Below are 144,179 nucleotides of genomic sequence, written 5' to 3'. Positions count from 1 at the left end.
TCATTACTCGGAATAGCCTGCCATGCTTGTCGCATCGCGCGCCACATTTCAGCGTGTAGTGTGTAGTGTGTAGTGTGTACAGTAGTCAACACGTGAAATAACTCAGCTTAAGTACTACGAACCATCATTGGTGAGGTCAGCGCGGCATGTTTCTCATTTTGCGTGCGTCACTCATTACAGTAACTGCTTATGTAAGGGAGATATTCGGCAGATTGAGATTGAGATTGAAGTGATCATCTTCTCGGAGTGCATAGTGCATAGTGTTTCGTTATAAATATATTGTGTTTCGTTTTTGGTGTATTGCATTGCTTTTTGTTGTGTATGTCGTGTATTGTTTGTGTCTGTTTAGTATTTTATATAATCAATCAGCCAGTAATATTTTTTTAAATTATGGCTGAACATGTGAAAAGGAGAAGTGGTGAAGTTCTCAGGAAAAAGGAGCGGCAAATGGTGCTTAATACATTTTCATATTTGAAAATAAAACATCCAGGACAAAGTGTAAGCTGGGTAGTAGATGAAGCCGCAAAGGCTTAGGAATTTCGAGGTCTTCCGTCTTCAAAATAAGGAAGGAAGCCAGCGAAGGGCCACTCCAGAGTCCCAGCAAGAAGCGGCAATGGAAAAAGTTAATTCGCAGTAATTCCAGACTCATTGAATACGACGATTTTATCAGAAGCGGAATACGGCGCATTGTTCATAAATTCTATTTTAGAAATGAAGAGCCAACTCTGAACACAATCCTCACTTCCGTAAACATTAACCCCGAACTACCCAATTTTAAGAAATCTACGTTGCATGTTATTCTCAGGGAAAATTTAATTTCGTGCGGCTATTACTAACCGAGTGCAGCCCTTGTAAGGCAGACCCTCCGATGAGGGTGGGTGGCATATGCTATGTGTAGGTAACTGCGTGTTATTGTGGTGGAGGACAGTGTTATGTGTGGTGTGTGAGTTGCAGGGATGTTGGGGATAGCATAAACACCCAGCCCCTGGGCCACTGGAATTAGTCAATGAAGGTTAAAATCCCCGACACGGCCGGGAATAGAACCCAGGACCTTCTGAACCGAAGGCCAGTACGCTGACCATTCAGCCAAAGAGTCGGACCTCAGGGAATTGAACTTTGTGTAAGAGAGGAGGGGAAATAGAGCTATGTTAATAGAAAGGGAAGATATTGTGTCTTGGCGTCATAAGTACCTCCGACAAATAAAAAAGTACAGAGAAGAAGGCCGGAACATTGTTTATACAGACGAAAGTTGGGCTAACATTGGAATAACTGTTGCTAAAGAGTGGAAAGAAACGCTGAATATATCTTTTTGTGTAAAAAAGTACAGCCGACGCACACGATGAGATGGACGGAGTGTGTTACGAAACATATTTTTAAATAAAGCTCTTGCCAACCTTGGAAAGAAGCTGGAAAAAATGCGCTATGCAAGAATGGATGAGGGAACATCATATTCAGTACGAAGATGAAATAATGAAAAAAGACTTAAATGGACATTATTGCTTTGGAAAAGGGGAAATACGATAAATATAAGATAGATGAATTTGCTTTAGAAAGAGGACACACAGTACTCCGGCTGCCTCCCTACCACTTCGATTTAAACCCCATTGAACTCGTATGGGCTCAGGTGAACATTATGTGAGCTTACATAATACGGACTTCAAAGTGACAGAAATGCAAAGACAAAGATTAATTGAGGAAGGTTTAGCGTGTGTCACACCTGATAAGTGGAGGAATTATGTGAATCACGTTAAGAAAACTGAAGACGATATGTGGAAGGCTGATGAAATTAAGGACGACATCGAACCCATTATCGTCCACCTCGGTGACTCTTCAGACGAAGATTCCTCAAGGAGTATGTAAATGGAAGAGATGAACATTCCACCTCTTCCTTGAAATCTGTACATTGCTGACAAGGTAAGAACAGTAGATGGATTTATTTTAAAATTATATTTTTATTTTACTGTATTTTTCTGTCTGTGCTTGTGTGTTTTCGCGTTCTCATACGAATAGGTCATTCGGCATTCTGTGTTGTATGTTGCGGAAGAATATTTAAGTTATCGTATCTTGTGATCGTATCTTGCATCTGTTGTTAGTTACGAGTAAATTTATCTGAAATGAGCTGTAGGATACATCACCTAGATAGAGATATCCCGCCCTCATCAATCCTCAACGGAGTTTCCTGTGTTGTAACCGGACAGTAGTGAAATGATTCTGGGGGCTAATAAACTTAGCACTGCGCTCCCTTAAAGCAAAACAACGATCATGAAACTTTCTCAGATATAAGAAACAAGGGTTCGCCCGGAAGTAGGTGGGTTCGAATCCCCGTCAGGAAGTCGTAAAAATGTAAGAAACGAGATTTCCACTTCCGGAGGTGCACATGGGCCTGAGGTTCACTCAGCCTATACCAAAATTAAGTACCAGGTTAATTCCTGGGGGCAAAGGCGGCCGGGCGTAGAGCTAACCACTCTACCCCATTAAGTGCCGAGGTTGCGGATAGTGGAAGCCTTTACCTTCCAACCCTCCTAGGGCCTTCATGGCCTGCATGGAGATGACTGCTTTTTTATTATTTAGTTCGCATCCCCACACGTTGAAACTCTTACTCTATTTCGAATGATACAGTCAGTGGGTTGATATCCTTAGAAACGTTATGGCGAAACGAAATTTCATAACTGTAATTTCATTAACATAGATAATGGAGATTGAGATAATAGGGCATTATTATTATTATTATTATTATTATTATTATTATTATTATTATTATTATTATTATTATTATTATTATTATTGTTATTATTATATCTACTACACAGTCTTGAAACAGCTGAACCAAGCGACGTATAATTTTATGTCATCACTGTATTTCACAAGCAGTGACCGAGCCGCGGTGAGTGAGCGAATATGGCAACAGTGGAAGACAGCAAGCCCATAAGCCGTGTAGTCTTTTCTTAACTCTGGATCCTGTTTTTTTTTTTTTTTTTTTTTTTTTTTTTTTTTGCTAGGGGCTTTACGTCGCACCGACACAGATAGGTCTTATGGCGACGGATCCTGTTTTATAATTCATAATGACTACCCAGAAATTGTTTACATAGCATTTTCTCAAAGAACTTCGAAATTTGTGAACATTTCCTTTGATTTTTCCTCATCCTATAAACGAATATTTGACCCAATTTGCCTTCTTGAATTCCAACTTTATCTTCATTTTATGATTTTTTTTCTACTCAAGCTTATTGTCTTTCCAAGCCATCTCGCCACTGAAAACAGAACTCAGAGAAGCATTATCTGACCCTGTATCATTAAGAGGAGAATCCCACAAGGCAGTACCTTTTGGCCCTTTATGTTTTCTTGTACTGTATATACATGCTATGAATAAAGAGCTGGGATCAGAGATAACGCTTTTTGCGGATAATCTTATAGACGAATAAATAAGTTACACGATTATGTGCAACTGCAATAAGACCTCGACAACGTTGTGAGATGGACAGCAGGCAATGGTATGATGATAAACGGGGTTAAAAGTCAGGTTGTGACTTTCGTTAAGAGGAAAAGTCCTTTCAGTTTTAATTCCTGCGTTGATGGGGTGAAGGTTCCTTCTGGGGGTCAGTGTAAGTAGGCTACGTACCGGTACGTGTTAATATAAGGAAAGATCTTCATTGGGGTAATCACACGAAGGGGATTGTAAATAAAGGTTCCAGATCTCTTCACATGGTTATGAGGGTATTTAAGGGTTGTAGTAGGATGTAAAGGAGAGGCCATACAAGTCTCTGGTAAGACCCCAATTAGAGTATGATTACAGTGTATGGGACCCTCACCATGATTACTTGATTCAAGAACGGGAAAAAATCCAAAGAAAAGCAGCTCGATTTGTTCTGGGTGATTTCCGACAAAAGAGTAGCTTTACGTAAATGTTGCAAAGTTTGGGCTTGAAAGACTTGGGAGGAAGGAGACGAGCTGTTCGACTAAGTGGTATGTTCCGAGCAGTCATTGGAGAGATGGTGTCGAGTGACATTAGTAGACGAATGAGTCTGAGTGGTGTTTAAAGTAGGAAAGATCGCAAGGTGAAGATAAAGTTGGATTCAAGAGGACAAATATTCGTTTATAGGTAGAGGAGTGAGGAATTGGAATAATTTACCGAGGGAGACGTTCAACAAATGTCCACATTCTTTGCAATTATTTAAGAAAATACGAGGTAAACGAGAGACAGGTAATCTTCCACCTAAAGGCAGATCAGTGGTGGTTGATTGATAAGCAATCTGCGGTATGTTGATTGGTGAAAGTATCAAGTTTTCAAGATTAATTTTGAAATCCAGATCCTAGTCTTTCCTACTCACTCTTGATGGACACAAGTACGCACGGACTGGTCTGGTTGACACCTGCCTTTCTGCCCTTGAATTATGCCCCGAGTTGAGGTTATTCATCGATGCAGACTGAGCAATATCTATGGCTTTGTCTGTCACTAATCTCCAGTACACCGGGCGAGTTGGGCATGCGCTTAGGGGCGCGCAGCTCTGAGCTTCCATCCGGGAAAGTGTGTGTTCAAACCCTACTGTCGGCAGCCCTGAAGATGGTTTTCCGTCGTTTCCCATTTTCACACCAGGCAAATGCTGGGCCTGTACCTTAATTAAAGCCACGGCCGCTTCCTTCCCCCTCCTAGCTCTTTTCTATACCATCATCGCCATGAGTCCTCTCTGTGTTGGTGCGATGTAAAGCAAATAATAATACTCATAACAATAATAAAATAAATCTCAAGTATCGTGCTTTCTAAAGATGAAGTCGTTCGCCGAATTAATAAATATTAAGAATTATTATTAGTGTCGAAAATTACAGCAGTCAGCATATAGTAGTGAAATTTTGGACAATGACACTGGAAATCTAATTTTGCGTCTTTTACAGAATAAAGGTACTGCAAGATGTTTAGAAATGACGGGATACCCGAGATATTTGAAAACTAGTCCAGTATGAGATGAACATATCAAGGAGCAATTCACTAGGAAACCTCAATTAGCTCTGTGCAACTACGAATTCAATGATGTATTGTTTTGTTTTGTATTCTAAGGTGAGCACAGCATTTCTTAATAACGGGTGTGATAAAACAGTTCTCATTAAGCCGGCTGCAGTGCGATTACGATCACGTTCTTGTGATACCATTTCCACGAAGAACATGGCTCGTGCCTAACTGGCGAGATTTAAAACGACATAAACCGTATACGTGTTTTATTAGTTACTCCTGCCATTTATACTACAGACTCGTTGTGCGCAAATAAGGAGAAAGTACAAAGAATTAAGACCTATAATATTTCAATATTATTTTACTTAACTTCCCTTCAATTGTCATAGATTTTAAATGACGCAGTGGTGTTTAATGTGATGGAAGCAGGAGAACAATGTGGTCCAGATATCATCCACATTCAAGTAGCGTAATGTCGTCTGCAGCCCCTACGACGTCTTAAATCACAGCAATGTTGCAAAACCCACTTTTAGCGAGGTCTAAGGGTCATGAAATGTTAAGATCCATCAAAACCCATTCATAGAATTTTTTCACGAAAGCAAGATTTCCTTTGCCCTTTTCATCTTTCGATGGAGCTTTGACCAAGTACGATGATAGCACATCCTGTAGATATGTCAAGCTAGTCGTGCGATTTCTTCCTTCCTTATAATTTTCTCTGTGAGGTTGCTTCCATCAAGTTCCAAGGACATAAAATACTATTTGTATAGATACTACCAATCACGAAGGGCCATGGCCTACGAAGCGACTACTGTTCAGCCCGAAGGCCTGCAGATTGCGAGGGGTCGTGTGGTCGACGAATCCTCTCATCCGTTATTCTTGGCTTTCTAGACTGGGGCCGCTATCTCACCGTCAGATAGCTCCTCAATTATAATCACGTAGGATGAGCGGACCTCGAACCAGCACTCAGATCCAGGTAAAAATCCCACGAGCGATATACCATTTTGTTCAGATTTATCATGGACGAGCTTTCAGATTTTCCCTTTGTAGGGAGTTAATTCTCTAAGTAAGGACTTGGATTTTGTGAGTAATCACTGCTCCCATATAATTTTAGTATTTACAGCCATATACTGTACAGTACAATGTGAGTTTAAAATAAGTTCTTAGGAGGTGGCTAAAGAGGGTATCCTCATTTGAAACTATAGATACAGTATATCTCCCAATATATGGAATAATTTTTGGGGACCCACCCGCCCCTTACCATCCAGTTTTATGCAACATACCGCGTTTACACAATTCTCAAATACATCCGTCCCTCCCCCTAAACCGGGCTAGAAGACAGCAGGAACCGTAAGCGTCACTACTAATTCATAATGGGTACCCAGAAAGAACCCCTAAGACGAGCACAATTACGATGAGCACACAGACCAGGAACAGGTATTGTATAGGCTGGGAACTGCCAGCTAGCTACATGTCAAGCCTCGCAGCAGCTCAGTGTCATGGTCTTCAGCACAGCTAGCGTTATAACTGTCCTCAACGGGTTAGACAACAATGTTCTAGTATATGTTAACTTGTAGGTTCTAGTTCACTAGGTTAAAATTCAGCGTCCCCACCAGTGGCGGCGCGTGACTTTCGTCACTGGGGGTTCAACAGAAGGAAGAATTCTTGTGCCGACGCCACACCCCCCCCCCCCCCCCTTCGCCCACACATACTACCACTCCGACTTTGGTCCAAGTCCCTTCGCTTTCATCACTCACAAAAAATAAACAAGGAAAACAAAACATCCTGTTGGTAATTTCGCACCCACACATCCACTCGATTCTTTTGCATAGGACCTATATCCATTCTGAATTTACGCACGATTTCGCTACTTGTAATCTGCATCGTTATATCAAGATCAGGCAGTGGGCGGCCGGCATTCTTAATCTCAAGTTTGCGCTCAAGAGAGAGAGAGAAAAAAATGTCTTTCTAGGTATCTGGACACTGTTCATACTCATTTTGTAGCTCCTGACCTTTCCCGAGCACAAAAGATTGTGGACGCAAGCACAATGCACAAAAACACACACACGGACATGAGATTGTAACTTCTTTATGTTCTAAAAATTAAGTTTCTGTACGGCAGAACAGTACACTGACACGCTTGCACAGCGTACAATAATATAACGAATTATGATAAATACTGCAAAGTTTTATAAACACTAGTATCACATTTGAAAAACAGAAGGAAACTTACGGGATGTGTGTTCGCACTGTTGACAACGTTGGTAACTTAATTTTACTAACTCGTGTGGGCTAGGCAGTTAGCATATTCATTGGTATTATCTTCCCGCTATTTTTTGCCTCAATGACTTTTAAGTGAAGTTTCTCTCCAAGAAGTAATTACTCCAAAGAAGGCAAATGAATAGATATTCAGTAAGTATTAGTAATATATTTGGGGCAAAATATCAATCGGAATTTGGCAGTTTAATGTGACTTTTGGTAGTAATGATGCCTTCCAACACTTGTGTTAACTACGTACTATTCTCTGCTGCCGTAGTTAAATTCCTGTAAGGGCAACAGATGGCAGGCATGTACTAGTTTTCTAACCCCAACAACACGTCTTGCGATTACGAAGACGGGTGAGAGAGAGTGACATACTGCGCATGCGTAAATCACGGATATTCTTTTCTGCGATATCCTGGTCTTGTCTACGTGTTGGTCGGCATCTCCCCGCACCTCACCACACCCTTCACCCAGGTACGGACGGAGATGTGGCTTTGCATAGGGGGTGCATTCCAGACGAGTATCCAGCCAGGACTTCGCGCGGCTCGCTTGAATTGAAAGTCAGTACGAGTATATTACGGATAGATGAGCTTAGCAAAGGCTTAGAGATTAACAAGGCAGTTGTGAAAATTAAGTAGTTAAGTACAATGTGATATAAACTGGAGGTTCATTGCTCCATTGCGCTATACCAGAAACCGCCACTGGTCCCCACTTGTCCTTTGTCGAGTCATTTACCTTACTGTACTCTATTTCCTCTTGAAACGCATTCGAATTGGATCCAGCACAGTAGTGTACGTAACGGGGGTACCTGTTTAACCTCCCGCCCCTACTTGACTATTTGAATTCATCTTCTTTAATAATAATAATAATAATAATAATAATAATAATAATAATAATAATAATGTATGTTCAGTCCACAGCCCTAAGGCTGGTTGGATCCTCAGCAGCAGCACCACCATAAGCTGTCATATATGGCCTAGGTATCACTGAAGAGGCGTACTAGGGAAATGAGGATTGAGGTAGTTTCCCGTTGCTTTCCTCAGCGGGCCAGGAGTTGCGATTACATATCAGTCTGCCAAGCCCACTGAAATGCATGCACCAACTGATCCTATGAGTAACATTTTCACACCATTCATAGCAGGGACTGGCTGCATAAGGAAAGGCATTACTAGCATCGCTCATACCTCAGTCACTTTCATATTGTCAAAGCCAAGGATAAGACAGAGATAGATCAATGAAAGTAACAAAATTGCTCTAGCCTATACCAGAAGACGTAGTGCACTGTAAACACTAGGTCCTGCCAGCAAAGGCATATAATAATAATAATAATAATAATAATAATAATAATAATAATAATAATAATAATAATAATAATCGAGTGGAATGGCCGCGAGTGTCAACGCGCTACGGCTTTAGAGGCAAGCTCCAAACTCGGGAAGCGAGTGCGTTCGAACCCTACCGTCGGTTGTCCTCAGGATGGTTTTCCGTGGTTTCCCATTTCCATTCCAGACAAGTGCCAGGACAGTTCATATTCATAGGCCACATCCGATTTCTTCCACCTCCTTATCCAACTTTCACCATGATTGATCGGCCGGGCTGAGTGGCTCTGTTCTTCTGACCCCAGCTGGGCAGGTTCGATCCTGGCTCAGTCCGGTGGTATGTGAATAGAGGTGTACAAACTTCGCATTTAACTTGCCCATGCTTGCTGCGTTGATCGGTGTTTGCTCGTTCATTGTACTGATATAAGAGTCGTGTGAATGCAGGCAGGAATGGGGTTATTACATGCCAGAATTTATATAGGATTCGTCAACACAAATATTATTTTATATGGTTATTTAGTATTATCTTAATCATTACAAAGTTATGTTTAAATTTATTTCGTAATTCAGACGTCTTATGTAACTAATTAACAAATAATATTTCTCTCTGTCAAAAATAGTTACTTAATAAATAGTAGGTTCTCTGAACAAAATATTTGAATATTTAAATATGTGAAGGCACTCAAATACGTCAGTCTCGTGTCGGTAGATTTACTAGCACGTAAAAGAACTTATGCGGGACTAAAGTCCGGCACCTTGGTGTTTCCGGAAACCGTAAAAGTAGTTATTATTATTATTATTATTATTATTATTATTATTATTATTATTATTATTATTATTATTATTATTATTATTATTATTATTATTATTATTATGTCACCATGATTCATCTTCATTTGCTCCTCAGTTAAGGTTGGTGACAGGAAAACATTTAATATAATTGCATCTCACCTCATCCCGACATCGCACCAGGAAACATGTCCGAGTGTTAGACGTCGAGACACACTCAGAGGCTTTCAAAAATAGTATAAGACAGGGCCAAGAGCCCTTATTTCGCCACTTTATGAAGTCATCAATAAATACATGAATAAATAAAAAAGATAGATAGATAGATAGATAGATAGATAGATAGATAGATAGATAGATAGATAGATAGGTACAGTTGTCTTGGTAGGATCATGGGATGAGTTGGCCACGGGTTTGATTCTACTGAATGTAGTTTGAAAGTTGGCATACAGTACGGTAGGTCAATGTTCATTGTTTACAACATTCGCCTTTGAAATGTTTACATGCGATGAATCTGAATTCTCGTTTGAACAAAATTGTCTTTGTAGCAAAGCAGGTAAAGTCGTCTTCGTACAGGCCATGAAGGCCCTTGGAGGGGTGGAAGGTAAAGACTCCCACTATCCGTAACCTCGGCACTTGGTGGGGTAGAGTGGATAGCTCTACGCCGGGCCACCCTTACCCCCAGGAATTAACATAGTACTCATTTTTGGTGTAGGCTGAGTGAACCTCAGGGCCACGTGCACCTCCGGAAGTTGATATTGTTTCTTAAATTTTCGACTTTGTGGAGGGGAATCGAACCCACACGTCGTTACGGGCGGATGAACCAAGCACGCCTTTGCCACCTCGGCCAAGCAGCCCCTAAAATTGTCTTCATAGTTTATCTGAGACTGCAGAAGATCTGGAGAAATTGCTGAATGGTATGGCTAGAGTCTTGGGTAAGGAGTATAAGATGAAAAAATATAAGTCCAAAACAAAAGTAATGGAGTGTAGTCGAACGAAGTCAGGTGATACAGGAAATATTAGATTAGGAAATGAAGTCTTTAAAGGAAGTAGATGAATATTGTTACTTAGGTATATATGCATTGGTAATATGGTTCACGTTTCAATCAGTCAATTCTGATCTGCATTTAGGGCAGTCGCCCAGGTGGCAGATTCCCTATCTGTTGTTTTCCTAGCCTTTTCTTAAATGATTTCAGAGAATTAGGAAATTTATTGAACATCTCCCTTGGTAAGTTATTCCAATCCCTAACTCCTCTTCCTATAAATGAATATTTGCTCCAATTTGTCCTCTTGAATTCCAACGTTATCTTCATATTGTGATCTTTCCTACTTTTAAAGACACCGTTCAAACTAATTCGTATACTAATGTCATTCCACGCCTTCTCTCCGCTGACAACTCGGAACATACCACTTAGTCGAGCAGCTCGTCTTCTTTCTTCCAAGACTTCCCAGCCCAAACTTTGCAACATTTTTGTTGTTGATGATGATGCTTGTTGTTTAAAGTGGCCTAACATCGAAGGTCATCGGCCCCAACATTTTTGTAACGCTGCTCTTTTGTCGGAAATCGCCCAGAACAAATCGAGCTGTTTTTCTTTAGATTTTTTCTAGTTCTTGAATCGAGTAATCCTGGTGAGGGTCCCATACACTGGAACCATACTCTAGTTGGTGTCTTACCAGAGACTTACATGCCTCTCCTTTACATCCTTACTACAACCCCTAAACACCCTCATAACCATGTTCAGAGATCTGTACCCTTTACTTACAACCCAGTTTATGTAATACCCCAATGAAGATCTTTCCTTATATGAACACCTATGTACTTACAGTGATCCCCATAAGGAACGTTCACCCCATCAACGCAGTAATTAGAACTAAGAGGACTTTTCCTATTTCTGAAACTCACAACCTGACTTTTAACCCCGTTTCTAAGTTTGCTCACTTCGAACATTGATACAGGAATTAGAAAGCTGTTTTTGAAGAGTTTTGTCTGGAGCGTGGCATTGTATGGAATTGAAACATGGAGGATTACTAGCTCAGAAAGAAAGAGGATAGAAGGTTTTGAAATGTGGTGTTACAGAAGAATGCTGAAGGTGAAATGGGTAGACCGAGACACGAATGAAGAGATACTTGAATCGAATTGGTGAGAGGAGATCGATTTGGCTAAATTTGACCAGAAGAAGAGATAGAATAATAGGACACATCTTAAGACACCCAGGACTTGTGCAGTTCGTTCTTGAATGAAGTGTAGACGGTAAGAACAATAGGGGTAGACCAAGGTATGAATATGACAAGCAGATTGGAACAGATGTAAGATGCAGCAGTTACGTAGAAATGAAAAGGTTTTTTTGCTATTTGCTTCACGTCGCACCGACACAGATAGGTCTTATGGCGACGATGGGATAGGAAAGGCCTAGGAATTGGAAGGAAGCGGCCGTGGCCTTAATTAAGGTAAGCCCCAGCGTTTGCCTGGTGTGAAAATGGGAAACCACGGAAAACCATCTTCAGGGCTCGAACCCACTATCTCCCGATTACTGGATATTGACCGGACTTAAGCGACTGCAGCCATCGATCTCGGTAATGAAAAGGTTAGCACAGGATAGGGTCGCGTGGAAGGCTGCATCAAACTTGTCTATGGATTGATGACTCAAACAACAACAGCCCAAGTGTAATGGTTTCTCATTCCTCGAAGGCTTGCAATATTCAGCTCTGCTGCCTGTTTTGAAAATTACCAGGTTCTTGTCGGCTTGCCTCTGTTACTAGGCTCATGGACTCGGTGCTAGAGTAAGCGTCTCTGGCACACAATAAAAAAAGAAATGGCGTATGGCTTTCAGTGCTGGGAGTGTCCGAGGACATGTTCGGCTCGTCAAGTGCAGGTCTTTTTTGATTTGACTCCCATAAGCGACCTGCGCGTCGTGATGAGGAGGAAATGCTGATGAAGACGACACATACACCCAGCCCCCGTGCCAGAGAAATTAACCGATGATGGTTAAAAATCCCGATCCTGCCGGGAATCGAACCAGCGACCCCTGTGACCAAAGGCCAGCACGCTAACCATTTAGCCATGGAGCCGGACCACACAATGGAAGGAAACGGTAAAACAAACACATTAATAGGAAGAAAGGACCATTAGCCCATTTCGCAGAACCTGACGCGAACTTCGCAGCGGGAACAAAGAGGAGGAAAGCGGTAGCGGCAATTAGGAATTAGAAGTAAGTGTGTGTGTGGGGGGGGGGGGGGCAAAGAGTACCGCGGGTCTGGGGAATATAGTGTGGGGTAAATAACAAAAATGAAACAAAATTGCTACAAAATGATAAGATATGTATGCTCTCTGAGCGAATTTGGACATTGAGTGTTTAAAAACTTAACTGCGGTGATAATAGACTATTTTTTTTATTCAATACTATATAATACAGCTTTCACCAAAGGAACAATTACACACGAGGGCAACTAAGGTTTTGTGTTATCTATATATATAAAGTAACATGTCCTGACTGACTGATTCATCATCGCCGAGCCATAATTACTGGACATACAGAAATGAAATGTTGGGGATACATTTATATTACAGTGTAGGTGCTCACTAAGGGAGGATTTTAGGAAATTCCGTCACTAAAGGGGTGAAAAGGCGAGGGGTGTGGGTGTGGTGGAGGAAGTGAAGAAGGAGTTGAATTCTTTTTATGAGGATGCTTATACCTCAAAAGTGAAGATGTTACAGACGCTAAAATTGGTAGAATCTCCTTTGAAAATAAAGGAACACATATGTTTTTGTTTTCGGAAAATCCACTTAAGAGGATGAAAAGTATTGAAAAAGCGGGTGAATTTTTAAAATGAGTATATCTCAAAAACTTAACATGTTACAGATGTGAAAACTGGAATTTGGAATGTCCTTTAAAAATAAAGAAATACATTTTTATGTTTTCGAGTTGAGAGAGGACATTTTCTCACATGTCGTATGTTCCAGAGTTAGCTCTGTCAGTAGCCTAGTCATCTTAAACCCCCGAAAGAAACACCACAAACGTGGTATACAAAGAGGTTCTGGAGTAAATGAAATTCAATTTATCCATGAGTTGTTATACTTTATGGATTTTCAGATAATGTCTTAGTGCAGTACCGAGGAACGATTACTTTTTATCAAATAACGAAATCCACGCCAGCGAATCCGCGGGTAACAGCTAGTCAGATAATCGCGCCTCTACGCGCTGCTGCGCGAGTCCAATTCACTTCACTTGAACGTGGTCTTGTTGTGCCTATGCCTCGTGGCGTAGCGCCTGTGGCCCTCTTTACTACACTTTGCCTTTATCATTCTGTTCGAATTTTTAAAACCTGCACATAAAACCACTACGACCCATGTTGAACGTTATTTGAATGTCCAATGTGTAGGTGACGCCCATCGCCCCTCCATACTCGAGAAACGATCTACGCCGCTTTTACTACGGCAAGGGAACACTACATCTCTATCTCTTACCCTAGCCGTGCCAATAAAACATAATCAGGCCAGACACCAAACTGGAAGTCGGCCTCCCACACCATGCCTAACTGTGTACTACCAGGCGTAGATCTCTCCTTCACCGATGCAGCCCTACTGAAGTACCTCCAGAACGAAGGTGTACCTGTCACAAACCTAAGCCGGATTCAAGTGGACTTTAGACCCACCGACCGAGTCCTCATACAACTTGCCACAGAAGAAGCAGTACAAAAGGCCATAAGATGGGGCATATACATAAACGGAATACCACGCTTCGCCAAACCATGTCCGCCCCATATGGTAAACGACTTGGGACCGGACCCGGGAGCCAAACCACCCCGACAATTTCAGCAACCAGCAACAAGGCCACTTCCGCCATACACCCCACCACTGCACCCGATAACTTACCCACTCACCCCTACCATTACCACCATCACTACCACCATGGTTACTACTCCCACCCACACATCCCGCAATACTCCTATAACCACCTCAGTAATGACCCACTCCACTCCTATAATGATGTCTCCCCCACCCCCTACCCAGCCTAGCCCATTCAGGCTACTAATTGAAGAAGAAGATGCCACCAGTATGACTATAGAAACTGCAAGACAGACGCCATCACCACCTCCAGCTCCCGAGTCCAACGAAAAAATCCCGCCACCGCCGAGTTCAACGGAAAAAATTCGCCGCCGCCGCCACCACCACTACCACCACCACCACCACCCCAGCCCAACGCCAGCTGCGTCGTCAGAGGAATTCATCCAACCATACCATCTGAAATCATCACACAAGAGATTCGACGCTCAGGACTTAACCTCAAAAAAGTATCCAGGATCCACAACACAGCCGGGCCCACCTACATGGTGAGGCTACGTCTCCAGCAACCCGAAGACGCGCAAAGGCTCATACAACACGGGATCCAGCTCTTCGGGAAGCAACACCGAGTAGAACCATCTCGCTCCCCTCCTAAAACTCACAACCACCCAAACACACCTCACAACGAGCCCAGTCCCCAACACCATCTCCCGAATCCATATCGCAATACCAATCTCCTCCACCTTTTACTCACATCCCTAGCCAACATTACCTCATTCTACAGCCAAATTCTTCCCCTCCTACTTCCTAGTACCAGATAAGCAACTATATAAACTGTAACTCGGTTGTAACATGTATCCAACCTAATGTAAGAACAATGTAACCAATGTATAACCAATGTATGTATGTAAAAACCCAATAAAAAGCACGAAAACAGAACTACACCCCTTAGCCAAGAGGCCAACCCCCCAAAATCTCCAATTAAACACAACACCGCTCCCCCCTCATCCAACTCCTTAAATCTCAAAACCCCGCCAAATCTCCTGGCCAGGGAGAAGGCGTTACCTTCTAGGGAAGGGGAATGAAAACTTCCCCCTTGGTCCTTGGTCCGTGACGCCGGAGCCTCCTTAGACAGCTGATAGTGCACTGTTGGGGATTTAATCAGTCTTTGGGCCGAGTGCTCAGTGTAGGTACAGCACAAAATAACGATCCATTCTATAATTAATGAAGACAAAGTGACGCACTGAATAATGGAGATGGGAAACTGAGACACCAAAAAAAAAAAAGGTAGGTACCTTTCCTCGGAACTGCCATGCCGAGGGTAAAAAGACATCAGAAAACCTTTCTGATAAATCCCAGTCCGATAAAAACTTCAGAAAATGTTTGACAGTCGAGAATATGAATATAAGTGCAATAAAACATCCCTTTAATGTATGCCTATAAAGTGCAAAACTGCTTTCTAAAATCATGTGTGGAACAGCGTAATTTCTTGTTTGTATACAACTGGCGGCTGTTGGGGTTATAAAACACTGATGTTAATTTTCAGAGAGGAGGCTTAAACTATATTCTTGTAAGAGATAGGGTTTGACCGTTTCCCATTCCAAGAAATATGCATGGAAATTTCCAAAGGCTTCTGTTCTCAGCCATTGTCTGCGAGTCATACGAGAAAGCACGGTGTGATTTACCGGGCAAGAATGTGTAGCTGCCTAGAACTGATAACGAAGATAGCCGCAGAACCTGAGAACATTCTTTCTTCCTTGGAGACTCGGTTGGATAATTCAAAATACGCAATAATCTCATTTAGGAAGACTTGCTTAAGTTCCTCTTTTTAATAATCTGGTGATACATGATGCCTCCTGGTATGGACTCAGTGGCCGCGCGTGGATAAAGCGTCTGGGGGTTCACTGCTGTCGAAAATAACGTGTTGAGATTTATTGTTACTTGATGTTTACATAGATGTAAAATGGTGACATTGCTTGATTAGAAACGCGACTTTCCTTTGAAGGGACTCGGCTACAGCTGGAAGAAGTTACCAAAACAGTGAAGCTGAAAGACAGAGAATATGATGTGTAATTACTTAAACCTGATTCAGTTTCCTCTGATTTTGGAGACGTTGCTTGCGTACAAATTTCTTCAAGAATGTGTTAGGCAGACTAGTGTTGTTTATGTATTGACGTGTTTTGCTGCTTACTTTTCATAAAACACGTATTACTAATGAAAAGCTCCAGGGGCTCTCAACTTGGGAGCGTGGGTTGGTGACCACGGGGCCCTTAGCTGAGTCCTGAAATTGATTCCACTTACTTGCACGAGGCTCCTCACTTTCATTTATCCTATCCGACCCCCCTTCAACAAGTCTTGTTCTTTTCCTACCCCGACAGTATTAGAGCACTCGAGGCTCAGGGAGTTTCACGCTCTTCGTGTCCTTTGTCTTTCTTTGGCCGACACCTTCATTTTCAAAGTGTAGGATCCCTTCCATTTTGTCTCTATGGTTAGTGTTATATAGAGGATGGTTGCCTAGTTGTACTTCCTCTTAAAACAATAATCACCACCACCACAAACTAATGAAACGTTTCACTAATTACATAAACTTAGGCTACGTACTCCTATTGATGCTATACAAAACGTAGTTACCAAAATATCCTGGCTCATTGCGGTTAATTACATCAGAATTGCGAAATCGTCAAATTAAAACCACTCCAAAACCTACCACATATGGCAAACTTTAACCGCGCGCTCAGACAGTGCTTCGGCTAATTTCAGAACTGCTCGATGTAACTCGTGTCTATCGCTGGTCCAGTCGCCAGCGCCATTCTCCTCACAGCCCCCTGCCTTGTGCACCCTCCTTACGACTCACGGTCCCGCTCCCGCAGTCCTGAAATTGAACCTCTTCGCTGGTTCCGAAGAGCAACCGAGTGTTGAATGTCAAAAATAGCGCAACGCGCGTGGATAGACAGAGCTTATTAAAAGAATAGGCTGTAATAAACCATTTTACATAGACTTATCTATTTCTAGGGGTTCTCTGAACCACTGAACATATAGAACGCACCGCCACTGATGGACTGGAACAAGTTTATCGGCCTCAGTCTCGTCTTTATGAGCGATACTAAAGTGGTTGTGTAGGCATTAGTGGCGTAGCCAAGTTTAGAAACTAATACTGGCATTTTAAAGCGTGTTAGATGTTTTACGAACACACACCCCCCCACCCCCGATGGAAAATTTTCAAAAGAAAATATACAGAAACTGGCAATAAACATTCAGAAACATAATTGTTGAACCAACAGATCTGTTGAATTTATTTTCTAAGAAGCCTCGAAAGTTGGAGTTTAGATTGTAAACTGAACGTACCATTCGCTGTAAAATTGTTGACCTGGATCGTATTGTTCTTGTTCTGTATTTCTCTCTTTCTTTTCTTTTTACAAGTTGTTTTACGTCGCACCGACACAGATAGGTCTTATGGCGACGATGGGGCAGAAAGGTGCTAGCAGTGGGAAGGAAGCAGCCGTTGCCTTAACTAAGGTACAGGCCCAGCATTTGCCTGGTGTGAAAAACCATGTTCAGGGCTACCGACAGTGGGGTTTGAACCCACTATCTCCCGAATACTGGATACTGGCCGCAGCTATGGAGCTCGGTCAAAGTTTCTGTATTTCAAAGTAAGATTTTGTAGTCTAGGCCTACTTTTCTTTCAAACCACTAAGCACTAGACTTAAATACATAAGGTTGTCCTGTCGGTTGTTAAAAGTACACAGCAAGGAGAAAAGTGTTGTATTTCCTTTATGGATTATCTTTAATTAATTTTTAAACATGTACGATAGCAGATTAGAAACTAATACTGGCATTTTAAAGCGTGTTAGATGTTTTGCGAAAATAAAAGGAACCCCCCCCCCCCACACACACACACACACAGAGAGAAGGGAATATCAATTGAGAAAATGGAGCGAGTTTGGTTTTGAAACTTTGGTACTGGTACACACCCGGTCAAGAAGGCCATGAATAACGGCCGAGAGGACTCGTCGTGCTGACCACACAACACCTCGTAATCTGCGTGCCTTCGGGCTGAGCAGCGGTCGCTTGGTAGGCCAAGGTCCTTCGGGGCTGTTGCGCTATGGGGTTTACTTTTGGTACTGGTACACAGAAGTATTGCAATTTACTCCTGCAGCGAAACACATCTCCATTGAGACAAATCATGACGATGATGATAAGAAGTAATAATTCTCAACTGACTGAAGTCATTACTTTTAATTAGTTATTTCTTATCACCCCTACATAACGGACGTCCGTATAACATTTTAATAATCCTCCTTTCGAACCAGTCCTAGCACTTCGCTACGCCATCCACAGAGGAACAGTACAGTTGTTTTAACAGAAATAAAGATATCTTTTTTGCAGCCAATGGACATTAAAATATGTTTACATGACTAATTATGTTAAACAGAATTTGGTTAGTCCCATCTGTCTTATAGTACACGTCACAACATGATACATGTCGCATGTCTTCTCGCACAGTACACATATACATTCCTTTCTCGGGGTGTGAAAAGTTTTGTTTTACACCAGCAATGCTCCGAAAAAAGTCGCACAGAACCTGGCAGTGTATTGCTGGTGATGAAAACCGTGCGTTGCTAATCTAGCCACTATGTGCCTGAGTTCATAGTCTGCCTACATTCAGTCCGTACTGATCATAGCCTCTGTGTGTAAAATGTTTCCCATATACTGTATCTTCCTTCTTGGTTCGCAGCTCTGTTTGTAACTGGTTGAATGCATCTGTAGATGGCAATGCTAGTTTGTGACGTAGTCCTTCTGTGTAGAAGAGTTCTCTTGTCATTTCGTAATATAATCTTGAAGGAGTGAATTTGGACAAACATAATACCCTTTTCACGTAGATTGCTTTTACAATTTCAATGTCTCGAATATTTCTTTTAGTGAGATTTTCCCATATCAATTCTAGTCCGTACGTCATTATCGAGGATATTTTTGCATGGAACAAATTTATAGCTTCTTCAACCGAAAGTTTGCGTAAGATCAAGATGTCTTTCATTGCTATTGCAGCCGCAGCCACTCTATCCTTGATGTGTCTGGTATAAATAGTTCCTGATGTCTGTATTGTAATGCCCAAGTTGGTTACGATTGTCATAGTTTCTCCTCCGTTCTCATAGTAAATTCTCTCTGTTAATGCTGTTCTGCCTCCCTTGCAGAAGATCATCTGTACCGTCTTCTGTCGATTAATTCTGAATTTATTGTCCTCTGCCCAAATGTTCAGCTTGTTGAAAGCAGCCTGTAGTTTTTCGTTCTTTTTCGATACAAGTACCAGGTCATCTGCATACATGTACTGTATACAGGGAGGCCACAAAGTCCCGTTACCCCCTTTAATAACCAACATAAGCCCCTAAACTTAAATAAATAACATGAACCATGTTTTTTTTAGGGGAGTTTGCTTAAGTTATGAACCATGACTAGTCGAAAGGATCAGTCGGTGTATTGTCATTCTCATTGTTAAGGACAATACACAGCCAGGTTCTGTGCGACATTTTTCGGAGCATTGCTGGTGTAACTTGAGTGAAGGCTTGTCTTACAGTATCTTTCAGGTTGTCAGCGGTATTGTAACAGTTTTGTGAAACGATACCCTTTATGAACTCCCATAGTGAATTATCACTGTGGTGAGGTCTGGGCTTCGTTGATGGCCAGGCAAGTGGTGCCGGCAGTGCAACAGAATAGCATAATGGGCAGATGCCCCTTCATGCTGAAAACAAACATGTCTCCTTAATTCTGTGTTGCTCCAAGAGAGGAACAACCAGTCCTGCCCTCTGCAACATGTGCAGGTACCGATGCTGATTCACAACACTGTCGAAAAAGAACGGCCCAAACAAGAGTTTGCTCTCCATGGCTGCCCAAATCATCACATACGGATTAATTTCCAACTCTTCATTAAAAGTGTGGATTTTCCTCGGACCGAAAGACTAGTTTGTGCCCGAGAACTCCTCTAAATCGCACACTCATTAGAAAAGATCACTTTGCCTCATTTTGGTAATGTGTAACAAAAAGAACAACTTACATTAACATTTATAAAAGGGTAACGGAACTTTGTGGCCACCCTGTACATGTACCTCGTCGCGTTCGACCTTTATATAGTGGGTAATGAGGTCTGAGATCACTATATTGAAGAGTATGGGGCTCATTGAATCGCCCTGTAGTACTCCGTTCATCTGCATTATGGAATTCGAAATAGAGACGTTATCGTTTACAATGATGTAATTATAAGCAAGAATGGTCCTAATGATCTTCGTTAAAGGATTCATATATCCTATTATGTTCCCCAGTTTCTTCACTAGCTTGTCCCTGTCCATTAGGTCGAACGCTTTGTTGTAGTCTACGAAGATCCCGTAAAGTTTAAAATTAAGGTCCAGTGATAAGTGTTCTAGCATGCACATACAAAATTAACCGGATTATCCTTGAGTAAAGCAGGCCTGCTTTTATACCCAGTACCTACATGAAAAACCGGCCTGTTCCTCAATGTAAAAATACAGACATTGCTGCGGCTTATAAGATTATCTGCTACGATGACAATAACTGCATTTTCTACGCATGGATAATGTCAGTGGCTATATAGGACTAAAATATAGATACAGGATCATCCGTTTGGGATGTCAGACAAGTATAACGTTAAAGCTATTATGTTAATGCATATAGGTCTATCTATGCAATTTTCGGTAATGTACGTGACAATGATGGGAGTTAACAATGACTCTCTTAGCAACAATGACTTCCACGAGACAACGCAGTAGTGTAGTTCATAGTGCAATCACCATATGTCAGGTACAGAGGCGGTACAAATTAGAGCGCGCTCAGAGCTCAGTGTTGATGCAGAGTTGAATGAAGATGGTCGTCACACCACAACAACGCGCTCAGTGTGTCGTATGGTATGCCAAATTTTCGAGTGTAGTGGAGACCCAGCGAGATTTCAGACGTCAGTACAACGTTAGGCATGTCCCATCACATCGGGACATTGTTAAATCGTACAACATGTTTTTGGGAAACGGATTGCAGATGTTTCACACAGGTGGAAGGCGGCTTGATAGTAACAAAGAGGAAGATATTCGACAAGCCATGACGCACAGTCCAAGAAAGTCACTCAGCCGCTTATCAGCAGAGCACATCATACACAACATGTCACAGAATTGTGATTGTTAGGCGTTATCTTCACATGCATCCATACCGTATGCAGCGCATACAAGTATTGACACCGCTGAATTACGGAGCTCGACTCAATTTTGTTACGATGATGTATGAGCGGCAGGAAGGTGACGATCAATGGTTAAAACGATGGATGTTCACGGACGGACGAAGCCACATTCCATGTGAGCGGCCGAGTCAACATGCATAACTGCATCATTTGGGGAACAGAACGTCCACATGTCTCATACGAACTCGAAAGAGCCAGCCCTAAAGTGAATGTGTGGTGCGGTGTGACCTCTGAGAAAGTCTAGGGACCATTCGCGGTATCGTTTGTGCCGCACGTGCGATGGCGGACATGTTGAGAGCATCCAGGGTTAAGAAAAGACTACAGATCTTACGGGCTTTTACTTCTATTGGTGTTACCCACTTTAGTTCTAAATATATACAATAACTATAATGAATTCCTATCAAAATGTATAATTTTTCTTATGAAACAAACATTGGTTGTGCCATACAATTCTGAAGAAGCCGTAAAATCAATTTAATATCTTTGAGTTTATCGTTTTAAATATTATATATGCAGTTCATTACTCGGAATAGCCGGTCATGCTTGTCGCATCGCGCGCCACATTTCAGCGTGTAGTGTGTAGTGTGTAGTGTGTAGTGTGTACAGTAGTCAACATGTGTAATAACTCAGCTTAACTACTACGAATCATTATTGGTGAGGTCAGCGCGGCATGTTTCTCATTTTGCGTGCTTCACTCATTACAGTTATTGCTTATGTAAGGGAGATATTCGGCAGATTGAGATTGAGATTGAAGTGATAGTCTTTCTGGAGTGCATAGTGCATAGTGTTTCGTTATAAATATATTGTGTTTCGTTTTTGGTGTATTGCATTGCTTTTTGTTGTGTATGTCGTGTATTATTTGTGTCTGTTTAGTATTTTATATAATCAAGCAGCCAGTAATATTTTTTAAATTATGGCTGAACATGTAAAAAGGAGAAGTGGTGAAGTTCTCAGGAGAAAGGAGCGGCAAATGGTGCTTAATACATTTTCATATTTGAAAATAAAGCATCCAGGACAAAGTGTAAGCTGGGTAGTAGATGATGCCGCAAAGGCTTTATGAATTTCGAGGTCTTCCGTCTTCAAAATAAGGAACGAAGCCAGCGAAGGGCCACTCCAGAGTCCCAGCAAGAAGCGGCAAGGGAAAAAGTTAATTCGCAGTAATTCCAGACTCATTAAATACGACGATTTTGTCAGAAGCGGAATACGGCCGATTGTTCATGAATTCTATTTTAGAAATGAACCTCCAACTCTGAACACAATCCTCACTTCCGTAAACATTAACCCCGAACTACCCAATTTTAAGAAATCTACGTTGCATGTTATTCTCAGGGAAATAACTTTGTGTACGAGAGAAGGGGAAATAGAGCAATAGAAGAAGGCCGGAACATTGTTTATACAGACGAAAGTTGGGCTAACACTGGAATAACTGTTGCTAAAGAGTGGAAAGAAACGCTGAATATATCTTTTTGTGTAAAATAGTACAGCCGACGCACACGATGAGATGGACGGAGTGTGTTACGAAACATATTTTTAAATGAAGCTCTTGCCAACCTTGGAAAGAAGCTGGAAAAAATGCGCTATGCAAGAATGGATGAGGGAACATCATATTCAGTACGAAGATGAAATAATGAAAAAAGACTTAATGGACAATATTGCTTTGGAAAAGGGGAAATACGATAAATATAAGATAGATGAATTTGCTTTAGAAAGAGGACACACAGTACTCCGGCTGCCTCCCTTCCACTTCGATTTAAACCCCATTGAACTCGTATGGGCTCAGGTGAAACATTATGTGAGCTTACATAATACGGACTTCAAAGTGACAGAAATGCAAAGACAAAGATTGATTGAGGAAGGTTTACCGTGTGTCACACCTGATAAGTGGAAGAATTATGTGAATCACGTTAAGAAAACTGAAGACGATATGTGGAAGGCTGATGAAATTAAAGACGACATCGAACCCATTATCGTCCACCTCGGTGACTCTTCAGACGAAGATTCCTCAAGGAGTATGTAAATGGAAGAGATGAACATTCCACCTCTGCCTTGAAATCTGTACATTGCTGACAAGGTAAGAACAGTAGATGGATTTATTTTAAAATTATATTTTTATTTTACTGTATTTTTCTGTCTGTGCTTGTGTGTTTTCGCGTTCTCATACGAATAGGTCATTCGGCATTCTGTGTTGTATGTTGCGGAAGATTATCGTATCTTGTGATCGTATCTTGCATCTGTTGTCAGTTACGAGTAAATTTATCTGAAATGAGCTGTAGGATACATCACCTAGATAGAGATATCCCGCCCTCATCAATCCTCAACGGAGTTTCCTGTGTTGTAACCGGACAGTAGTGAAATGATTCTGGGGGCTAATAAACTTAGCACTGCGCTCCCTTAAAGCAAAACAACGATCATGAAACTTGCTCAGATATAAGAAGCAAGGGTTCGCCCGGAAGTAGGTGGGTTCGAATCCCCGTCAGGAAGTCGTAAAAATGTAAGAAACGAGATTTCCACTTCCGGAGGTGCACATGGGCCTGAGGTTCACTCAGCCTATACCAAAATTGAGTACCAGGTTAATTCCTGGGGGCAAAGGCGGCCGGGCGTGGAGCTAACCACTCTACCCCATCAAGTGCCGAGGTTGCGGATAGTGGAAGCCTTTACCTTCCAACCCTCCTAGGGCCTTCATGGCCTGCATGGAGATGACTGCTTTTTTATTATTTAGTTCGCATCCCCACATGTTCAAACTCTTACTCTATTTCGAATGATACAGTCAGTGGGTTGATATCATTAGAAACGTTATGGCGAAATGAAATTTCATAACTGTAATTTCTTTAACATAGATAATGGAGATTGAGATAATAGGGCATTATTATTATTATTATTATTATTATTATTATTATTATTATTATTATTATTATTATTATTATTATTATTATTATATCTACTACACAGTCTTGAAACAGCTGAACCAAGCGATGTATAATTTTATGACATCACTGTATTTCACAAGCAGTGACCGAGCCGCGGTGAGTGAGCGAATATGGCAACAGTGGAAGGCAGCAAGCCCTTAAGGCGTGTTATCTTTTCTTAACTCTGGATGCTCTACCTTCACTTTTCCCCTCTGAATAGTGTTAATAGAGGATGGTTGGCATTCATACCGCATTCCAACATCTTTCGGATTGGTATAATTAGAGGGGTTGAGAAAGATCTTACAACAGCTGACATACTAGCCCTAATTAAAAGTGACATGAAGGTACATTCTGTACAAAAACTCAATCGTAAGACTATTCATTATGGGAAGGAAATATTTATGTGCCTACTGGTTCAGTAAAAGTTGTTTTTTGTGCAAAACATCTACCCAAATATGTCTCTATTTTTCAAGTTGTATTACAAGTTACTCCATTTATTTTTTATCCTATTATTTGTACGAAATGCCAAAGATATGGACACACTCTAAGAAAATGCCAGTCTTCCGCATTTAGATGCGGGAATTGTGCATTAAACCACACTACAGCTGATTGTCTATCTAATGTAATACAATGTTTGCACTGCAATAAACATCATGCAACGGGATCGCCTGAATGTGATGTACATAAACGCCAAGTCGACATAAAAAAATTAATGTGCCTCGAGAATGTCTCCTTTTCTGAGGCTGCTTCTCGTCTATATCCACAGCAAATAGCTCCACATGACACTTCAAAATCCTCCCCCCCCCTTACATACACTGTAACGGTTCAAATCCCGTTACAAGATGATATCTGTATTTTTATTATTGTATGATTTTATCTGTATTTTATTATTATTATTATTATTATTATTATTATTATTATTATTATTATTACTATGTCAGTATTATTATTATTTTATCTGTGATGTTGTACTATTATTGTAATTATCCGTTTTATTCAATTTTGCAATTGCCTGTTGCTTGCAAGATTGCACTTAGATGTATACACATATATACGTATGTGTAGTATAACACTCAATACCTGTACAGTGAGAATTGTAGTATATATCAGAGATGGGATGTGACGTTGGTACCTTGTGCAAGATATGGCGATTCTGCCAAGTCATCGCCGCGCCATGGCTATGTCATCGTTTTTATTTAGAATATGCGCGCACGGACTCGTCGCCGCGGGGCTATTTCACCACTGGATGTAATATCTGTCGCGTAGGTGGGAGTATGTCATTGTTATTTCTGGAAATTACATAGCTGTGTCAACCAACGTCTATAAAAGGTGGATGCACATTGTAGCGTCAGTCATTAGTTATACGGATGCAGTACAGTGAACAAGTCTACTAGATCAAGAGGCCTTAGTTGGCCAGTGAACGAGAGATGGTGAAGACTCAGTGAGCCATTATTGGTCATTGAGAGAGTGAGACCAAATGGTTGGTCCGTCACTTAGTGGAAGACGCGGACGCAAGGCATACTAAGGAGTCAGAGAGGGCAACCCTGGACCTGCCAAGAGGTCATACCATAGTGACTTACAAAGAAGTCAGAGGATATGGAGAAGAAGCAGTCTCAAGGATGTATCACCACGTTAGGCGTGACACATCTACAGTAAACACCAGAGCAATGGATTACGTCGTAATTACACTCAAAGTGTTGAAGGTACAGTCAAGTGAATCAGTGAGGGAAATATTTCGTATAAATTGTTAAATGTCCGGTCAAGAAGAATTTAAATTCATGCCTAGTTTCTTTTAGTTGCAATGTCATAATTTCATATTCTCATCTGTTTTATCGCAACAAGACTCACTATTTTTTGATATATTATTAAAAGAATATATTTTGTTCTATCAAACGAATTCATGGTTTCATTTCATTGACAGTAAAATATTTTAACCTCAAAATTAATGGGGAAACCGAACGCCAATCTCCTTTTCCCAGAACTTATATGGTATGTTGTCAAAAGTAAGCTTATTACCCCACACCCTGGAGATGGTCAAGAGTCTCATTATATTATTGCTGTACTGAGTGACAGCTGGCGCCCTTCAAATAACGTATGTGTAAGTAAGCAGGTAACAAGTAAGTGTGAGTACAGGGTTCGACGAGTGTGTAATTTATTTAATGAATGTTAATTTTCAGATTTTCCATTTTAAATGCAAATATTCAGATTTTCAAGTTAAATGCAGATTAATATGTTTGTAAAGTTAGTCAGCGACTTAGGAACATGTTTACAAAGTGTCGACGCAACGTGGGACTCGAATAAATTCAGAATTTTTTCTGAATGACAGCATATCATAGGTTCATTTGGGAGGAGTATGCAAATTTAAGCCAACGGAATTATTACCGGTAAATGTTAGGAGTGTAACTTTGTGATATATATTTGTATTTTGGGGATATGTCAAGGGATTTGAAGAGGGAAATTAATTTGAGATCGCGTACTATCACTAGTGAACCAAAGATGGACAAGGAAGACAATAACAAGTCATGTGACGACGAGGTCATTGCTTCTGCGGACATCCAAGGTGAAATTCAGAGTAGGGAACAGGTGAATACGATGGAAGGTTCTGTGATAATTCAGGAAAGTGCAGAAATTGAGAAGCATACTGAAACTCAAAAGGAAATCGCAGGGGGGATGAACCAAGATTTGATAAATTTAATGATGGCCAGATTTACCGAGATCAGTAATGAAAACTGTAAGAAATTAATTAGTACTAGTAATGAAAATTTTAATATACTGATTAACTCTCTAAGTAGCAAAATGGATCAAATAATTAGTAGGAATAAAGAAAGTAGTATTAAAATGAAAGAATTAATTGGCAGTAATAAAGAAAATTGCAATGCGATCATTAGTAATATAGATACTAAGATATTAGATATAAATAATCAAACATCTAAGTCAACAGGTAAGTTAGAAAGTAAGTCAAATGAAGAATGTGTTGAAATTGAAGGTGAAATGAAGTTGAATCGGAGCAATATTCATACTCAAATTGAGCATGTCAAAGGAACTTGTACAGAGAATATCGTAGAATTAAGTGATAAAAGTTCTAGTAATCGGGAAGAAATTCATGACGTAGTCGAGAAAAGATTGGACAGGATTTACAATACAGTTGGGGAAGATACGGGGGAACAGATTAGTAGTAACGAACAAATTGAAAGCAAACTTGTGGAGGTCACTGAGCTACGGAATGAACAGGAAATGCTATCACAACAGGTGAGAGAGGAAGAATTGCAGGAAGAAGTGAGAATAGTGGAAGAGAATGCTGAAAGAGCAGCGGAAGAAGAAGAAGAAGAAGTTGTGAACTGCCAGGGAGGGATACGGCAGAAAGGTAGAGGTAAGTCAGCGGGTGAGGTGATAGTAGTGAGTGGTTTGTTCAATATGGATCGTGATTTAACCAAGTTTTCTGGAAAACAGTTCAGTACTATAGAATTGGTAAAAGTAGTTGAGAAAAGATTTGCAAGGAAGTTGAGGAATAATGTTATTGAATGGGAATACGTGCTGGAAATTTTGTCTAATGTTTTTATCGGTGAAAGGAAAATATGGTTTCGAGTATACTGGAATAATATGTCTAATTTAGGAGAGATTAAAGTGCTCATTGACAGGCTTTGGGAAGAATGTTTACGCGCGCGTGAGAGAGAACGCATGATGTCTGGGGAAAGTAGTACAGTAGAGAGAAGGGGAAAAATGTTAGCCGTGTATCAGAGAAGGGGTAATCATGATCCGCAGAGGATTAATAGTTGTGTTGAAGGTGATAGTGGTCGGAAGAGTAATCAGAGAGAATCGGGAGATGGGAGGTGTATGTATTTGAGTTATGAGAGAGAAGGTCAGAAGAGTAATCAGAGAGAATCGGATGATGGGAGGCGTATGGATTTGAGTTGTGAGAGAGAGTATCAGAGGAGTAATCAGAGAGAATCGGGAGATGGGAGGCGTACGGATTTGAGTTATCAGAGAGACTATGATAGTCTTAATATGAATGTTATCCAAGTGTCGTTATCGAGCCAGAGTATTTCAGATTCACAGGGAATCGGGTAAGGTAAGTGGACAGGCTGAAGGTAGAAAATGAACAGGTATTTAGTATAAGTAGTTATGTAGTGAAAGTAGATTTAAGAGTAGTGTGATTGTGACCTAAGTAATGTTAAGTGAGATATTTAAGTAATGACGTAGTCATATATAATGCAGTAATTAATGGTAGCGGTAAGTTAGACGTAAGAAGTGTTCTGTTAAGTGATGTAAGTACTTGTAATGCCGAGAATATGACGTAAGTAGTGAGGTAGTAACTCCGATGATGGAAATTGTGATATGAAGAAGGTAAGTGAAGGTACTATCAGATCTTATAACAGCCGTTGGGTGAGTCAAAGTGAGTAAATAAAATGATAGCGGTACCGATCATAAGTAAAGATAATTGTAAGTTTCATCCACGCTTTGTTGTACCAAAACTTGTGTATTCAGTTGTTTTAGGAGCTGACTTGGTTGCAAATCATGGAAGTAGAATAGACTTTGATTTAGGTAGTGTGTGTTTGTTCTGGGAGGAAACTAGCAAAGAAGTACGTGTTAATTATGATGGGTCTGAGGTAAGTGTGTTGGTGACGTGTGTTCTTTGAAATATATGAGAGGTAAGTGAAGTTGTTCCTAGTGAGAGGAAATGTTTTGTTGGGTGTGTTACGTGCCTGTACGACCAGTATCTGAGGGATCGTCGGTATGAAGCAGTGACGTGAGGTAATTTAAGTGAATTACAGGAGGAGTAATGGTGTTCGATGTTAGGTAAGCATCGAGAGGTATTTAGTGGTAAGTGAGGAAGAACACGAATATGAACAAATTTGTAGTACATGACCATTCATCGTTTGTGGGAGGTAAGTACCCCATTTAACTTAAAAATGCTAGTGAAGTCTAAGAACAAATAACCATTATGCTGGATTACGGAATAACTGAACCATTTTGTAGCCATAGTATTGATTATTTTATTATTGTTGCCAAGAAGGATGTGATTTATTGTGATATGTAAGTTAATGAGGGCAAAATTGATTCAGTTTGAGTGACAGAGTGCTACTCAGAGTTCCATTTTCATCATCTGCAGAGGCGGGAAATATGTTGAAGTTATTATTTTGTATCAGGGGTATTTCACTATTGTGAACCGTATCGGGAAGTGTGCATATTCTTATAAATTCAGGAAGAGGATATTGTCGGTATTTATAGTATAATGAATGTAAAGAAGTACTTCACGTGAGATTTGTTGAGGTAATAATATGATTAATTTTGTAAGAAACTGGCAAAATAAAATTAACATACATGAATTAGCGTGTGAACCAAGTGTCGTATTGGTGCATTGGAAGAATAAGTGCTACATTGTCATGTTCTGTGTGACAAAACTGAGAACAGGACATTGGACAGTTATCTGCGATAACCATATGCGAGAAAAGTTCTCATATAAGTGATATTTCACAAAATATTTTGATATGTTAAAAAAAAAAGGAGAAGAATGTTGTATATTGATTGAAAATTATTTGTGTGTGTTAAATCAAGTGCTATACTCTTGTGATTTGTATGAGAGAAAGAGAGAGAATGGGACACTGGACAGTTATCTACGATGGCAATGTGCGAGAAGAATTCTCATATTTGTGATATTTTATAAAATGTATGGATGTTGAAAAAGAAAATTATTGTTGTATACTCATTTAAAGTGTTTATCTGTGTCAGTGTTATATATATAATTTTGATCATAAATCAATCGATTCTTTGTTCTTCGATTTATTTATGAGGGAGGCGAATTGTAACGGTTCAAATCCCGTTACAAGATGATATCTGTATTTTTATTATTGTATGATTTTATCTGTATTTTATTATTATTATTATTATTATTATTATTACTATGTCAGTATTATTATTATTTTATCTGTGATGTTGTACTATTATTGTAATTATCCGTTTTATTCAATTTTGCAATTGCCTGTTGCTTGCAAGATTGCACTTAGATGTATACACATATATACGTATGTGTAGTATAACACTCAATACCTGTACAGTGAGAATTGTAGTATATATCAGAGATGGGATGTGACGTTGGTACCTTGTGCAAGATATGGCGATTCTGCCAAGTCATCGCCGCGCCATGGCTATGTCATCGTTTTTATTTAGAATATGCGCGCACGGACTCGTCGCCGCGGGGCTATTTCACCACTGGATGTAATATCTGTCGCGTAGGTGGGAGTATGTCATTGTTATTTCTGGAAATTACGTAGCTGTGTCAACCAACGTCTATAAAAGGTGGATGCACATTGTAGCGTCAGTCATTAGTTATACGGATGCAGTACAGTGAACAAGTCTACTAGATCAAGAGGCCTTAGTTGGCCAGTGAACGAGAGATGGTGAAGACTCAGTGAGCCATTATTGGTCATTGAGAGAGTGAGACCAAATGGTTGGTCCGTCACTTAGTGGAAGACGCGGACGCAAGGCATACTAAGGAGTCAGAGAGGGCAACCCTGGACCTGCCAAGAGGTCATACCATAGTGACTTACAAAGAAGTCAGAGGATATGGAGAAGAAGCAGTCTCAAGGATGTATCACCACGTTAGGCGTGACACATCTACAGTAAACACCAGAGCAATGGATTACGTCGTAATTACACTCAAAGTGTTGAAGGTACAGTCAAGTGAATCAGTGAGGGAAATATTTCGTATAAATTGTTAAATGTCCGGTCAAGAAGAATTTAAATTCATGCCTAGTTTCTTTTAGTTGCAATGTCATAATTTCATATTCTCATCTGTTTTATCGCAACAAGACTCACTATTTTTTGATATATTATTAAAAGAATATATTTTGTTCTATCAAACGAATTCATGGTTTCATTTCATTGACAGTAAAATATTTTAACCTCAAAATTAATGGGGAAACCGAACGCCAATCTCCTTTTCCCAGAACTTATATGGTATGTTGTCAAAAGTAAGCTTATTACCCCACACCCTGGAGATGGTCAAGAGTCTCATTATATTATTGCTGTACTGAGTGACAGCTGGCGCCCTTCAAATAACGTATGTGTAAGTAAGCAGGTAACAAGTAAGTGTGAGTACAGGGTTCGACGAGTGTGTAATTTATTTAATGAATGTTAATTTTCAGATTTTCCATTTTAAATGCAAATATTCAGATTTTCAAGTTAAATGCAGATTAATATGTTTGTAAAGTTAGTCAGCGACTTAGGAACATGTTTACAACACATCCATCTCTAACTGTTTTTGAAGCTCCGCGTAAGCGGAAGTTTACACAGGTTATTGTTCAAAATTTGCCACCCAAACCAACTCCGGGTTATAATAGAATGGGACATATGCAAATTCTGCAACACTATCAACTTCCTCGTCAAGTACAGATGCAGTCGCAACAATAAAACCCTTCAGCTACTCAGCCGCCCCCATCTACGTCGAGACAACACATATCACAGCAAGCGGTACACCAAGCTGTATTGCCAGCTCAACATTATACCTAAAAGGACCAAATCCTACATTGTCTCATACGCTCATGTTGCTACTACTACCCTTACTTAAGGATCAACCCAATATGTTAACTATGATTGAACAATTCTGTGACAGCCTCCAGCTCCTTTTCACTCAATTTGATGTATAATTGGAGTAGCATTTCTTATATATCAATCCTTCTCATATCAGCTATTTCATCCCCAATACCAAATACCTAATGCATATGTCCTTGGTATCATATCTCACAATATATATGTCATAAATATATATTGCCCACCTGATCAATATATATATCATATGCAATGGCAACAATTTTTTCAACCATTCCCCGATACAAGTCAGCTACTTATTTTAGGGGACATGAATATTCACCATACCTAATGGGGTTCCCGAGTTGATACACCTAGGGGAACTCACTTCCTGAATGCCCTACAGCAAAGTAACCTAGTCATTCTCAATGATGGGTCACCGACTAGACTCCCCTCCCCCCCTGGAACACCTCCCAGTGCAGTGGATATCTCATTATGCAGTTATAATATAGCATCCACAACTACTTGGCGTACGTTAAGTGATACCCATAGCAGTGATGACTTTCCAATATTCATCACATATGGTTCAGGATCAATATTGCAATATTGCAACCCCTCCGGTCCATAAAGTAACGAGTATAACACGCTCCTTACATAAGTTTGATCCTGCGGCGTTCAAGATATTTATACTCAAACAGTTAGAGATAAATACTGCCGAAGAGTTTAATTTTAATACTCTCTATCAAATGATGTATCAGTATGTGGAATGTTATCACCCATTTAAACCAACATCTAACACAATGTCTCACAATAACGGTGGCCTCAGAAGGTGGGACGATGAATGTCACCAATTAATACTTAAAAGGAAAATACTTTTTAAAAATCTATCGGAAAACATTAACCTTGGCGAATTATATTCGGCTGAAACATCATAATGCTACACTCTGTCGCATATTACACCAAAAAGATGCAAAGCTTGGCAAACATTCATCAATTCCTTTAATAAACATCTGTCAGTAGCAAGTTTGTGGAACGCGGTCAGAGCTCTGACGCGTGTCTCCACACAAATTCCTCGACCTTTAATTCAGCCCGATATATTGGAACAATTCCTTAACTCATTAACTCCGAATACGGTAGTTCTACAGTTTATACCAGAATAAAACGCTTTTGCACGATCATCTTCGGTATTGCTACGAACCATCACACTGCGTGAACTTACAACTTCTTTACTAAAATTTACAACATCCACACCTAGTCCAGATTACATTAATTATAAGATGATAAAAGCCCTCCCCAGTGAGGCCTTACAAGAACTTGTGAACCACCGCAACCACGTCCTACAAACCTCCACCCCTCCAGACGACTGGAATAAATTTTTCGTAGTACCTATTCTCAAACCACGTCATTCGTTGAATGATCCCAAGAATATTCGAGGATTAGTATTAGCATTTTGTATACGCAAAACATTTTTAAAAATAATGCTACAACGTTTTTTGTGGTACTTAGAATACCATGCATTAGTTCCCAAACACCAATACGCACATTTTAAAGGTCGCAGTTCATATGATGCCATTAATAACCTAATAACTTATATATTGCTTGCTAAAACACGCAAATACCACACAGTTGCCATTTTCCTTGATATACGTGGGGCGCTTGATTCAGTCCCGTTACATATGGTATGGGCCTCCTTATCATGCAACGGCATTCCTACTTCATTCATCAAACTACTACGAAACCTCCTTACATATAGAACGCTCATAATAAAACACCCCTATTCTCCACCTCTTTCACGTCAGGCTACGGATGGAATTCCACAGGGTGATATTTTTAGTGGCATATTATTTGCATTGTATCTCAGACCTAGAACAACTTGTACTACAACATGCACGTACCCTACTCTATGCTGATTATATAGTCATTTACACATCAGAGAGCGATATTACTAGTGCACGTAATTCTATTACTAAAATAATGCTTGAAGTACAGAACTGGCTGTGTGCCCATGGTTTATCACTATCTCCATCGAAGTGTTCAGCACTCATTTTTGCGCATAAACGGATCTACAACGCCAAACATCTAACAGTGGCTTCATATGAGATACCGATAAATACACAGCATAAATATCTAGATCTCATCCTAGATTACAAACCAAATTTCTCTAGACATGTCCATTATCTCAGAAATATGGCTGCTAATTATATAAAACTACTCAAAGCTATTACGCGACGATCATGGGTGGCCGATCCAACAGCCAAGTCAGTGTACTGCGCTGCAATTCGTTCACGATTAGATTATTGTGCACGTATCATTGATATTGCCAATCCCTCAACACTGAATAAGCTAAGTACTATACAACACCAAGCATTACGTACTTGCTTTGGTGCATTACAATCTACACCGACGAATGCTTTGCAAGCGGAAACCGGAGAACCACACCTCCATATTCCCCGACAATACCTTGCTTCCAAGTACCTACTACGACCTTTAATAAAAGTTTCTAATCCTATTGTCCCGAAACTGCAACTACTGTATGAACGATACAATTCTTATAATATGAGAGATTAAAGAACCCCTGCTCTAATACGTGTATTTCAACAAGTATCGGCACTATAAACAAATCTCATAAGAAGTGCAAACCGCCCCCATTATACAGTATCGTATGACGTAGTCCAATATTACCCAGCAACTATAAAAGCTACCCCTGCTAGTTTTGCTTTGCTCCAGTTTAAGATATCTACGTTTTCATCAACCTCTAAAAAACTTCGATTATCATATTCCAATATTGGTCATAATTTCTATACCGATGGCTCTAAGAATGCCTGTGGAGTAGGTGCTGCGTTTTATTATGAACAAAATCAGCACGTTGAACTATATAAACTTCACCCATATTTCTCTATATTCACAGCAGAACTCATAGCAATAAGACAAACGCTACTGTATATACAAGAACGAATCGATTCCAAATGCCAATATTTTCACAGATTCCCTATCAGCGTTACAATCTATTCAGTCCTCTAAATTCACGCTTAATTGGTATGTTTATAACTACTGTATGACTTACATAATTATGGTATACAGATTACGATTATATGGATTCCGGCGCATAAAAACATTCCAGGTAACGAAAAAGCGGATAAAGCTGCCAAAGAAGCTTCACTGCTCACTACCCCTCCAATGACATTTATGACTCCAGTAACTGATGTAATTCAATACTAAAGAAACATCAAACATCATTATGGCAAGAGTTCTGGAATGAAACCGCTAGTATAAAAGGGAAATTCTATCTCAGAATCCAACCCTCCCTACTAAACACTGGTATCAACGAACAACATACACACGACGTCATATAATCAGTATTATTAGGCTACTTATCAACCATGCTCTTACACTCCTGTATAAATATAGCTTCAACATTGTCCACCAGCCAATATGTCAATGTGGTTCAAATGAGGCGGATTCAAATAATCTAATTTTACAATGTCCGTTATATAATCAGACTCGAACACGGTTACTTAAAAGCATAATTCGTTTACGACTCCCTCTTATTATACAGATTCCTGAATGATACGAAAATCATACTAAAAGTAATTCCAACAGGTTAACTTTTTCATTAATAGTTGCGTCATTAAAAAATATTACTTCTCCTTTGACTTCTCTGCCTATTCGAGATTTGTTTCGGTTCTTTTATTTGATATATAGCTACTGCAGCTACTGAGACCCTTGTTCGCACTGCTACCAAATACGAAAAATATGAAATTTATAACGTGCAAATACAGTAGAGACAATACGCGACACTTACGGATTTAGCCTTGTTAAAATGGGAGACAATTCGACGGTGGCGCTCCTAGTGACTTGACCTGAAAAGTCGCGCTAAATTCAAATATCAATGGAAATGCATATACGAAAATGGATAGATAAATTACATCTAGAAAGAAAGTATTATTGAGATATTAACTTCGAAGTTGCTAAAGCAATTCTGGATAAATGAATGAAGAATTATTTAAAAGGTTATTATTTAAAGACTGAAATTAGACATATAAACAAGATGTGAAATGGACTGCTGTGAAATAGGTTGATCTTTCATTTATGCATTGCTGTTTTTGCTGTAGCATTCCTGCCTGAACTTTTACGGTTAGATTTGTCTGTTTTCTCATTTAAAAACATTGTGTCATCCCATTATGACATTTGTCAATAAAAATATCGGCACATTCCTTACACACATGATGCAATGAATTAACATTTAAAAGCTGGACAATTTTCCTCTTTCCTACTAACAGAAAGAAAATCTATAAAATCCGGGCTTTAATCTGAGAAGAGGGATACAAGAAAGAAAAGTAAGAAAATGTTGTCGATAGTGATGCTTTGAGGAATATTTACGTACCGGTACAATTAGAGTACAAATGTAACATACCCTTGGCTGTATAGTCGAGGATTTTTAAAGTCGCTGGCGTGGAAATGATCTGAACAGATCTTATAATTCTTATATAAGCGTAACGTCCCTTCTTTCTTGTACACCATATCCAAATCACTTCTGTGACATTTCAAAACCCACAGATCACACCTACAACAACACATCGGTTTTGAAGGTTAACTGCTGCACTATACAATAAAATATGCGTATTATATTTTACGCCAGTTAAAATATGGGTCGAGCAGGTCAGAAGATTATGAAGTACTATAAAAATCTCTTTGTCACGGGAAGAATATATATGCAAACACAATATTACTTACATTTTCTTGTCACGAGGGAAGCGAAAGAAAGACCGCGCATTCTTCTCTACTTTATAGTTACTGCAGCCAAACACAGCACATACCTTTCCCCTCATGTTGAGAGAAGATATCAAGGAATGACACACGCTACTATTTAATTATCTTTGTCAACTCACTGAAAACGCATAAATAACACCAAAAGCTTCACACACAAAAACACGTGCTCTTATGACAGAATCAGTAGTTCTCAGGTCTACCCGCTAGAGAGAGCTGTAATAGTTGTCCCTCGATATCTCGCTGAGTGTCGCGCATTGTCTCTACTGTATTTGCTGCTACTGTCATTTGTCGGTTCTATCACACGTGTTTTGATGCGTTGTTCTTTTATTAGCCTGACCAAAGTTCGTTAGGTAAGGATTAGGGTATCACATCGTTCGTAATAACACACGTTACTAGTACTTTTCACATATTCCTTGAGCAATATCTACATCTCAACCCTCTGATTTGTGTTATCCCCTCCTCTATACCATCTCCTTTAGTAGTTGATTTATATTCTATGTTCTTCTCAATTGTAGATCCCTTATACCCACACTATGTATATAGATTTTCACTCATGCTAGAGATCATCGTGTTAAAGTACTTTGTGAATAGTTGCATTAATCCCACATATTAATGTGCGATCCCTATACGGTACTAACCAACAAGTTTACAGTTTTTCCCAGATATATAAATTGTGAGATAAAGTGTGTATAATCATCATAAATAGTGGTTAATAGTGTTGTGAAATGTTTCATTCTTAAAAGGATTGGAACTGGGTGTTAGTCAAATATCAAGCCCAACCAAATTTCAAGAAGAAGAAGAAGAGTGCTAATGTGCTGTGACCACTCTCTATAGATGGATGGCTGGTAGCTTGGGTAGCAGTAAGCCGAATAGAAGATGACTGGTGTAGTAAGATGGCAGCGAGCGCACGGTAGCAGTACACCACGAGGAGCGCGCTTGCTTTGTTTATGCTTAGGTCAGTGACGGCAGGCCTCCTGATTGTAGTTCCACGGGTGTTCTGTGCTGTGTTATTGCAATACCCCACATATTTACAGAGGAAATAAGATCAAAAACAACAATGAAAAATCACTAGTTTAGATATTTCACTCGCTGAATTGAAACCACATGTTAGTTCTGCATGTTTGTAAAATATAAACAAACAAGGGAGCCATGCTTTTACTACTACGATTAACACAAATACGAATTCCTAAATGTAAACAATACAAATACATAATATATTTAAACTATCAAAGTATACATGTGTGGGAGATATAAATTGAGTACTATTTGGAAGAGGTACAACATTCTCTCCGTCAGTTCAAATTACAATATTTCCTAACATAACGTACTTGTATTGATTACGTAGTAAACAAGTGACTTTCAGCATGCCGAAGTGTACTTCTACGGCAAATACGCCGCGAAATACTTGAATATATCATTATGCCGTTACAGGAGAAGTGGGTGTGGTTCTGGGCTTTTAAATGTCCTGCGGACTCATATTAAATGGCTTCTACAAGCTTTAAACAAGCCGGAATTACTAAAATTTAAAAAAATCTGAAAGAGGAAGAATAGGACTATTTTTGTATGAATAAAAAGAAAAACCGAGTTTTGGGCTCAAACTACGAAAAATTCAGGCTTACCTCACTTTAAGAATGCATAATTTCATGGCATACATGTATAAAATTTACAGCAATGTTTCCAGAAACTGTTTTTTCACTCGTATTGTATTACCGATCGCTAATTGCAAGTATTCAGTACCTAAATTAATATTTGTCGTCCGTTATTATACACTCATTTTTATTGCTATCCCGGAGATTTACTGACCTCGGAATGACGTGTCGGTGTATCCAATGTCCTTGTGCTTTGAGTGAACATGCCTCTATATATTTAATTATTCCAATGCGCCATTAATTGCGATTTAAAATTGAGTATATTATCATTGCTTCCCCATAAGGAGAGCTCTAGGATGAGTACACCAACATGGCGGACCGCGCGCTCAACTTGGCGTACTTTATCCTGCAGCGGAGAGCTGCCATCAGCGATCCATGTATAGAGATCAGTGGCTGTGACACAAACTACAAACTCTCCTTAACATGTACGTACCGTTAACAAACAATAAATGCGCATATTTTATTGTGTATAGCGTTTTACTTTTCTGATATCCCAAACTCACAAATTTTCAAGAAGCCCATAAATAGAAACGAGAAGATATCTTTATCTCAAGAAACAGATAAAGACCAAGGTGAAGTACACGTTACTACTCCCGTTCCAACGGAAGAGGGGGAAATACACGGTACCATTATCACAAGAGCGGATGAACAGACCGTCTACCAGTCACATACCGAACGAAACGCAGGAACAGCGAGACCATTACTGCCCGAAGGCAGGTCCGAACCTCCGCAGAGGTGTTCCTGAGCTACGTGCGGTAGGGTTGCCAGTTCCTTTCCGCTCCTCCATTCCCTTGCCCCCTACCAACAGCGCGTGGCAACCCATCCAACTCCTGACAACGCCCAATGTGGCTTAACTTCGGAAATCGCACGGGATCCGGTGTTTCAACACGGCTACGGCCGTTGGCACTGGAACCAAGGAACCGGAACCAAATAGTCTTCGAGCTGGAGAACGAAGGGCCTGGCTGTATGTCGGGCGCGTACATCCTTCGGTGAAGAGGGAAGACCTGATAGCCCACATAAATCAATGTGGTATCACAGGGCAAATAGAATGTGAGCAACTTGAATCAGTGAGCTTCAACAAAGCATACAAAATTGGTATCCCTTTTGACAAAAAAGAGTTGATAGAAAAATCGGACGCTTGGCCAAAGGGTATCATATTAAGACGTTATATTTTTCGGAAATGGAGATGGGAAAGAAGTAGAGCATAGCGCAAAGGATGAGAGTGATACAATAAAGCTCTTAACAGGGAATGCAGAAGATTGCCCAATATAATAGGGACACAGGAGCTATACTCCAATAATAGCCCAAGCGACGCCTTAGACGATCCCATAAGCTTAATGTTTTGGAACGTAGAGGGACTAAGAAGCGCCCTAAACCAAATGCCAATGAATATTATAGACACGGACATTGTAATACTAGTAGAGACGTTCTTAACGGATCCATTATCAGTACAAAGATACTACACAACACACAGTCTGGCACTGCAAGGGGCAAAAGGACGACCCAGTGGAGGAATATCTTGCTTCGTAAAACCGGAACTAACTCCAATGAGAACTATATACAGAACACCGCACCTTTTTCTGGTCAAAACTACGTTTACATCATTGATATGTGCATACTTTCAGCCAGATACCCAAGAAGACATCATAATAGACTCACTAAACGAAATCTTATCGTAGCAGGTGATCTAAACTGTCGCATAGACGTGCCAAATCAGAAAACATAACTGGTGAAAGAATACCTAGAATCTGAAGGACTCATGCTAGTAAACAAGCCAACGGAACTAACGTACATCTGTCACAATGGACACAGTATCATAGATCTTGTCTTCGTAAACCATAAAATTACCGTAAAATCTCTCCAAGTAATAGATGATTCACCAACGATCCCTATCAGAAAACATCTACCTATCAAGATAACTGTAACAGTAACTTTGAACCGAAGAGCCAACAGGTGAAGACTAAATACGAAAGAGTAACCAATCTAACAGCCTTCCAGGAATTCGCTCCAACATTGGAAATTATTCAAAACGACATAACCAAAGGCAACATAAATGAAGCAACCCAGGAGATAGAAAGGATAATACGAATGGGAATGGTAAAGATTGAGGACAGGACGAGGAAAGCAAAATCATGGTTTGAGCAAGAATGTTATATTCGTAGGAAAGATACTCTTATAGCTCTCCACAAAGCAAGGCGCGCACACAAAGAAAGCGAATTACATATCTAAGCGATGAAGAGAAGAATATATAAGGCTTTATTAAAAATAAAAGGAACACCTATAGATGAAGAAGGAGAGAAACTCGTCGAAGAGGCAAAAGTAAATCCGTTTATAGCTCTAAAACCAAGAAAGCCGCACTTCCCTCATGATATTGCCATAGAAGACTGGGAAGAACATTTTAGGAAAGTGCTGAACACGTACAACTTATCTGTAACTACAGTAGATAATATCGTACGTGGAGAACAAAAACTCTTTCAGGACTTCACCGAAGAGGAAGTAAAAAATTCCATAAGGGACTTGAAGGCTAAGAAAGCTGCAGGAATTGATGGCATTTTCAATGAACATATACAAACTGCAGAAAATATACTACTAACAACGTGTACATCGCTCTTCAATAAGTGCGTGGAAATGAACGAAATCCCTGACACATGGCGACACTCAATGATGAAGACCTTATATAAAGGAAAGGAAAGCACTAGTTGCCTGGATTCGTACCGTGGAATTGCCTTAGAAAGCAATATCTTTAAACTCTTTACCAGGTTACTAACAACGAGACTGATAGAAGAGGTAGACCACGCCTTACGGGAAGAGCAATTCATCTTTCGTCGAGAGAGATCTACAATGAATGCGATAAAGAGTCGATTGACGACATAACGGATACCCTCAGGCATCCGAAAGGGAAACTTTACGCGATCTTAGTAGACTATGACCTAGTGGACAGGGAAAAGCTACTGAAGAAACTGGGAAACATAATATGATATATAAATCCTTTAACGAACATCATTAGGACCATTCTTGCTTATAATTACATCTCTGTAAACGATAACGTCTCTATCTCGAATCCCATAACGCAGCTGAACGGAGTACTACAGGGTGATCCAATGAGCCCCATACTCTTCAATATAGCGGTCTCAGACCTAATACCCACTATAAAGGTCGAAGGCTACGAGGTACATACTGTATATACATGTATGCGGATGACATGGTACTCGTATAAAAAAAACACGAAAAACTACAGGCTGCTTTCAACAAGCTGAACATTTGGGCAGAGGACAATAAATTCAGAATTAATCGACAAAAGACGGTACAGATGTCTTTCCGCAAGGGAGGCAGAACAGCATTAAAAGAGAAAATTCACTATGAAAATGGAGAAACTGTGCCAATAGTAAACAACTTTAAATATTTGGGCATTACATTACAGACGTCAAGAACTACTTATACCAGACACATCAAGGATAGAGTGGCTGCGGCCGTAATAGCAATGAAAGACATCTTGATCTTACGCAAACTTTCGGTTGAAGTCGCTATGAAATTGTTCCATGCAAAAATATCTCCGATAATGACGTACGGACTAGGGTGATATGGGAACATCTCACTAAAGGAAATATTCTAGACATTGAGAGTGTAAAAGCAATCTACATGAAAAAGGTATTATGTTTGTCCAAATTCACTCCTTCAAGACTATGTTACGAGGTGACAAGAGAACTCTTCTATACAGAAGAACTACGTCACAAAGTAATATTGTCGTCTACAAATGCATTCAACCAGTTACAAACAGAGCTGCAAACCAAGGAGGGAGATATATGTGAAACATTTTACATCACAGAGGCTATGGCCAGTACGGATTGGATGAAGGCAAACTATGAACTCAGGCACATAGTGACTAGATTAACAACACACGGTTTTCATCATCGTGTGTGTGGTAACAAAACTTACCACACCCCGAGAAAGGAATGTATACAGTATGTGTACTGTGCGATAAGACTTGCGACTTATATCATGTTGTGACGTGTACTAAAAGACAGATGGGTCTAACCAAATTCTATTTGATGTAATTAGTCATGTAAACATATTTTAATGGCCATTGGCTGCAGTAAAATCTTTATTTATTATATTCCGCTAGAACCTTAAGACGCAATTTTTAAGACTTGTTCCCCTATGATGTTTATGTATTTCAAGTAGCAAAACAAAAACTGGTAAAAAAGACAGATACCATATTCATCTATTATTAATACGGATGTAAACATTTTTAGAAGGACTGAGGCGTAGGTTATGTTTATCGTGAGTAGATGGAGTGCCACAGTAGGCCTACCGTATTCTTATGAAGAATTTTGGTGGAAGACAAAACCAGTTCGCGAAAAATAACAATATCGTAGCGTATATCGTTGGCAGAGTACCCTCCACAAACTTTATTATTGCACAGTGAAAGCAATTACAAATAATCCCATTTCACAACATTAATGTTTAGTTCTTCCCTATTTCAAATACTTAAAATACGGCGGTTTGGTCAAATACAGTAGAGACAATACGCGACACTGAGCGAGATATCGAGGGACAAGGTCTGTCTAGGGAGGTCTGGTCACGCTACCACAATCCTTTGCGGTGGCGGCCATACTGGGTCTCAAATATCGTTGTTATGTGGGCGTGCACGATGTAATGATGTGAGTTATTACTTGTATTTTGAAATAAAATGGGATACTGTGCCGCTCCAAATTGTCAAAATAAGACAACTAACGGAATTAGAGTGTTTCGCTTCCCCAAAGTTAAGCAAAGGAGAGCTCAGTGGGTACAAAACCGTAGGCATGACAAATGGTAATCTACAGATAATTCCGTCTTGTGCGCGGTTTTGTGAACTTATACACTCGTATTATTCCTGAATAACACAGTAATATGTTTGTATGAACGATGTTTTATATTAATAGGTCTTATTATGTATTTTCTTCTAGCGAAATTTTGAAGAATGTTTGTATGAACGATGTTTTATATTAATAGGTCTTATTATGTATTTTCTTCTAGCAAAATTTTGAAGAATCGCTATTTGAACTAAAGAGGGCAGATGCACGGAAACTACTCAAGTGGAATTCCATCCCAACAATTTTCAACGTCCCTAATCCACCCAAGTCTTTGACATGTGATAGGAAACCTCCCAAAGAAAGGGAACTGTCTTTCAAAACAAGCACGGAAAGTAACTGGAAATGTGTAATAGTAGTATTGTTGTTTATGAAAATTTCATTTTCATGCGTTCGGCTCCATGGCTAAATTATTAGCGTGCTTGCCTTTTGGTCATAGCGGTCCCGGGTTCGATTCCCGGCAAGGTCAGGAATTTTAACCGTAATTGGTTAATTTCGCTGGCCTATCTCTTCAAACCAACTATTTGTGTCCAGCTTGTCATCATTACAACAATAATTGTTAATAGCAGTCTTTTACGGTACTGTAGTTATTATTTACGGCTATATTTCATTCACCGTAAATGCTCTATGGAGTACATTATCTGGCTGGACAAATACTTAAAGATCACAACACTCGCACTAAACAACTACTGTAATTTAACGTACCGTAGCCTAACATAATATCCTAATGTAATCCCTAAAATAGCCTAACCTAGGTTAACTCAACTTAATAGTAACTGAATTTCTATTTATTATTATTATTATTATTATTATTATTATTATTATTATTATTATTATTATTATTATTATTATTATTATTATATGCATGAACGTTAGGACTCAGTTGAGAGCCCCGTGGTCGCCAACCCACGCTCCCTAGTTAGGAGCTTCTGACGCCCCTTTCAGTCACCTCTTATGACGGGCAGGGGATACCGTGGGTGTTATTCTATTGCCCCCGCCCACAGGGGGAAATCAATCTGGGTTGTGACTACGAGGGCCTTAGCTGAGTCTTGACATTGCTTTCACTTGTGTTTGGCTCTCACCTATTCTATCCTATCCGACTTCCCCTGGTCAACACTTGTTCTTTTCCGACCGCGACGGCTTTAGCGCATTCGAGGCCTAGGAAGTTTTTCATTTCCATGCACTTTGTGGCCTTCATCTTACTTTTGTCGATACCTTCATTTTTCGAAGTGTTGGACCCCCTTCCATTTGTTTTCTTCTGATTAGTGTTTATAGATAACAACAGTTACCATACATCATTTAATGCACTCAACTCAAGAGGCATTCAGTGTTCGTCAACACACTGGGGTAACCCCTTAGAAAAGCAGTATCGGTAATTACTTTCTTAATAAAGAAAACGCTGAAGGTAATTTATTACAACTGTCTCTTAGTACTTTAAGTATAGTACTTCAAGTTCAGTATTTCATGTACCGTTAATAATAATATGACACATGTACTGTACAGATTTCTATGTTTCTGTCAATAAGATTACGTATTTGACAGATTATATTAATAGGAAACACAGTAAGACCAAGTTGTAAGGAAGTAAAAGAGTAGGACATGAGCTTTCCTGTTGATTCTTGTTAAAAAAAAAAAAATCTGGCTCTGCTAATTATCTTCCTATTCAAATAGCTGTGAATATATTCATATCATTTAAGTGTTATACAGTTATATATACATGAACAGTACATGCCCAGTTAAATTCTTTACGAAAAATAGTTGATGTTCTGTAATTATTTCAATGTACGGCACCGAAATCCTCTAAATTGCCTTTGGTTACGCTCGCTTAAAGACACAATATGGCGGCTCCATAAGAAGCATTCGTGACTTGACCTCCCTAGACAGACCTTGTCGAGGGACAGCTGTTGGAGCTCACTCTAGCGGACAGACCTGAACAGTACTGATTCTCTCACAAGAGCACGTGTATTTTTGTGTGAAGCTTTTGGTGTTATTTATGCGTTTTCAGTGAGTTGACATACGGTAATTAAATAGTAGCGTGTGTCATTCCTTGATATCTCCTCTCAACATGAGGGGAAAGGTATGTGCTGTGTTCGGCTGCAGTAATTACGAAGTAGAGAAAAATGCGCGGTCGTTCTTCAGGTTCCCTCGTGACAAGAACATGTAAGTAATATTGTGTTTGCATATATATTCTTCCAGTGACAGATATCTTTATAGTACTTCATAATCTTCTGTCCTGCTCGACCCATATTTTAACTGGCATAAAATGTAATACGCATATTTTATTGTATAGTGCAGCAGTTAACCTTCAATACCGATGTGTTGTCGTAGGTGTGATCTGTGGGTTTTGAAATGTCACAGAAGTGATTTGGATAAGGTGTACAAGAAAGAAGTGACGTTACGCTTATATAAGAATTATAAGATCTGTTCAGATCATTTCCGGGCCAGCGACTGTAAAAATCCTCGACTATACAGCCAAGGGTATGTTACATTTTTACTCTAATTGTACGTAAATATTCCTCAAAGCATCACTATCGACAACATTTCCATACTTTTCTTTCTTTAATCCCTCTTCTCAGATTAAAGCCGGAATTTTATAGATTTTCTTTTTCTTAGTAGGCTTCATGTTAAGAGGAAAATTGTCCAGCTTTTAAATGTTAATTCATTGCATCATGTGTGTAAGGAATGTGCCGATATTTTATTGACAAGTGTCTTAATGTCATCATACAATGTTTTTAAAATAAAAAAGACAAATCCAACCGTAAAAGTTCAGGCAGGAATGCTACAAGCTAAAAAAGTAATGCATAAATGAAAGATCAAGCCATTTCACAGCAGCCCAATTCATATCTTGTTTATGTGTCTAATTTCAGTCTTTAAATAATAACCTTTTAAATAATTCTTCATCCATTTATCCAGAATTGCTTTAGCCACTTCGAAGTTAATATCTCAATACCACTTTCTTTCTAGACGTAATTTATTTATCCATTTCCGTATATACATTTCCATTGATATTTGAATTTAGCGCGATTTGTTCAGGTCAAGTCACTAGGAGCGCCACCGTCGAATTGTCTCCCATTTTAGCAAGGCGAAATCCGTAAGTGTCACGTATTGTCTCTATTGTATTCGGTTTGGTTTAGGATGATATTCTTTGGAAGGGCGACGTTCTTCATTTTTTTACTAATTGGCAGGTTACCCAACTTCGCTGATCGAACAGTGAAGTTGGATTGGATATTTATTGAATATTCATTCTTTAAAGTAATGATCCTGACATTGAAATGACTGTCCTAGATGATTCGTGTAATTTAAGCTAATGGAGGAGACTTAAGGAGGGTGTTAGATTGTTTGTCCTTTATGGTATTATTTACTCTGTGAGAGTTAAAAATAATGAAATAATATTATATGTGCTTGTTGGCAGCCATAATTCCACCGGTAGCTATATAACGCGGAGTACAACCCTATTAACTACAGATGGTGTGTGGAACTGCTACGTGTTTGTATCTATTCGAGGAGTATAATTGGAAAGTGTTTGTCTTTGACCTGTGCTTCATTAAAAGTACGTTTAATATTTCTTTCATTATTACTGACAATGGCGACTCAGAGCGATTCAGATGAAGTGCGGCATGGCAAGTACGTATTTTTTGTAATATAATACCTGTTGAATTTCTGTCGATCGATAACCACCGCATGCGTCTTGTCACTTATGTTTACTTTTGGCATATCGTATGTTTTAGCGAAAACAAGTATTTTGACGTTGTCATCAAACCAATGCTAACTCCTGGGCACGAAGGAGAACTCATTGAGTGGATGAAGGACATGGGCTTGATTAAACAAGCTGTGAGGTGCCCCTGTGCTGGTCAGCGTGGGAAAATGGTATGGAGCAAGGCACGTATCGTTGACAAGTATACTTGGGTATGCCGTGCCTGCAGCAAAAAGCTGTCTATTCGTTCCGAGTCTTTCTTTGCCGGTTTTAAGTGCGACCTGAAGAAAGTGATGCTGGCTATTTTGTGCTGGTGCAATCGTGTTTCTGGTGAGGTCGCTGCCAAGCAATTAGGTGAGTATTAGGTATTTTCGCATGCATGAATAATATGAAGTTGATGTGAACGAGTTTTGGAGAAAGGCCTTCGATGAGGTGAATTTTGGTTGGTTGTTAGTCTTGTAGATTGTGGTAGTTTCAAGAGATTATTTGATGATGATGCTTGTTGTTTTAAGGGGCCTAACATCGAGGTCATCGGCCCCTGATGGTACAAAATGAGACGAAATGCAATGACAAAATCAAAATAAAAAATCCTCCACTGACCAGAATTCAAAGCGTGAGGACGAAAAATGAACGGATGGATATGAAGTTAAAACAATCAGTGGAGCCGACCTGCAATGCCTCAGTCTCAGAAACTGATGGAAAACATTAGCAATACTGACCAAGGGACTGCTTCTATAGCTCAATATTGAATCGAGGATGCTTGCAAGCTAAATGGGTCCAAAATATAGGTCATCGGCCTCTCATAATGGTACTTATCGCTTGGACAGTAGAACCATGGTATTTGACATGGTGCGGTACTAATCAAAAGTATCGTAGACTCGCGGTATTCCACACATTATGGTACTACTCACAGGTAGTGAAATTCGCACGTGTAATACAGACCTATGGTGTTTCACACATAGCGGCGCCATTTACAGGCAACGCAAACCTACGGTTTTCATCACCTAAGTGTACTAACCACAAGGACTCCTACTATCCTGTGGTGTTCCTTATATAGTAGGTACTAATCATAGGCACGCCTTCCCTGGTGTCGCTCGTATAGTGCTACTAATCACAGGTACCGTAAAAGCCTGACCATGTGGTGCTCCTGATTGCTACTAATCACAAACCTATTTGGTACCGAACACAGTGGTACTACGCGCAAGTAAAGGGGCCCATAGACGTGCAATATTATTGTGCAATATCGGGGTTTGTGCAAAATAATTGATAGTGTGTATTTAATATTGAAGGGTTGTGCAATATATTGTACAAAATCAAGAAAGTTTGAAATATATTGCGCAAATCGCAGAATACTGTGCTGTGTGTTGGCAATATTGTGCAATATCCCGTCCTCCCACCAGTTGGTATCAACAAGCGTTGGAGAAGGTATCGTGATGGCAGGCAAAAAGGAGGAGAAAAAGTTTATTTTGGAGTTTATCGAAGTGTACCATGGCCTTCCGGCTCTGTGGAACGTTAAGAGCAAAGCGAGGAGTTCATCATACAATTCAGCATTCATGCGCAGAACGTTTCGAAAATCATTTGGTTCGCATTTTCTCAGTTCATTGAGTAAATTTTCATGAGTGTACTTTTCTCTGTCTAGAAACCACTGTTTGGCCCTTGTGCTTTTTTTCCGTTTCTGCTTCTTTTTGGCAGTTACGCCCATGGCGATCAAAACGCAGCAAAGATCAGTGTCACTCAATATAATCACCAAATAAAATACCGGCATGGACTGACTGTATATTGCAACGCATATTATATGTCTATGACCGTTTTGCACAATATATTGCACAACTATCAATATTATCTCCACACGATTCTATTTATTGCACAAACTCGATTTTTGTGCAATAATATTGTACGTCTATAGGCAGCTAACAATATATTGTACAATCCATTTTGCGCAATAATATTGCACGTCTATGGGCCCCTTAACGGCGACCCATGGTGTTTCCCGCATGGTGGTACTAATCACAAGTAGTTTCATGGTTCTAATCCAATCATCCCTTGGTCGCCCCTTTTAGTCGCCTCTTACGACAGGCAGGGGATACCATGGGTGTATTCTTCGTCTGCGCCCCCCACCCACGGGGTTGTGTGTTTGGTCCGCGAGAGGTATTTTATTTCCCTCAAGTCCGCCGGCAAGCCGGTTAGGACCCCCCTGTCCGCCACCTGGGACACGCTACGTGGGAGTATCACCTCTCCCCCTGCTATGCCAGCGTAGCAGGTTCGTGGAAGAGATTATTTATCTCCACAAAATTTCCGAGATTGGGCTGATGCGACAGAAGAGTACATGTTCAGACTTGTGCCTGTTTAGGATAATTTGCTTACTTGGTCACAGTTTTTGAAATAGTAAATATGTCATAAGTTTCTTGATTATATCGATTTAGTTTCTAGTTGTACTTTAACTCCTTCATTCGATCATGTTTTACCTTGCAAGCCATATTTCTAATGCAGACTGCTGTGTGGCTGTTAACTTTTTAATTAAATATAGCTGATCCTCTCTAATTTTAATGCAAAATGTCTGGTCATTAAGTTAGCATTACTTTTATTTGTGTTTTAATGATAGTTGCTGACTTATGTTCCTTGTAATAAATTCTGTTGTCTAGTAAAATTCGAATGGTGGATGCCACTGGCATCTTGGTTATTATCCGCACACTTTATCTTGGTGCATTTACACCCTAGTGCTGAATCGGTCGACCTCGGCGATCTTCGAGATTCGTACTGGCAACCTTTGAGACACAAAATATGAATCGCTTAAGCATCGTTGTGCGACATCTGGCGTACACTTTACGTACTAGTACTGTTGTTGTTTACACAACAAAGCCAAAGTATAGAATTTATGCTAGGAACAAGATTCGCTTCGAGAAATGTTTTATAATGTTATATAATGTGTATGTGACATAGTTGTTGGCTTAAGATGATAACGGTTTAGAAATTTTATATCGATCGATCATATTCTCGATTCAATTCAGATTTCATTTTCATTCAGTTGGCAGCACCAGGCAGCACTATCGATACCGGGACAGCTCCCTCCTTACTCCTCAACCCCGTTCACAAATGCACCAAGATAAAGTGTGCGGATAATATTTATACCCACACATCTGAAAAAATTAATTTATAACCTCGTTCGTTGAGTGAGAAAGGATGCCAATAATTTGAAAATTCACGTGGATTAACCATAACAGGTTTGAAGATGGCAATACCCAACATTCATCACATCATTGAACTGTCTTGGAGAGTTTTACCATCTAGGTTGTCTGGCTCCATGGATAAATGGTTAACGGCTGGGTCGGAGTTTTTAACCTTCATTGGTTAAATCTGATGGCTTGGCAGGCTGGGTGTGTGGGCTGTTTTCACCATTAGAGTTCATCCTGGGTAGGACCCCATCATCACAGACGTGCAAGTAGCCTATACAGCGTCAACTCTAAACACTTGCACCAGGTCTCTTCCTTTCGGAGACCGCACACCATTATTATTATTATTATCATCTAGGCTTGTAGATTTTGTTTTATTTGAGTTTTGGAATCGTATGAGGAGTACTTTTGGCCCAAATGCTGCTATTATTGGATGATTGTATTTTAGATGGTAGAACTATATATACACATACATACATACATACATACATACATACATACATACATACATACATACATTTAGACCCTATTTACAGTATTCTATGGAGGGTGAATCTGTGATGATGATGATGATACAAACTTTCAGGGATGATGGACGGCAAATGGTAACCATATTCCAGAAACAGTAGAGTCAAAAGTTAAACAAAATTCTACTCATTTAAGTCTGTTTACCTGCACAAGTTTCACAAGCTGCTCCATTTATAACAAATGCTCGAAATGTTGCAGGCATGGCATCATCGCACAAAGTTCTGTCATAACCCGTTCGAATATCCCCGGTGTCGTTTGAACTGTTAAGAATGAACGGATGATAAATGACTTGGATTATTAATAACTTTTAACTCGGAACATTTCTGGATTGCGGTTCCTTGTCTCAAATTGATCCATTTGCTGTCCTCCATCATTCCTGAAAGTTTGTAACATCATTATGGATGGTAGTGTCGGCCTCCGGATCCCAAGATAGCGGGTTCAAACCTGGCAGAGGTAATCGGATTTTTGAAGGGCGGAAGAAAGTCCATTCGGCATGCCATGTCATACGATGTCGGCATGTAAAAGATCTCTGGTGGCACATTTGGTGTTTACCCGACAAAATTCATTAAATCTCCCAGCCACCAAGAGAGTTTTGGTTTGCTTGGTCTGCTATCTAGTGGACCTAGAGTAAAACGGAACGTCGAAATTGATGAGCATACAGCCAGATGGCGTCAAATTGAAATGTCTGCACACGGTAGCTGAGGCCATGCGATTATTATTATTATTATTATTATTATTAGTATGGATACACCCTATATATTTGTTGTGTGTAATGTGAGAACACTATCTTGTTGGATGTGATGTCCGGTTATGTTCATCTAGAAGGGTACTTCATTTCTCAGAAGGTGAATGTTGGTTATATTGACTGGCTGGTTTGCATAAAACATCTTTGTTCTTGGAAAGTTTCAGAACCTTGTGAAGATTCCATATTTGATGTAGTTTGACAAATTTTACAGATGTATTTTTAAGGGATTTTTTTTTCACTATACCAGGCCAATTTGGTAGTCTTATTTTCCTCGCTCTTTTGGTCGGTTTACACGTGCGTAGATTCACTGGCGCCAGTTTGTTTGCCAGTCTTGGCATGCCAGAACAGGTTTATATGCATGTCATTTTGAAGTGGGTTTAGCCATTAAAATTTATTAGAAGATATTGAGCGAAGTTAAACTTACTTCTGTCGCCTGCCGTATTGGTTAAGAACATGATAAATGATCTCGAAAAAAAAAAGAAAAGTTGTAAAAGGCGCGTGTAGGTGAGAAAGTGGATTGCACGAAGGGATGATGTAGGTGCATCTTGTCGACTTTTAACTGAACTTCCACTAAAGGATTACAGGTATTTACGAATGCCGAAGTTCAATTTTGTAAAAATTGGAGCATGCTACACCACTGGTACGAAAGCAGAATACTACAATGAGAGATGCTTTACCGCCAGAACTGAAGCTGGAAATTATGCTGAGATATTTAGCATCTGGACATTCTTTTGCTTCTTTTTAGTATTTGTATAGAGTTCCAAAATGCACAATTTGAGCATCCCTGTTCTCATATAAACTGCAGTTCGTGTCCCACAAACAAGGATATTGTTTGTATGCTTCAAGGAATTTTGTAATTTTTTCTGAATTTTACTTTGCATTCATTATTATAAATTCTGATCCCACGACACAACACTTCACACAAAAGCAAGTTCAGCGTATTTTAATCTCTTCTTGTTTACACGTTGGCTAGGAATCCCCTGTGGCGCAAGAAAAGTTGGAACACTACTGACTTTTCAGGTCCATGCATGCATGTATTGAACTTGTGCACCAGTTAAGGTTTATACGTGCAAGCCTTTTTTACTTGCACCCCAAAAGTTACTGGTGCCAGACAATCCCTGCACGTGTAATCCCGGCATTTGTCATCGGAAGATAGCATCCTGGTTGTGTAGCAGATTCTCCCAGGTTAGTGGATTACAGTTGTATCTTGTTTTTGGCACTGCTTGTGTTTCAGCATCAGTGTAGGGTAAAGTTGTTTAGGCTAGCTGTTCTTCATACCCTGGGCAGCTGGAAGTTCCAGGGCAATTCTTGGCTGTTTAGGATTTGTCCAGTTCTTTCACCTTTTCGAACAATGTTACTTGCTCCACAACTTGTCTCCTTTGCGTGTAACGTGCTTCTGATGTGATCTTTCTTTGAAACTGCTCCTTATATTTCAACCATCTTCATTTCCATGACTCTTGGAAGATGCTTGTTGTGTAGAGTTGTAGGTGTCATAGAGTTAGAGTTGGCTAGTGTGTGTGTTTGCTTCGAAACGCTGGGCCAGCGCTGTCAGATGTCTTGATGCCTCGGCACAACAATGCTTCGCTGTTTCGAAGCAGTGAGATTGCTTTGTGCGTCGTGCCACATGAACAGGAACTCCAGTCATTCCGTACATGTCAGCTACATCGATGCTTCAAAACAGTAAAGCTTTGAAACGGTGATGGTGCTTTGTTTTATCCTCTCGCCTTGATAGAAACACTCCATGTGACATTGCCCTGAAGACGAGCAAACACTCGTTAATAGACTCTTTGCAAGTCAAATTACTAAAAAAACGGTAGGAATAGAGTCCGCCCTGCAAGGATTGCAACATAACATGCTTGTTTCAATGCTGCTATTTCTATCTAGAAATTATTCTGGAGGAGAGATGTGCTCATTATGCTTGCCAGGGACCAACCCGCCCGCCCCTAGAAGTGTGTTTACTTTTGTAACCATGAGTAATGGTCCAGGCGCCATTATCCATGGCTTCTGCCGAGGATCACGGGCATTGGGCAAGATATCGAAGATTAAGACGTTATTCCCGCCAATGAAAAGGCAGAGATTTTGTTACCAACCACTGCAGAAGAAAAAAGGCTGAAGAGGTCCGCGAAGTTTACGTCATGGGGTCGGACGATAACCTTATACTTGCTCAATTCCTCCTTTAATCTCGGGGCTTATAGCTGTAACGTGTTTTCCCACATCCAGGCCAAGATGTCATGAGAACAGTGGCCCCTTCAGGGCCCCACTCTTGTAGAGAGGCTTTATCTATGGCCGCGGTGCATACTGTCCGCACGGCAAAAAGACAGCCATATAAAAAAAGTTACCTCAGCGCTACTAGTGGAAACCTAAGTATTTAACAAAGGGCAGTCACTTCGTGTGCACCAAATAATGGTGCCTAGTATTACTAACATTGGGGGGTGGACTCTATAGTGATGCCGAAAGTACAATGTAGTCGGCAATGTAAGGTCTTAGTTTTACACAGAAAAAGGACATTGCTCTCAAAGGAAGGTCATACTGTCATGATATATACGATTGCACTCCAGGGCAATGCCTTATTCTACCATAATCTTCTATAATTTTGTAAGAAAGTAAGGCATTGCACATTAGATCCACTGATTATTTTAAATTCATAATCTCCGAGCACGATAGCTGCAGTCGCTTAAGTGCGGCCAGTATCCAGTAATCGGGATATAGTGGGTTCGAACCCCACTGTCGGCAGCCCTGAAGATGGTTTTCCGTGGTTTCCCATTTTCACACCAGGCAAAAGCTGGGGCTGTATCTTAATTAAGGCCACGGCCGCTTCCTTCCTATTCCTAGGCCTTTCCTTTCCCATCGTCGCCATAGGACCTATCTGTATCAGTGCAACGTAAAGCAAATAGCAAAGTAAATTCATAATCATTTTTCACAATTTGTTTTCAATTGTAATCGGTGGATACATTTTAAAATTCTAATTATCATTACATTTCGTTCCACCTCGTACCATTTGGGGCCGATGGCCTAGATGTTAGACCACTTTAAAGAAGAATCATCATCATCATCATCATTATCATCTTGTAAGATGTTTGCCCATTTATTTCTCTGTGAAACAGACTTAATGGGAATGAAATGATGTACATTCCTAGCCTGCTTCAACCGTAAATATGGATATCATATCTCCGCAGTTTTCCAGTAAAAAGCAACTATACCAGTACACCTCGACATTAACATATTAATGCGCAAGACCTGATAGTCATATTGCCTTTCACTTAGGTCGTTCTGACCAGACTCTTTGGGCATGTTGGAACCAGTGGATGCACAGGGCATGAACGCATGACTGTCGGTCACCCCCCTGTAGTGATTTAAAAAAATAATGTGTGGTTATTATAGCTGGAAGCAGGATGTCCTCAAATGACCAACAGGAGATGGGATGGTCTGATTCTTTTAGACCCTCTGAGAGAAGCACGAGCAGATCCGACCCTTACAATATCTGCCGTGCGGTAGGGGGCGCGTGGCTGTGAGCTTGCATCCAGGAGATAGTGGGTTCAAATCCCACTGTCGGCAGCCCTGAAGATGGTTTTCCGTAGTTTCCCATTTTCACACCAGGCAAATGCTGGAGCTATACCTTAATTATGTCCACGGCTGCTTCCTTCCAACTCCTTGCCCTTCCATGTCCCATCGTCGCCGTAAGACCTGTCTGTGTCGGTGCAACGTAAAGCCACTAGCAAAAAAGAAAACCTTGGTCTCCCGCAACCATTTCTTGGCACTTGATTGAAGGAAATTGTCTTGGGCATCCTTTGTGTCCTGCAATTGGATACCCAACCACTGTCATCTCTGTTTACAGTGGTGAGGTCATTGTCTAAATGGACGGCTTCAAACTGGAATTGGCTCTCTTGGTTTGCTAACGATGGCCATGTACACGTTCGGAGGCCTGGGGATGAGCGCCTTAATCCTGCCTTTGCTGTGGATCAACATACTGCCCCCATTGCTTGTGTGCTGGTCTGAGGAACATTTGGATACAACTATGTCACCCTTAGTAATGATACAAATGAATTAGTGCGGCTGTTATAGCCGGATGCAACCTATGTTATGGTGGAGGCCAGCTTTTGTTAACTGCATCTTAATTATAGTGGAGTGTTGCATTGTGTGTGGTGTGGGAATTTCTGCAATATCTGGGATGGCACGAACGTTCTGTTTGCCAGCCTATGCCGTAAATGTGTTTAGTTTAAAATCTCACGAACTAGACTCTGGGGCCACAACGCTGACCATGCAGCCGTGGAACCAGACTAACAGTGATACAAGGGGCATTGAGAGCACACATCCTGTGCCTTTCATGACTGATCTTCCAAGAAAATGCTTGGCTGTGCACAGGATGGATATTGAAGGAATGCCTCAATTACCTAGCCACACTTCCACGGCGTGTTAATTTGCCATATATATTACCCAACGATGTCTGGGACCTCTTGGTGCATCAACTTCAACTACCTATAAATCCAAAATGTACTGGAACAGTTGCAACAAATAGACATAGAAATGCTGCAGGATATCTTTCGAAAGATGTGGATCTCCATGGACACTTGTATCATGTCTTGGGTCCAAGCACGTTGCGATTTGGCTGCATGTTTCGGGCCTTGTAGCTGTATCTGTCATTCAGGAGATGACAGTATACTATTGTCTGCAGCCCTGAAGGTCGTTTTCCATGATTTCAAATATTCACACCAGTCAAATACTGAGGCTGTACCTGAACTAGGGCTTTGGTGATTTTCTTCAGTCCAAGCCTGTTGTCATCCCAAGACTTGAGTCGGTGTGATGTAAAATCAATAGGAAAAAAAATTAATTAAAAAATGCATGCAAACTGGAGATGGAGCCACTGGGCAGAAGCAACTATTTCATGTTTTATGTGATTCAAACAACTCTTTCTTGATGCATGATTTCCTTTTTTGAGAGTGAGTGTACTTTTATTAAATGTTACTGGTATTTCTCTAAATGATCATAGTCTGCTTTGATGTTTCAGATTTGAGGCTAACAGTTGTGTTCCGTATTTATGACAGCTTATCACAAGTTGCCAGTAATTATGTCAAAGCCCACAGTGATGAGTGGAAACTGGGTGGAGAAAATGTAGTTGTTCTCGTGGATGTCTACCCTGATGGCTACATGTCTACTGTGCCTCGATCAATGGAAGTAGGAAGGCGTAGGAGTACCAATAAGAAGAGGATCCTATGTATTGCTGAAATTTCTCAAATCCCATCCAGGATTTGGGTGAAAATTCTGGAAGAGGTCAGCAGCAACTCAAAGGTTTAACATTTTTTAACTTTTTTTAGTTTTGGAGTGAATGTCATTTTGTTATGCAACTTGAGAATTCTTGTTACCGTTTTTCATGTCTACAATGTAAGAATACCAGGTGTACCATGAATTGAATATATGGCCTGCATGTCTCAATGACATTTGTGGTGAGGCATCAATACATAATTTTGGAATGTTTTAAATGCTAGTATTGTGAATTATTTTTGTTGTCTTCTGTCTTGACCGGGTTGTTGACGTCTGTACACTATAACTTGTTACGAATAACTACTGTGTGCAGAAACCAAAAATCTTACTCCCTTATCAACAGGCGAATTCCACAGACGTCCGCACGGGCATGTCCTTGAAGCAGTGGGTTTCATTAAGCTTGCTCCAGGGCTTGGCGTTCATCTGGAACCCTTGTTGGACAGGCAGGGAACAAGTGACGCACGGCAGGAGCGTTTAGCACCTTTGCCAATTATCTGCTACTGTCATAGCTGGTTGTAATAATAATATTCACTCTGTAGGGTTCTGAGGGACGTAAAGTTCCCGTGCCCGTCTCAAAATCCTCTTCCATCCTTTTTGATCTTGAGCCTGCTCTTCCCAGTTATGTTTGGAGGGTCTGGCATACCTTGTTGATCTTCCTCCAGGTGCTTCGGGGTCTTCCTGAAGGTCTTTTCCCGTTAAGAGATCCCTTGTAAAGATCTACTGGTGCTTGGTTATCCTGCATCCTCAGTACATGTCCAGTCGGACGCAATCTGTTGGGTCCACACCCATTATAGCGTGTTGTTGAGAGAGGGTGTAAATCGCATAGTTAGATCTTTTCTGTCAGCTTTGAGAGAGAGGATCGAACCATGGGCCAAATATTTTTCTATAAACTTTATTCTCAAAGACTTGCAACAGCTGCTGCTCTTTCTTGGTTATACTTAATGCATTCCATGTTAAAAACTTGAAGCCTAATAAAGGGCTAATAGAGTAAAATGCCTTATTTGCATTCTTAATTCTAGCTTGGTGTTCCTGTTGCCTTTGGTTTTGCTCATCGATTAACACACGAAGAAATTTAAGCTCCTCTAATCTTTTAACTATATATTTCCCAGTTGTCAAAGGCAATCTTTCAACCTTCTCATGATTCGGTCTCTGTACAACCATGTAATGTCTTTTTTTATAATTTACCCGTAAGCCAATTTTTGCTGCCATTTTCTCTGGTTCCACAAATAACTGCCTTATTTGTAATTCATTGCGGCCAATAGGAACAATATCATCCGCATATACAAGGACTTTGTTATCTCTCCAATATGATGCCAGCAGGTACAAGAGCTAATTTCCTGATAATCTTCTCCAGTGCAATGTTGAATAGAAGAGGAGATAGTGCATCCCCTTGTTTCAGACCAGTTTAATTCTGGAAGGAACATTTTTCTGCTCATGAGCAAACATATCTAACGTACTGTCCATACCCTCTTCAGTCCCGAAGCTGTTTTTGCATTCAGTATGTTGTATTTTGCTAAAATAACTTTAATATGTTCACCAAAGAAAATTATATTTTGCTAGTTTTTTAATGACTTGTAGCATATATGCTACATCAGGACTCCAGAGTTGATTGTTCTACCATTATTTATCTTTTCCTCATATTGTTTTGTGTTATTGCAAGTAAAAAAGTGGCATGTAGAGTATATGCTACATACAGACTGAGGAGGATACACAGTTTGCAAATGTTAATTTTATGGGAAATCCAAGCTCCATCATGATGTTCCACAGCCCTTCTCTATGGATTGAATCATATGCCTTGAAAAAATCTATAGAGATAATGAACAGACTCCTTGTGTTCCTACACCTTATCATTAATAGTCTTAATTGCAAATATGTTACCTGTAGTGGATCTGTTACTATGAAAACCATTCTGATAGTCCCCAATAACATTTTCAGCAAATGGTTTTAAACGCTGTAAAATAAATGGAGGACAGAGTTTTGTAGGCTGTGTTTACAAGAGATACGACGATAATTCTGAAGTTCTTCCTTACACCCCCTCCTTTATGAATTGGGACAATAAGTGATTCCTGCCATTCTTTTGGATTAACTTCATTGTGCCATATCCTTAGAATGATCTTATATATGTATTTATGTAATCTTTCTCCACCATATTTAATAAGCTCAGCAGGAATGTTGTCACTACCTGAAGCTTTATTTTTTAAATGTATAATACTGTGTAACACTTAGATATGATAGCTCTGGTATTTGTTCTTCTGAGGGGGAACTGGATGGTTTACCAATACAGGTTTCTGGATTAGCACAATTCAGCAAGGAATCAAAGTATTGCTTACAGTAATTTAATAATTTGTCCTGATCAGCAATTATATTTCCAGACTTCTCTCATAATATTTGATCTTGGACCTTGGTTGAAATACGTTTTTAATTGTGTTGACAGTTCCATACATCCTTGTGGATGTCCCTGTTTCTGTAGTCATCTTGGATGGAATCTATTTGTTGTCTCAGGTATATTTTTCTTTCTATGAATTAATTTACTACATTATTTCTGTTTTTTCTCTGTTTAGTTCCTCAACATCTACATTCCTATTAGACTGCAGCCACTTATTACACCATATTGCCACTTCATTAACTGCATCTTGACATGCCTCATCAGAACATTTCTTTTTCTAACTAACACCTTTTGGTATCTCTTTCATTGCTACTATTGTCATGATTTGTTTTGCGTTATTCCACATTCGTTCACAAACTTTGTCATTTTGTTTCATCAATATTTTCTATAGAATCTACTCCCAGAATATCAAATCTGTTTGTAATTTCCACATTTTACTTTAATCTTTCATCCTGCTGCTTCAGTTTCTCAGTGTCACCTTTTCATCTTTCCTCAGTCAGTGACTTAAAAGAGGTTTTCAATTTAATTTTAACAGAAGTAATTATCATATTGTGATCAGATCATATCTCACCTCCTCTGTAAGCTCTGATATCAGCTCTGGAGCTTCTGTCCCTGTTATCAAATATATCTCATATCTGTAGATTTACTGGTACGTAAAAGAACTCCTGCGGGACAAAATTCTGGCACCTTTGCATTTCCAAATTCAATTTAAAAAGTTATTTCATGGGATGTAAAAGAAATATTTATTATTATTATTATTATTATTATTATTATTATTATTATTATTATTATTAGCACACTGCTGTTAACTTCTGTTAATGCTGTTAAGGTCTATAGTAGACCGAACAATGAGCGAGCTTTTCTTTACCACCTCGTCAGGGGAGTATTACCACATCCTGGTCTGTTCTGAAGTAAGAATATTGAAGCTCAAGTCGTTTAATTAGAGATGTTGAATATTTCATTTGGAGCACTCCCAGTGTTTGCAGGAACCATAGTAGAAGCATGTGTTCACTTATCTCCTGCAGCACATTTATTTTGATAGTTCTGCATGCGCACTCCTTTCTTTTCTGTCTGTGTTGTCCTGCACTCAACACGCTAATGGCCACTGTTTATATTTGCCTGCCAGTATAATTCATTATTTTGAAATGTGAATCGTAGAAATTTTATCTTGTATTACTTCTTAGGGGAGTGGAGCGCTCGCTGCTACGGCTGGGGATTGTAATTTACATATTACTTTTATAACCAAAAATCGTTCACGTGGTATGTTTCCATACCAGTTGATTCAAAGGCACTGCACTGCCTTGGCTGAGCTTTATGGCTTTGCTCCCAGAATTCAGCACAGGTAGATGTCATTACGAACTGTGACACGATAAACGATCCGAAGCAAGAAATATTATATTTCTGCCTTTGATTGTCACAGACTATGAAAAACAGGGTTCTGTTCTTTGAGTCCTTTAATACCATTTTGCACGGTCATGGGTGCTTGTTTGGCCTCAAAATCAATGTCTCATATCTGCCTTTGATGTTATCTTTCCAGCACTTTTTTGTTTGTCCAGGGGCCTGTTCCACAAACGAACTTTGCAACTTTTCAATTTTCACTTTCCAGTTCTTGCAAAGTGCAAAGTTTTTCTGTTCCACCATGATCTAGGTTTTACTTCTAAATTTCTTCGCAAGGTGAAAAGTCTTTGCGAATGAGTGATCTGATTAAGTTTATTCCATGGGCAAACTGTATATTCTTTTTAGAGTGCCTGTCCGCCTCGGACATTGGCGATCAACATGGCTATTCTGGCTTTATCCATTGCAATTCGGAACAGTTCTGCAGATGTTTTGTTGAACCAGGTTTTAAGGTTGTCGAGCCAGGAAATTCTTCGCCCAGGGGATCTTTCTCCTTCTATTTTTCCTTGCAGGATAAGTTGAAGCAGCTCGTATCTTTTCTGATTCCTCATGATGGGATCTTTTTCCTTGCAGGGTAAGTTGAAGCAACTCATATCTTTTCTGATTCCTCATGATGTGTCCAAAATATTGTAGTTTAAGACACTTGATGGTGTTGATCAGCTCTGGTCACTTGTTAGCTCGGCGTCGGTTCCTCAACATTTGTAACTTTCAGAGTCCATGATATTCTCGAAATTCTTCTGTATAGCCAGTGTTCAAATGCTTCCAGTCTAGCAGTGGTGGTTTTTGTAAGGGTCCATGTTTCCACACCATAAAAGAGAACTGAAAACACATAGCACCTGAGGAGCTGCAGTTTGGTATCCATGGTAAGGTCATGATTCTTGCAGGTTGAGCTCGTTGAGTTGAAAACTCTTCTCGTTTTTCCAATGAGACATTTTATCTCTTGCGAATTGTCCCGTGCTTTGTTAATGATGGTACCCAGGTACAGATACTGTGAAACTCTCTCTTTACTTGCTCCATAATTTTAATGCTTTTATTCTTTTGCGGCAAACTTGACAGTATAATTGTGGTACTGGTGGCTTTAAAGTTTTGATCATGGGGAAGAAAGATGATTACAAGAAGCTGGCTGTGCTAGAAGTTGTCAAGGAGAAAATGGACTTAATTTTTGGCAACTTTAAAAAACCTCTCAAATTATGACAGAATCCATATTAACGAGAGTACCATCAACACAACCACACACAGAAGAAAATTCACTCTTCATTAGAAATTCTATCGCTATATTATGTGGATTATTAGGCCAACGTACTGTGTTAGGAGATATTACATTTATTATAACATTTACAACCTTGGTAACAGTTCTGCAAATAATTGATTTTGACGTCCCATGCATTGCTGCTACACTGTGCAGCTGGGCACCATTTCCTAACCAATGTAAGCATATAAGAATTTGTTCTTTTTCTGTAAGGGATTGACTTCTTTTTGTTGCATGTTTCAAGAAATGACTGATCATTTCAAGAATATAGTCAGCCTGTGTTGGGGTTATAGGAAAACGCTCTCGAAATTCTGTCGAAGTGAGATTATGAAAATTAAATCTGTCTTTGTACGTTCTCTTGTGGGATTCTTCATCACTATCCCCACTTGATGTTAACAAAAGCTCTCGTCGTAACATGTTTATATCACTAAACCAAATTCTACGCCGAAGAACTAGAGTGCATACCTGTTAATTAACAGATGAAAAGGGAATCGTCTCTTTGCAAGATTTATGAAAACTTTCCACTTCGTTTCTTTGCACTTTGCATTTCTGTACCAGTGGAGGAACATAACAGGCTTGAAAAGTGAAAAGATTCCTAACTTTTCACTTTTCAAAATGGAAGCTAAATCTGAAAAGTGATGTTGGAACAAAATCTGAACTGAAAAGTGCAAAGTGAAAATTTGCAAAGTTCATTAGTGAAACAGGCCTCAGGTGTGTGGTCACCATTTAATTCAATGTGGAAGGCGAGATTGGCGACCATGCCAGATGCTGCATATTGACGATAGCCTTTCAAAGGTCCTTTTCCTGCATTTTCTCCATAATTACTGCGATGCCTGTTTGCGGATTTCTATCATTCTAGACATGGTTGATTAAGGATATGCATGTCAGGAGCGATCATTTACATTTCCTTGGCATAGAATTGACATACAGTGCTTTTATTGGATGGATGGCATTCAGCTCCATACGGCATAATTGGACGTACTGTTGTTTATATATCTTTGTTTGAATCCCTCTGTCTGCAGCCCTTTGGGTGGTTTTCCATGGCTTCCATTTTCACACCAGACAAATGCTGCAGCTGTACCTTAATTAAGGCCACAGTTGCTTCCTTCCCACTCCTTGCTCTTTCCTATCCTATTGTCGCCATAAGACCTGTCTGTGTTGGTGCGGCATAAATGCAGTTATGAAAGACCCCTCAATAATAGTGCCTACTTCAGCCAATAGTTTTCTTGATTTATCTCTTATCTGGCGCAGTAGTTTAATTTTATTTCTGTGAGCAATTTCCTTAGTCTTCAATTGTTCGGCTTGGACAGCAATACAAGTTTCTCCACTTTTATTAAATATACAGTAGAACCTTGATAATTCGAAATCAGTTAATTCAGAATCCTGCGTAATTCGAAGAAGCTCTCGTTCCCGGAAACATGAGATACGGTTTTGCATGTTATTTAAATTGTTTAATTCGAAATACAGTTAATTCGTAATTCGAAGTACAATGTCCGAAATTCAGATTTTAATTTGAAACTGTCTTTACATTTTAAATCAATAGTATGTTACCGAGTAATTTAAATTCAAAATGTATCCACATCATGATAGAACACGTGTTGTGGAATGTGGAGGGGAAGCTTTCTGCACTTTCACACACTTCGGTGTGTCTACAGTGTGTTTCATAATTGCGAAGTTTGAGTGAAATCTGAATTCTCTTGTGTTCAGTGTTTTAAGGAACGCCGTAATATGACACAGCAGACAGTGTGCGGAGAAACAGAATCCGCGAACACTGGCGATTCCGACAGTTGACGAAAGAGCGTGGCTCATATAATCAATTCGTAGGCACCGAACAATATTGTCATTTGGAAAATTCTAAATTCCCATGGAGGGAATTAGATATTTTTCACCAATAGAATATGTCAAAAATGTCAAAAACATGTCAGATGTAAGGCTTTTCAGGCGTTTGCTCTGTTAACCAGCGTTTCGTCTTAGGTCTGACACTAGACTCATCAGAGTAGGATGTGTCAGACCCTACCCACTGACGCTGGGGTGTATGCAGGTGAACTTATCAGAAGCCCTTATAAGAGGCACAGTCTGATAACTGCATACGGGAGATTAATCTCCACAATGGAATTATTGCCCGCTAGGTTTAAACTGTGAATCAAGGTTAACTGCATGCAATAACACGCCTTAGAATATTTTGTAATGCGGCAAAGGTTGGCACTTCTGAATTATGAACTAGCGGTTAATATGAAATCACATAATTCGAAGTCCGATTTTTTAGTCCCAATGACTTCGAATTAACGAGGTTTTACTGTAGCATGTTCTACATCAGGTATTACCTATACTACCTTAGTTGAGTCAAATGAAACAACTTTTACAGTATATGGAGTAATTGCTGCAAAATTAAAAAAAAAAAAAAAAGTGCTACGTAAATATGTACTTTGACAAATTTCTCTTATCAAATGGCCGAAATGAAAGGAAATATCCTTTGATTCTGCTGTAAGTATTTGGGGAAAGCAGTAAAGATAGATGGAACAGCCCATTCCCTTAGCCACACGACACACAACAAATTTACAGTAAATACACTATAGATATTGTATTTTTTTGCAGCAACTAGACTACAATGTTTTGATACAACCAATATGGCGGCAGCGGTTATCTGCTGGCTTCTACTCTGGCAGCGTATTGGTGACTCTGTATTATTCTGTGCTCGTTGAGGTGGATCTGGAGCAGACTGGTTTCAACTAGACAGCACCGCACGATCAGTGTTGCCAATCCGTGCTCGGAGGTAAGCGACTTGACCATCTGTCGCTTCGCCATTCCCATATCTGACGACAGCGCAGTTTTCCTCACCCACATGATTTAGTGGTCACGGATTTAGTCAAGTCATGATGACCTTTTTGCTATAAATTCACATGTGAATAGCCTTTCCAAACTTTAACCAGACCATGAACTCTGAAATCAGTGATCCACTCTGCCATATCTAGGTGGATAACATTCTTACTTAATTTAATTTCATAGCTTCAAAATTTAGTGATCATTACTTTAGCCTTTATTTCTAAAGAGTTAGCAGTTGCTCAAGGTAGGTAAATTTTTGTTCCGTATTGTTGGTAGATAACTGTGGTATGGGGTAAGATCCACCTAATCCATACAAATTTGTTTACTAAATCGCTGTATTATTTACATACTGTATTTCACAGCATAATCGTTGCCACCGCGTGATCATCGCATACTTTATTTTCAGTTCAAATATTTGATTTTAAAATTTAATTGCATAATCGTCGCATGTCTGAATTTTGTTCATCAATCTATTTAAAAGGTAAACGGAACTGCAATGTAAGTTGCATATGACTGCACGATTTTAATACGTATATGACTTATAGGCCATTTGGAAACATTTGCAAGATCTCGTACAATAAATAAATAAGTAAATAATACCAGTATATGTACGACGCATGGCCTATCGGTAGTTCGAAATCTGGGAATGAACCACTACAATCTAGGCAATAAATAATTTTATTCACGCTGGGTGAAATGGTAGTGTTTTTACAGTTTGTTTTATGTCGCACAGACAGATAGGTCTTATGGCATCAATGGGATATGAGTGGGAAGGAAGCGGCTGTGGGCTTAATTAAGGTACAGCCCCAGCATATGCCTGGTGTGAAAATGGGGAAACCATGGATGACCATCTTCAGGTCTGCTGACAGTGGTATTTGAACCCACTACCTCCGGGATGCAAGCTCAAAGCTGTGTGCCCCTAACCGCACGGCCAACTCACCCGCTGAAATGGTAGTTTCGGGGAAGGCCTAAAATTTATCAAATATGTTAGTGGTCCTATCGATAAATACTGTGTAACTAAAGTTATATAAAATTAAATTTACAATCACCAAGCTTGATAGCTGCAGTCGCTTAAGTGCGGCCAGTATCCAGTATTCGGGAGATAGTGGGTTCGAACCCTATTGTCGGCAGCCCATAAGATGTATTTCTGTGGTTTCCCAGTTTCACAATAGGCAAATGCTGGGGCTGTACCTTAACTAAGGCTACGGCCGCTTCCTTCCCTATCCTAGCCCCTTCCTCTCCCATCATCACCATAAGACCTATCTGTGTCGGTACGGCGTAAAGCAACTTTAAAAAAAATATATATTCCGATCATTTATGTCTTATTAATTTTTTACCGTACTGGCTATGGCGACACTCCTGAGAAAAAAATAAATATTTTGGTCATTTTGGCAATTTTTTTAAATGATGAATTGAAAAGATTGAGTTTCTTCCTTTTTGTCATAAAGTTATTTTGTTGAATTCAAACAATTTATCACTCTAACCCTGGAACACCACAATGGGGTCTCAGCGACTCTATGGGAAACATATGGATATTTTTTTATGTGAAACTGTAGGATACTGACTCATGTTTCTGAATTACTTCTCACAGTCTGAGAGCATCGTTCAGATCTGTCAGTGAAAGCAGACATTCGTGGCAGATAAGTAAATATATTGCAGGGTCATGGAAAACCTAGTGTGGTATTTACGGTTGTCTTTTCCTGGTGTGTGCCTTGCTACTACAGTTCTTGCTATGTGATAAACTGACGCGTGCTTCCTTAGTGCTAGAGACAGGGTTTGAAATGGCTAATTCCAATGAAGAACTATCAGATCGTAACATTAGGGAATTATTACAAGATAGAGACAGTGAGCAGGATATCGGTGGCGATTCAGACTTTGAATCTGACAATGTTTTCAAAGACAGTGAACACGAAAATGAATTCAATGCCGAGTATGAAAGTAACACCGAAGTTTTTTGAATATGAGGTACCGGGTTCAAGTCGCAATGTACCTAGCCTGAAGGGGAAAGATGGGCACCGTTGGGCTTTAGACACTCCGGAGAAAAGAGGTTGACCGGTGAGTTAAAATATTCACAGAATATATCTTCCTGGTGCAAAAGGTGCTGCAAGAAATGTAACAAGTCTTCTTGAAGCTTCGTCATTGTTGATTAATGATGATGATGATGATGATGATGATGATGATGATGATGTCCTCCATCTGCTTGCGACTCACATTATCAAAGAAATACTTGGTGTGTTATTAACAGCTAATCAACAAAGCTATATGAAAGAGACCAGTATTAGTGAAATAAGGGCACTCCTGGGCCTATTGTACATATTGGGGACTCTACGAGTGTCTCGTTCTAACACCAAAGATCTCTGGTCTGTCATATATGGGACTGGCATATTTCGTGCGACAATGTTGGAACAGAGATTTCTATTCCTTTATTGTTTGCGCATTGATAGCAAAGAGGACCGAGATGAAGGGTAAAAGACAGAGAAAATGGCTGCAATAAGAGAAGTATGGGACTGCTTTGTTGAAAATTGTTAAACTTATGACACCCCTTATGAATATTGTACCATGGATGAACAGCTCGTGGGATTCATTGTCAATGTAGCTTCCGAATTTACATAGGTTCAAAACTTGATAAGTACGGAATAAAGGTGCTCATGCTGAATGATGCTAGAACATCCTGCATGGTTAATGCAATGCCATGTGTAGGAAAATTTCAGTGCGATAAAAATGAATCGGTGCCTACTTACTATGTTTGCAAACTGACTGAACCTGTTAATATTTCTAACAGGAATGTAATGGTTGACAACTGGTTCGCGTCAGTTCCACTTGCCGACATGCTCCTGAATCAGCATAGTCTCACAATGGTGGGAACGCTAAGGAAAAATATGAAAGAAATCCCATCAAGTTTTCTCACCAAAAAAACCTATAGGAACATCTAAATTTGCATTCAGTCGTGAGAAAACGCTTGTCTTATTCACCTAAACAAACAAGTTGGTAATTTTATTATCAACTATGCATCACGATAACTCCGTGAATGAAACATCAAATAAACCAGTCATGATTCATACATACAATGAAACTAAAGGTGGCACTGACACCTTAAGACATACTCTACCTGTAAAAGAACAAAGCGGTGGCCACTTCGTGTCATGTTTGGAAACTTAGATGACGGTGGAGTCAATTCTTTTATTCTTTTTATTCTTGCCATTTTGGGATTGCAGAAAGGAAAAGAGGAATCGTAGGCAGTTTTTGAAAGACTTAGGCATGTCACTTATTGAGCCTCACCTTCACAATCGACTCTGTATACCTACAGTACAGAACTATATAAAGAAAACAGTTGCTCAAATTTTGAACATTGAGGTGATTAATCAAGTGCCTATCCAGCGTGATATTCGTAGGTAGCTTCGATGTGCCATCTGTCAAAGGCAGAATGACAGAGAAACCAACGCAGTCTGCTAGCAGTGTGGGAAACCATTCTGCCAGAGTCACCATGCCATGGTATGTGTCGATTGCAAACATCTCTTGTGAAGCATTTTGTAACCTCTCACTAAGGTGAACTATCAGTGCTATTAATTTGGAGTGACTGTTTTATAACTGTTTAATATCTTTACTGCAAAAGTGCTCCAAACATTGATGAAAATTATCCATTGTGCCAGCAAGAAATATGCATTTATGTATCTCTGCAATTTTCAGGCTGTAACTGCTTTCATTGTAATCATAATTTAATTAGTTAGAATATGTAAGCGCTAGAGACCATGATAGTCATTTACTGGTGTCCTCTAACTATACGGTAGACAGCTTGAATAAGAACAAGTGCTAAATTTCAAAGGATCTGATATAAATGACTACAATTTGATTGGGTCAAGCAGACCCCAGTGTGGTATTTACGTATGTGTTTTGTAAGTGAATAATGCTTTGTTTGCCAGTCTGCACACAGCAGAAATGGGCGTTGCATCTGCTGAACTGCTCTGTTCGGTAATGTCAATGTAATGTTTCCATTCAATCAAATATACCCGTTCTTTGGAATTAGGCATCCATGGGATGGGTCAACCGCCGCCGCCCCCCCCCCCCCCCCCCCCCCTTCTCCCGATAAATTTATACAGGCTCAAGCTGTAAGATCTACAAGGTTTCTGAATGAATTTATAAAGCCTTTTACGGACTAATGTTTCAGTACTCGGCTGTCATTGAGCAACATTTTATGCTTATATTGGTGTTCCTGATGGTACTACAACTATAAGTTTTGTTATCCTTGTACGTTTTATCTTTTTTTGTGGGTTATGTGTTGGTAGCCAGTCTGTTTACTTTTGTGAAGTACGCGCGCAAGTAACGTCTTGTAGTTGCGTTTCAAGATACTGTTATTATTGCAAGACATTGTGCTGTAATAATTGATGGCTTGTATTCAAGAGAATAAACAATATGCGTAAACATAAATCAGCCTTAGCTAAGTGATGAATTGCTGTACTTTTGTTAGGAAAGAGATGGGGATCAGCTATTACCGGACAGGAGTCTCCATCGAAGATATTGGGAACAAAAGGTCGTGAAATGTTATTCAAATCAGATTGTTCTCATCAGGAAGGTGTTGCATCAACTTCAAGCCATGTAAGTTCTGCACCTATACCAAACATTCATGACATGACAGAAAGTACAATCCCCATAACTTCGACTTAGGAAAGGTAGCATTGTAAAAAACAAAATACAGGTGAATCATTTTCTGTTCTTTGGAGGAGGAGGAGGAGGAGAAGAAGGAGGAGGAGGAAAAACATACAGTTCTGGTGAACTTTAGATAATGAATCGGGAAGAAAACACCACTTGAACTTTGGCTTAATTTTCCTGCCAATTGTAATGTTTACACTTAAATCCCATTTTTCTCCCATAATATTCAGCCAATTCTAACAAAATTTGTATGGTATATGTATCACAGCTATATTAACACATGGGTGATGGGCCCCGAGAAATCTCGTACGCTCGCCAGCGGTAGGTGACGGGCCCCGAGAAATCTCGGTTTTATTCACGACATTGTTTTCGGTCTTCCTGTGACATCTCTTGACCATATCTTGAACTATTTTGGACGTGCACATTGAATAGAATAAATCGTAGATGTATATCTGCCACTTTTCATTCACGGCCTCTTTTATTCTTTGATTTAGTTTCGAAACGTCGACTTTCTTTCTGCCGGTTCAGTCAATGACAAGATGGAGCGCCCGCGGAATACGGTGTTAGCTGACGACGATATTTTAGACAAATTATATGCCGATGATCGTTCAAATGGGAATAGTCTAATGAATTAGTGGAAACTGAATGTGAGAGTGATAGTGGAAGTGATATTAAAGCTTCTACAGGTTGTAATTTACCTAGTGTACTTATTTATTCAAGTGATTCTGATGACGACAGTGATGTAAACATTAATGGTGTGTTAGGAATTGACACTGAAGATGGTTTTGTAAAGGCAGATCCATTACTACTAGGGGCATTGGAAAGATAAAACATTGACTGGTTTAATATTTATTTACATTTTTATAATCAAGTGCACCCTAGTATGCTTAGTAGAAAAATGTCCGGTCCACAAGGTATGTGATAAGCTCAAGCATCCGGTCAGCAATGTGTTAAGAAACCTGCATATGGAATTTTGATTGCAGAATTTTTTAAGTAGGTGAGATTTTTAAGTCCTAAATTTTAGATCGTAAAAATTACACAAACTTAAGTACAATATATCTCCTTATATAAATTATGTACAGAAAAATTGATACGCATTGCTTTTAAAAGACATATTATCTACCTAATTACAAATTTACATTATCATGTTATTTCAATTTCATGAAAAAAATGGAATAAAACATTTAAAAAAATTTGAACAGTTTTTTGAAAAACTATTAATTGTATATGAATGAAATTTTTTTGTTATCTCTACTTTTATGTAGGTGACATTCCCACAAAGTTTCGTGAAAATCCATGCATTAGGTAAAAATATATTTTTATCTCCGGTGTGTCACCTTAATGAATTTGGATTATTGTTGTAAAGTCCATATTAATGCCGAGCCACGAGAAAAGGGGCAAATGAAAATCTGTACGCAAAGTTGGGGAAAAAGTAGCTACAGTCTAGGCTATAAATAATTTTATTCACTCTGGATGAAATGGTAGTGTAGGTGAAGGCGCCTAAAATGTAATTTTTAAATACCTATGTTATTGGTCTTATTGAAAAGTACTGCATAACAAACATTGTAGAGAATACAATTTCCGATCATTTATGTCTTATTCAGTTTTTCCGTACTGACTATGATAAGTGTGGTGGTGGTGATTTTTTTTTTTTTTTTTTTTTTTTCGAGTTGGCCATGCGGTGAGGAGCGTGCAGCTGTGAGCTTTTATCCAGGAGGTAGTGGGTTCGAACCCTACTGTCGGCAACCCTGAAAATGGTTTTCTGTGGTTTCCCATTCCTGTTTCCTTCCCACCGTCACCATACGACCTATCTGTCGGTGTGACGTAAAGCAACTAGTAAAAGGTTATTGTTTTTTGAGGAAGTACAACTAACTGTTCAACCATCCTCTATATAACATTAATCAGAGAGAACAAATGGAAGGGGTCTGACACGTCGAAAAATGAAGGTATCGGTGTAAGAAAGATGAGCACCGTGGAGGGTGTGAAAATAGATTCTACGCCACCATACGTAATACTTTCGAAGTCAGAATAGAATGAGTTGACAAAGATAGGTCGGATAGGATAGATGAAAGTGAGGAGCATGACGCAAGTATGTGGAAGCAATGCCAGGACTCAGCGAAGGGCCGCGTCTTCGCCATCCCACACTCCCAAGTTCAGAGCCCCTGGGGCCACTTTTAGTTGCCTCCTACGACAGGCAGGGGATACCATGGGTGTTCTTCTACTGCCCCCCCCCCCCCCCCACACCCATGCAAGGGGACGACTATGATAAGAGAATTCATGAATTTAGACTTTTGTTGCTTAGTCCATATCATCGCTGAGCATTGCTGACATGGAAATATTGTTCAGTTGTAACTGGCGATGACTTTTGTCACGATTGTCTAAAGGTGTAAAAATGCATGGTCATCGGTCCATATCAACAAAGAAAACTATGAAGATGATTATAAAAGAGAAAAGGTCATAAAGGAACTATCGCTTTAAGAATAAGAGAAGAGGGAGTCATTAGGAAAGGACTCCTTTTACATTAGATGCCCTGATATCACAAAGTCGGAAGAAAACTAAATACGAAGGCCTGCAACATCGATAGCTCAATAAAACTGATCAATAATAAGATTACATGGACCACCATTTTTTGTGGTGTGCTTTGTCTCTTCTGTTGGCACTTGTCTCTGATAAATGGGATTGCTGCTGCACACCAAGTAAAACGGACTGTCTGAATATTTGTGGGAGTGAACTGGGGAGTTATATTCCGCACTTAACTTCTAAATTCACATTTTGGCCGATTTTCGTTCTGTTTGGTGGTTATGCACTTAAACACAGACATCCAACCAATTCCAAGCTGCCATTCATATAGACTTATCGGCAAAATGTGATCTCGAAACCTGGTTGCCAAATCTAATATTTACATTCACCACGTGGTTAGCCCTTCTCGCTCAGCGTGTATGGTATTCTGTACGCTTTGCGATCTTTTGCATTTTTCTTCAGTAACTTGTGTTTATCATATTAGTCTCCCTAGTTTAGTACAGTATAGCGTACTTTATAGTTTACCATAGCATAAGTTAGTGCAATACAGGTTCAGCACATCAGTGTATAAAAATAGCTGTAGTTTTATTTATGTTCGTATATTGGTTAGTGTACTTAGTTTGTGCGTGGTTAGAACGTCTCAGTGTAGTTCGGGAAAGGTACGTGGAAAGAAAGTGACTCTGAGATCAGTGGAATATTCTCTTTGTAGGCCATAACCTCCTTCCTGTGCCAGCCATTAGCCGTGAGTGATGTTATTTCATCATACTCTTTTTATTCTTAATAATGTATTCTTTTTATAGTGTCGGATGTTGTTAGTATGTGCAGATTTTTTGAATTTGTTTCCAGTCCCGATTCATTAGCTTTTCTGTGTACGGTATTAATATTATGAGGGCTGTTTACCATGGTCTTATTGCATTAGCTGTTCTCGCAGCACTAGGGTGCTGGCAACATAGGTGAAGAGATTTTAATTTATTTTCTGAAATTTGAATTTAGAAGTAAAGCCGTGCGGAGTATAGATAACTTTTCTTTAGTATGCCATTCCTCTGGTTCATAAATTTTTTGACTCTGTTGGTTCGTAACACACTGGTTCATCATAGTATTCCAACTTTTCGATACCTACCCTGAGGCGCTGATTTGAATGAGCTGTGTGCACACTAAACAGAATAATGGCAGAGGGGTGTTCATGGCTATCTGTGATGGGATCATTCTAGCTCTGGAACTTCCGACAGATCTGCAGCATAGTACTGTTCGTTAAAAGTGAGAAAAAGTGCGGTTTTTCATTTGATCGAGTATTTCATATGATGGCATTGCTTTTATTCAAGACATTCCCACTGACGTCATCGTAATGACCTACATTATGGCGACTTTGGTTGGGAAAACCACAAAGGCACAATTTCAGAGGATGTGGAATGGTAGGTGGAGAGTGTGTACCATTATAATGAAATCTGCCCCACTCGATTGTGACTGGCAGTAGGCAAGTGAACCTGCTATCATGGTAAAGACTCCTTAACCCAGTTTGGAGATGAGAAAAGATGTATTGGTGACTTTCCCATCGCATTTCTGGGGTAATGTGAAGAGCTGTGCAATTTAACACACATTTCTCACAATGTGTGCACTACTTAACCTAGTATTACGTATGCAATGAAGAATTCCATTATGAAGCACAGGCACATCAGCTAGTTAGTTATGTACTATGCCAATTCTATTTCTAGGTTAATTTATAAGGCTGTGTCGAAATTAGTCGTGTGTGTGTGTGTTTTTATAGTAAACAAATTTGTATTGATTAGATGAATCTATCCCCATACCACACTTAACAGCTGCTATCGCCACATTATTTATGCATTTATTACAAAAACATGTTTCTCCTGTTTTGTTTACTGTACACCATTTGACAGGTATTATAAATACTTGGTATTACTAATAGACTCTAACATGACCTTTGAATGTTGGTGAGCACTCAGTAATGCACGTAACAAGAAAATAGTACCGAAGACGATCGATTGCATTCAATAGAGTGCACAAATATCGAGAATAAAAAAGACACTCTCAGTCACCCTTAATAATGGATGCATCAGAGTTCTCACTGTAATATGTGAAAATTTCAATGGACAGAAATAAAGCTGTCGTTAAAGCAGGGTTCTTGCTGTAGCAGACTTCTACTGTATTTGCACCAGTTTTCATCCTGTGCATTCACTCAAATGCTCTGTTTTGTACTTTCCAGTTCACCTTAGCAGTCCAAAGTGACTGTTTGTTGATGTATTGGTGTCTTGAGTATTTTGTATGCAAGTCTGGAAAGTCATGGATGATTTGAAGGAATTTTGTCAATATTGTCCTTGCATAGTTTCAAGAGGCAAGTGACTGTTTACATTGTGATCATGGCACAATGCATTGTCGTGGAGGATTAGAGTGGGAGGGGAAGATTTTCCAGCATCAAGATACATTGACAGTTTAACAATCAGCCTGCATGGCACAGTATCTCAGTGAATGTCATATGCTGCAATGAATATCACTTACTCCACCACCTTGTGCAGGGCACAGTTTTTGCTGATGGAGGCGGTCTAGGGCGCTTCTGTTCCACGTAATTCACCAGTTCTGACTTGGTGCAGTTATTTTCTTTTTGCAAAAGTTAAAGGACCTTTTGCAGGAAATTTTATGATTAGGGAAGCTGCTATCCATTCTTTAGTAGGATCCAATGCTGTCACTGCGGGGCATGATGAGGGATGGAAGCAGTTACACTGTGTGAGCAAGTGTGGTTGTCATGGGCAAGAGTACTTTGACACAATGTAACTGATTACTATCTTATTAAAGCTAGGTATATATGATACTGATATTGCCCTTACTTTTTATCCAGCCTATGTATGTTAGTGACAGGGTATTAAATTCACTGTATGGTTGACGGACAAATTTCAACCATAGACTTAAAATTTCCTTGGTAGTCTTGGATAATCTTGAAATTTTATACAAGAGTTTGCCCCAAGGAATTCCTTATCATGGGATTTCTGTGGTGGGTATTTTTTACTCTGTCAGTCCAGACCTATTGGTTTGTATGATTGTGTTATTAAGAATTTGAATTGTGCCAACAGGACAGTCCAGAAGTCACTCAGCGTGCAGTACAGGAAGCGTTGCATGAAATCACGGAACACGTTCTGCCAGGCTCGATACTGCTTGCAAATGAGCGCAGTGCAGTGTGTCCATTCAGTGCTGTCAGGACTTTGAAAGATTTTCCCATGGTGCACAGCGTGGAGCATTTGAAGGAACTTAATGTTCCAGGCACCCGGGCAGTAGAAGAAAATCTTGGTGAGTATTGAACACCTGAGATCATAGATCAGTGTTTTATTTTCCATACTGGAAGGTATTGGTTGCTAGCTTCAGCATTACCTTCTTGAGTATCAGAAATTGGCTTGTTATGTTTATGAGGAGAATATTTTTCGAAGCAATAAGGTAGGAATATCTATTACTGGAATGTTTACTGCAGTGTCGGGGTAGGATAGAAGTAGGTTTCTTGGGAGTTGGAAATATATTTCTGAGATGCGCTGTAGGTTACAGAAGGCAAGCGTGAGAAACAGTCGTGCAGAATGTTATTTGGGATGAAGAGTCCTGCATTGAAGGTGCAGAGGTGTTCACACTTATCATCCTGTAACTTTGTTATCTGAATTGAATAGTGATAATTTGGACATGTTCGTATACAGTTCCTCTGGTCGATGTTTCTGTACTGGAATCATTCAGTGTGAAGGGTGTTCTTATGCATTGACGCTAGTACAGTGTAGTTCGATGGCAGTCGCATATTTTTTGTGAATTAGTGTACATTTTCCTTCCCGTAAGGGAGCAGTGTTAAGAACGACAAGGAGCTATGGAGAGGTTTTTCCTGTACATGGGATTTGAACCTAGTTTGACTCTTATTTTTCTATATGTTGGACATTAAAAATTGTTGTCTGATTATCAACTTGGACTGCAGTCAAGAAGGAAGAATTTGTGTTGTGCCAACAGGACAGTCCAGAAGTTGCTCAGAGCGCAGTACAGGAAGCATTGCATGAATTCACGGAATAAGTTTTGCCAGGCTCGATACTGCTTTAACCTGCAGTTTTAGGTGCCCTTGAATGAACAATACTTCATAAAAAGGATATACTTTTGTTTCATTATTACACATTAAAGGTAAAGATATGTTTGTAATCCAGAAAAAATTGATATTTGTACATTTTACTAATACAGTAGAACCTCGATGCATTGTTTCCGGAACTGTCATTTTCCCATATTCATCATTCAATAATCCAGCATAGAATAGTGGGAACCTGGTATGCGAGAATGTAAGAGTGATTCTGATTTGCTAACCTTGAGCAGGGATCTTGTAAGCTGGAAAGGTGTGCGCAGGTTATTCACGCGCAACCTCACTCTACCCACTAACAGACCCGCAGAAGTATTCTTATTTACAGGAATTAAAACGGAGGCACTGTAAATAATCAGATTTACCACCATTTCCTTTGTTGCTATTGGCCGGCTAGGGCTGCCAATTTTGTTGAAAATAACTAAATAGTGCAGTTTTAAATTGTCACAGGGTCCACTGGGTACTTCTTAATTAGTCACAGGGTGATTAATCGTGTCGTACCTTGGAGAGTGTATGGGATGCTAGATGTCTGCCCCCTGCCCAATTGTCTTGTTACAAGTCGGATCTAACCAAGCCAGACCAATAATAATTTCACTAGCCTGGTCTTGTAACTAGTTCTTAAGTTGGCAGCCCCCTTCTATCATCATTCGAGACAGTGTTAAATTTCTAACCTCTGTGACTGTGACATCGTCCGAACCGCGCCGTGTTATCTCCAACCTATTGTCTGCGAAGGGTCCAGGGAATCTTTACGAAAATGCAGGTTATCACTGTAATATCCACATAGATCATTAATTTGCAGCAAGAGAACTAACCTTAAAGGTTTTCAATTACTATGAGATGAAAAGAAAAGTGAAAAGTCAGCTAAGGATAACATGATGGCAAGCATAATTGGTGGCCATACAAATTTTAGTGAAAAATGGAAGAGTATGTATAGGTACTTTAAGGCAGAAACAGGCTCCAAGAAGGATATTCCAGGAATTATTAATGAACAAGGGGAGTGTGAATGCGAGGATCTTCAAATGGCAGAAGTGTTCAGTCAGCAGTATGTAAAGATTGTTGGTTACAAGGATAATGTCCAGATAGAGGAGGTGACTAATAGTAAAGAAGTATTAAAATTTACCTATGGCAACAATGACATTTACAGTAAGATACAAAAGTTGAAAACTAGAAAAGCAGCTGGAATTGATAAGGTCTTGGGGGATATACTAAAGACAATGAGTTGGGATATAGTACCATATCTGAAGTACTTATTTGATTATTGTTTGCATGAAGGTGCTATACCAAACAAATGGAGAGTTGCTATAGTAGCCCCTGTTTATGAAGTAAAGGGTGATGGACATAAAGTGGAAAATTACAGGCCAGTCAGTTTGACTTGCATTGCATGTAAGCTTTGGGAAGGCATTCTTTCTGATTATATAAGACATGTTTGCAAAATTAATAACTGGTTTGATAGAAGGCAGTTTGGGTTTAGGAAAGGTTATTCCACTGAAGCTCAACTTGTAGGTTTCCAGCAAGATGTAGCGGATATCCTTTATTCAGGAGGTTAATTGGACTGTATTGCGATTGACCTATCTAAGGCATTTGATAGGGTGGATCATGGGAGACTACTGGCAAAAATGAGTGCAATTTTACTTGACAATGGTGACTGAATGGTTGGTTCTGTTTCTACAAAATAGAACTCAGAGAATTAGAGTAGGCGAAGCTTTATCTGTCCCTGTATGAATTAAGAGGGGAATTCCTCAAGGCACTATTATTGGACCTTTATGTTTTCTTATATATATCAACTAGCAATTACCCGTGGCTTCGCTCGCGTGGATTTCGTAATTTGAACAAAGTAATTGTTCCTCGGCATTGTACTAAGACAATATCTGAAAATTCCTAAAGTATAAAAACTCACCACAAAGTTGAGTTTCATTTACCCCAGAAATTCTTTGTAAACCATATTTTTGCTATTACCTTTTGGGGTTAAGACGGCCATGCGACATAGAACTGTACATGTGAGAAACAGTCTTCTCTCAGGTCGAAAAAAAGTAAATACGTGTTTATTTTTAAAGGAGATTCCAAATACCTATTCCCACAACTGTAACATCTACAGTTTTTGAGATATACATAAGAATCCCCATAAAAAGAATTCAACCCATAGATCAGTCCTTCCCCCACCTATGTCTAAATGTATTTTCCGAAAGCAAAATTACATGTTTCTTTATTTTTAGAGGAGATTCCAAATACCAATTTTCATGTCTGTGACATCTTCACTTTTTAAGATATAAGTATCCGCATAAAAATAATTCAACTACTTTTCACTTCTTTTCAACCCCTGTTAACTGCTTTCTCTGAAAACAAAAACGTACAGGTTCCTGTATTTTTAAAGGACTTTCCAAATACCAAGTTTCTTGTCTTTAACATGTTAAGTTTTTGACATGTAATGTAGATATACCGGTATTCATTTTAAAAATTCACCCGCTCTTCCAATTCTTTTCAGTCCCTTAACTGGATTTTCTGAAAACCAAAAAATACGTGTTTCATTACTTTTAAAGGAGATTCCAAATGCCAGTTTTCATGTCCCATGGTTTGTAACACCTTCAGTCTTTTAGATAAATGTCTACTCATAAGAATAATTAAATTTCTTTGTCTTCTTCTTCTTCACTTCTTCCCACCCCTCTCCTGCCTTAAGTGGACTTTCCGGAAACGAAAATTTGTGTTCTTTATTTTGAAAGGAAATTCAAAATACCAACCTTCACGTTTGACACAGCTTCAGTTTTTAAGATAAAGTATTCTCATAAACATATTTCAACTCCTTATTTGCTTATTTTCAACCCCACACCCCTTACGTCGATTTAAAAAAAAAAAAAATCCAAACCGAATGCACGTTTCTTCATTTTCAAGGAGATTCCAAATACTAATTTTCACGTCTGTAACTTGTTCACTTTTTGAGATATAAGTATCCTCATAAAAATAATTCAACTCCTTTTCCACCCCAGCCTGTTGATTCCTCCCCCCTCCAAAAATGCATGCTTCTTTATTTTTTAAGGTGATTCCAAATACAAATTTTCCCATGTGTAACCTTAACCGTCTTACTAATAAACGGTGTATAACTTTTATACAAGGTTTATACACCGTTTACGCGAAATTCGTTACTAATAAACCGTGTATAAGCCTCCTATGTATACATCTGTTATAGTTATTCACTGAATTGCTTATACAGTCCAGGACCCTAGTATAAGCGTTGTATAGCAGCGTGTAGCGGGAAAAAAAGAAACGAGCGAGCAGTTTATTTTCGTGGTATTTATTGTCGACAGTAATATAATCGTTGTAAAATATTCGACTTATCCATTTAACATTGAGCACACGTTGAAAGAATGACGATAACGTTGATGATCTTCACGATATTTTAAACATAGAAGACATACGGTACCGTACACCATTCAGAGGTTATGGAAGCTAGACATCTTCGTAAAGTAAAACACTTTAAAGAGACGGAATGACAATGAATAACTATAAAAGAAATGATGGTTGGGCGTATTTTTGTGTAAAAATATGTTACAGCTTAATAGACCTTTGATATTGCGAGTTTATTATACACTATCTGCCCCTACAAAGATCTTTCTTAATTGAGTACCTACCGTATACAAGGGGACATATTCCTCGAGATAAAAAGTGGCATAACTTGAAAACCATACGTAATATGATTTCCATACTTTGTAGTTGAATACGTAGAAATGTGATGTATAAATGCCTAATAGAAACTTTTTTGATCTAACCTTTCGTTTAGCTACAAAACAGGTTTTCCTTTCTCCTGAAAAGTAAGGTTTTTGGAATGTGTACCCTTTTCAACTCGCCGATTCAGTTGCAATTGCTTACGTTTTCCGAACTACCCCAGTTAGGAGCTTTTGATATTTTCTTAAGCTTTTCCATTTCTTTTTTTAGCGTCCATTACACAAGCAAGCTGAAGAAATGTTGATATCAATATAAGTCAATTTCCAGCTGTCTCACGGAATGACAAGGAATAACTATAAAAGGAAATAATGGTTGGGCGTATGTTTGTGTAATAAGGTGTTACTGCTTAATAGACTTTAAATTGCGAGTTTATTATACATTATCTGCCTCTACAAAGATCTTAGATCTTTCTCAAATTTGAGTATAAAAAGGGACATATTCCTTGACATAAAAAATGGTATAACTTGAAAACCGTACGTAATATGATTTCCAAACTTTGTAGTTGAATACGTAGAAATGTGATGTATAAATGCCTAATAGAAACTTTTTTGATCTAACCTTTCGTTTAGCTACAAAACAGGTTTTCCTTTCTCCTGAAAAGGAAGGATTTTGGAATGTGTACCCTTTTCAACCCGCCGATTGAATTACAATTGCTTACGTTTTCCGTACTATCCCAGTTAAGAGCTATTGATCTTTTCTTAAGCCATTCCATTTCTTTTTTCGGCGATCATTACACAAGCAAGCTGAAGAAATGTTGATATCAATATAAGCGAATTTCCAGCTGTCTCACTTAGTGCTGCCACTGCCTTTTCGATATGCCGTGCTACTGTGCGACTTTCCGGAAAGTTTTGCTCGTAGATAACCAGCAGAAGCGATCATAAAGGCGGTGAACGTGCGAAATACGTCAGTGAACTACAGGAAGAGATTCCTACTCCTTGGAACGAGTGTATATGTGCTGTTTAGTAATACAATGCGTATACCTCGTTTATTAGTAAGAAAAATGTAAAACGCTTATACAGGGTTTATTCACTGTATAACTAAACAAGAGTTAAACAACGGTATAAGGACTTTTTATTAGTAAGACCCTAAGTATTTGAGATATAAGTTTCTCCAGGAAAAGAATTAAATTTTTCACTTCCTTTCACCCTCCCCCTTAAGTGAATGTTCCGAAAACAAAAAAAAATGTTTTTATTTAAAAAAGGAGCTTCAAAATGACAATTATCACAAATGTAACATCTTCAGTTTTGAGATATGTGTATCCTCATATAAAGGAATTAAACTCCTTTTTCAGTGCCCTCGCCGCCAAGTTCATTCCCCCCCCAAATGCGTGTTTATTTTTAAAGAAATTCCAAATACTAATTTTCACGTCGGCAACATCTTAAGTTTTGAGATATAAATATACTCATAAAAATAATTGAACTAATTTTTCAATTAATTCACCCCCCCTCTAAGTGGATTTTCCAAAGAAGACAGATTACGTGTTTCTTTACTTTGAAAGGAAATTCAAAGTACAAATTTTCATGTCTGTAGCATCTTCAAAAAATGCATGCTTCTTTATTTTTAAAGGATATTCGTTTGTAACATCTTTATATTTTTTGGTGTATATATACATTCTCATACAAATAATTCGACTAATTTTTTTTCAATTCTTTCACCCCGTGAAGGGGTTTTCACGAAAACCAAACATTATGTGTCTCCTTATTTTAAAGGAGATTCCAAATACCAATGTTCACGTCTGCAACATGTTAAGTTTTTGAGATATAGGGACTGTAGATAGATTATTTTAAAAATTCACCCCCCCCCCCCCCCCCCGTTTTTCAGTTCCTCTTAACGGGATTATCTGAAAACAATATTTATGTTTCTTTAGTCTTACCCGTCCAGGACCTGTTTCCAGCGCGGTCCGAACATTTGATGACGGTCCACAACATTATTATCATTATCATCATTATTATTATTATTATTATTAGATGTTCTGGACCCCACAGCAAGATGCAAGACCGCTACTTGGCGGTAAATTACATCTGCTGCCATTGTCATTGTTGACAATGTGACCAGCACCATTGCCGCGCGTAGACAAGTGTGCGGGATTTCTGGCGATACGAATGACATACTTCCGTGCATTATTGACCTTTTATAGAGGTAAATAATTTGACGGTCAATCTCATTCCTATCGTTTATTTCAAATGTGTTTACATTTTTTTTTATATGCCAGGAGAATCTACTGCAATCTAAGAAGGATCTCCATAGGAAAAGATGGCTCTTAAAAACGAACCCAAAAAAGATTAAAAATGATCGGTTTTAAAAATGATCGGTTTATGATCAGAATAAGTACATTGAAAATCTACAGCCTGTTTCCTGTCATTCGATAGGGTCAGGAATGGAATGAATAAAGCCCGATCTAGCAGCGACAATAGAAATTGTGCCGGCTGCCGAAGCACTCCTCTGGGGCAATGATCGATGAATGGCAAATGAAATGAAATATTGGATAGTGTTGCTGGAATGAATGATGACAGGGAAAACCTGAGTGTCCGGAGAAAAACCTGTCCCGCCTCTGTTTTGTCGAGCACGAATATCGCATGGAGTGACCGCGATTTGAACCACGGAACCCAGCTGTGAGAGGCCGGCGCGCTGCCGCCTGAGCAATGGAGACTCCTTATAAGTACATTATGAACAGTAAGATCAATTAGTCTCACCTCCTTTTACACCCCACCGCCGTTAAGTTTATTTACCCCCACACACCCCAAAAAAATTAAAAGAAGGCGTGTTTCTTTATGTTTAAAGGAGATTCCAAACACCAATGTTCACGGCTGTTACCTTCAGTTTTGAGATATAAGTAGCCCTATAAAAATAATTCACTTTTTTTCCACTTCCTTTCACCCCCCCCCCCCCCACCCCCCGAGTGAATTATCCAGTAAAAAATACATGTTTCTTTAATAGTGAAGTATCTTCTAAATACCAATTATCACGACTCTAACTTCTTCCGTTTTTGATTTGTGTGTCCTCATGACAGGAATTAAACTCCTTTTTACCCCCCCCCCCCCCCAAGATGGTTTCCCCCCCAAAACGTGCTTTTCTTTGTTTTTAAAGGAGATCCAAATACCAATTTTCACATCTGTAAAAAGTTTTTATTAGATGTATCTATTCTCATACAATTAAGTCATTTAATTTTTCAATTCTTTCACCTCCCCACCCTTCATTCGATTTTTCGAGAATACGTGTTCCTTTACTTTTAAAGCAGATTCCAAATATCAAATTTCACGTCTGTAACATCTTCATTTTCGAGATATCAGTAGCCTAATTAAAAGAATTCAACACCATTTTCAGTCACTTTTAACACCCCCCTACTGCCAGCGAAGTGGTATTTCTGAAAAATAAAAATACACGTTTCTTTATTTTAATAGAGATAAAAAATACAATTTTTCACTTCTGTAACATGTTAAGTTTTTTTGAGATATACTGTAAAAATTCTCATTTTAAAATTTCACCCCCTTTTGAGTTCCCCTTAAGCGGAGTTTACAAAAACAAATCACCTATGTTTCTTTACATTTACAGGAGATTCCAAACACCCACTTTTTACGCCTGTAACATTTTACGTTTCTAAGATATTCTGTGGATATAGTATTTCAAAAAATTCACCCCAATTTGTCACTCCTGTTTAATCACCATTTAATTGGATTTTCCAAAGCCAAAAATTAAGTGTTTCTTTATTTTTAAAGGAGATCCCATATACATATTTTCAGTTCTGTAATATCTTCAGGTGCTGAAATATAAGTAGCCTCATTAAAGGCATTCAACCTCTTTTTCATCCTTTTCCACCCTTCCTATTGGGATTTTCCAAAAACAATAAAATACCGTCAACACGGTTTACTTGGACACTTTTTCAAGTCCTTTTCCACTTTTTTGCTTTATTAGTCGAATAAAAATTTAAAATGGGCCCGATAACTTTTATTTTATATAACTGTAGGTGTTATTTCAAAGCTCGGGAGTAGTTTTAATTATATGTATTGAAACAATGTACAGGGGTGCTTTTTGAAAATAGGGTCCACGTAACACTCATGTTTGGGCTACTTGAACCCATGTTATGTTTTCCCATTATAAAACTATTGTAAGTAGGACTCAGGTTCTTTAATAACACTATTTGCATACACTGAAAAACACACAGCAAACATTTTAATAACAACCAGATGATAGGCACTAGACAATTTATTTCAGTTTTGAACAAGATATTTTTATAACTAAATCTTAATACCTCTGTGCTAGTTTGTCTGTTCTAATGTCACTAATTCATTTCAATTAACTAAGAGAAATAAAAAAATCGCACACTTTGTCAAAGTGGCTCACGAAGGCTACCTCTTCTTGTTCAGTAAACACTTTGGGATTACCCGGTTTCTGACTGGATTTGTTTTATAATCTTCTCTTGATGGTTGATCGACTTACTTTAAAGACTTATTCAGCTTGCCTTTGTGACGTTTGCTCTGACTGAATCACTGCTAATCATTCTTCAAGTTGTTGGTCAGTATAATCTGCATATTTTCGACTTCCAGGCAGTCTTCTATATTTGTACAACATAATGCTCAGACCTCTGAAAAACAGAGAACGAAGTTACATTATAAAGTGTGTAAAATATAGAAAAAAAGGCCAGTTATCACATTCTGTAGGATAAATTAAATGTTGCAGGCTACTTGGACCTCGTGGTTATGCGTACTCACTATATATCACAAATTTTTACAAAAACCTTGCTACATCTGAGAAAGAATCCTACGGCATGTTATTGCCCTACATGTAATTGCTCACATGTTTACTTACCAATGGTCTGGCTTCCATGAAAATACAGTAGACAGATAAGTTTGTAACGAACAAATCGCGTCACTTTTAGTCAAACCACTGTATAGACCGCACTGCTGCTTAGTGGATTACTGCACAACTAGTTTGAACGTGCATAGTCCTACATTGTGATGCCACCTAACGGAAGGAACAGCAAAATATTTGGATATCACATTGTATAACGGGCTTGAGAAGATGAAAACACTTTTTTCATATGGGTCCAAGTAACACCTTAAGGGTCCAAGTAGCCCATCATTAAGGTACGTGTTTCTTTATTTTTAAAGGAGATTCTAAATACCAATTTTTACATCTATAAACTTTAATAGTTTTGAGATATAGATACACTCTTTTTAAACATTCACCCCCTTTTCCACCCCCCACCCCCCATTAATTGGATTTTCCAAAAACAAAAAAGTACGTGTTTCTTTATTTTTAAAGGAGATCCCAAACACCAATTTTCAGGTCTGTAATATCTTCAGTTTCTGAGATATAAGTATCCTCATTAAAGGCATTCAACCCCTTTTTCACCCCTCCCATTGGGATTTTCCGAAAACAAAAATATACGTGTTTCTTTATTTTTAATGAAGATTCTAAATACCAATTTTCACATCTGTAAACTTAAAGTTTTGAGATATAGATACTCATTTTAAAATTTCACCCCCTTAGCGACGGAATATCCAAAAATCCTCTCTTAGCGAGCACCTAGATGTTAATATGAATTTATCATCAAAATTTCATTTCTTTATGTCCAGTAGTTTTGGTTCGGTGATAATGAATCAGTCAGTCAGGACAAGTTACTTTATTTATATATATAGACTAGCAAGATACCCGTGCTTCGCTACGGTATTATACTGAAATTTATAATTGAATGCTTATTGTTTTAGATATATAATCCGCCGAAATTCGCGAACTGACTCGTTTTCTGCGAGAATCCACCAAAATTCCCGATCTGACTGGTTTTCTATTATTTCACGGCACGTTTCCTCCCATTTTTCAATCTTCCTTTCCAGCAATCGATTTCGTACTTCCCGGGCTAGGCTCAGGTATTCCTCCCGGTCAGTTGGGTCCGTAAATCTTTGCCATCTTTTCCTATACTCATTTTTAATATGGATAAAATCCTTCAGGAGATCCGGCGTGGTGTCATATTGGGTGCCTTGGCGGCACTGAACCCGCGGCCGGACTGCATTCTTAGTCATTTGTCCAGGAGCCGTTACCAGCGCGGTCCGCATATTTGACGACGGTCCGGAATATTATTATTATTATTACTATTATGTGTTGCTGGAATGGCTGATGACAGGGAAGACCGGAGTATCCGGAGAAAAACCTGTCCCGCCTCCGTTTTGTCCAGCACGAATGTCACATGGAGTGACCGGGATTTGAACCACGGCACCCAGCTGTGAGAGGCCGGCGCACTGCCGCCTGAGCAACGGAGGATACTTATAAGTACATTAATAACAGTAAAATCAATTGGATACACCTCCTTCTACACCCCACCGCCGTTAAGTTTATTTACCGCCACCCCCCCCCCCGAATATTAAAATAATGCTTGTTTCTTTATGTTTAAGGGAGATTTCAAACACCAATGTTCACGCCTATTACCTTCAGTTTTGAGATATAAGTATCCCCATAAAAATAATTTACTTTTTTCACTTCATTTCACAATTCTCCCCCCCCCCCCCCCCCCGAAGTGAATCTTCCCCTCAAAAAATACTTGTTTCTTTAATAGTAAAGGATCTTCTAAATACCAATTATCATGACTCTAACTTCTTCAGAGTTTTTGATTTATGTGTCCTCATGAAAGGAATTCAACTCCTTTACACTCCCGCCCTCCAAGATGGTTTCCCCACCAAATGCGTTTTTCTTTGTTTTTAAAGGAGATCCAAATATGAATTGTCACGTCTGTAACAACTTTATATTTATTAGATGTATGTATTCTCATAGAATTAAGTCAATTAATTTTTCAATTCTTTCACCCCCCCCCCCGCCTTCAAGGGATTTTCCGAGAATACGTGTTTCTTTACTTTTAAAGCAGATTGTAAATATCAAATTTCACGTCTGTAACATCTTCATTTTTGGGATATCAGTAGGCTAATTAAAAGAATTCAACACCATTTTCAGTCACTTTTACCCCCCCGCACTTCCACCCGAGTGGCATTTCCGGAAACTAAAAATACACGTTTCTTTATGTTTAAAAGAGATAAAAAATACCATTTTTCACTTCTGTAACATGTTAAGTTTTTTTTAGATATACTGTAAAAATTCTCATTTTAAAATTTCACCCCTTTTGAGTTCCCCTTAAGCGGAGTTTACAAAAACAAATCACCTATGTTTCTTTACATTTACAGGAGATTCCAAACACCCACTTTTTACGCCTGTAACATTTTACGTTTCTAAGATATTCTGTGGATATAGTATTTCAAAAAATTCCCCCAAATTTTCACTCCTGTTTAACCGCCATTAATTGGATTTTCCAAAAACTAAAAAATACGTGTTTCTTTATTTTTAATGAAGATTCTAAATACCAATTTTTACATCTGCAAACTTTAAAAGTTGGAGATATAGAATCACTCATTTTAAAAATCCCCCCATTTTCACCCTCCCATTAAATGGATTTTCCAAAAACAAAAAAAATACGTGTTTCTTTATTTTTAAAGGAGATCCCAAACACCAATTTTCAGGTCTGTAATATCTTCAGGTTCTGAGATATAAGTACCGGTATCCTGATTAAGGCACTCAACCCATTTTCCCCCCATTTTCACCCTTTTTCACCCCTCCTATTGGGATTTTCTGAAAACAAAAAAGTACGTGTTTCCTTAATTTTAAAGAAGATTTTAAATACCAATTTTTACATCTGTAAACTTTTAAAGTTTTGAGATATGGATACACTCATTTTAAAATTACACCCCCCTTTTCACCCCCTTAGCAACGGAATATCCAAAAATCCTCTCTCAGCGAGCACCTACATCTTAATATGAATCTATGCCCAAAATTTCATTTCTGTATGTCCAGTAGTTTTGGCTCGGCGATGATGAATCAGTCAGTCAGTCAGGACAAGTTATTTTATATATATAGATGACTAGCAAGATACCCGTGCTTCGCTATGGTATTATACTGAAATTTATAATTGAATGCTTATTGTTTAAGATATATAATCCGCCGAAATTCGCGATCTGACTTGTTTTCTATTAGATTCCGGCACGTTTCCTCCCATTTTTCAATCTTCCTTTCCAGCAATCGATTTCATACTTCCCGGGCTAGGCTCAGGTATTCCTCCCGGTCAGTTGGGTCCGTAAATCTTTGCCATCTTTTCCTATAATAATTTTAAAATGTATAAAATCCTTCAGGAGATCCGGCGTGGTGTCATATTGGGTGCTTTGGCGGCACTGAACCCGCGGCCGGACTGCATTCTTAGTCATTACCCGTCCAGGAGCCGTTTCCAGCGCGGTTCGTACATTTGACGACGGTCCGGAACATTATTATTATTATTATTATTATTATTATTATTATTATTATTATTACTATTATGTGTTGCTGGAATGGCTTATGACAGGGAAAACCGGAGTATCCGGAGAAAAACCTTTCCCGTCACCGTTTTTTCCAGCACAAATGTCACATGGAGTGACCGGGATTTGAACCACGGAACCCAGCTGTGAGAGGCCGGCGCGCTGCCGCCTGAGCAACGGAGGATACTTATAAGTACATTAAGAACAGTAAAATCAATTGTTCTCACCTCCTCCTACACCCCACCGCCGTTAAGTTTATTTACCGCCACCCCCCCCCCCCCCCAAAAAACATAAATTAAAAGAAGGCTTGTTTCTTTATGTTTAAAGGAGATTCCAAACACCAATGTTCACGTCTATTGCCTTCAGTTTTGAGATATAAGTATCCCCATAAAAATAATTTACTTTTTTCACTTCATTTCACACTACTCTTCCCCCCGCCCCCTAAGTGAATTTTCCCGCAAAAAATACTTGTTTCTTTAATAGTAAAAGATCTTCTAAATACCAATTATCACGACTCTAACTTCTTCAGTTTTTGATTTATGTGTCCCCATGAAAGTAATTCAACTCCTTTACACTCCCACCCTCCAAGATGGTTTCCCCACCAAAACGCGTTTTTCTTTGTTTTTAAAGGAGATCTAAATACGAATTTTCACGTGTGTAACAACTTTAGTTTTTATTAGATGTATGCATTCTCATACAATTAAGTCAATTAAATTTTAATTCTTTCACCCCACCCCCACCCCCCTTCATTGGATTTTCCGAGAATACGTCTTTCTTTACTTTTAAAGCAGATTGCAAATATCGAATTTCACGTCTGTAACATCTTCATTTTTGAGATATCAGTACCCTAATTAAAAGAATTCAACACCATTTTCAGTCACTTTTACCCACCCCCCACCACCCAAGTGGTATTTCCGAAAACTAAAAATACACGATTCGTTATGTTTAATAGAGATAAAAAATACCATTTTCACTTCTGTAACATGTTAAGTTTTTTAGATATATTGTAAAAATTCTCATTTTAAAATTTCACCCATTTGAGTTCCCCTTAAGTGGAGTTTCAAAAAACAAATCACCTATGTTTCTTTACATTTACAGGAGATTCCAAACACCCACTTTTTACGTATGTAACATTTTACGTTTCCAAGATATTCTGTAGATATAGTCTTTCAAAAAATTCACCCCAATTTGTCACTCCTGTTTAAATGCCATTAATTGGATTTTCCAAAAACTAAAAAATACGTGTTTCTTTATTTTTAAAGGAGGTCCCATATACAAATTTTCAGTTCTGTAATATCTTCAGGTTCTGAAATATAAGTATCCTCATTAAAGGCATTCAACCCATTTTTCACCCTTTTACACCCCTCCTATTGGGATTTACAGGAAACAAAAAATACGTGTTCCTTTATTTTTAGAGGAGATTCTAACTACCAATTTTACATCTGTAAATTTTAAAGTTTTAGGATGTAGACACACTCATTTTAAAAATTCACACCCCCCTTTTCACCCCCCAATATTTGAATTTTTCAAAAACGAAAAAATACGTGTGTTTCTTTACTTTTAAAGTAGATCCCAAATACCAATTTTCAGGTCTGTAATATCTTCAGGTTCTGAAATATAAGTAGCCTCATTAAAGGCATTCAACCCATTATTCACCCTTTTACACCCTTCCTATTGGGATTTTCCGAAAACAAAAGAATACGTGTTTCTTTATTTTTAAAGGAGATTCTAAATACCAATTTTTATATCCATACACTTTAATCGTTTTGAGATATAGATACACTCATTTAAAAAAAATCACCCCCTTTTCACCCCCCCATTAATTGGATTTTCCAAAAACAAAAAATACGTGTTTCTTTATTTTTAAAAGAGATCCCAAACACCAATTTTCAGGTCTGTAATATCTTCAGGTTCTGAGATATAAGTAGCCTCATTAAAGGCATTCAACCCCTTTTTCACCCCTTTTCACGATTGCTACTGTGATTTTCCGAAAACAAAAAATGCGTGTTTCTTTATTTTTAATGAAGATTCTAAATACCAATTTTTACATCTGCAAACTTTAAAAGTTTGGAGATATAGATTCACTCATTTTTAAAATTCACCCTCTTTTCACCCTCCCATTAATTGGATTTTCCAAAAACAAAAAAATACGTGTTTCTTTATTTTTAAAAGAGATCAAAAGTACCTATTTTCAGGTCTGTAATATCTTCAGTTTCTGAGATATAAGCACCGGTATCCTGATTAGGCATTCAACCACTTTTTCACCCTTTTTCACCCCTCCTATTGGGATTGTCTGAAAATAAAAAAATACGTGTTTCCTTATTTTTAAAGAAGATTCTACATACCAATTCTCACATCTCTAAACTTTTAAAGTTTTGAGATAAAAACACACTCATTTTAAAATTTCACCCCCCTTTTCATCCCCTTAGCAACGGAATATCCAAAAATCCTCTCTTAGCGAGCACCTACATCTTAATATGAATATATCCCCAAAATTTCATTCCTTTATGTCCAGTAGTTTTGGCTCGGCGATGATGAATCAGTCAGTCAGTCAGGACAAGCTACTTTATATGTATAGATATGTGTAAAGAAGTGGAATCAGAGATAAGGCTTTTTGCAGATGTTATTCTTTACAGCGTAATAAATAAGTTACAAGATTGTGAGGAACTGCAAAATGAACTCAATAATGCTGTGGGATGGACAGTAGGCAATGGTATGATGATAAACAAGGTAAAAGTCAGGTTGTGAGTTTCACAAACAGGAAAAGTCCTCTCAGTTTTAATTACTGCGTTGATGGGATGAAAGTTCCCTTTGGGGATCATTGTTAATACCTAGGTCTTAATGTTAGGAAGGATCTTCATTGGGTTAATCACATAAATGGGATTGTAAATAAAAGTGTACAGATCTCTGCAAATGGTTGAGGGTATTTCGGGGTTGTGGTAAGGATGTAAAGGAGAGGGCATATGTCTCTGGTAAGACCACAACTAGAGTATGATTCCAGTGTGGGACCCTTACCAGGATTACTTGATTCAAGAACTGGAAAAAATCCTAAGAAAAGCAGCTCGATTTGTTCTGGGCGATTTCCGACAAAAGAGTGATGATGATGATGCTTGTTCTTTTAAGGGGCCTAACATCGAAGGTCATCGGCCCCTGACAAAAGAGTAGCGTTACAAAAATATTGCTAAGTTTGGGCTGGGAAGACTTCGGGAGAATGGAGATGAGCTGCTAGACTAAGTGGTATGTTCCAGGTCATTATTTTTTTCTTTTCTTTTTTTTTTTCCTTTTTGCTATTTGTTTTACGTCGCACCGACACAGATATGTCTTTTGGCGACGATGGGACAGGAAAAGTCTAGGAATGGGAAGGAAGCGTCCGTGGCCTGGTGTGAAAATGGGAAACCATGGAAAACCATTTTCAGGGCTGCCAACAGCGGGGTTCGAACACAATATCTCCAGAATACTGGATACTGGCCACACTTAAGCGACTGCAGCTATCAAGCTCGATCAGGTCATTATCCTCATGGTTACTCCGTATTGAATAATGATGTACACAGCAATTGTAATAAGAAGTATTTCTTGTCCACCTATTTATTCACTACAAATCACCTTTTTGGTCTTTGCGCTTTCATAGAATTAATTTCTCTAAGGGATATGTTTCGCTATTATAAAGAGCATCTTCAGCCTAAATCTTAATCTTAAAATGATGTTCTTGGACAGTCGTAAACATATTGAACAGTCAGTGGTCAATATTAATATTACAGTAGGCTAAAAACCAAATTACATTACATCTAAAATATAACATTAAAGCTCTTCTTAAAGACATGATAATATGAACAATTAAAATTATCACAATGTCAATTTAGAAACTTTGTGTCTGAAACTATTATTGAATCTTCGTCTTAAGAACAGTAGTAAATGTCTTTCTGTAAAACGGCACCAAGGTGAACACTAGTCTTACTGAAAAACTAAAATGCGATTCGTGACGTGGTGTGTCCAGAACGTATGTTAAAATAGAGCCCACAAGTTGCAATGTAAAAACACAATAATCCATGTTGCTTTAAACATAACAGACAGGACGCAAGATATGAGCAGGTGTCAAATATGGGCTCTGGTTGAAAATGCTGATTAACTTGTAATGTAGGTAGGTTATGTTCCGCAAATTTGCGAGGTATAGAACGTCCTGCTTGACCAATTGGTAATTTGATACTTTTTAATTGTTCATGTTATCACGTCTTTAAGAAGAGCTTTAATGTTGTTTTTTAGATGTAATGTAATTTTGGTTTTTAGACTACTGTAATTTTAATAATGACCGTTGACTGTTTAATATGTTTACGACTGTTCAAGAACATCATATTTTTTTTTTTGCTCTTTGCTTAACATTGCACTGACACAGATAGGTCTTTTTGCAATGATGGGATAGGAAAGGCCTGGGAATTGGAAGGAAGCGGCCGTGGCGTTAATTAAGGTACAGCCCCCGCATTTGCCTGGTGTGAAAATGGGAAACTACGGAAAAACATCTTCAGGGCTGTCGACAGTGGGGCTCGAACCCACTATCTCCCAATTACTGGATACTGGCTGCACTTAAGCGACTGCAACTATCGAGCTCGGTAAGAACATCATAAGATTAAGATTTAGGCTGAAGATGCTCTTTATAAGAGCGAAATATGTCCCTTAGAAAAATTAATTGTATGAAAGTGTAAACACCAAAAAGGTGATTTGTATTGAATAGGTGGACAATAAATACTATAATTGCTGTGTATGTGGTATGTTCCGAGCTGTCAGTGGAGAGATGGCGTGGGAGGACATCAGTAGGCGAATAAATTTGATGAGTGGTGTCTTTAAAAGTAGGAAAGATCACAATATGAAGATAAAATTGGAATTCATGAGGACAAATTGAAGCAAATATTCATTTATAGGAAGGGGAGTTAGGGATTGGAATAACTTACCAAGGGAGATGTTCAATAAATTTCCAGTTTCTTTGCAGTCATTTCAGAAAAGGCTAGGAAAACAACAGATTGAGAATCTGCCACCTGGCGACTGCCCTAAATGCAGATCAGTAGTGATTGTTTGAAACGGAACGGCGTAAAATTCATGCTTATTTTCATCGCGTATATCATGGTTGCCATATTTTGGTGCCGTTATGTATAGTACGAGCATTTCTGGCTCCATGGCTAAATGGTTGGCGCGTGTTGGCCTATGGCCCAAGGGGTTCAGATCGGGTCAGATATTTTAACCTTCCTTAGTTAATTCCAACGGTTCAGGGGCTGTGTGTGTGCCAACTTCAGCATTAGGATTCATCATAGGTAGCGTCGTATTTTCCCAGACACGTAGATCGCCTATCACGTGACAGATCAAAAGACATGCACCAGGCCTCTCCGTAGGCCACAAGCCGTTGTTGTTATATAATAAATTATTATTATTTTTATTATGAGATTTTCATGACTAAAATGTCCAAATAAAGTTCCCCCTTTTTTTGTTATTCTCCCCCATTTTTATGTTACCCGTATTTATCATTTTCCCACTTCCATCGTCATTTACCCCCTCCCCTGATGCATCGAGGTTTTACTGTATGTGAATTGAAAGGATGAAGGCTAAAGAAGTAAAAATTGCATCTCATAAATGCTAGGGTAAAAAATATAAAAGTTAATTTTTCTGTTAGAATGATACCATGTGCTGTTCGAATCATCAGTCCATTGTCAGGTTTGATGCAGCCCTCCACACCAACCTATCTGATGCTAATCTTTTCATTTCTACGTAACTACTACATTCTACATCTGCTTTCATCAGCTTGTTATGTTCATAGCTTGGTCTACCCCTACTATTCTTACTGCCTCCGCTTCCCTCAAACACCACACAAGTGGACAAGTCCTGGGTGTCTTAAGACTTGCCCTGTCATTCCACCTCTTCTTCTCTTCAAATTTTGCCAAATTGATCTCTCACCAGTTCGATTCAGTATATTCGAGATTCGATCTACCCATCTAACTTTTAGCATTATTCTATACACCACATTTTAAAACCTTGTACTCTCTTTCTTTCGGAGCTAGTTATCATCCATGGTTAACTTCAATACAGTGTCATGCTCCACATGAGCCTTTGAAACCATATTTGTAATTCCTATATAAATGTTCAAAGTGAGAAATTTCTTTTCTTAAGGAAGGCCTTCCTTGCTTGTGCTAGTCTGCATTTTATATCCTCCTTACTTCTGCCATCGCTAGTTATTTTATTACCCAAGTAACAAGTGTTCATCTACTTCCTCTAAAAGACTCCATTTTCTTATCTAATATTTCATGCATCACCTGACTTCATTCAACTGCACTTCCATCACTTTTGTTTTAGACGTAATTATTTTCATCGTGTACTCTTTCCCCAAGACTGTGGATACCATTTAACAATTTCTCCAGATCTTCTGCAGACACAGATAAAAATCTTAGGGTCTTGATTTCCTCTCCCTGAATTGTGATTCCCTTTCCAAATTCCTCTTTGATTTCCTTTACTGTCTGTTCTGTAGGGGAGGGGGGACAAGCTGCAGTCTGGCTTCCTTTCTGGATTACTGCTTCTTTTTCAAACCCCTCAATTCTTATCATTGCAGACTGATTTTTATACAGATTGTAGATAATTCTTCTTTCTCAGTATCTGATCCCGATCACCTTCAGGATCTCAAATAGCTGGTTTCAATCAACATTATCGGATGCCTTTTCTAGATCCATGAAAGACATGTATGTGGGCTTGCCCTTCTTAATTCGGTCCTCTAAACTCAGACGTAAAATTAGGATTGCTTCACATGTTCCTACATTTCTTCTGAAGCCAAATTGATCTTCTCCCAACTTGTTTTGAATTTGTCTTTCCATTCTTCTGTAAATAATAGTACGTGTTAAAATTTTTCAGGTGTGAGGTACTAAACTAATGGTGCACACTTCTAAGCTCCTGCTTTCTTGGGAATAGGTATAACATTCTGCCTGAGATCATCGAAACACTTAATCTCGGTATCTGATATGTGAAATTAAATTTTCCTGTAATAATAAAGGAGGCTGCCAGAAACAGGAAGTTCATAAACAAAACACAACTTTTGTAATATTCTTAAATCATGTTTAAATTGACGAAAGAATTGTTGAAGAACCAATTCTTCAAGTTTGAAAGTACCTCGAAGACTTGCTAACTTCTGTGTGTTCTCTCCAAATATTTATTTACCGTATTGGCCTAAATATAATATAAACCTGATTTTTTGGAAGGTATATACAAGAAAAATTAAATAACGAATGTTATTACAACATAAAGCTCTCGTGAGCGAATCCGTTGTGCAGTTAGGAGTGCGCGGCTGTGAGCTTGTTTTCAGAAGATAATGGGTTCGAACCCCACTTTCGGTAGCCCTGAAGATGTTTTTCTATGCTTTTCTATTTTCACTCCGGGCAAATGCTGGTGCTGTTCATTAATGAACCCATTCAACACCAAACCCCTATATATTCGTTATTGAATACCATGCCTCGTCCGCCAAACCTGTGTATATACATTTACGTGCAGTGTGTACTTCACCGATGTCATATATGAATGGGATGTAGCGTCATGCTTTGAAATTCCGTGTAAAGGCTCAAAGTAGTTCTGCACGGCAGATATACCACTCCATTTCGCTTGTTTTGAAGGCGATCTCATGTTATTTCAGCTTCTTTGGTGTGGAACATCTTTCCTGCTAACGTGTAGCCAGGATGGCGTCTTGAAGTATGTATTCAACTCTTGTTGACAAAGAAATTGAATGTTTCCTTATAAATAGCGATTCTGGAGAGCGATATTTTGATAATGAGGGTGGAGTATATATAGGGGGCGATATTGAACTACAATAAAGTGCAAGACAAATAATACTGATGAATCTCATGCGGAATTGTCAGCCCCTTCTCAGATAAATTCTAAATTATTTTTTCCCCAAATGTCAATGATTTTGGTAATACCAGTTCTTAGATCAAGAAATAAATGAACAACGCGGAGTAAACACGCATGTTAACATGCTACAGCTGTGGGGCCAAACTCTGCATTCGGCAGCTGTCCTACCCCGCCATCGGCTGTCCTGAGAATAGTTTTTTTTTTTTTTTTTTTTTTTTTTTTTTTTCACTCCCAAGCAAATGCTGGGACAGTTCCTATTCATAGGCCATAGCCAATTCATTCCACTTCCTTGCCCAGTTTCATTCACCATCATGCATTTCATTTTCATTACCTTCTCAACTGAGGTTGATATCAGGAAGGGTATCTGGCCGTAAATGCGTGCTGTAAAATATAATCTCTGTTCATCCCCGAACCTGTATTGGGCTATGGGGCTAAGGGGTTGGTATACATTCCATTAAATGTATCAGTAAGAAATTATCTGTAAAACTGCTTCTTCCTTAAAAAACCCAGCTCGGAGGGTTCGCCTGTTCATCAAAACATGGCAGTGAAAAGGTTAAGGCCATGGCTGCTTTCTGCCCACTCCTAGCCTTTTTTATTCCATCGTCGCCATAAGACCTATTTGCGTTAGTGCGACGTAAAGCAACTCGTAAAATAAAAAGAGGCTTTTCTGTAACGCTAATTTAATAAGCCAAATATTTTAATATAAGGTGTTGCTTGCTTTTCTCAGTTTTATTATGTGATGCTGGTAAGGAACCAAATTTATTGGTATAATCTGTTGGTAGGCATAGCATAATAGTAGTTCGACGATGTACAGTCCTGAACGCTGCATCGTAATGAGCTCCTCGACTAAGCAGTATGTTATAATACCAATATAAATGGTATACCAATATAAATGGTCCGTTATTGGACATAAAATTTCCAGCTAACTCATTCCTGGTTGGCAGAGTTTCGCCCCTGTGTGCTAGGCTGGGCTCATCAGTTGGTACCTAGCACACCTACCGAGACACTGGCTAGTGCATTACCGTGGAGGTCACTGCGTAGGCTAATTGTAGCCACTGGCAGTGCCAGTGCACTATCGTATTATAAATTTACTCATTTGGAACAAATATTTCAGATTCCCTGTGGGGAATCAACATCTATATCTTAAGCAGTATGTTCTGAGCTGTCAGCCGAGATGGTTGTGGAATGACATCGGTAGACGAATGAGCTTGATTGGAGTTTTTTTTTTCATTCTTATGGACTTTGTGACTGATCGGATTGATTCTAGGGACATTTCTCTCAATGTGCTGGCATTCTTAAATCATTTTCTTCTTTCCGCCAAACGCTGACTGTTTTTGAGGTCTGTTCATTATCTACATAAAGATGAAGTTGATTATTAAGAAGACATATTTGGGAGATATTCATTTATAGGGAGGGGAATTTAAGATTGGAATAATTTACCAATCTTTGACAAACTTCCAAATTCTTTGAAATCATTTTAGAAAATTGTTTTGTTATAGGTTGTTAGACGGCATAAATTGAAATGGCAGAGTTGGTGGTGGTAAATACACCCAATAATTGGTGATTGACGTGGTCTCTTGTGAACTACGCTTATGAACTACTATTTCTATGGACATTCTGGCATTCTTAAAATTTTCTTCTTATTTCTGCCAACATCATGTTTCACTCCGAAACATGAAACTTTTTAGTTGTGTGTTCACTGTTAGTTGGTTCTGTCATGTGTAAAAACCACAAAACATTGTAATCTTTTTCTCCTCTATTTTACTGAAGTGACACAAGCAGTGAATGAGAAGAGTGATTGATGCTTAGAATTTTTTTGTTATAGTTGAAGCTATTTCTTTCAAGTTTCAATTTATTTCATCTATAACTGTAAAATTTTCAGTCTTTTGAAATTGTACTTAACTTGCATTAGTTTCAAAAGGATTCCAGTTTACTATGTCCTAAGCAAGGAATCTTCCTAGTGAGGAATGCACTAACAAGGTTTCACTGTATTTTCTCATGTCTGGTTAAATTTCAGGAAGGCTATTCCCACGTAAATTTATAGTGAAAATGTTATCATCACTGGTGCTTCAAATATGTTTTCATGATATGTATAATTTAAGGTTGGGTTAGGTGACACTGTTTGAATAACAAAACTTAAACGTTTGCCGCAGAAGCCACTGAAGTGATACTTCTCCAATTTTACTTATTTACTTAGTCAGTCCTCTTCTACCTTGCAGTGTCGAGGTTTTCCAGAGGGTCCTCCAGTGCGTTCTGTCTCGGGCCAGATCCTTTACTCTCCTCCTGCCTTTGACAGCTGCCTTCACATCTTCTTCCCATTTCTTATGGGTTGGCCGTGCGCGTAAAGATTTACAGCACCCTATAAAAAAGCTTTTGATTGTTTTGGAGGATTCTTTCCATTGTTTCTCCGAACTTTTCCCACAGTTGTTGTTTTGCATCTTTCACTGCGTTCTTCACTGCATGCCTTTGGTTTTTGTAGGCCTCTTAATCACTTGGGTGTTTTGTTGTGACTGAGTATATCTTCCACAGTTGTTTCTTCTTCCTAAACAACGTCTTTATCCCTTCCGTCCACCATGGCGTCCTCTTCTGCTGCTGTTATCTTTTGCTGTACTTTCCACGGATTTCAGCTGACGTTAGCATGCAGTCGCATAACTACTACATTTGTAACGTTCCAGACGTAACAGTGTAATTATGTTAATTTTATTATGTGTAATTAATTCAGGAATTTAACGTCATGATATTTATCTTCGTATGTAATTTTATTATAATTCATGTTTGATCATTTGCTCACTATCATTTCATTACTTTGTAACTACGACTTGTAAACGAGGGCTGAATATCCTAATATTAACTTATATTCTTGCGACATTCGTTTAAATTTAACTTGCAGTAGATTTTCCTCTATCTTGCCACATCACCGAGGAAGAAGGAAGGACAAATTTAGACATCAAATTCTGGGAAAAGAGAGCACGTGTTCAAGCGTTGTAACCACAGCTACTGTATTTCGACCAGAATAATTCAAACTGATCACCGCCTATATTTTCAAAGGAGCGTCATGTTGCCATGGATACTGAGTGAAAGGGCTAATAGAAGAACAGTTGATATCATGGTTGGGACCCATCAACTTTAATATCTGGAGTGGGGAGAGACGTGTCAACTGATTGGACCACATGTAGCGACCTGTAATTAGAGCCAGAAAAGGTTATAAAAGGGCGTGTTGGAGCTCTTGGCATCATTCTTCTATCTTGTATTTCGCTTTAGGTCTGATAACTTGTCTTATGGTTGTTGTACCATAGTGGACTAGTGTGATAGTTTATCACTTCTACATTCATACTTCGTTACCACAACGTGGTACTTAGGAATTTCTGAATGATGGGTGTATAGCCACTCTCATCAGGAAGTACGAACAGCTCTGTATTAGACCAGTTTATACCAGTCTAAGACAATAGGTAGCATAAAACTAGGTAGAAATGAAACTTCAGTGCACATTTTCAGTAAAGTTGGAAGGATTGTTAATTGAGTATCCTCTCCACATAACCCAAGGAGGTTTTTCTAACTATGATTTAGGGCTCATCTCCAATATGTGGGATAGAGCATAACAGGGAGTGATAGTTTCAAAGCCATCATCCAATTAGTGGTTGATGCAATTTGCAAGGCAGGAATGGTACTTAGCTGCAGATGAAGATATCTCAAAGACGACCGGTGATGTTCCAGCTACAAGGATGGAAGCTTTCCAAGGACCAGCAGAACAAGACTACATGGTGAGCAAGCGAGTTAAAAATATTGCAAGTTTTCGCGAAGTAGTGTCATTCAATTTTTTGTTAAATTCATTTCCTATTTTAAATTCAGTTCTCGTCAAGCCATCGTCATTTATATTCAATATAATAAATAGTATTTTCCTAGTTCACTTTAATCAGTCTGCCTTAATTAGCCTTTTGATTTCTAATTCTCCTGCTTAATGATTAGTGCACTATCACCCCATCCCTGTGATGAGAGTCCGTCCAAGCTTTATTATAAATTTTTGTCTTTAAGTCATCAACTTAAAGATTGGCGCCCTTAGCTTGCATAGTTGCATTTCTCGTTCAATTAATGTTCTCAAAGAGGGGAAAGTCACACATTGAAATAATAACATTAAGTTATTTATTAGACCACCTAATCAATACAAAATCGTCTTGGATGATTTACATAAATTTGTTAACTAATAGTGGTACATGTTTCGCCTTCCCTGAAGGCATCATCAGCCATAGTCTTAACCTTAAATTAAAAATAAGCGTCTAAATAACATGTAATAATGAAATGAATTTTAAAATCTTGAAGAGATTTGAAGTAAAATAACATTAAAAATAACAATGATGGTTTAAAAATACAATGTGATGAGATATAATAGTGGAAGTATTAACAAAATTAACATTAGAAGGCTGCTAAAATAAGTGCAATGGATGAAACAACAGATTGTTATAAAACAAGTAGTAAGATTGCATAAATATAAAGTTGATAGTCTGGCAGTTATAATTAGACGATGGCGAAAAATCGTATATAATCAAAGTAAAGAAGAGAGAATAAAAGTCAAAGTTAGTCGAGAGATCCGAAGTTAAACATGATCTTGAAGATAAAAGACGAAAGTCAGAGGCATATGGTGAAGTTGTAGAACACGTTGAAGATATGAAGTTATAGAATAGAAGTTGAAGAACATTTTTAAATAGGATCTCTATGGACCATCTCAAAATTTGAAGTAACGCTCAAATGTTGTAAATTGTGAGTTTGTAGATATTCTAGTTGAAAAAGCATATAATAGCCTTACACCGATACAACACGCGCAGTAATACACTCTCTTCCTTCCCTCCCACCAATAGCAGCCCCCCTCCAATAGTTTCGTCAACGCAAACAGATCCCCCTCCAGCACCTTCAGCTATAACACACGTAGCAAGAAGTCTACTGTTGCAAATACTTCTAACTCGTAACGTTACAAGCTATCTTTGTTACCGTCAAATGGTAAGTGCACACGATTCTACTTAAATATTTTCAAATATCTTTTCACACAATTAACTCTACGTTTCTTGCTTCCTTTTACAGATTCCACTACTATATGCTTTTTCAACTAGAATATCTACAAACTCACAATTTACAACATTTGAGCATTACTTCAAATTTTGAGATGGTCCATAGAGATCCTATTTAAAACTGTTCTTCAACTTCTATTCTACAACTTCATATCCTCAACGTGTTCTACAACTTCACCATATGCCTCTGACTTCCGTCTTTTATCTTCAAGATCATGTTTAACTTTGGATCTCTGGACTAACTTTGACTTTTATTCTCTCTTCTTTACTTTGATTATATATGATTTTTCGCCATCGTCTAATTATAACCGCCAGACTATCAACTTTATTTTTATGCAATCTTACTACTTGTTGTATAACAATCTGTTGTTTTATCCATTGCACTTATTTTAGCAGCCTTCTAATGTTAATTTTGTTAATACTTCCACTGTTATATCTCATCACATTGTATTTTTTAACCATCTATACACTCTTGCATGCAGGATAAATCTCCACTGACTCCTCCGTGCTAGGATGTCGTCAATGACAGATTTCTCATTGTGGCTGGGGACTTCTGTTGTATAGTGCGCTTCTTTGTGTGGGAACATAGTACAGTAGAACCTTGATAATTCGAAATCGGTTAATTCAAAATCTCGCCTAATTCGAAGAAGCTCTCCTCCCCGGAAACATGAGATATGGTTTTGCATGTTATTTAAATGGATCAATTCAAAATATGGATAATTCGTAATTCAAAGTACAATGTCGGCCCCATTACCAAAGTTCAGACTTTTAATTCGAAACTGCCTTTTCATTTGAAAACGGTTGTATGTTACGGAGTAATTTACGTTCAAAATTTATCCGCGTCATGATAGAACACATCTTCCAAAATGTGCAGGGGTAGCTTTCTGCACTTTCATATCCATAGGTGTGTTTACAGTGTGCTTCATAATTGCTAAGTTCAAGTGAAATCGGAATTCTTTTGTATTCCAACGTTTTAAGGAACACCATAATATAACGCAGCAGGCAGTGTGTGGAGAAACAGAATCCACATTCAGTGGCGATGCTGACAGTTGACAAAAAAAGCGTGGCTCATATAATCGATTCGTAGGCACTGAACAATATTGTCATTGTCGGTGAAACTGCATTGCTTTCTTTTAATGCTGAGCCCAAATCGTCTTACGGTTTTAAAGGAGAAAATGCTAGCTGGGAAATCGTACAATGATGGGGGGTCATGTACTGTGTTGCAATGCACACAGAAGCGAGAGAATTCCTCCCATCATCATAGGAAGGTTTGATCAGTCACAATGTTTTCAGGGCGTCGGGCACTTTCCATGCATGTACAAGGCATCTAAAAATGCAAACGGTAGAGTAATCCAAAAGGTAATGCATTTGCACAGGGGAACCAGCATAATTTATCCTCGTCTTTGAAATGTGTGATTTTCTTTCTTTCGTTGCGTGAGGTTATGTTTGTCGGTGATTTATCCAAGTGCATTATTTGAACATTATAAATGCACCTTGTTGGATACATTTCGGGAATAGTTTTTTCCATGGCATTTGAAAGGATTAAACTGTGAATCAAGGTTAACTGCATGCAGTAATTGGCCTTAGAATATTTTGTAACCCGGCAAGTGTTGGCACTTCTGAATTACAAATTGGCAGTTAATACGAAATCACTTAATTCAAAGTCCGATTTTTGAGTCCCAATGACTTCAAATTAACAAAATAGTTTCTTACACCCGTATCCAGGAGTCTTCTCCCATTATCGTTCTGGTGCGTCTCTCTGCATTTCCCCAGCAGGCCCTCCATTCCCTTTGTGTTGTTTCCAACCCTGCCATTGAGGTCACCAAGAACGAAGATGGTTCCCATGGTGTCATCCACTGTCCTCAGCAATTCTTTGTAGAAACTGTCTCTTTCTCTTCTGAAATATGATCTTCGTTGGGTGCATATATGGCAATGAAAGTGGTATTTTCATTGGTGCTGCTGTCGAAGGTTAAAGTCTCGGAGATCATTCTTTCATTGTTGAATTTCCTGCACTTGACAATGTCTGTAGCCTTCAGGGATAACTATGGCGACTCCTCCCTTTGCTCTCTGTTCCTTTCCCACGCCTGAATAAAACATTAAGAACCTTTCACCACTGCTTGGTTCCATTAGCTGTTCACATCCATTGCCTTTTTTCTTGGTCTCTGTCACTGCCAGAATGTTCAGCCTCGCTCTCAGCATTTCCGACATCAGTTCAAACTCCTTACCAGCCAGTCCTCGTACGTTCCATGTTGCCACATTCATGATCCTTTTTCCTCGCTTGGTCGTCAATAGTTTAATGAGTCCGGGTTCCCCTCTGTAGTTTCTTTTAATAATTGTATCTTGGACACTTGCTTTATCAGCCCTAGCTCCAAGGCCTTGTGGAGAGGCTGCCTCCCTCATAGCCCTCGGCCTGCTAGATTTTCTGTCAGGGTTTCTTCTCTTAGCCGTTGAAGTTTCTCCCTCTCTCTGCAAGGCGGCAGTTTGCCTCGGTCTGGGACTGCTTATTCATGTTTCCCCTTATTCGCAGCTAACCCCATATTTGTGGGCCGTTCGCTATCTGCCACCTGCGACCCGCCTGGTAGCTGAGGCTCGCCCTGGGTACTACTCCAATTTTTCAAAATGAAATTGAACATACACGTTCACATTGTCTCGAAATTAGAGAAATAGTCCGTTGTACCCGCGCAATGTTAGCACGCCTCAAGTCATGCAGTACATATATGTTTCGTAGTTCAGAAATGTCTGCCGCCGTAGTGTAGGTCTACTGCAGTTCTGATGACGTTGCACAAATAGGTGAATAGTTTCGGACAGTGCAAGCGCGCATCAGTCGTACCATATGTCTGTGTTTTGTAGTTAACGTCTGCCAGCTTAATGTTTAGCACAACTAGCTGCCATTCTTGGGGCCCTGAGTTTGATTCTCGGTACTGAACTGTCAGATTTAAGAAGGCAAGATGATTGATATGCGGTGAAAATGGTACGTACAGCTCCCTAAAAGGAACTGCGCCACCACGACTTAACTTTAGTTAAGAAATATTCTCTGTTGTTGCTATTATTACAGCAGGCAAGATCATTAACGAAGTGATAGTTTAATATCTCGTAACTCGGGCTAGTATAGGTTTAGAACGTGATAAAACTATCCAGTCATAACAATTGTTTTACTTGCCAACGTATGTAGATAATAATAAAACTGTTATTGATTTTATGTCCCCACTAACTACTCTTACGATTTTTGGAGATGCAAAACATAACATACTATGCTTTAATAATTTAAAAAAGGCAATTAATGTACAAAATAAAACATTATGATAAAACTCATTACAGCCACACCTGTAGACATCCATAAATGCAGCAAGCTTTCCTGTTATTTATTTTTATTCTTTCTGTAGTGGAACTTTTGACACTATCCGGACACTCGGTAGCGTACCTAACCTAAGCAATGTGGTCTTTCTTATCTCAATTACAGCTGTTTAGGAAAATCCTGATGTGATAAATGTAGAGAACAAGCATGAAATATACGAAATAAAAGTCTGGCTTTCAACAGCTGGAGTTATCCGAAGAATGCTTTCATTCACTATGTATTACATTCGGAAGTACAACTCATAACATACGCTGGTTATCAGCTGGTGGGTTGGATGTCATTTGGAATGACGACATGCCGGTAGCAGGGAAGTTGGCGGCACAAGACGACGAAAATTCATATGAAAGCAGTAATCAGGTTTACTGTATGGTACGCCTACTACTCAACTGACAAGAGACAAATGACTGGCCATTAAGTTCTTTTTTATTAGTATTGCATAATATGATATTACAATTCCATTATCCCTTTTCTCGACAAGGTTGAATATAATGTGAGACGAATCATCGTAGCGAGTTTTTACTACTGGGTACCCTCCCTGGTATCAGCCTCGTCAGAGGAGTTAATGAGATGAAACCATTTGTTGTCTTTTTAAATTTGGGAATACTGCCTTCCAACGTTAATAGCCAGTAAAACTCAGAATACATTCATAGGTGTGTTAAAGAATAGTGTAGAATGTTTACATGTTCAATTTATAGCTTTTTATAGCCTAGAAGTCCTGTGTTCTGTAATACCATATTTGCCCCCCCCCACTTTTTTTTTGTTTTAAATGTGGGGGGGAAAATGTGGTTTAATTTGGGCGAGTAAATACAGAATATAGACCTAAAAGTAATGTGTTCACCATTTATTGTTTTCTTTATTTTTTAAAAATTTATAAATACTGCCTTCCAACGAAGAACAGTGTAGAATACATGTACAGTTTATAGTTCTTTATACCCAGAGGTCACTGCATGAAATTGGAGGCTATTGCATGGCTACGCCGCAATAAAAGGAGAAAAAAGGGGGTCCAATTCCCAAGGAAATGTGGTATATATGGTCTAGTAGTGAATTTTCATGTAGAGATTTTAAACTTTATCAGACTACTTTCTGCTTGATGGCTTTGGAATAATGCAAATTTTCTGTGCCAAAATTTACTTTCCTTGTACTGTTGCGAGTTCTTTTTTAAAAAGCATTTTGTCTTTTCTAGAAACTATATGGCAGTCCGTTGTGGATGTTTGTGATGAATCACAAGAAGTTCGCAAGTCTGTTGGATCACTTCTCCTTGATGAGTTCCTATGGCGTCAATTGATCTCTCAGACAACGTCTTCTAAAGTGGAATCAATTCTGCACCAGATCGCTGAACAGTATTCTGAAAGGTGGCGCCAGAGGAGGTATGTAGTCTACACAAAGTTTGTAATGGCAGCATTTATTTCATTCTGTATTTTAAAGACTAGTGTTTTCAACTGGGAAAAAACTTCAGAATAAATGGATACCAACCTCCGTGCCCCTCGTTCCTCAAGGACATTATGCCATCGTTCATATCGGTAATTCGAATTTTAAAGTTATAGCAAGAGTTGACGCAAATAATACATGTTACTGTGCGACAATTTAGACAAAGGGGAAACTTTTTCTATATCCCCAACAATGGTGCAGTGTTGGCTGTGAGGTAATGTGCTGGATATTGTCAATTTTCAATACAGAAAGGGCACACTCAGCTTTTCTATTGTGTAACTCGAGTGCCTTTTTGGCTTTGGCTGATTGTATGGGGTCGTTACCTTTTGATTTTATGTTTAAATAATCACACTTTTGCAGGTAACACTCCATGGTCTTCTAAATGATTGGTTAGGAAAGTCTTTTAGGAATACTTCGCAGTAGAACTTGTATGATACACCACAATCAGGATACTTTTCCTTAAAGGCAGCAAACATGCAGTTTAAGTTTGTCACCACTAAGGTATTCTCTTTCAGATTTCAAACGACTATAGTGAGAAACATTTCTGGGGAATAAGTTAATGTGATTTTTCACTTTCATTCTGTGTCGTTCACTAAATTTGAATTTTTTAGGACCTCCGCAGTTGTCTTTATAAACTACTGAACCTGATTTTTTCTTTGTAACAATTGTTTAAATTTTTTAGGAGAAATTCCACAGGAATTTAAAAATGCAGCTTTGTATACTCTTTTGAGGTCTCTTGTCCCATCTGGAAGTGTGTAGCTGATGGTTGACTGTCTTCTACTCTCTGCATCTTCATTATAGGTCCCATGGCATCATTGTTGAATAGGAAGAATATCTATAAGCCCCATCAGGTAATTTCCTTGTTGGCTCAGGTCGAGTTGGTGGTATTCTTCAAAGACCTGCGTTTTCATATTGACACACTCTCTGAAACTGTACTTACACTTGCAGAATACCTAAAAAAAAAAAAAAAAACGAAATATATACATAAATCTGGATAGAATTAATACACAAGTACTGTAAGCAATGAAGGCTTAAAACATGGTAGAGATGACCTACGTATTGAGGTAGAACAGGATACAGTTAAGACTTGTTTTTCAGCAATTTTATATTACTAGATAATAATGCAGGCTTACAGAAAGAAATATTGTGTATTATAAGTTAACTTCTACTGTACAAAACAATAGAATTAACCTGCAAAAGCGGCAGTTGTTTTGCAGCAATTTCCCGCCTGTTCTGTTTCTTCTGTGCGAGGTAAGACTTTCCCATAGGGTTAGTAAATAATACACTACAGGTAGCATTGGCGCTGCAGTCGCGTGCGAAATTGAACAAGTCCACTGTTTGGCAAAAGCTGGATTGTTTGGCACTGTCACTACTGGAGTTTCTCGATAAATTGAAGTATTATAATTCTATTAAGGAAAATGTCAGACTCGTGGGCAACTTATGGTTGCACAGGCAGGTTCATAAAGGGCAGTGGTGTATCATTTCGCAGGTATGTTTATTTTAAATTCATTTTCGTGCAAATAAAATAATAATTTGTGCGACACTTATCATATGGATTGGCCTACTTGTGCTGACTTCACGGTTTCTTTCCCTGTTGGCGTGAATGAGATTCTTTGGACTTTCCCATGAAGAATAAAATTAATGTTTTAGGAAATATCAGGGAAGACATTTTTCTTTCACAGAACGGCCATGTCTGAAAGCGAATATCCAGAAAATCCAGTGAAAGAGTATATGAATATAGGCATGGAAGAGTATACGAATATAGGCCTATGTATACATCGTGTTGGCAGATCGTAGATGCATGATCTCAGTGTTAGAAGTAGGTTTACCGGGCTAGTTTGCCGTGCGGTTTGGGGTGCGCAGCTGAGATCTTGCATCCGGGAGATAGTGGGTTCAAGCCTCACTGTCGGCAGCGCTGAAGATGGTTTTTTGTGGTTTCTCATTTTCACACCAGGCAAATGCTTGGGTTGTACCTTAGTTATGGCCATGGCTTCTTCCTTCCCATTCCTAGGCCTTTTCCATCCCATAGTCACCATAGGACCTATCTGTGTTGGTGCGACGTAAAGCAAATAGAAAAAAGATAAGTAGATAAACAGACAATTTTGTTTTGTAACCAATAGGTTGATACAATCAAAAAGTACTGTTCGGAGTAGTTTATAAACCCCCAGACGTAAGACATATATCGGACCTTGAAATTTGCGTAGCCAAGTTAATTCCACTGTACGAAAATATAATTATACTTGGAGATTTTAATACAAATCTGCTGAGTGCGACAAACGACACATTACATTTACAAAGTATGTTCTTTAGCTTAGACCTGAACATCCTACCTCTAAATGCTACTAACCATCTACATACAGTAAACTGGACGACTCATACTTTGACTTGATCATAACTAACAATACTCAGAAACTTTTAAATCACGGACAGCTTGCAGTGCCAGGTATTTCTACTCATGATCTAATATATGTCTGCTATTCATTAAAGATGCCAAAATATGAAACTAAATATATAACACGCAGGGATATAAAAAATCTGGACAAGGAAAGAATACGACACGAAGCATATTATCTGCCGTGGAACGATATTTTACACATGGATGATATTGACGTAAAAATAAATAAACTATCTGATCTGGTGTTAGAACTGTATGACAGATTTGCTCCCAAGAAAGAGATCCGGGTGACTCGACCACCTTCTCCGTGGTTGACTAGTGAGATTAAATCAGAAATGGCAAAGTGTGACTCTTGGTACAGAAGGGGTGTTTTTTTTTTTTTTCTAGGGGCTTTACGTCGCGCCGACACAGATAGGTCTTATGGCGACGATGGGATAGGAAAGGCCTAGGAGTTGGAAGGAAGCGGCCGTGGCCTTAATTAAGGTACAGCCCCAGCATTTGCCTGGTGTGAAAATGGGAAACCACGGAAAACCATTTTCAGGGCTGCCGATAGTGGGATTCGAACCTACTATCTCCCGGATGCAAGCTCACAGCCGCGCGCCTCTACGCGCACGGCCAACTCGCCCGGTACAGAAGGTTTAAACGAATGGGTAATGCTAATGACTTTGAAAATTACCGCGTTCTCCGCAACAGGGTTAAACAGTTAATCAGAAACAGTAAATATAAACGCATATGTCAAGTATCGAAATGCAAGAACTCTACAGAAATATGGAAACAATTACGAACGATGGGTATAGGTCGAAAGTTATTAAAGCAGGCACCGAATGTATCCCTTGATGACTTAAATTTACACTTCACGTCGGCCGAATCCACTGTAAGAGCAAATAATAATAATAATAATAATAATAATAATAATAATAATTTTCATAACTGTACAAGTAATAATAATAATAATTTTTATAACAGTAATAATAATAATAATAATATTAATTTTATGCCAATTCAAGATACATTTGTGTTTAAAGAGGTTGGGATAAATGACGTAAAACAAGTTATGTATTCTATCAGATCAAATGCTGCTGGACACAATGGCATACCTCTGTCTTTCTACAAATATATCATTGGCGCCATTCTGCCGATCGTAACACACATTATTAACTACTGTTTAACCCAAGGAATTTTCCCTACGGCGTGGAAGGATGCCCTCGTCATCCCAATCCCAAAAAAGGATGGACCCAGTATTCCTTCAGATTACCAACCAGTTTCTATCCTACCACCCCTATCCAAAGTGCTGGAACGCCTGGTACATGAGCAAATCCTTACGTACTTACATAAATATGCTTTACTCGACTCTTACCAATCAGGCTTTAAGAAAAAACATAGTACCATGACAGCTCTGCTGAAAGTGACAGATGACATTAGATATGCAATGGACAACAAACAAGTGACAATACTTACTCTTTTAGATTTCAGTAGCGCATTTGATACTGTCGATCCTAGGTTGCTTCTTTCCAAATTACAGTCCTTAAACTTTAGCCAGAAAGTGCTGGAATTTTTCTATTCTTACCTCACAAACCGCCGGCAGTGTGTGGTTGCAAATAATAATAAATCAACGTGGCGAACAAAAAATATTGGTGTTCCACAAGGGTCAGTCCTAGGCCCTCTCCTGTTCACTTTATGTATAAATGATATCACCAGATCAATTAAGCACTGCAAGTAACATCTTTATGCTGATGATGTGCAAATTTATTACCACACTAGAACTAATAATATACAACAAGCAATATGTAATGTAAATGCTGACCTTGAGCAAATTAATAGCTATGCAATTAAAAACAACCTTAAATTAAACCCCCATAAAATGCAAGCCATTATCATCAGTACATCAAAGAATCTTCACATTTTAAAACAAAATTGCATTCCTCCCGTAACTTTAAATAATACTGTTATACCTTATTGTGAATCAGTTTCTAACTTTGGTGTTATTATAACGGAAACTCTAAACTGGTCAGCGCAAGTTAAGAATATCTGCAAAAAGGTTTATTGTGGCTTGCACCCCTTAAAACGTTTCAGAAATGTATTCCCGCGATCACTAAAAACTCAACTTGTTCGGTCATTATTATTTTCCATTTTTGACTACTGTGATGTAATTCTTACGGATATAACAAAAGAATTAAGCTTGAAACTACAACGCACTCAAAATGCTTGTCTTAGATATGCTATGGATTTACGGTATGACGCTCGAGTTTCTCCCTACTATAAACAATTATCTTGGTTACGACTAGACGACAGGCGTAAACTACATGCAAATACTCTTGTGTACCAGGTACTTTCAGAAGACATCCCTGCTTATCTCTCCAGCAATTTCAGTCACCTTGGTTCTTTACATCTCCATGATACTCGCTCAGTGTCCCTCCTAGAAATACCTGTCCACCGAACAACCACATACCATCGATCATTTACTATCACCGCTTCGGGATGGTGGAATGCTCTTCCCAAAGACATCAAGGATGCTGCATCAAAAAGTATATTTAAAACCTCCTACCAGCAGTTCCTCGTTAAGTGCTTCCAGCAAGGTACAGTACCTGTATGAGTGGAACGAGTGATTGTGTGTGAAAATGATATGAGATTATTGCACAATAAATTAAATATTGGTTTAATATGATAATTTAAATTAAATTAAAAACATCCATATTGTATTTACGAAGTAGAAGTAGGCTAAAAATACCTAGTAGTAAGTACAGTATTTAACTTAGATCCAGTCTTGCAAGGATACAATTAGTTAAATTTCATTTAGTATTTTTATTAAGCTTACTAGTATTTTTACATTCGTATTTCTTTTGTTGTGTATTGAATTTTTTTTCTCCTCAAACCTGTATTATGTAGGCAGTTACTTTTTCTTTCATTCTTCTTTGCATGTATATATTAATATTTTTGTCTTAAAAATTAGTGTTATTTGTAGTTCTTGGTATTTTAAGTTAATCAATGTCATTGTATGGAATAATAACAATATGTGTGTGGTTAAGTGTAAGAAAGGGCCAAGAGCCCTAACTTCGCCACAGAAAATAAAGGCTTTATCTATCTATCTATACATTGTTACTCGTCATTATAATCTGAAAGTTATGTTGATTTCTTAACATATTCCTCACAGCGCTGATTATAATGACTGGTATAAAATTGCCTCCTCATGGCCATGATTACTCAGTTTGTAGAGGTTAACCTGATGTATTTATTTCCCTTTCTTGTATTGCCACTGATGTGCAAGATATCGAGCGTGTGCTTGCAGAATTTGGGCTGCGTGGCTGTGAGCTTGCATTCGGGACATACTGGGTTCGAACTCCACTGTCGATACCTTTGAAGATGGTTTTCTGTGGTTTACCATTTTTATGCCTTAATTAAGGCTGCAGCCACTTCCTTCCAACTCCTAGCCCTTTCCTATCCCATCATTCCCATAAGACCTATCTATGTCGGTACGACGTAAGAAAAATTATAAACAAACGAGATATTATTGTAAACATTTTTCAGTTCTCTTCAATCGTATAATTTACCGCTCTCACTTTCCATTAAAGGAAGTCATTTTAAAACTTAAATTCTTAGAGCAAATCAAACATTTCTCGAAAAGGTAAATAAAAATCTCCATAATAGACTGAAACCACAACCGAGTGTCATATTTCCACTTGTAATCACGCTTGTAAAACGATGATGATGATCATAATAATAATAATAATAATAATAATGTCCCACTAATTATTTTTATGGTTTTCAGATGCTGAGGTGCCGAAATTTTGTCCCACGGACATTCTTCTATGAGGCTAATATATTTGAGCATCAAATTATCACTGGACTGAGCTAGGATCGAAACTGTCAACTTGGGCTCAGAAAGCCAGCACTTTAACCATCGATGACTATATTTTTTCTATGTTGCTCCTAAATCTTGCCAACACTTTTTATGACTAAAAACTCGCTCATTCACTTCGTAGGGGAGGGAATGTTTTTGGTTGTTGGGCAGAATAATGCCGAGGTCTTGTCCATTTACATTTACACAACGGGTAGCGAAATATATGTACCATAAGTAAAATTCTTTCAAGAATAAAATTTACTGTGTCCACCTATTCAATACAATTATATTCTGTAGTGATTAAATCCTACATGAATTACCAACACTAATTAGGAACATGTTTTGCCCTGGTTTAGTCTTTAAATCTATTAAACATTAGAACTTAAAAATAATACAATAGTATGCTAAAAAATTTTATAAAAAGTTGTGCTATAGTTTACAATGTGTACATCAATTAAAAGCCAGAATTTGTGACAAGGAAGCAAGGCGTTACAATTGGAGCGCATGCTTGCTTTGTCTGAAACATACTGGGGACCTTATTCTGATTTACAGCCTGGATTAACCTTGGAGTTGCCTCATATAACGGATTTTTGTTGTCAATGACGTCGTTAGGATTATTATTTTTATTATAAGTTTGCTCCAAATAAATGTACAAGTTTTCCGTCTCACTCAATAACTTCCTCTTACCTAGGCTTCTAACGATCGTCAAACCTTTCTCTCCTGAGGTGAATTTATGACCCGTTTCACTCATATGCGGGCTCATGGCTGAATACTTATGTCTGGAAGCACTGTAATGTTCCAGATACCTAGTGTAAAAGCTTCTCCCTGTTCGACCAAAATACGTGAACCCACACTGTGTACATTTTAACCTACAAACACCAGATCTTGAGTAAACATTATTATTATTGACCTTATTGTGGTTGGGGAATATGTTCTGGTTATTATTTACAGTCCTGAAGGCTATGTTGATGTGTTTTTTTTTAAAACATTAGTGATCTGATGAATAGCCGGGCTGTTATACGTAAATGTGGCGTACCTATTTTTCTTTGATTTCTCTGGGACTAGGTTGGAAGATAGCCTAATTTTGATCTTATTAATTAACCGATGGATGATATTTATTTTAAATCCATTGAATTGAGCTAACTTACCTTATGTAATTCAGCTCTATTTCCAAACGTTTAGGCGAAAGAGGAATTTTTACTGCCGTATATATTAGACTATGATAGGCAGCTAGTTTTTGGGTCTTAGGATGCAAGGATGAATCTTTCTGCTGATAATATTTTCCATTAAAGGAGAAGTAATTATTGTTTAGAATGAAATTTAATATCTTCATGAATTCTTCAATTTCGATTTTACTAAGTCCGCTGTGTTTATTGATGTTGTCATGGATAATTTTCATGGTTTCTTTAGTAGGAATGCTTGGAAACATGTTTGTGACATTGTAAGAACATAAAATATGGTTGGGTTGCAGCTCAAAATTCTTCAATATTTCGCAAAAATCAATTGAATTTCTTAAGGGGGATTTATTGTTAAAAACATAATGCTTTCCCCTATTGACATTGACGAGTACAGTGGGGCGAGCTTTTTGCGAAATAGCTGAGATTTCAGCGTGCTCTGCTTGCTGCAGTGGTTCTCTCATAGACTGTGGCGCCGCTGCTACCTCTAGTGTATTCTTTACTAACTCTATGGACTTCCCACTTAATCTTGCTTTTTGCTGTTTTGTTCTGAACGTAAATTTCTCAACACTTCCATCACTACTAAAAGCACTGGTGTTCATACTATTATTATCATCATTCTCGTCCATCATTTTCAATGACAAGCAAACGCTTCAGTAAGCAAAACAATAGCATGAGATGAAGGTTATGGCATAACGTTGATTACTGACTATTGCTCGGCTAGCAGCAGACGGCTGTGGCACTTAGATCCACTAGCACAGCAGGCCTGTCCGATCATAGGACTAGCACATTCTGTTAGGGATTGTAGCAACTCCAAGGGACAACTGAGGCACATAAATCCCTTAGCACAGCACTGGTGAGAAGACACCGATTGGTTAGCAGTGAAGAAATCCGAAAGTTAAAAAATGGCACTTAGATCCTTTAGCATTCCCACTCCTCATATATGCTATTATTACAGTGAGATCTCTGCGCCCAGAGGCATTTTATACTTACTGCCAGGTGTAAATTTAGGCTGCCCTCAGGAGTACAGACTATTTTTGCAACCGCTGAGTATTACAGTAAATTTATAAGTTAGGTCAACAATAACTGATCTAAATTATCGGACCGTGATAGTATGGATTTCGTAATTTGATAAAAGTAATCATTCTTCGGCATTGTACTAAGACATCATCTGAAAATCCCTAGAGTATAAAAGCTCGCCCAAAAATGTAATTTACCCCTGAAACTCTTTGTAAACCATGTTTGCGGTATTACCATTTGGGGCTAAGATGACCATGCAAAATAGAACTGTACATGTGAGAAAGTCTTTCTCAAGTCGAAAATAAATAAATACATGTTTCTTTATTTTCACCTTTCCACATCTGTAACATCTTCAGTTTTTTTGAGATATAAGTATCCCCATATAAATAACTCAACTATTTTGCACTCCTTTTCACCCCCTGTTAAGTGCCTTCTCCGAAAACAAAAAGGTACATGTTCCTGTATTTTTAAAGGACTTTCCAAATACTAAGTTTCTTGTCAGTAACATGTCAAGTTTTTGACATATACTGTGGATATACCAGTACTCATTTTAAAAATTCTCCCTCCTTTCAATTTCTTTTCAGCCCCTTAAATGGATTTTCCGAAAATAAAAGAATACATGTTTCATTATTTTTGAAGGCGATTCCAAATACCAATCTTCACGTCTGTAACATCTTCAGATTTTGAGATAAGTATCCTCATAAAAAGAATTCAAATCCTTTTTTCACCTTCCCGTCCCTCCTCTTAAGTTGATTCCCTTCCCTGTAAGTGCGTGTTTCTTTATCTTTAAAGGAGATTCCGAATACCAAAACCCGTATATCGCGACGCGTATATCGATTGTTAAACTCTTGTTCTTGCGTGCTATGTTCCTGTTCGTTCACATCAGTGTAAGCGATTCCATTCTCTTTGGTCGATTCTAGAGACTAGTCGCTAGATATTGAGTCTTTCTTAGTAATTTAGTGACAAAATTTCAATGATAACGACTAATGACTTTTCTTTCTAGAGATTTTACGAGCCATTTGGAGACAATTCTGACTAATGTGCTCCCTGGATTTCTTCATTTCGACAATTACTTATAAATTGTATAATTTTTTATTTATAAATTGACCTTTCTTCATGAATTATTAAGAAAAGAATATTCATTAGCACATATTCTCTATGGAATATTGTACAAGTGTTTCCTTGGCGACTGCTTTCAATTGTAGAAATAATTTATATATTTAATCTTGAGTTTTTTGTTTTAATGTTGTCAATCTTATGTTAATTCTAAGGACACTTCCTCCAAAGCATTATTTTGTCAATTTATGTATTTTTCCTTTAAACAGTGTTATGTGGCTGAAGATGTTGATAATATACAAAACATGTACCACTTTTAACCATTAACCCCTCAGCGCCGACCTCTATACGTGGTATAGACCCCCTTTTCTTCCGTAGCCGCTGACCTCTATACGTGGTATAGACCCATACATGGTTTCGCATTTACGGCTATAGCGCGAAGAGTTTTGGTGTTATGGATATGCAAATTGTTTTGTTTCCAAGAAGACATTTTCGGGTTTATCAGTGTTCTAAATAAGAATTGAAAATCGTTAAAGTGTAGTTGCTTTTGCAAGGATAAGTATTTGTCAATTATGTCTGAGCACCAATCCCTTTTTTAATAGTCCGTTTGCTTCATTCTTTCCCACAGAATAAAATAAAGATATGATGATCTGAGAAGTTTGTCTTTTCGTGTGATGTTCTTTGCTCTAATTTTGTATTAAGAGTGCAGTTTATTTATTATATTTGTCTTTATTTCTCAGCTTGTAGTCTTTTCGTAACTCTCCATGAGTGCTCTGTGTAGGCATCAGTTAGTGCTGCTTTCTGTCATACGACACGGGAAGCACTTGTGCATGGTATATATCTCGTTTGAAAGACAATGTATCGACCTTTTAATCTGAAATATGTATTGTGTTGGTTTGATTCGTCATAAATGTTATTCCCCTCATTCAGTTTGGTCCTGCCGCTTTCGGTCCCGCTGCAGCTTCATCAGCTTGTGTGACTCACCGCGCTCAATGGCTAGCTCCTGCTGAGAGTAACGTGCTTGAAATATTGTATAATTCAAATGAAAGTTTAGTCGGAAGTGGTAGTGGCAGTATTAGCAGTAGTGATAATGAAATAGATGATGTGGCTGTGGCCGATGCAGTGGTAAATGATGAGAGTGACGATGAGGAGGAACCAGTACTTGCAAATTTCGTGTAAGAGACTATAGATACGCATGCAGGTCAAAGGGAAGTTTTCAACAGTGAATTATGATTCCTAGATTCTCCAATAATATTTAGACAAGTCACAGGGACAAACATTGAGCAGTTATCTTATCAGTTTCAGCTGATGAAAGGTTTGTTTACGTAATACAAAATACGTTTCTCGGGCAGAAAACGAAATATTCAAGGCCAGCGCACATCAGATAATACAGTTCCAAGGTTGCAGGAAATACGTTTTATCAGGAAATTAGCACCCAAGAGTGAGAAATCCAAACCTCAGAGACGTTGTATCGCGTGTTCAAAACACGGTGAAAAGAAGACATCGGTGTACTGCTGCCAGGAGTGTGCCTTGGGTCTCTGTCTCGAAGAGTGCTTCGAACTCTATCACACGGAACTGAATTACTAAGGAAATGTGAAACAATTATGTAATTATCTTCATGTACATAGTTCTACCATAAGGAATTCCAAATTTTGTGGATATCGGGCTACTCTTATACTAGTAGTAACGCTTTCAGTGAATCAATGTTTTTCAGTCGCGCGTAGTTGAAATCTCATCCGGCCGCGGGCTAGGAAGCTCTTTAAACGGGCTGCGACGCTGAGGGGTTAACCTGGATCCGTCCAAGATTTTATTTTTTGAGAGTCAACTTGTAACTTTTAGCGTTCGATAATGTGCATATGAAGATCCCGGAAAAGCTTTAATTTTATTTATTCGACATGTAACTTCCAAGAAAAGGCCCGTGCCATATGGCATGCTGGGCGGTAGTGCTGTCTTCTGTTTCACATATGGGAATTCGGATGTTATTCCGCATTCGGCTTAGTGATAAGCTTTTATCCAATACTTTCTTTTGTAAATCATCGGTATACACGTTTTTCTTCAATATTTGCATATATTACAAAAATAATGTTGTTACAGAACTATTAAAAGTACCTAGATGTTTGATTTTTGGTGCTAGAGATGATTTTATAGGGGCTGTAAGTGATCTGAGTTTATAATTGTATGAGGAAATTAATTTATATTTCAAATAGTGACGCTAAAAACTCACAAGGTACCCACATCACTTATTGCATCTTGAGGCAATAAGACAGTCTGTACGAGGAATTATAGCATCGGTATATACAGAGATAAGTCGCCTCTTCATGTGAGGACTGCACTAACGGTGATGTTCTGAAAGGCAAGTACACACTACTTATTACCTTTGTGCGTATGATAACAGTAAAACTGTCTACACATAAACCTACATTGCACTTGGTACACTGGGTTCTAGGCCTAGCAAGGTAATTTTCTCTTCGCTCCTGGACTTGTAGAAAGTCAGTATGCATTCCATCGTACCGAAGTTCCTGCACTGCATTATGTCCAAAACAGTGAGATCTGCTGAACCAGGGAACAGCTTTGTAGCGTGTGAGATAAGTCTGGACAATTGCTCGTCGAAAATCCAGATGAGAAATGCCTTCTCGAGACGTGTTTCAGCTGCCATGCATTATGCATTTCTACGTCCACTATTGCCCACTACCACTTTTTTTTCTGCGTTCGCTCGAATCTGGATACCAGGTAAATCGTTGGCGAAGTCACCTCCATCTTCATCCCCGCTGTCTTCATCCGACAAAACTGTAGCGTCTGGAGGCTTGATGAATACCTTTTCTACTGCTGATATGGTTGTGGGCAAAGAGAAGGTGTACTGCTTGAAGTCGCCACATTATGCGAAGCACTGGAAACAGGCCGCTTGGGTTGTAAGCTCTTTTGGTGTAAACCACCAGTGTTATAAATATATCATAGTACTGTATTGCGCAAGACATGTAGAATAAGCAGTTTTGACAGTTGTATCTCCTGATTTTTCCTGATTTACATATCAAAATCTCCTAATTTTTATTTTTGTAAAGTTGGCAGGTATGCAATTTTCACGTCTGTAACTTTCAGTTTTTGAGATACAAGTTTCTCCATAAAAAGAATTCACTTCCTTTCACACTCCCCCTTAAGTGAATTTTCCGAGAACAAAAAATACCTCTGTCTTTATAAATGAGCTTCCAAATACCAAGTATCACGACTGTAACATCTTCACTTTTTGAAATACAGCAGAGTCTCGCCCAGCCGACCTTCGCTGGATCTTGCACCAAGAAAACGTGAATCAGTAGGCAAGCAGACCTTGTTGTTGTAAGATATTTGGAATGTTTTCGTTCAATACTACATCTACTGTACAATTGAATTGATAAGTCAATAAATGGAATACCGTAAAATATAGTAATAGAGTATAGCCTTCCCGTTTGTTTTAGTTCAATTTCAAAGTTATTCTTGTATTCAACATTTTCGATGATCCGACGTTCTCCAGGTCCTGTTTAGGTCGGATAATCGAGACTCTACTGTATATGTATACTCATGAAAAAAATTAAACTCCATTTTAATCCCCCCACAAATTTATTTTTACCGCAAAAATCGGTGTGACAATATTCTGAAAGGAGATTCCATTTTACAATTTTCACGTTTGTAACATCTTTAGTTTTTGATGTATAAGTATCTACATACAGAGAATTCAAATAATTTATATTACAGTGCAGGTGCTCACTAAGTGAGGATTTTTGGATATTCCATTGCCAAGGGGGGTGAATTTTTAAAATGAGTGTGTCTGTGTCAGAAAACAACACTTGAAAGACTTGTTTCTTACATCTGAGAAAATTTCATTAACTTTATTGCTTTTATGGAGCAGAGTGCACAGTTCATTAGCATCCCGAAATATTTCACTATTAAGGCAAATACTGTGTGATTACAACATAGGAAGCCCTGTTAAGTACAGATGACAGCGAGACTTCTCTATCTCGGTGATGTACCTTACAGCTCATTTCGGATAAATTTATTCGTAACTGACAACAGATGCAAGGGCTTGATGTTCATCACAAATTATAACTGAAAAATTCTTCTGCAACATGCAATACAGAATGCTGAAATAATTATTTGTATGAGAATGTGAAAACTCACAAGCACAGATAGACATTCAGTAAGATTTAAATATAATTTTTAAATAAATCCGTCTACTGTACTTGCATTATCAGCAATGTAGAGATTTCAAGACAGAGGTGGAATGTTCATCTCTTCCATTTACACACTGCTTGAGGAATCTTTCTGAAAGAGTCACCAAGGTGGACGATGATGGGTTCGATGTTGTCCTGAATTTCACCAGCCTTCAAAGTATCGACTTCAAGTTTCTTCACGTGATTCACATAGTTCCTCCACTTATCAGGTTTGATGCACACTAAGCTTTCCTCAATTAACCTTTGTATTTCTTTCACTTACAAATCTGTATTATGTAAGCTCACATAATGTTTCGCCTGAGCCCATACAAGTTCAATGGTATTTAATTTCAGTAGTTTTGGGGCAGTCCAAGTACTCTGTGTCTTCCTCCTTTACTTGCTGTATTTTCCCTTTTCCAAAGCAAAAATATTCATTAGGTCTTTTTTCAACAATTCATTTTCCTATTGGATATGTTGTTCCCTCATCCATATTTGCATAGCATATTTCTTCCAGCTTCTTGTCGGTATAGGCTCCTCCTTGCTGCTGATAGGCATTGTCAGTAATGATAACAGAATTTGGAGGTAAGTTTTGCAAGAACTTTTCTAAAAGGTATGTTTTGTAACTCGCCCTGTCCATCTCATCATGTGCATCAGCAGTATTTTTCTTACACAAAAAGACATTCTGTGTTGGACACAAACCCGTTTTCGTTACCTGCGTGTAGGATAGAAAATCGTGGCCCGTTTTTTGAACCTGATTGAAAGCCCTGCAAGAAAAGCTGATTGTTTTATCTTTCTACTCTTTAGCAATGGTTATTGCAGTGTTAGCCAAACTTTTGATTTTATAAACAATGTTTTGGCCTTCTCTCTCTGCACTTTTTAATTTTTTCAGAGGTACCTATGACCTCAAGACAAAATCTCTTCCCTTTCTGTTAACATTACTCTATTTACCCTTCTCTCGTATGCAAAGTTAATTTCCGTGAGAGTAACATGCAACTTAGATTTCTTAAAATTGGGTAGTTCGGGGCTACTGTTTAGACGTCGGGACTGTGTTGAGAGTTGGCGGTTCATTACTACAATAAAATTTATGACCATTGTGTCTTATTCCAGTTCTGACAAAATAATTGTATTTGTGAGTCTGGAATTACTGCGAATTAACTTTTTCCTTTCCCACTTATTGCTGGGACTTTGGAGTGGCCCCCTCACTGGCTCTCTCCCTTATTTTGAGGATGGATTACCATGAAATTCCTAAAGCCATTGCAGCTTTGTCTACTACACAAGATGGTTTGTCCTGGGTGGTTCGTTTTCAAATATTAAAATGTATTTCCTGAGTACTTCACCATTTCTCCTTTTCACATGCTCAGCCATAACTTAAAAATATTACTTGCTGAATAGTAATATACAGGAATATACTAAATAGACAAAAACAATTCTCAAAATGAAAAGCAATGTAGTGCACGAACAGTGAATCACAACGAAATCCTTTGCACTCCAGAAAGACGGTTGCTTCAATCTGCCGAATATCTGTCTTACTTAAGCAATCGGCGTAATGAGTGTGACACATGCCGCGCTGACATCGCCAATTATAATTCGCAATAGTTATGTTGAGTTATCGTGTGTTGACTATTGAACACACCTCCACACAACACGCTGAACTGTGGTGTGATATGACGAACATGGCCGGCTGTTCTGTGTAGTGAGCTGCACATGTAATATTTAAAATGATAAACTCAAAGATATCAAAATGATTTGTCTTCTTCAGAATCGTATGGCAGAACCGATGCTTGTTTCATAGGAAAAATAATTCCTTTTGATAGGATTTCATTATAATTCTTATATACATTTAGTGGGAAGCACCAATAGAAGTAAAAGCCCTAGGATGTTTTGTTTTCTTAACCTTGGGTGCTCTATAGAAATCAGCTATTGGGTTGGCACGCATTCTACAGCATGGCATTATTCGGAATGGGTGACTTCTGTTATGGACACACCAACTGGGAAATTGGAGACAGAAACCATTCGCTAATAAATTATCACTGTTTGGATTCTATGGTCGGGAACCAAACTATTTTTAAACGTTTCAAAAAGGCTGGGATCTCGAATGCTCTTGATGGCAGTGAAGTCAACGTCATTTAGGGGTGACTAAAACACCTTTAGCATGGAAGAGGCGGTCCAAGGTGATGATAATTCAAATGGAAGCAATGATTGGGTTTACTTGGAATGTGAAGCCTTCCCAAGTTGTCCCCAGTGTCACCTGCTACATGCACCTTGGCATTGCCGTGCATGGGAAGGAACTTGGGGCCAACACTGTACGGAGCATCACGGTAAGGTGGCCATGGACGACACTAATGCCACCCCATACCATTGTACGACCTTGCCTGAATCTATTTCCTGTACAGTATTTGGTATGAAACGCTCACCAATGCCCATCGGTACATGTACATGGCCATCACTTTGAATCACGGGAAATTGTGACTTGTATGTGGACAACACAGCTCTCCAGTGGCAAAGTTTCCAATTGATATGGTTGTGGGCAAAGAGAAGGTGTACTGCTTGAAGTTGCCACATTATGCGAAGCACTGGAAACAGGCCGCCTGGGTTGTAAGCTCTTTTGGTGTAAACCGTTCCTTAGAGTCTGATCGGCTACTGTGACTCCTGGTGCCCTCGAGATGTCTCATTGCTGTTCTCTCACAATGACTGTAAGACACAATGCAGAAATGACCAGTTTTTGGTCGTCATGCACTGCAGGACTAAGACTAGCAACAGTATGACTCGAATGTTCCTTGCTTTGAACGCACAAGGCCTCCCTCTGTATTATAAGGCCACTAATATCAGCTGTGTCAAAAGTACTGTAACTTAACATGTATCGAAAACATGTTCTGCTAATTCTTTTGCATGGTGTATTAAAATAATTAAATGAATTGGGCGTTACACTTGATGTATTATTGCTATCGGCAGTTTTTAACTACTAAAGTTGGCTTGCCATCGTGGAGTGCTTTTAGTTTCCTGTAAAATCAGCCTTAGTAGGAGCTCTTTACTTTCACACATGATGAACAGTCCCCTTTTTTTACCCTTATCTTTGACTGTGAACAGTCCTCTACGAAATACTGGTGGATGGTAAGCACACATTTAAATTTTGACAGAATTCAAGAAAGGAGCGTGCAAGGCCAGTAGGCATGGCAAATGGTGTACAGGCATGGATGAAATGTACGGCAATTTTTCAGGCCCGGTTATCGGACACTAAGTAAGACATTTTTACTTTTATGTAATTTGTTTGCTAGTAGCTCCACATCACACTATCTTGGAAAGTTTTTTTTTCTTGTAGTGATGGGTTGCCACTGGAATCGCGAAGAGTTGATTCCATATGCCTGGGGAATCGATTTCAAGGAACTAGTAGCACCATCTATGATGTAGATACGTAAACACGTGCGGTACAAATGTGTTCTGTAATGTGAGTTTGTGTTCATTTAAAACCAGGTCACTTTGCAAGCCATGAGCCGTGCCTGCTCTCATTGTAATGTCCTGGAGTTATATACTCTAATGCGACTGTAATTTGATCAGAAAATATCATTCTCTGTTTGAAACTTATCAAAATGTATGGATTGTAAACAAATCAAAACTGGATGGAGATTGACATAATATAACACTAGTACAATTGTATTTTGTTGAAATAGTAAATTAATGTTAAGGAGTGATGAAAACAAATATAGTAATTCTGACAGTTTTTCATAATAATACATAGCAGTAGTATGAAATCTTCTTCTTTTTCTACCACTTTTCCCACACCTGTGTGGTCACGGGTGCGAACTGTGTCGCACATGTTGATTCGGCCCTCTTTTATAACCAGATGTCCTTCCTGACTCCAACTCTATGTGGAGGGATGTAATCACTATTGCGTGTTCCTGTAGTGGTTGGTTGTATTGTCTGAATATGAAGAAAATGTTGGGACAAACACAAACACCCAGTCCCCAGGCCAAAAGAACTAATCAGAGGTGATTAAAATACCCCACCCGCCTGGGAATTGAACCCGACTCCCTCTTGAGTCAAAGGCCTCAACGCTGACCATTCAGCCAATAAGTCTGACTGTAGCACGAAATGTCCATTGCAAATTAAATGTAACGGAAGACAGGTATGCTACAAAAAAAGTTGTGTACTTATTAAAAATGTGACTTAATTCCACAGACTTTATACTTTTATACTAGCGATATTTGAAAACCACATTAGAAAAATACAGTATAAACATAAATGACAATGTTGATTGGTACACCCAGTGTTGAAATGTGTAATGTGAATTCCAGACAACCAGGATAAATTATTTCATTATTATATGGCATAATGCATTCATGACAACCAATAAGACATTTCACGTTTGAATTTGTCCTACTTATATACGGAACATTCACTATAGCAAGTACGCCCAGCACACTCTGGTGACGTAATCGGGAACCAATTCCTCGCATGTGACATTGACTGCGATCTCGGAGTTGTAGGAACCGATTCTCACGATTCCAGGCGTCATTCACTCACATCACTATTTTTTTGGGTTGTTAATTGATAGGAAAGGACTGGGAAAGAAGTGGCAGTGGTGTTAACTGAGGACTGAGTATTTTCCTAGTGAAGAAATGGGTAAAAAGAAAAAATGGTAAAGCATCTTTAGGGATGCTAGTGGTAGGACTGGAATTCAGTATCTCTCAAATGCAAGATTACAGCTACACAGTCCATACTTTGCAGTCAAGTTGCTTGTTAACTTTAAATAGGATGGATTACTTAAGAGAAAAGTGGGTGTTGGTGTGAGGTGAGAGAAGCAGAGGGAGACCAAGGCACTAGACGTGGAACTGAAGAAGACCAATGTGTGAAGCGTGCACACCGAACACTGATGATGTACATGTAAATTCCACATAGTGTAATATTAATATCCTGCCCATTGGGTACTATTATTTTTGTGTCTGCCTCTTGGCACAGGCCAGAATAAATGTAGCTTCCACCAAAGTGTCTGTCTCTGCTGTGAAAGTTGTCAGAGCACAACTTGTGTTTCCGAGTGTTATGAAAGGTATTATTTGTAGGGTCAGTTGTGCGGAAAGCAGCGGTAATCTCCCTCACTTGTCATGCGTTGTACAGCTCTTTATAGGATCACCATGGTTTTTGTGGCTTCTTAATAACCACCTAATGGACTGAGCGGGGTAAGTAGGTAGTGTTGCGTGGCAGGGAACTTGCATTCTGGAGATGGTGGGTTCAAACTAAATCGTCCCTTTTCACACCAGGCACTGTAAGGGCATGGTTGCTTTTGTACCAAAAACTAACCACATGACCCTTTAGTAGGAACGTGTATCCAGGCAGCCTCCCATGCGGGCAAAATATTGAATAATGTATCATATGGTTTGAATTTTGTCTATAATAAACTAGTTGTTTGAATTATGTGTATTAATGAATAATTCTGTTCCTGTTCTTGAATTTTTCCTCATCTTTATTTTCAGGCATAATACAGCTTAACTTCCAAACGGAAGTGTGATCCGTCCATTCGACGACTTGCTATGGTTCACAGTTTGAAGAATGAGCGGGCATCCTTGGTTAAGTCTAATTTCTTGATATATTTTCTTTTCCTTTTTTCTTTAGTTGCATGATTTGAATTTTTCACGTTCTCCGTTCTATGTCACCATTACTACAAGTTGGCCACTGAAATTCTTAGAGCAGTTAGCCACTGAATGTATAGTGCAGGAGGCAGGACATAGGTCTCTCCTCTTGGTCGTAGATTTACCAAAGTAACCAGTAATTCACCACTTAAATTAGTTCCATTATGATAGATTTTTAATATGAGGAATTCTGTTGAATAGTTCTCGATTAATTTATTTAATATAGAATTACTTCAGTTATCAAAATCCAGCAGACTACAACAGGAGTGGATGGATCAACCGGATTGTCTTGGGAGGTTCTACCTGTCCTCCACCAATTTTTAGGATTACTTTTTTTTTTTTCCCCCTCCATTTATGGTGACAGCAAAACACTAAGTATATATAAAATAATGTTTTTGTTTGGGTGAAGATGTTATGAAACCAAATTGATTTATTTGCCAGTTTGTTGTTTTCCTTTAGCCTCTTGCAAATAATTAATTTTTTAACATGTATTTCCAAGGTCTTTCTAGTTTCCATTGTATTGTGGACAAACCTGATCATATATTTGATACTAGGATCGTGTGTGATCATTGCATACAAATTCCTCATAATATATAACTGAAATTGGACCCTTTTGGGGAAAATTCTCCCTCAGGGGCTCATGGCTTGTGAGGCGTGTGTGGCGATCACGGCGCCCCAGCCGAGTCTGGCATTACTTCTACTTACTTATGCCAGCTCCTCTCCTTCATCTTCCTGGCTTACCTCCCTTGGTCAACTCTTGTTTTTTCCTATTCCCGATGGTCTCTCGTCGACATGACCTTGGGATGTGGTATGTAATATACATTTTGTTCCGTATTGACAGTGAACAGTGGTAAACAGATGTCGACCTGTCCAATACCAAACATCTTTATTAGTAATAAGGGACTAGTTTCGACCCTGTAAACTGTATCATCTTCAGCCTTAATTACCAGTTAGAAAAACATAAAATCGTATACAACACAATGGCCGATATTCTTCTGAAATATAATATATGAAGCATATTGACAAATAGTGTTCATTAGCACTTGTTTCATGGTTAAATGTAGTTATTTATACTTCTCCTTGGTTGTATGAGTATTTTCTGTTCTTTGTAAATGTAATCTTAGGTAAAGCTATATGAATACACATTCAAAATTAAAGAGATAAATAAGTTAACGTAACACATTAAAATCTTCTTCCTGTAATGAATAGCAACATCTGTTGATATGGTAATTTTTTCATCTTGGTGTTGATGTATACCCCCTTCAGTGGTGGATCATCATAATCATTGTTAACCATCTCCAGTTGCCCAGGTGTGGTGTATGAGCCCCCTCCATCTCTGTCTCTCCATGAACCACTGTTTTCTCATCATCTCCCAATCTTGTCCTATCTCCTTGACATCTTTCTTCACCAGATCTGTTTATTTTCCTCTGGGTCTGCCCACTGATCTTTTTCCTTTTACTTATTTCATATTCTCTTCTTGCAGTCCTGCTTGCTCTCAATCCTTCTTATATGGCCAAACCACTTCAGTCTCGCTTTCTGAATACTCTGTAGTCTGGAGTCTCCTATTCCCACCTCCTCTCGGACGTTTTCATTCCTGAAATTGTCCTTCCTGGTCTTCTGCATTGTGGTGTGTATGAACTTAATTTCTACAGCTTGGAGTTTTGGTGGATATGTGTATATAATTATGTTAAGTTGGCAGGTATAACACTATCAATTTAATTACGATGTTCAGCTACAACATACGTTTCCAAAGAAGACAAGTTACTCATATAACCAAGGACATAAGTATAAATAACTATATTTTAACCATGACGCAGTAGTGCTAATGAACACTATTTGTCAATAAGTTCCGTATCTATTTCAGTAGAATATTGGTGATTGTGTTTTATAAGATTTTATGTTTTTTTTCTAACTGATAATAAAGGCTGAAGATGACCCAGTTTATAGGGTCGAAACTAGTTCCTTTTATCTAATAAATATATTTGGTATGTAATCAAATGATATTGAATAGGTGGACCTCCCTTACTTTACTTATATAATAATAATAATAATAATAATAATAATAATAATAATAATAATGTTATTTGTTTTACGTCCCACTAACTACTTTTAAGGTCTTCGGAGACGCCGAGGTGCCGGAATTTAGTCCCGCATGAGTTCTTTAACGTGCCAGTAAATCTACCGACACGGGGCTGTCGTATTTGAGCACCTTAAAATACCACCGGACTGAGCCAGGATCGAACCTGCCAAGTTGGGGTTAGAAGGCCAGCGCCTTAACCGTCTGAGCCACTCAGCCCGGCCCTTTACTTATAAATGAACTTGGGAATCCTATTTATGTTCTTTGTCTTTCCATTCCTGTCTTCCTTGTACAGTTAATACTCTTCAGTTATGACCCCTTATCTAAAGCCTGTATTCACGAACGTCAGTTACTTCTGTTATCTTAAATTTCCAAAACTCGGATAATGTCATTATCTCAGGTGACGTTCACTTCTGTGTTCACCACAGAATTTATCATCTCAGTTCACCGAAACTAAGTTTTAGTTTCAATCTGAATTTGAACTGTAAATTTTTCATACTGACCCACACTACTATCGAAATGTAAAGAAATTTTGGATTCCATTCAGGGTTAGCAAATAATTTGCATAAATTATGTCCGCTATTGAACAGAAAGAAAGAAAGAAAGCGTAATATGACTTTCAAAGAGAGTGAATTGTTTTTTAATTTGGTGGCGGAAAGCGTTAACAACATAGAGAATAAGAAATCAAATTATAGCCTACACATGGTATACTGTATTTCACTAAAGAATAAGGCAGTATTCCTTAATTCTTCATTAAAAAGTCACCCAGTCGTGTACCGTACAAGATATAAGGTGTAATTGAGAATTCATCTTAGGCCATGAATGACCTAGGACAACATTTCACATCAACTATCGCCTCGCAAATGACATGATTAGTATGTGGCACAGAACTTGATTTGCCAACAGAGTGGCTGCAAAAATGCCAGCTTTTGGAGCACTGTACCAAACTTCTTGCCAATGATACCTGTACCCTAACTTTTTGCAGCAAAATTATGGAAAAACTTGCGGGTGCTATCCGTATGCTATCGGTATGTTTGTAGGATGTCTAGTACCTAATGGTATAATTCGTCAGCATTAATCCTTCCTTTCTATTTTCTCATTAGCATATTCATAGAAACTACGAGGGAAATTATTCTTCTTGGCTCATTTAACGTGTGTGCAAAATTAACGTATATCAGTGATTCCCTGGTACGTGCCCTTCCTTTGTTAGTGTACTTCCTTTTGTAATACATTCACCCTGCGTTAATGGTGGACTGATAAGCAGTAAAAATAGTTCTAATTTTGTTTAGATTTAGAGCATGTATTTTTTAGAAATTCGCTATGTCGGACTGATTATGCAGTGCAATTTCCAATAGTTCTAATTTTGTTTAGATTTAGAGCATGTATTTTTTAGAAATTCGCTATGTCGGACTGATTATGCAGTGCAATTTCCCTGTAGTATACTAAAATTCCTTGCAGTAATCAAATTGTTTATTTATACTCCAGTTTTTTAATATTTAATTTGTCTCATATTTTTACATCTATATCATTGTATTCATTTGGAGAAATTCTCTCTCTCCATTTTTCAGTACCTACGTATGTCTTCAAGTGTTCAGTTATGGGTGTCACTTTAAAAATGTTTTTCCTAAATTTTATTTTATTTTAGTTTAATTTAGTGTTAATGCTTTGAATTTAACTGGATTCCATGGTATACATGAACAAAATTCACTCATGAAATCAAGCTTTTTTTTCTGCTCTTAGGATACGATTGTAATTTGTTGAAATATCTGTATGCATGCTGATAAGGAACAGATTTCCTAATCTGTTCTGAATCTTGGCTTTTTCTGTAGTTTTCAGGACAATACTATTGCAATAATGACCACTGTTTAGGTGTTCAGGAATATTGTAATATACTATGTGAATTGTTCAGATTTGATCAGTCCTCTGAAATGTATGAAGCATGTAGTTTGATGTAGTATATTCATGTTTTCGTCCACATTTTATGTATATATTTTGCTGTATATAGCATTTTTAGTAATGTATAAATTAATGAAATTTAATCTACATTCTAAATGTTTCTTCTTTCTTCAATTCTTGATGTTAAATATTACCATCTCAGTCTGCTAGTCTTGTAACATCTTGTCATTGTGGCCAAGACCCTGTTCACGCTGTACTATTAGAGTCCCCAGCTCAGAGTGCTGCATTGATGTCCTTTGCATCCTTCACAACTGCTGTAGGCAAAACGCATCCAACTGAAAAGTTTTCCATTTTAGGTAATTCCCTTGTTCAGGTCTTTCTGTTATTTTGCTAGCAATTTTGTCATGAAGGACTGAGATTGCTATTTTTCATATCAGTTCGCTTTGTAGTTGGAAGGTGGGGTGCACGTTAGTTAAGGGGATTCTTTCAATTGAGGCTGAAGAATTTCATTCAAAATTTCACTATACGCGAACCTTTTCTTGAGCCCGATTTGTACGGGGTGAGGTGTAAGGAGGGAGCATTGCCGGTTCCAGTTATTCTGCCAACTGGATCGAAATGAAATCTGAATTGAATCGATAATATGATCGATCGATATGAATTTTCTAAACATTGATTATCTTACGTCAACAACTGTGTCGCACGTACATTATTTAACATTATATAACATTTCTCGATCAGAATCTTATTACTAGTATGAATTATATAGTTTGGCTTTGCTGTGTAAACAACAACAGTACTAGTTCGTGAAGTGTACCCCAGATGTTGCGCAGCGATGAATAAGCGATTCATAGTTTGTTTCAAAGGTTGCCTATATGGTTGTCGAAGATAACCGAGGTCTACCGATTCAGCAGTAGGGAGCTCAGGGCTCAAGAAAAGGTTCGCGTATAGTACACACACTAGTGGTGGCTGCTTCAAACAGGGATTGAACTTCATCTATCCTGTCTGCCCTCCCTTGATCAACTCTTGTTCATTTCAGACCGCGACACTATTGGAGCATTCAGGGGCTAGGGAGTCTTTGTTTTTCACACTCTTCATAGCCCTTGTCCTTCTTTGGCTGAAATCTTCATTTTTCATAGTGTCGGGTCCCTTCCATTTTTTTTCTCTGATTAGTATTGTATACTTCCTCTTAAAACAATAACCACCACCTCCTCCTCCTCCTTACTAGTCTTGATTCTGGACGGTAATTTTAGTCATATAACTGAAACAGACCATGGAATCAAGTGGTATCAAAGATATTATTAGGATATTTTCAGGATCTTCTTGTACTCAATTACAGCAGTTTTTCCTACAAGTTGAGAAAATCTTGTTTTCTAAGGATCTTGTATAAGCATTTTTAGATATTTGGTGGTTCATATCCTTCAATGGTTAGGTAATGTTTATTTGCAATAACAGATTGGAGTTTACTGGGACCATAGAATTGCAGTCATAAGTGTAATAGTAGTCTGGTTCTCTGTAAGGAATCTCTTGTGTTAATTGTTTAGACAGACTGTTGCAAGAGTGAACTGGGATTCAGTTTTGTTTTAATTATTACTTGTGTATTTCTTGATTTTTTTTTTTTTTTTTTAAATTAAAAAAATTAAATTTCCATTTCTGGTGCTAGCCTAAGTTTAAAAAATTTAAGTTGGCCTCTTGATGAAAATCATTCTTAATCTCTCTTTTTGAGTTAATTTTTTAAAAATACCTTTCAGCTGTCATTGTCTGTCTGCAGCCTGAGAGTAGAGTTTTGACATAGTTATTTTAGTTATTTTTTGATGTCAGTCTCCTTGATTCAATTATGATGGTGTATATGTGGACAAGTTTTGATTAGTATGTTTAATCATTTCCTTTTTGTAGCCGATTTACTGTTTGTTAATGCAAATGACTTTACTTTTATTAGTATTTTTTCACGTGCTTAAAAAACACCCACTTATACCTCAGTCTTGTGACGTAAAGGGCACATTGAATTATTAAGTGTGGAACGGCGGTGGTGAATAAATAGATCGATGATGGACATATGAAAGTAAGAGCAGAATTGTAAAACACTCGCAATAATCAGAGACCAATACGACAGGCAGTTATAAAAGAGCAAGTAATATATTTAAACAGCTGGTCTGACTAATGTGGTAGCATAAACAAACCGAAGTGTCTCGAAATATGGAATGCAGTGGAAAGGATTGCTGTCCTTCACAAAATATGAGATTGTTTCGCATCAAACAAAGTTCACATTTTAAAATACAAAGTGAAAGCAAATAGGCAGGGTGCACGAGGAAGCTTATAGCTGAGTCCATTTCCAACGGTGTCCGCAGTAAGTACAACTGGAAAAGGATCATGAGAACGAGTGAAACCGTGATCAGGGGAAAAGAAGCAAACGCCTTTTCATAATAAACATGTATTACAATGAGAACCAAAATGATTACAAGAAAAAAGTAGAACAATTAATTGAAGTGAATGACAATATTTAAGAGCAGATAATCGAACTATGAAATGGGAGCACCGTAAAATAGGGGAATAAATACAGATTATCAACCCAAAGTAGCTCGACTCAATACAAGGGATCAAAACACCAGAAAGATTGACCAGAATTTGACAAGGAATATCCTAGCGATACATTACCAGAATTTATTTGGTTTTTAAAAAATTTAAAAGATATTAAGGCCACTGTACAATTTCAGTAAAGAAAAAGAAAACCCCCAGGATAGGATGGAAGGAAAACAGCAGATGTCGGGAGGAAAGAATAGAAAAAACCTAGGGCTGGCAGAAGGGATAAGAAAGGTAGAACCTGCAAATGTATTTATAAAGTCATGAGCTCACACGGAAACTAGGCATTACTAACAGACTGTAAAAGCCACAAATAGTACAGTTAGTTTCTTGCATCTGTTCACAGAGGTTTTTGTCCATGAGTTCAGTTCACTATTATTCACTTACAACTGGGGAATGAAATTTAGGAAAAACCCATGTATAATGTTGCGACGAAACACGAAAGTCTACAGCTCTGTCTTGCAATGATAGCAAGCATAGACTCACTTTACCAGCCAGTATGGCATATTGAAAAAGGAAGAACAGTTTCAAGTGAAATTAGAAAGCAGGAAGTGAAGATAAATATAAAGTCACTCAGCCAGCCAGCGGTCTTGAGTATGGATATTGAACAGCAGACAACATAAACAATGCATGCGGACCAGCTGTGAATGCAAGTAAAAGAAGTCCTCCCTCCACACAGTTCGTTCGCTAAGTCAGACTCGCTGATCGAGGCAAGAGCAGGCCAATTTATACTACAAAGGAAAAGTCCAGAAAAGCCCAGAGCGCATGATGACAGCACACGCAGCGTGGAGACGGGAGGGAACGGAGGGGGTGCAGTAGTAAGCAGAGAGCCGGCTGGGCGAGTGGACGGAACACACGCCGAGGTTAGTAACAGCAGTAGAACAGTCGAACACATAGAATTGTAGAGATAGGGGAGCACGTTACAGTCTTCGGTGCAACAATGACAGTTTGAACTTCTTCTGCATGTAACCAGTTTGCAGCTAGTATGTAGAATCGTTTAATTTTCAGTTTGGTAGTGTATAGTTCTTGGAGTTATTGTGTATAATGAGAGGAAACAATTATCAAACTCAAGTATAGAGATAAAATTTGAATTTGTATTTAGTTTACATGTTCAATGTAGAACGGTCCAACATTATGATTAGATAATTATTTTTTAAAGGTATCTTGGGGTAGGCTATATATAGTGTGAGGAATTTCTGTGTTGGGACCTAGCTTTGCATAATATATATCTGTAACTTCTTAAGTGAATTCAGCTTTTTTCCTTGTGTCTTCAGGCTTGTTGATGTAGAATATGTTACATTTATTCTTGCAAAACTGGTCTAATACAAATCATTTCTGACTTAATACTTGTTACTAAATTGCTATCTTATGTTTGTATATTTTGATAGTTTGATCACAAATAGATCAAGATAACATTGATAATTAATTTTTTTTTTTCCTTGTAGCTGTTACATTAAAAGGATGGAGAGAGGAAGCAAACTTTCAGTGTTTCTGTTATTGAAAAGAAAAGTGAAGTCTCTTGATAGTGATGTTAAGTACAAAAGTGATAATTTGGTGTTTCCTATGAACCAAAATCTCTTGCGACCACAAACAGCAGTGGGACCTGTTTGTATTGATCTAAATTGCACTGGAAGAAATATAATGCAATTGATTAGTTATAACAAGGGAAGGGATTTTAAGGTGAATAGTATGGTCAGAACAAGGGATAATAAAGGTTCTGAAAATGCATACAAAAAGGTGAAAAAAAGGGTGTTGATGAAATCACTTTCAGTAAGGTTTAAAAATTTCATGAATTATTTTCCTTATCCCATTTACTGGGTTCTGATAATCAACAAACTTGCTGTAGTGGATTACACACAGAATTTCAATGTTTCTGACAGTAAGTTGCTGGCACTTCGAGCTCAGTAGATGCTTGAAGGATCCGTAATGGGAGTACATCAGAGGATTCAACATCAAAGTTTAATATTCATTACATGTTTGCTCTACTGGATGTGCTGATTTATTGTTTCTTTGATACTTGTCATCGATTGCAGTATTGACTTCGCAAATGGCACATCAGTGAATGATGCCATCAGTTTCAGAGATCTGTTGAATATGAAGAAAAAACTGTAAATTTCTTAAATGCAGATAAAAGTGGGGTAGCAGGTGCTGAAACATGAAATAGAAAGGGAAAAGGGGACAAAATGTAGTAATCTCACTAAAAGCTGCAACAAATTGTTTATTTTGCTAGATTTCATGTCCCCAAATACAAATATTGACCTATCGGTATGAAAATAGCTATATTTTTGGAGAGGTGGTGCACCTTAAAATCCCTTCACTAGTTACGATAGAAAAGCAGTTATCAGAAGTGATGTTTCGTATAAGGGGTATCTTGTTTAAACATTAGGTGTAGTAGTTTTGTATTAATTTTTGTTATGTTTGTAACTATAGTGATTTATGATATTTATTGCAGATTCTGTCAGTGCCCACTTCACTCATACACGTGAAATAGTGCTTCCTTTCTTTATTGTGAGAGTGGTTATGCCATTCTTATGTTCTGTAATGCTAAAACCAACAGTGGGATTGTGGTACTGCAGTGGATTTGGCCAGTTACTTTGAGAACTGCAATTCACTGCATGTCACCAGTGTGCACATTTGTGCCTCTTTAGGTTACGTTGTGTTTCTGTGTTGTAAATAAACATCTCAATGAAGCATATTTTCATTATCTTGCCATTGTACATATTTGTAATTATCTGTAGCTGTAAGGATAAGGGCATGTTGTATATTTAGAATGTAATTTTGATATTTAATTATATTAGCAGAATTCACAGTATGCAGCTGTGTTTGGACATAGTTATTTTTTGATATTCTCATTGATTAAAAAATAACGCTGTACAGGTGAAGTTCTGTTTTTAATTATTACGCTTTACCATTTCCTTTTTGTTGCATTTAGTGTTAAGACCGTCACTGCAGTGATATTTTCGCATGTGGACTAAATTTTACTGCTTGTAATCAAACTTCTCATTTCTGCTTCTAGTATGTAATTCATAACATTATTAACATTTAAGTTTTTAATTACGATTTGAAAATATAACTGATTTGGGGATATATCAAATAACCATTTATGTTAAATTGAAGTGGGGCTAAATTTGTCTTTCTCTTTCCGTTCCGATTTATCTCCTAGGCCTCACTTTAAAGATTTTGAACGTTGTGTAGCATTATGATTTAAGCAGTAGTCACAAGGGACAATCGGCAATGGTTAAGTCACCAATCACAATGAAGTTGGAAAACACATTGAGGTACACGTAAGAAAGATGTCGGCATTAATTTTGGGTACCGACGTTCATTAGGGCGTTAACTAAGGGGCCTGAAAGTTGCGACATTTCAAGTTCCGCGTGATCAGCTTCTGACCTACGCTTAAATTATTATTTACTTCTAAAACGCCTTAAAGCTGTTGTTAGTGTCTTTTAGAGTGGGCATACATATGAAATTAATTAAATTATATCACCCACCATTAAATAAATCACCCACCTTTAAACGTTGTTAAATACCTTTTTATTTAAAGAAATTATGTGCCCGGGTAGGGGATTTCATTGAATGTAATGAGATTCGGTACCTCAGGATATCGAAACCTGGTTACAGGTCCAGTTCTTCTTTCCATGTCCCCTCCCCTCATTTTGTGTATGCTATCAATTGTATCATAACGAAACAAAATCACGGACAACAACATTTGTAAACTCAAGAGTTTGAAACTACTGGTATTTTCCGTATTGTGTACTTGGGTATAAGGAATGTATAATTTTGGTGGTAGTCTTAGTGGTCAAGCATTTAAAGTCTCGTTCCAAAATTTAAGGGCTATCCAGTATCTGTGTTAATACCCTTTTTTCCTTAATTGGTAAATCAATTTAGAATGTCTCCATTGATAATTTCGAAGTGTAATGTGGTTTTGAGTATTTAATTTGTACTTTTTCTTGTTATTAACTCCGTACTGATTGGTAATTGCAGAAAAGTGTAGTTTTGAACTGAAATTCTCTGCTCGTGAACAACCTTTTTCCCTCCTAGTAGCTGATATATTAAATGGATGAAGAGAGGAAGCCAAATTTCAGTGTTTCTGATACTGAGAAGAAAAGTTAAATTCATTACCTGTGTCTTGGTAGTGATCGGTGTTTCATGTGAACCAAAATTTTTTCCAACCACAAATTTCAACGAGACCTTTTCATTTTTAGAATGTAATTTTGATATTTAATTATATTAGTATGCTTACTTGTAGATCAATAAGACCTGTCAAGAGCAGTGTTGTTTTTGCAGTTATTTGATACTGCTAGTTCTCTGCTTGTAAAAATGAATCTGATTTACTGTTTGTTCATGCTAATGACTTGACCTTTATTAATATTTTTTTTCACGTGCTAACAAATTACTTTCATTTATCTCAGTGGCATTTTACATTCTTTCTTCGGTATACAGTGTCATTTTTTGGGTCCACTGCATTTGCAGCTAGTATGTAGAATCATTTAGTTTTCACTTTGGTTGTGTATTGTTCATGGAGTTATTGTATGTCAAGAGAGGAATCATAATTATCGACCCCAAATATGGAAATAAAATTCAATTTAATTACATTGGGCTCTCTTTAATTCGACTCTAAAGGGAATCGGGAATAATTTGATTCATCTGAAGTTCAAATGAATAAAGAATTACAATTTTAATGAAAATATGCTACAGTACTGTAGAAAGACAAAGTTTAATACATTCATTGTAATGAATAATTATTATTAGAGCATTATGCATTCTACTGTACCTTAAGAGCTGCTATGTTGTCCTGTATTTCACACGAAAATGGACTGTATAAAGACTTGTAAAACAACAGCATTAACACACAATTTAGCGCTTGTAACAATACCCTTAATTCCATTGCTCTCTTAAAAATGTTGGTATTATTTGGTTGTTTGGGGGTTTGTTCAGTTTTTATGATATACAGAACCTTCATTTTCATTTAAAGCTTAAAACGTTTCATCATAAACAATCGACAGAGTTTCAGCAAATCTTCATAAACTTCCTACCTCCTAGAAGGATTGAGACGTTGGAATGGGCTTCTCTATGATGTTATTACAGCTCTCCTCTTCATCATTGGACGAATTGGAAGTTTGTAGCACTTCTGGCAGAATCTAGTCTCCTGTCAGATCTTCACATACTGCAACTTCAGTAACATCAGCTAATTACACACCATATCTGACATCAGACGCTACTTCTTGCCATCACTCAGGTAGCAGGTGCTCCTCTAGTCTTTCTGTAACAATTTCTGCATTAATTCCTTTATTACTGGCTTGACGAATTGGGAAGTGGGGGAGTGGGAAGGCAACGTTTTCCGGTGGCCAAGTGCGGCAGGCAATGGTCAATGGGATGCTGATCCTGCATTAATTGCCATTCACAGAAATAAAATTTAAGTCTGTTAACAATAGCGGCTACCTGATCATAACTACGAAGCTACCATAAAAGTAGAGTATTGGTGGGAGTTGAAGGCTTTAATTCGTGGAATGGCTACAATCCAGACTGTGAATTATCAAAATTACAGCTTGAAAAATTCAAAATTCCATAGAAATTCTTTTGCATTGATTAGAATAGGAATTTCAAATAGAACACACTTTTATTTGAATTATCCAATGTCGTAATACCAGAGTCCAGTGTATTAATTTTCCATATTTAATGTAGGAATGTCTGGAATGATGAGTAGATTTATTTCTTTTATTGATATCGTGTGTTAGGCTAAAGTGTGAAGAACTTCTATGTTGGAACCCAGCTCTGCATAATATATTTCTGTAGCTTTTCTTCTTGTATCTTCAGGGTTGTCAATGTGTAATATGTCATATCTCTTCAGGCAACACCTGGACTATTACAAATCACTTCTGACTTCATACTTATTTCCAAATTCTATCTTATGTTTGTATATTTTGATAGTTTGGTCACAAATAGATAAAGCCAACATTAAGTAGTTCATATATCTTTTCTTTTTTCCTTCTTGTAGCAGTTATGTTAAAAGGATGAAGAGAGGGAGCAGACTTTGTGTTTCTGCTCTTGAAAAGAAAAGTGAAATTCATTATCTGTCTCTTGATAGTGATGCTAGGTACTGTAGTGATGATTTGGTGTTTCATATGAACCAATATTCATTGCAGCCGCAAATTTGAATGAGACCTGTCCGTATTGGACTGTAATGAATTTGTTCACTTATAAGTAGAGAAAATCCTAAAGGGGTATCATGTTTAAACCTTAAGTGTAGTAGTTTTGTATTGATTTTTGTTATATTAGTCAATTATAGCATAAGATTTATGATGCTTATTGCATATTCCATCACAGCCATCGCAGCCGAATATGACAAATATGGAGTGTATTTTGTCAGTTACTTTGAGAACTGAAATTCACTGCATTTGTACATTTATGCCTCTTTAGTTTAAGTTTCTTTGTTGTAAATTAATACCTGAGTTAAGTATATTTTCATTATCTCATCACTGTAAATATTTGTAGCTGTAAGAATTAAGGCATGTTGAACTTTTAGAATGTAATTTTGATATTTAATTATGTTAGTGCGTATAGTTGTAGATCAGCAAGTCATGTGATAAATTTTTCTGTGATTATTTGCAAGGAATTTTAGAGTTTTATGGATATCTTTAATCTTTATAGTACCATTTTGTGTGAATTTGCTGCAGAACTGTAATTTTGGGAATCATCTAGGTAGTCAAATTTGCTGTATGCAGCCTGAGAGTGGTGTTTTGACATAGTTTTTTAAAATGTATTTTTAATGACGATCTTCTTGAAGACTCTTGTTTTTAATAATAATTATTGTTATCTTTCATTTCCTTTTCTGTAGCATTTAGTATTAGGACAATGTCACTGCAGTAATTTTTTTGGCACGTGGACTAAGTTATACTGCTTGTAATGAAGCTACTCATTTCTGCTTCCAGAATGTAATTAAAATCATTTAAGTTTTTATTTGTGATTTGAAAATTTGACTTGGATTTAGGCATATGTCAAATAATCACTTATATTGATTAAATTTAAGTGAGGATAAATTTTTCATTCCCTTTCGGTTCTGATTTACCTCTTAGGCTTCACTAAATAAAGACCAATGCTTTTAAACTTTGTGTGGGGTCGATGACCTTCGATGTTAGGCCCCTTAAAATAACAAGCATCATCATCATCAAACTTTGTGTAGCAGTATAATTTAGGTAGGAGTCATAGTGAACAAGCATTCGAGTCACGTTCCAACATTTAAGGGCTATCAAGAATTTGTGTTAATACCCTTTTTTCCTTAATAGATTAATCAATGTAGAATGTCTGTTGTGGTAAATTCGAATTAGTGTTATGTGAATTTGTATATTTTGTAAGTTTTTTTGTGTATTAGCTCCATTCTGATTGGCAGTTTACAGAACCATATAGTTTGTTACTCATGAACAGACTTGATGGTCGTTCATGTGGAATATAATTATGTCAGGTTTTTCTTTTTTTCTTTTCAAATATTAGTTGTAGTGAGGATCACTTTATGCCTAGAGATAGTATTCCCCTCTTCTGTTTTGTATATGGGCTACTGGGATGTTCTCTCTCAAAGTAATTTCAGCTAATGGCCACCATATTGCCCTTGGTAGACATCAGCTTCGCTTCAGTTGAGCGATGGCTTCCTTTGCCTTGTCTGGCATTAGGTGTCATACTTCAAGGCGGGTCTGGCTTTAATCTTGTTAATTTTTCTGGAAGCTTCGTTGACTGAGGCCGTGGCAGGTTTGACAACCATCTTGTTTAAGTTACCTTGAAGCTAAACGGGCATGCACCTGTCGCTCGCAACACATGTCTGCATTCGCCATAAGTTCAACCAACATTGATGCGGTGCTCGACATCATCGTTGATGGTTGTGTTGGTCTTAGTGGCAGTGCGGAGGAACTTTGACCTCTTAGAGCTGTGTTGTTTCTGCGGTTATTTGATACTGCTAGTTCACTGCATTTAAGAGTGGGTCTGATTTACTGTTTGTTCACGCTAATGCCGTGACCTTTTTAATATTCTTTTTTCACGTGCTACCAAATTACTTTCATTTATCTCAGTCGCATTTTCCATTCCGTCTTAGGTGTAGCAGTGTCATTTTGAGGTTCTCTGCATTTGCAGCTAATATGTAGAATCATTTAGTTTTCACTTTGGTTGTCTTCTGTTCATGGAGTTATTGTAGGTCAAGAGGGGAATAATAATTATTGATCGCAAGTATGGAAATGAAATTTTAATTTGTAATTACATTGGACTCTTTAATTTGAACTCCAATGGGAATGAAAATTAAATTGAATGATATTGATTTCAAAATTATAAAAAAATCAAAATGTTAATGAAAATTAGTAGAGTACTGTACAAACGCATAAAATTTAATAAATTTATTGTAGTGAATAATTATTATTGGAGTATTATGCATTCTTCTGTACCTTAAAAGCTGCCATGTTGTCCTGTATTTTAGATGGAAGTTTTCGCACAAAAATATACTGTACAAACACTAGTAAAACAGCCTTAACACATCATTTTTAGCACATGTAACTATAGTTTAATTCAATTGCTCTCTGAAAAATGTTAGTATTTTTGTTTGTTTGTTTGGGTTTGTCTAGTTTTACATGATAGACAGAATCTTCAATTTCATTTAAAGCTTGAAACGAGGCATCACAAACATTTCAGAGTTTCAACAACTCCTCATAAACTTCCTACCGGTATGGAAGATTGATACATTGTTGGTGCAGGCTTCTCTGTGATGTAATTATAGCTCTCCTCTTCATCATTGGATGGATTGGAAGTTTGTAGCACTTATGGCAAAATCTAATCTCATGTCAGATCTTCACATACTGCAACTTCAGTAACATCAGCTAAATGCACACCATATCTGACATCAGTGACTACTTCTTGCCATCACTCAGGTAGCAGTTGCTCTTCTAGTTCTTCTGTAACAATTTCTGCATTATTTTTTTTATTACAGGCGAGACGATTTAGGGATGGGTGACGGGGAAGGGGATGTTTTCTTGTTATCAAGTGCAGATGTCCACAGGCAGGTGATGGTCAGTGGGATGCCGATCCTACATTCATTGACATGCACAGAGATAAAATTTAAGTTTGTTAACAATAGAGACTACCTGATCATAACTAGGAAGCTACCATAGAAATAGAGAATTAGTGGGAGTTACTTGAAGGCTTCAATTCATGGTATGGTTACAAAGGTAGGTTAACTTGCGGTTCAATCCGGCTTTGAATTATCGAAGTTAAAACTTCTAAAATGCAAGTCAGGTACACATTTTTTGCATTGTTTAGAATAGGAATTTCAAGGAGAATTCACTTTTATTCAAATTATCCATTGTCGAATTAACTAAAGTCCACTTTATTAAGATTCCATATTTAATGTGGAATGATCTAGAATTGTGATTAGATTTATTTCTTTTATTGATATCTTGTGGTAGGGTAAAGTGTGAGAAACTTGTATGTTGGAAACTAACTCTCCTTAATATATTTCTGTAGCTTCCGTTGCAAATTCAGCTTTTCTTCTTGTATCTTCAGGCTTGTCAAGGTTGAATATGTCGTATCTATTCTTGGAACAGATCATTTCTGACTACATACTTTTTACTAAATTGCTATCTTATGTTTGTATATTTTGATAGTTTGGTCTCAAATAGATCAAGCAGACATTGAATAGTTCATATATTTTTTCTTCCTTTTTCCTTCTTGTGGATGAAGAGAGGAAGCCAACTTGCAGTGTTTCTGATCTTTGGGTGGGGGGAAGGAGTGAAATTTGTTACCTGTTCCTTGGTAATGACGATAGGTACTGAAGAGATAATTTGGCGTTTCATGTGAACCAATATTCACGCAACCACAAATTTCAATGAGACCTATTCGTATTGAACGATATTGCAATTGTTTACTCATAGGTAGAGAAAACTTAGGTGTAGTAGTTTTGTATTGATTTTTTTAAAATATTAGTTAATTGTAGAGTATGATTTATGATGCTTATTGCATATTCAATCACAGCCTACATCAGTGAAGTGTATAAAATATGCAGTGTACTTTGCCAGTTAATTTGAGAACTGAAATTCACTGCATTTGTACATTTGTGCCACTTCAGGTTTAGTTTCTGTGTTGTAAATTAATATAGGAGTTAAGTATATTTTCATTATCTCATCACTGTAAATATTTGTAGCTGTAAGAATAAAGGCATGTTGAATTTTTAGAATGTAATTTTGATATTTAATTATGTTAGTGTGCATAGTTGTAGATCAATAAGTCATTTGAGAAATTTTTCTTTGATTATTTGCCAGGAGTTTTAGAGTTTATGTATATCTTTCATTCTTTAGTCTTTATAGTACCATTTTGTGTGAGATTGCTGCAGAACTGTAATTTTGGGTATAGCGTTGGTAGTCAGATTCACAGTATGCTGCCAGAGAGCAGTGTTGTGACATAGTTATTTTAGTAATTATTTATGTCTGTCTTCTTGATTAAAAAATCATGGTGTACATGTGGAGAATCTCTGTTTTTAATTGGTATTATCTTCCATTTCTTTTTTTTTTTTTTTTTTGTTTACTATTAGGACAATGTCACTACAGTGATTTTTTTTTTTTTTTTTTTTTTTTTTTTTTGCACGTGGACAAAATTTTACTGCTTCTAGTATGTAGGCCTAATTAACATAATTTTAAAGTTCTAGTATGTATGTAGGCCTAATTAACATAATTTTAAAGTTAAGTTTTTAATTACGATTTGAGAATGTAACTCGGATTTGGGAATATAACAAATATTTATATTGATTAAATTCAAGTGAGGGTGAATTTTTCATTCCCTTCTGTTCTGATTTGTTTTGTTTGGCTTCAGTTTAAAGAGGAACGGTTTTGAACTTCGTGTAGCAGTATAATTTTGGTCGTTTTGTTAGTGAACAAGCATTCACGTCACATTCCAGAATTTATGCATTCTACTGTACCTTAACAGCTGCCATGTTGTCCTGTATTTTAGTTGGAAATTTTTGTATGAAAGCAGAGTTGCCAGCTATTTCAGATTGTCCGGATTTCACCTCACGATTACGGAATTACGGTCAAAGGGGGAAATTATTACGGAAAAGCTGTCATTATCACGAAAAAATAATTTTCTACGGGGAAAAAGAAAAGAAGGAAAAAATGTTCAGTCCTTTCGAGCCTTTCTCCTAAATCGTCCTCATTTCAATGCTTGTGAGTTGGCAGTGATACTTATTCGAGTGCAACTTCCTTTTGCTACCCATAAGCGTTGTAAAATTCATTGTGAATGAAGGAGCTCAGGCGCTGATCTTCTCCACTATAAATCCTTCAGTAATATTATATTCGCTGTGTTAAGTGTACCTGACAGTTGACGGAAAGATTGAGAAAGAAGTGAGGCCTATATTAAGCACATTTGCACTGGAATAGCTTATGATTCAGAAGACGAAAATGTTATCACAGTGGGAAGGATGCTTTGAGGGAAAACTACACTGAAAAGCAGCTGCAGCTTTAGAAACAAGCTACAAGGAATGAGCAGCATTTAAAGGAACATATTTTGTAAAAATCCATGCGGTGTAGCCTATGGAGTTCTACCTGTTTTATCACAGAACTTACAGGTTGTGTGCAAATTGTATTGTGTATTATGATATACTTTCAAATAGATTGCTAGAGGGAAGGGCAAAAGGGGTGTCATTATCGAGAAGAAATGAGCAAGCTTTGGACTTGACTCAAAATTTTTCTCGGGGGTGGGGGTGATTACTGATAATCCACTTCAAAGGTTGGCACCTCTGTGAAATTAATACTGTATAAACACTATTAACAATTTAGTACATCTAACAATACACTAATACCATTGTTCTCTTAAAAAGTTAGTATTCTGGAATTCTGCCCTCTTTCAGTATTTTCTACCTCAGTTTCAAACTCTGGTATTGCCTCAGTGATTGTGAGCGACTGACAGAACTTTGCCCAATCTTCTCGGCCTGTGATGTAAAAAAAATCATCATTGCGGCTGAATGGCATATGCTAAACGCGTCGCAATAAATTCCGGTCGGAGGAGCTGCCGTATCCAGAACACCTCTCCAGATAAGGCGTGTTTAGGTAGAAACCTCGGCCATCCCATGACATAAGTAGCCCAGCTGAGGTATCCCGCTATTTGTTGGCACCAGGGGAATCAGCTGGAGGATCCGGTTCTGCGTCGAGTGATGAAGACACACTTCTTGTGCTGGGATGTCGATGGTCACACCGAGTTATGTGAGTATGTCGACTGGTTGAAGTATTGACTTGGAACAATTGGTGGTAATTCCCAATATGACCGTCATATACAGGCAGACCTCATCAGCTAGTTGCTGAGTGAGATCTGGCGCATGCATTAGCCAGTCGTCTAGATAGGCGATCATCTGGACGGGGTACTCCTGCTGGATGATTTCAGCTACGGCCGAAGCCCATCTCTGCATGACCGATGGGGCACTCCTTTGCCCCATCGGTAAGCGGGTCCAGACGTAAGTGTGGCCCCTGTAGCGTACGCCAAAATTATGCAGCGAGACAGGATCCAGTGGCAGCTGAAAGAAGTTGCTTCGGAGGTCGATCTTAATAGCCTTATGGTGAGGTGGGATCCGATGTAAGGCTTCAGCAGGCCATCTAAGTGAAAATGAGGGGCGTTGGATGTAAGGCGTCCAGGGAGAAAGGTCGAATATAATACGAGCTGTCCCGTTTTCCTTAGGGACTAAGAAGAGTGGGAATGCTGAGGTAGCTTGGTCAGGTCAAGGATACGGTGGTGGAGTAAGTCGTCGACTGCCTGGTCGAGGAGGGCACTCGGGCGAATGTTACAAAAGACACGGGTAGCATCCGTGGTTTCGGTAGGAAGACGCCCCGGGAGAGAATGGGGTAAGCATATGTCCCCAGTGGCGTCTCCAGATAAGGCACCGGATGGGCGAGGGGTACGGCTACGGAGACGTATTGACGGGGCTGTGGTCGTGGCCGGAGAATCGGCGGACGAAGAGGATCTGGGTGAGGCAGGGACTGTATGAAACTGGCGTTGGCCGTGAAGTCTGAGTCTTGATCA

At 38.4% G+C, this 144,179-nt stretch overlaps 1 protein-coding gene across 1 annotated transcript; it reads left to right on the top strand.

Moving 5' to 3' along the window:
- Positions 1 to 46,511: 46,511 nt before the first annotated feature.
- LOC136863329 (uncharacterized) lies at positions 46,512 to 124,929 on the top strand. The gene is made up of 6 exons (XM_067139715.2): positions 46,512 to 46,655; positions 46,760 to 47,079; positions 56,174 to 56,454; positions 74,531 to 74,744; positions 105,061 to 105,244; positions 124,439 to 124,929. Exons 1-6 carry the CDS (start codon positions 46,615 to 46,617, stop codon positions 124,452 to 124,454), a joined length of 1,056 nt encoding a protein of 351 aa, XP_066995816.1. The 5' UTR covers positions 46,512 to 46,614; the 3' UTR covers positions 124,455 to 124,929.
- The last annotated feature ends 19,250 nt before the right edge of the window (positions 124,930 to 144,179 follow it).

This window comes from Anabrus simplex, chromosome 2, assembly GCF_040414725.1.
Source record: "Anabrus simplex isolate iqAnaSimp1 chromosome 2, ASM4041472v1, whole genome shotgun sequence".
NCBI classification, from domain to species: Eukaryota; Metazoa; Arthropoda; class Insecta; order Orthoptera; family Tettigoniidae; genus Anabrus; species Anabrus simplex.
This window is presented reverse-complemented; position numbering and strand designations above follow the sequence as displayed.

Excerpts from the sequence above, each read along its gene's own strand:
- LOC136863329 (XM_067139715.2), top strand. The coding sequence starts at position 46,615 with ATGGCGACTCAGAGCGATTCAGATGAAGTGCGGCATGGCAA. Across the intron at positions 46,656-46,759 it reads GATGAAGTGCGGCATGGCAA|CGAAAACAAGTATTTTGACG; the intron begins GTACGTATTTTT and ends CGTATGTTTTAG. Across the intron at positions 56,455-74,530 it reads AGGTCAGCAGCAACTCAAAG|GACAGTCCAGAAGTCACTCA; the intron begins GTTTAACATTTT and ends TTGTGCCAACAG.